This window comes from Triturus cristatus, chromosome 12 (assembly GCF_964204655.1).
Source record: "Triturus cristatus chromosome 12, aTriCri1.1, whole genome shotgun sequence".
Lineage (NCBI taxonomy): Eukaryota > Metazoa > Chordata > Amphibia > Caudata > Salamandridae > Triturus > Triturus cristatus.
This window is the reverse complement of record NC_140595.1, coordinates 668,533,272-668,677,450: the sequence shown is the minus strand read 5'-3', so window position 1 is coordinate 668,677,450 and position 144,179 is coordinate 668,533,272.

Here is a 144,179-nt window from a genome sequence, read left to right as displayed (position 1 = left end):
ATAATCAGAGAAATGAAAGCTCCAAAAACCCAGAGAGAAGTGAGAATGTTCCTGGGTATGGTGGGTTATTGTCGTCAGTGGATAATTAATTTTTCCTTAATAGCAAAGCCACTGATTAAACTGACAAAAAGTGAAATGACGGATCCATTGGATCTAGATGCAGAACAAATGGCAGCATTTGAAGAGCTCAAAAGTAAAATGTGTGAGGCTCCAGCTTTGGGTATGCCTGACTATGAGAAAGAATTTGAGCTGTACTGCAGTGAAAGAAATGGATGTGCACTTTCAGTGTTAATTCAGAAACATGGATTACTGAGAAGGCCTATTGCGTACTTCTCATCGACACTTGACCCTGTAGCTGTGGGTTTACCAGGTTGTCTGAAATCTGTGGCTGCAACATGCAGGAGTCTGGAACAGAGTGAGGGAATCATAATGGGATATCCTGTAAGGGTATTCGTACCTCACAATGTGGCAATTCTTTTGACAAGAAGCAGAACTCAGTACATGTCACATAGTCGATTGACCAAATATGAAAAAGTGATACTGGGAGCATCAAATGTGACTCTCGAGAGATGTGTGAATGTGAATCCAGCAACGCTTTTGCCAGACATTGAAAATGTGGGTGTGAAAATGGAAGATGATCATGATTGTTTGGATGTGCTTGAGTACTGTACAAAACCAAGACCAGACATAAGGGATCTACCCTTGAATGAGAGTGATCATGTGTTGTTTGTGGATGGATCATGCCTGAGAAATGATGATGGTGTGCTATGTGCAGCATATGCGGTATGCAAAGTTTCAGAGGTCATGGAAGCATCACTATTGAAAGGAGTGAAGTCTGCGCAAGTTGCTGAATTGATAGCATTGACAAAAGCTTGCGAAATTGGGAAAGATTTGAGGACGACTGTGTTGACTGATAGTCAGTATGGATTTGGAGTGGTGCATGATTTTGGCCAACTTTGGCTACAAAGAGGTTTCTTGACATCGAGTGGAACTCCAATAAAGAATGCTGAAATGATTGGTAAATTGCTTGAGGCGATACAGCTGCCTAAGGAGTTAGCAGTTGTAAAATGTGCTGCCCATGGACTAGGGGAGGATTTTATAACGGTTGGAAACAGATATGCTAACGATGTTGCACAGTATTGTGCAAAAACAAATCAGTCCATCAACAGGGACAGAGAAGGGGAAATGTCTTTACTCTCTGTGATGTTTACTAATGTCCTAGAAACCTGGGATGAAGTGAAACAGTTGCAAGATGAGGCAGGAGAGGAAGAGAAAAAGGATTGGATTAAGGCAGGATGTGCTCCAAGAGAAACAGACCATGTTTGGGTCTACAGAGATGGCAGACCAGTGATGCCCAACTCCATCTTGTCGTCAATGGCAAGGATGTATCATGGCCAGGGACATTTGGGGAGGGACGCGATGGTTAGGTCATTCAAGCAGACCTGGTACAATGCAAAGTTCAGGACAATTGCAGAAAGCATCTGTCAGAGGTGTTTAGTTTGTCAGCAATTTAACACTGGGAAAAAGACAGTGGTGAGTCTGGGAACAATAGGCAGAGAAGGAGGTCCTTTTACAAGAATGCAAATTGATTTCATTGAAATGCCCCAAGTAAACAGACTGAGGTATGTTCTAGTGGTAGTCTGTTTGTTTTCAAGGTGGGTGGAAGCTTATCCGACTAGAAGAAATGATGGATTAACAGTGGCAAAGTTACTGTTAAGGGAGTTGATTCCTAGGTACGGGTTTCCAGTAACAGTTGAGTCTGATAGAGGTGGACACTTTCAAAATGAACTCATGGGTTTGATTTGTGAAGCATTGAAAATACAGCAGAAGCTACATTGTGCATACCGACCAGAGGCTTCTGGTGTGGTTGAGCAGATTAATGGCACAATCAAGAATAGAATTGGAAAAATGTGCTTAGCCACTGGCATGAAATGGCCAGATGTTTTGCCTCTAGTTCTGATGACTATGAGATCTACTCCAGATAGAACTACTGGTTTGAGTCCGCACGAGATAATCATGGGACGTGCTATGCGCCATGCATTCGTGCCTGTCAATAAATTGGTGACAATAACTGATGACATGATTTTGGATTACTGTAAAGGCCTGGCTGACGCAGTTCATTCTGTGTTTCACCAGGTTGGAGAAGAAGCTACCACACTTGAGAAGAAGCAAGCCCATGATCTGAGTCCAGGAGACTGGGTGAGGATAAAAGTTCACAGAAGAAGAAATTGCTTGATTCCAAGGTGGGGAAGGCCAAGACAAGTTATTCTGACTACGACGACTGCAGTAAAGTGTGGTGGAGTGAAGCACTGGGTACATGCAAGTCATACTCTGAGAGTTCCAAACCCGAAAGAAGGGACTGGTAAAGAGTATTTTGAAGAGTCAGATTCCAGCGATGATGAAGATACAGAATCAGTGGGGAAAGAAGTAGGAAGAGCTTCGAATGAACCACTGCGAGTATCAGAAAAGAGATCAAATTCTGTAAAAGAGCCTGAAGTTTCAAACAGCAGTGAAGGAAAAAGAAAAGAAAAGAGAAATCACACAGAGATTACTCCTGAATCAGAAGAGGAGGAGATTGAAGAACCACTTGAGATTAAACTTGAAGAAGTAGGGTCAGAAGAAGGTAGAGAGGGACAGATTGCGGATGACCCCCGAGGAGGTGTAGGGAATATTCTTGATGAGCTAGGTGAAGGGACAAGTAGACAGCAAGAAGATTGCGTGTCGGAGACCCGAGGAGGGACAGGAGTAGGGAAGTCTCAAACAGTGGTGAAAAAATCTGTGGAAAAGAAGAGAGCTGCTGGAAAACGGAAACAAGAGGCACTTGAAACAGATGATGAAGATGAACAAACAGAGGGTCGAGTTCTGAGAAAGAGAACTTGGATTGGAGAAAGAAGTAATAAAGAAATAAAGCCGAAAAAGGTGATAAGAGGAGACCGTTGGCCTAACAACAGAGTTAAGAGGCTGAGATACAAAATAATAAGAGCAAATACACCGAAAGCTGAACAAGTGAATGAAGTTTCGAGTCAAAGTTCGAAGGCTGAAGGAGAAGAATCAAAGGAGTCAAACGAACCAGTGGAAATAAAAAGAGTAAGAAGACCCAACCAAAAGTACAGATCACCGGAATGGTCTTATGTGGCACTGTCTGAAGGAGGAAAAGAAGAAGCAGTGACTCGAGATAATCCGGAAGAGATCTTGAGAGAAGTGGTTGAGGAAGATACTGGTGAAATTCTGAAAGTACTCTTGACTGACATTGGAGAAGAGTCGAGTACTGAAGATTTTGATGTTGAAGATCTAATACAATTTGATGTTGAAGAAATTGAAGTGAAGAATGACAAGTATCCAAACTGAGTGAAAGAAGGATTCACTTGGATTAAGTGAATAAAGAGATCATTTGGATAAACTGAAAGCTGAAGAATTGCTGAAGAATTGAAATTGAAAAAGTTCAAACAGTAGTGGAGTAGTAGAGGTTAAACTAAAATGGCTAACATAGAGGATAATAGAAATAGATGTGCCTTTCTTAAGAGGTGGTGTAGGATGTGCTGCTGCTGTACTGGATTATTAATGCTTCTATGGGGTGTTTTAGTTGTATTAGTTACTTTTAAAATAGAGTTTGAAATGCATACAGAGAATGTGACAAATGTAGAGAAGAGTTCACAAAAAGTAGTTCCAATTAGAATTAGTAATACTTACATACACAAAGATAGGTCAATTAATAACTTTTCTAGTAATGTTTTTTCGAAACTGTTATATGAATATGTGAAGACAATGGAAGTAAGGGATTGCTACGTCTGTATGCAATTACCTGCATCCGTTTCAGAGGGTGTTACTTATCATCATTTACCAGCTACATATGGTATTTCCTGTAGTATTTTAAGTAGTGTTTTTTATTTGTTAGAGAAAGTAGATTATAAGATGTCTAACAGAGATAGTATTTTTGGGCACTTGCCAATGAACAAAGAGCTGAATCCAGCTAAAAAAGCTAACACTTTTGGTGAGATTTTTATTGAAGAAAAAGGATTAACATTAGATTACATTTTTAAGAATAATTTAACTTGCAGTTTGAAAGGAGAGGAGAAAGCTTTCCTGGATATGGTAGAAGAAAGGAGATTGAACATGCATGAGAAAGCAGGAAAATATAAAGTGAGTGAGACAATTTGGGACATTGAGATGGGAAAAGAGTTGAAGAATGGGGCTAGTCCAACATTAGCTCTAGATGCACCACAGAAGGGTAAACTTTGTATTACAAGAAGGAAATCCCAATATGATACATATTTTGTCGGGACTAGTGAGTGCCATGATATATACTTCATTGCAACAGGTTGGGGTTTCAGAGGTGGAGAAGATACAATTTTTCCAGGAGTATATTATGTTTGTGGGAATAAGGCTTATTATAAGTTGCCTGACCATTGGTATGGCACATGTTATGTAGGCCTAGTTTTTCCAAAGATTTTTCATATAGATAAAATAACAGATGTGGGAGATATTAACTTACTAATGCGTTTTAAGAGAGAAACTTGGTCTGAAATAGTGGGTGATATTTTTGGGGTTTTGATTCCAGCAGTGGGAATTTCTTTGAATGCTTATGGAATTCGGAAACTGTCCACAGTGGTTGATCGCTTATCGACAAATACCGCTGGAGGGTTTCTTTTGGTGAATACGGAATTAAGTGCCGTACGTGCCATGTCTATGCAAAATCGACTTGCCCTTGATATTCTATTGGCCAAGGAGGGTGGAGTCTGTGGAATGCTGAAAGTTCAACATTGTTGCACTTACATTCCAGACGAAAGCAGAGACCTAAAGGTTTATATCAAAAATATTACTGATTTGCATGAAGAATTAGTACCACTTGAAGCTGAGAGTTTATGGACTAAGATAGCTAATAAAATGATAGCTGTTAAGGATTTTATTGCAAAAATAGGTAGTACTATTATAGGTAGAATATTGTTTCCCTTGTCTTGTATAATTGTGGCTTTATTAATAATAAGATTGGTGTGTGTGTGTTGTAAAAACAGGGGAGGGAGGAAGAAATTGAATAAAGAAAAGAAAAACAAGAGGTTGAAGAGAGAACCTCAAGAAATTGAACTAGAAGAATTGAGGGAGAGTGTTTATTTGGAGACAAAAAGGGATGATGAAAGAGTGACTGGTGTTTAATGTTGTGTAAAGGGGAAAAGACATTTCCAATTTCTCCTAAAATGGGGCTAAATTTTCACTAATTTTTTTTTTATGTTTATTTGGTGATAAAATCACCAAAGGGGGGATTGCTGGAGCAGAGTTTTCAGTTTGAAAATTCTGGGGCTTTTGAAGCTCTGGCATGTCTATTCGTTGTATTAATTTATTAATAATTAATAATTAATTATTTGTCTTGTGCAAATGCGTTTATATTAATCAATCCGTTTGTCCTAACAAGAGAGGGTTACACGTGAGTGTGCTTAAATGTGCTGACTGATAATAACGCGCGTGTTAAATGTGTTAAATGCGTTAAATGTGTTTTTATGTTTAAACGTTGCTATGTGCTGTTTATTTTTGAGCACAAAACGCTTTCTGAATTTAATGCTTTTCTATGTTGCTAGTGCTAGATAAATGCATACACATAAGGGTATTAGTGGGGTTAACACTGTTTAATCATTATGCTGTAGTAACGTTGTTTTTGTCTCTTTTAATTAAGATGGTCTATTAAGGCCTATGTTGGCCTAAGAAAAGATGGCTGAATTATGAGCCTGGCTGTGATTGTAATATGAAAACTGTGACGAGGGAGACCCCTGCTGGAAATGGTTCTGAAGTTAACTGACCATGGTCCTTGTTGAAAAACTTTCCATGAGGACGGCAGCAGTTTTTGGGAAGTCTCCAAGAGAAGTGAAAGTGTCCTTGGCAGCCTTGGGAAACAAAGGAGCCTTAGAGAGAAGCTCTGAACTGTGGCTCGATGGCCGAGGAGAAGCAGGATAATTGTGTTACATGTTTTATTTTCTTGGTTCCTGTTCCGTAGTTTTCGTTATGTGTATTTTTCCTGAGCGGAGATTCACAAATGTAGCAATGTTACATCCTTTCCTTCTCGCTCTGCTCAGCAAGTCCGGCGGACATTACAGCTTTTTCTATGTTCCAAATGTATCTTTCTATTGTTTAGAAACTATAAGATGTTAGCCTAGAGAGGGGTTCTTGCCACTTGCCATTTTGCCTTTGCCGCGTACCGAATCTGCGTTGCTGAGGATTGATGCTGACGGGACTTCGTCTTGAGAGACATTTACCGAGAGACTTGTCCTGACCCGTTCTGACATTTAGCTAGAATAGGTAACTATGAGAAATGATTTACTCTGATTGATTTCCTTTGACTAATTATAGATAAAGCAATATAATTTAAAACATGGTGTTGGATATTCTTTCTTGTCAATTATTGGGTTTGCATCATTGATTATTGTTGTATATATTGTATAGATTATGCTTAGGGACAGTCACAAAAACCAGGTCTTATCGACCTCGATATAGATGCAGGGTGTTTAGGAGTGTTTCCTTCCACAGGTTTATTGCTGGTAGAGTATTTGAGCGTATGTTAGTGAAATGGGCCCTAGCGTATGATGTATGCATGTGCGTGTAACTGTGAGATTACTCTATCCGTGGTAGTGGGAATATTGTACACACCCTGATCTCTATCACATACATTTACTTTACTAGTAGAGCAATGTACAAAAACAACATTCGTATTGTAATCTACATTTTAAAATGAAACATAAATATATTAAATTTAATGTTAATTATTTTTCTGAAGTTTAAATACAAATACACTATTTAATTAAAGTAGAACATACATTTTTATTATGTATTAATAATAATGCAAATTAATGCCCAGAATTAAATACAAGTAATTGAATTATGTTGTTATTACAAATGAATGTTAAATACATGTTTATATGTTATTAAGTTATTGATATATATTAAATTAAAATATGTTAAATTATGTTTATTTGTATTTTGAACCACTTTCAATATTTTGATTTAGTTTATTATTATTCCATATCGCTACTGCCATTATTTTCTATAGGAGGGCTTTGCAAAAGCAGTGCTTGGCCAAGAATGGTGCTGGACTTACTCCATGTCTGAGGTGGAGTACATATTAACCCTGGGCGACAAATTCCGTTCCGCTCGCGGAACTGCGAAATTTCGGCATTTTCGCGTTCCGCGCGGAACTCGAAAATGTTGCAACTTTCGCGATCCACGGTGGAACGGAAATATGGAGGGCAGGATTCATTCTGGCACGATGCTCCTGTCACAAACATTAAACCTCAACAGGAAGCCCTTACAGATTATATATAAAGCAGGTGCCCGAGTTGAAGCTCAAATTCAGTAACGCATTAATCAGCACAATACATTCGTGAGCACGGTCGAGGCTAGGCAGGTTTACTTTTCTTCCCATATCTACCGTCAACAATTTGCTGTAATCCTTGATGGAGCTTTGTGCACCCATGAGTTTCTTGAGCGCAATCCCCGTGTAGTTCCTGACACCAGGAGGTTCTTTCTCCTCATTTGCTGCGCTGGCCGGTCTCTGACCCTTTATAAACAAGAGACATGTGAACTGCATGGAAGCCTCGCCCGTTTGGCCCCGGCCCACACACCAGTGGTGTGCAATGTCTTCCCGCCCTTTCCCCACTATGATGGACAGCTCACTCGAGGGACCCCGGCGCCCGTCGGTGAGGTGACAACGTTACAGCCACACATGGTCGCTGTAGACAACTCTTCTGGCCCTTTACGCAGCTGTAGTGTAGGAAAAGCACTATACATTTACCTAACGAGGTAGCACTTACTGATTAGCCAGCAGAAAGTACTCCAGTTGAGGAGAGGTATTGCACAAAACAGTGGCATCTTCTTGGGTAAATAATAAATATGCAGGGCAGTATTCATTCTGACACGATGCTCCTGTCACAAAAATTAAACCTCAACAGAAGCACTTACAGATATAAATAATGCAGGAGCCCGAGTTGAAGCTCAAAGTCAGTAACGCATTAATCTGCACAAAACATTCGTCAGCACGGTCGAGGCTAGGCAGGTGTGCTTTCTCCCCATATCTACCGTCAACAATTTGCAGTAATCGTTGATGGAGCTCTGTGCATCCATGAGTTTCTCGAGCGCAATCCCCGTGTAGTTCCTGACACCAGGAGGGTCTGTCTCCTCATCTGCTGCTCTGATCAGTCTCTGGCCCTTTTTAAACAAGAGGCATGTGAACTGCATGGAAGCCCCGCCCATTTGGCCCCGGCCCACACACCAGCGGTTTGCAAAGTCTTCCCGCCCTTTCCCCACTATGATGGACAGCTCACTCGAGGGACTCCGGCGCCCGTCGGCGCGGTGGCAACGTTACAGACACACATGGTCGCTGTAGACAACTCTTCTGGCCCTTTACGCAGCTGTAGTGTAGGAAAAGCACTATACATTTACCCAACGAGGTAGCACTTACTGATTAGCCAGCAGAAAGTACTCCAGTTGAGTAGAGGTATTGCACAAAACTGGGTCATCTTCTTGGGTAAATATGCAGGGCAGTATTCATTCTGGCATGATGCTTCTGTCACAAAAATTAAACCTCAACAGGAAGCATAAAGCAGGTGCCCGAGTTAAAGCTCAAATTCAGTAACGCATTAAAATCAGCCCAAAATCTCCGCCAGCACGCAAATTTTCGCGTGTTCGCGGAGATTTCTTGCCGTTTCGCGATATTTTGCGAAAGGCAATTTCGTAAATTCCGCCCACCCTTAGTACATATATAACTGGTTTCAGTCTTTTTTGGCTTTAGTACCTTTAGCTGTGCAGTTTGTGACTAGGATTGGGCTCACTCTTTTGTGGGTGGGTGCACGTCCCGCCATAAGCCCTCCTTACTCCACACCTCCCATTTTATTATAAGCATTCCCCATTTTCCAGGCAACATCGGTCTGTTCCTCCCACATTTACATCTGATTCATATTCTTACTTGTATGGAATCTCCATAGTCAGGGTGGAAATCTCTGCACAAAAAAATATAGGAGAGGCAGAGGTGAGCCGCATATACGTTTGTGGATAGCATTTTGTAGTGCATTAGTAGTACTACTGTAGCACTACTTAACATACCACAAAATGCAGTTTGTAAATCGGCCTCAATGTGTGATTCTGCGCCTTTAAATGTGCCTGCCCATCCAGGATGTTAGTGTCATGCAAAGGAGCTTTTTGAATGTTCAGTGAAGCATACATGGGCATCTTGTATTAATGGTATACTGTCACTGTAGTTTTAGTTGGCACAAAAGGGGCAGATCACAAATTCGTTTATAGTGAAGAGTGTACATTTTATTGTGCCGATGGCAAGTGGGAATCATGCGGTGTGCTTGTTAAAATGATTAAGCGTCATTGTACCATGCAATTGAATAGCAGTGTAATGCAAAGTGTTCTCTGGTGGGAATCTGCATGATAATATCCCATACAATCTGAGTGCAATTTGTTCTCGGCAAACACTGTTTTGAATATCTTTAGTTATGTGTTTTATTTTAAGATTTTTTTTATACTTCTGAAGTTCACAATCACCCTAAACCATGTTTAGGTGCTGGAAACTTTGAATAGTCTTGATGAGGTCCTTGTCTATGCAATGTCTCAGAAAGCACTATCTGTTAGTGAAGTTTAGCAGGATTTGTATTTCTACGAATTTCCTTTTCTGGTAAGATTTCTTCTTCTTCTAGGTCTACTGATGAGGTTGTGGGTGAGGTATATCTTTATTTGTATGTTGGAATGTAACAAAGCAGTGGTCAATTTTGTGGTATCTTCCAAAATTGGTGATACAGGATTTATTGTAGTGGGTGTGTACATGTGCGTTTATCGTGCTTTCTCAATTCCTTTCTCATATAGGAGCGGAAGGGTGATGGGGTAAGTATGTATTAAAAGGAATGAAGTACCCTCTGTCGTCCATTAAAAGGATACTGCAACCCACCTCAGAGTTCGATGACCTTATAAATGAGCTCTGCCATTGGCCTAGTTTCTCTGTACGATCTTAGAACTCCTCAGTGACATGCAATATCCTTAGGATATACGGCTTGGCAGTTTATAATACATGGAAGCATGCAATCCTTGTATAAAAGCTTGCATCTATTTTCCTTATTTCAAGCAAATGGTGACACCCCCAATCACCTGTGATTAAAAAAAGGATGTAGGTGTTCAACTGGAATAATGTATTACAGGAATGGTGTTTCCATCTCTGCTGTTTTTCAAAATAAATAGTGACAAACAGAAAGGCGCTATGCACGTCAGCATGTTTAGTTTTTCCACACATTAGGTAGTTATAGAAAAGACAGGAGCTCTCGGCATGTTTCATCACATTCTGAAGTAGTAAACATGAAGTCTAATATGTTTTTGTAACAAGTATCTAATTGCTTTTTTCATGTGTTCAGTTTGACACTAGGGTTTCTAATATGTATTCTTCATATTTACTAGCATCCTACCTCTATCATAAGAAGGAGCACCACAGCAAGGACTTTATTGGTTTACATGAAAGTGTATGGTGTGGACCATTTATTGTAAGGAATAAAGCACCACCTGCCATACATTTTATGTATATTACAAGTCACTTCAGAGCTCCATCACCTTTTATAGAAACCCAGCTTCTGCCTTGTTTCTTTATAAGATGGTGGAACTTCTCAATGAATTGCAATAGCCTTATATTGTACATCCGCCTTATATTGTACATTCTTTTTCTATTCCATTAATGGATATGCAACTGAAAACACTATCATAATATCAATCAAGTATACTTTATTCGGTTTTAGAATTAAAAGCATAAAAGTTACATAAATCCATAAAGCAGTTAAAACATACAATGACTAACAATAAAAATAAAAAAAAATCCTGTAAAAAACAGCAATATATACATCTGGTACCAAAGACTGTTCGAACGGAGAAAGCACACAAAAAGGAGTGCCTATAAATGATAGGGGTTTAATAGCTCTCTGTACAAATCCTGGATCGCTATGACGATTTAAAAAAACCTACTATAAAAGATACACATTCTGGTTTCAGCAATTGTAGATAAAAAAGGGCTGGGCGGACCTGGATAAAATTCAGCTTCTTTAAAAGAGGTGTTAAAAAATATCTGCGAGTTACTTCATAAAATTTACAAAAAACCATGAAGTGTAGCAAATCCTGAGGAGACACTCCGTCGCAGCCACAGGATGCTAACACCTGACCTCTGCAGCTCCCTTTAGGGACGGCAAGCATCAAATGAAAATAGTCTAAACAAAACCTGATCAATAAAAACCGCTCTTGAGATGAAAGTGGCCACAAAAGATAGGGCTCAATGGATGGTGATGTTTTGAGTACCATATGTTTGCGGACACTAGTTTTTCAAAGTTCTAAGTCATCTCTACCAAACTTTTTTAAGGTAGTGAACGTTTTCTTTACAAATTCTACATCCTTCAGGGTAATCGAATCAGGCTTTAAAAACAGGTCCGGCCGTCCCAGCTCTTCACAGCATCCCTTAACCCCTTCAGTGCCCGCCCCTTTCCCCGCCCAGTGCCGGCCGTTGCATTAGCGGGCGGGGTCTATGACGAGCTGGACTCGTCATGGGCACAGCGCCACCGCGGCCCATGACGAGTCCAGCTCGTCATGGGCACTGAAGGGGTTAATATAGTTTAACCACGGAATGCGTGTCATATGATCAAGGCTCATGTTCTCTCTTAAAATATGATGGTTAAGAGCTAGATCTTTATTTAAACAGCAATTAAGCCAGAACAACAATGGGCGCATAGCCAGAGTATCCCCTATACAAGGCACCCCCAGTTCCTCATGATCTACCAAATTTGATGTTCCACTGGGCACTCCTAAAATGCGTTTTAAAAAAACATTCTCCACCTCCTGCAAAGCATCAGTTGCTACATAGCCCCAAATTTCACTCCCATAACTAGCAATGGCAGCACTTTTGGCCTGGTATATCTTCAACATCGCCGCGATTGGGCACCTACCCATTTTCGCGGCAAAGTTGAAGATTGCAGCATTTGCCCTTATAACCTCCCCTTTATTCCTCTTTATCAGGGCCCCCCAGTTTAACCAGTCATCTACCAAGACACCCAGGTAAGAAAATATTGTGGTCACCGGAACATTCTCATTACCCACTTTGAAAGGGTACTTTTTCTTCGGGCAGATCCCGAGCTTCATAATATAAGATTTAGAGTTAATAATTGCAAGGTCACGATCTTCCATAAATCTTCGGAATGTATCAAGCAGGGTCTGGAGTCCCCTTGCCATCCTAGCGACGAGGACCGCGTCATCCGCGTATAGCAGAACAGGCAGACCCCGTCACCCCATGTAAGGGAAATCGACCCCTGTTTTTACCAAGGTATTCTCCAGGTCGTTGATATATAGATTGAATAAGAAGGTGGCCAGGATACATCCCTGCCTAACCCCCTCTCTATTTTAAAATTCCTGGATACACGAAGATCCCTTGCAAATCTAATATTTACCTTGGTGTCCCTATGTAGATCCTTCAGGAAGTCAACCAAGTTATCCTCCACCCCCATGGCCCTCATGGATTGCCACAATTTCCCCCGATTGACACAGTCAAAAGAGGAGGAAAGATCCATGAAGGCCATATAGATTGTACCTTGACGGGAGAATGTATACTTCCCCAGGATCATATACAGGTTAAGGCATTGGGCCAGGGTAGACTGCCCTGGGCGAAACCCGTATTGTATGTCGGAGATGATTGAATTCTCTGCCGCCCAGGAGGATAATCTTCCCTATAACACCCTACCCACAACCTTAACCACGGAATCAAGAAGGGAGATCGGGCGATAGCACAAGGTGCTATCGCGATCGCCCTTCTTGAAGACCGGCACAATGGTCGAGGTGCCCCAGGAGACCGGGCAACCGATCCTGGCCGCCGCATTAAGCACTGCCATCAGGCCCGGAGCCAATAGGAGTGGGTTTGATTTGAAAAGATCCGGGGGAATACCATCCGGGCCTGGGGCCTTGTTGCATGTCAGCCCTAAAATACCCTTCTCCTCCTCTTTCTGTTCGAGCATTACAGGATCGTTGGTGTTGGCCCTACCAAGGAGTTGGTGGCGTGCCATGGGGCAGGCCAAGATGGATTGAAAGTGAGACACCCATTCGTCCTCAGTTATATTAGTGCCTACTTCTCCGTCCCTCGCCCTTTCAAATAGAGGTCGGTTAATAATGCCCCAAAACCTTGCACTATTCCCCAAGTTGCTTGCCTCCAAAAGGTCTCTCCACCTTTCCTCCTTCAATTCACCCTTACGGGTGGCCAATGCTCGTTTGTATTCGAGACGATGGGTGCAAATCAAAGGTTGGTTTCTCGGAGTGGCTTTTATAGCATCTTTTAATTGTCTCGCTGCCTTAGAGCATAGTGGGTTGAACCACCTTGGGTCCGATGACCCCGTCCTGTTTAAAGGAACGCGAAGAAGAGACCCTACCTTGGTGAAAATGTCATCAAAAGCCTTGAGGACTTCCCCCGACACTATCATAATACATAACATATTAGTAAAACTTTGTCATACAGTTATTGGCATAAAATCTAAAATCTAAGAAAAATGGCAATGAATCGTTGGGAGCCACATGCCACAGGTGGATAGAGGGCATGCATTTAAACAATGAGAAAACACATGCAAGCCCAGTTGTAACCTGGCTGCTTCCTGTGCTACGGAGGGGGTAGAAACAATACATCGCATTCCAAGAGCCTCCCCGATTCTCAGCACATTCCTAACCCCTCACCATCCTCCCTTTCATTTGAATAGCTCCTCCATTCCCCTTTGCCACCTGAGCAGTACTGGTGGTAGATAAAAGCAAACACAAGGAGATGTGCCTCATGGGAAAAGTCCAGCCCGAACTGCCAAGCCAGGTCTTCCCTGAACAGGAAACAAGCATCCTGGGACCGTTTTTTGGGTAACACCCTTCATCAGCCAGGCTAGCTTGAATCCAGTGGCAAAGTGAGATAGGAACCCACATTTGGGCATACCTTGCCAACTTAGGGCGAACAAAACGCAGAGCTGAAACTTTTCAGACACTCTTCCCCAGTCACCGATCTGGGTTGAATCCATCATCATTGTTTAGCTCACTTCGCCACCTCTGTTCAGACCAAGCTATATGCAAATCAGTCTTGACCCTGTACCTCATGGTAACAGTCCAGCCCAAACTACCAAGCCAGGTCTTCCCTGAACAGGAAACAAGCCTCCTGGGACCAGTTTCTGGGTAACACCCTTCATCAGCCAGGTTAGCTTGAATCCAGTGGCAAAGTGAGCAAGGGACCTACGTCTGAGCATACCCTGCAAACTCAGAGTGAACAAAGCAAACACAAGGATATAATGGACTGAGCGCTGAAAGTTTTCACACACTCACTCTCAGTCACAGATCTGGGTTGAATCCATCATCATTCTTTATCTCACTTTGCCACCACAGTTCATACCCAGCTATATGCAAATCAGTTATGACCCTGTCACTGTGGGGACAGTCCAGCCCGAACTGCCAAGCCAGGTCTTCCCTGAAGAGGAAACAAGCAGAAAATCCCTAGAGCTAGACATAACCTTGCGGAAAAGGACATGCTAATTCTGCATTGCTGGTTCCAATTCCGGGGACAGTAACTCCAAATTGGATGGTGCCGGAGTGAAAATATTGACCGGAAGCAGTGATTACGACTTTCTCAAAATATTCCAACCCATGCGTAAACTCTTGTTTTGCACAGGTTGGAATTATGAGTTTGAAGGTATTAAACTCATCCTATAATTATCCGATGCATTAAATAACTCAACCTTCCTTACATTTCGGCAGGTCAAACCTGCCTAAATTTAACAGGGAAAACATACGTTATTTACCAAATCATGTGGATTTTGCTGCTTTAAACACCAAAATCCTCATGTTATTCCCCATGAACCTACATTGGGTGTTATTTATTGCACCGGATAAAACATGTGTTCTGTGATGTAGTTATTCATCATGTGCGATAATTAATGCCTTAGCTCCTACTCAGTCCCTGGGTGTGCTACGGTAAGATTTTCAACTCTCTGATTACCTACTCCATCTCTAACACTGAAATAAAAACGTCTGCATTTAACATCACTTTCCATGAAAATAAGCTCTTGTTTTGCGTTCATGTCACTTTATTTAAGAATTTTTCCTTTTTCTCTTATCAGCATTCGTGATAGATTTCTATTTCTAAAATGCATTAAATCCAGAGGAACACCTTTTATGAGTTGTATAGTGCAGGAGAACACCCTTTAAGGGAGACAAAGGGTTTTAAGCTCCACACTGCACTGAATCTTTTTTAACCCTGTTCAAATGAGATGCCACGTCTAGGACAAACTAAGCTATTTTTAATCAGAAGACAAAGTAGGCACTAGATAAGATTTTAATAAATCATAATTTAATCTTTGAAATTTAATTTGCTGCCCAGTTCTAACAGTGAAAATGTTTTACACACTCTTTTGGACCGATCCATCAGGCTCTCATTGTTCTACTCTGTGGCTACTCCAACGCGGCTCCGGACGCCACGGGGCTGAGACATTTTTACATTCGTTCCAATACATACTCGCTGGCACAGCAGAGCAACTAATATTTAAAATTAAAATTGAACCATACAAGTCTTTGCCCTCTCCTGGCAGCTGGTTGATATCACCCTACCGGCTGTGAACAGATTTAGGTCCGTATGTATGAACATATTTTCCCATAGACACAGAATGGGTAAAAACCTTTGATACATTTGGCCCTTAGACACAAATGAAGACTCTGAAATTCAGGAAGAGTTCTAAGAACAGGGTTGTGCAAAGCTGCAGGCAGTGCTTTTATTTGCAACCTTTATGAAGGTCTATGGTACTCTTTTAAACTTTACAAAGTTAGAAACTTTTCTGCCACGTCACATTTGTGTCAATTTATGTGATCTAGACGCCCGGGGAGAGCAGGACTCACCAGACCACCGTGGCAGCAGGGGAGCGGGACAGGACAGCAAGTCCCAGGCCCCCTTCCGGCTTGTTGTGACACCATATCTCGCGCCAGGAGGTGCTTGAAATTCGTGGCTGGGCTCCCGCAGCACGGGATGCCCGGGAAGAGCAGGACTCACCCGACCGCCGTGACAGCGAAGGAACGGGACAGGACAGCAAGTCCCAGGCCCCCTTGCGGCTTGTTGTCACGCCAGCATTTTGCACCAGGAGGCGCTTGAAATTCGCAGCTGGGCTCCCGCAGTGCAGGGCGCCTGGGGAGAGCAGAACTCACCAGACCACCGTGGCAGCGAGGAAGCGGGACAGGACAGCAAGTCCCAGGCCCCCTTGCGGCTTGTTTGACGCCAGCATCTTGTGCCAGGAGGCGCTTGAAATTCGCGGCTGGGCTCCCGCAGCGTGGGACACCCGGGGAGAGCAGGACTCACCAGACCACCGCGGCAGCGAAGGAGCGGGACTGGACAGCAAGTCCCAGGCCCCCTTGCCGCTCATTGTGACGCCAGCATCTCGCGCCAGGAGGTGCTTGAAATTCGCGGCTGGGCTCCCGCAGCACGGGACTCGCGCGGGCGTGCCCGGGCCACACCCAGGCAAGGCCCGGCCCAAGGGTGGGCCCGTCTGCGCACGTCCGCGGCTGGCTGGGGCTGGGCTGGGCCCCCTCCCTTGGTTTTGCCTCATTTCATTATCCCGGCTTTTCGAATGGACTGCCTTGGCGTGGCCGCATTTAACTAGAGCAGAGGCAAATTGAGGCCTGGACTTCCACAACAACTCTAAGGGAAACCCCAAGACAAACTGTAAGTGACCCAAGCTCTTTGTTTTTCCTTCAGCCGCATTTATTTTATTAGTTCTGTCTGACCTTCCTCTTGTCCCAACACGGCATACAACTGAGGAAGGGCACACCTTAGCCTAATCCAGGCATATTAAACTAACTTTAGAATTGTACTCAGCTAAATTTGTTATGATGGGGAAGCAAACTACAATCGCTCTATGCCATGCACCACCACGACTTGTACCCCCCTCTCTACCGCAGACATCTATTGACCGAATGCTTCAAAGGCAATTGGCATTGTGGCAAATGAGATTGAACTCACCAAACGTAGACTATCACTAACTCCAGACCTCTCACAGATTAGTACTACCACAGACTCTCAGATTTCACAGTATGGGAATGATCAACCCCCTGAAACAGCCAAATTGACCCTGTCTTCAGGGTCTGACATTGGCTCGACCCCCAAAGTCGTTACTAGAAGGAGGGGAGCCACCAAGGGTCCAGCTAAACCCGCCTGCCCAAGACAGCCATCCAAGTCAACAAGGGCTGGGGCCAAGCGTAAGAAGACCAAAGACGGCTCGCCAGACCCAATCGTGTCGGAGGGGAACTTTGGTCCACAGACTTGACACCACCAGCTTGGGTAGCTCCCATGCTAGAAGCATTACGCTGCCAAATTCGAGACATTATGACTGAAGAACTTGCCCACATTTCCGCCCGACTGGACCTACTTTCCATTACATGTACTTGCAATGCTTGGATAGTATCTAAGCCCTCTACATCGGCAAGTGAGTTCGCCAAAGTGATCGCAGACCCAGATGAATCTGGAATAAGTGAGACCAGAGAGAAGTCCAATACTACCAGCAGGGACCCAAACGCCACTCAGGAGGGCCAAAGCAAACAGCGTGAGAAAGGCCACAAAGCAAGGGGTAGTGTATCTGGACACAAGGGTACCTCTGGGCCATTCCATGATAAGGGAGAGACAATGAGACTGAGAGGTGGGGAAGCGATGGATTTGCCAACTATAAACCTCCCACCAGCCTCTACTCCTTATGTCATCGTTCTTACAGGAGTTCCATCTCTTAAAGAAGGACAGAGGGAAACCCATTTTGAGTTAAAAAATAAATGTTTACATCTGTTTGCCAGACACAGCCAATTTAATTGTGCCAATGCTGATTAAATACTTCTGACACATAGAGTGAGTTGGGTGGGTAATATACCCAAATATGTTAGGGGGGACTGTATTATAGTCAATTTCAGAAACCCCATTACTGTGTACAGTCAATTGCACTCAAGCAATTGTCTTCCATTTATAGGTTCTACTATTAGACTCTCCCAGCTCACCTATTTTTATGTACCAGCAGCTTTTCATGATGAAAGGGACAATCCTAGATTGAGGCATCACACATGGTGCCAGAATCGGCAAAGGACAGGGCAGGGCTCCCCATATGTCCCACTATTTTCCAACGAAGTCAGGAAAGGTCCCAGAGTTAAACACAACACATGGCACCAGACACGGACAATGACAGGACATGGCCCATCTTTAATGCAACCCTATGTCTTCAACCTGCCCCTGGCAAACAGATTTGGGGCCCTAGAGGAGGTCGATTGACTCTCTATTATGGGGCAACCTTGGACATACCATGCGAAGGATCACCCAATGGGAAAGGCCATGGACCCAAAGCAGAAGACATCTAGTCCGCAAGAAATTAACCCTACCTTGACCACTGAAAACACCTACATTGGGGAAATCACTCTCCTTGATCGCCCCTTAATTCCAATCTCACCTGTCAGTCTTAAACCTTCCCCTAACCCCAAGGTCTTACAATCTGGTATTATTACTTACCCATTAGCCCCGATCTATCCATGTGATAGCAGGGGAAACAAAGACAACGTAGTTAGGGGGACAGATACCACAATCATTTTTGATCCCCCGAACAAGCCTTCAGAAATAACTCCAGGCACTGCACCCAAACTAGCCACTACTATTCAAGCAAAGATTCTAGAGCAGGGGGATCTTGTAGGCAGTAAGAGTGCAGCAGACGAGCTTAAGATCATGTCCTGGAATGTGGCAGGCATCAAAAACAAGCTTGACTGCCCCGACTGGGGGATGTTTGTAGATAAGTGTGATATCTGCATGTTTCAGGAAACCTGGTCGGTGGGGGACTCAACCCGTAAGGGTTTTGTTTCATTCCACATACCAGCTGTAATTAAGAGACGAGGTAGACCATCGGGCAGGCTCTGCACGTGGGTAGGGAGTCATCTTGGATGCAGGACCACTCTAGTGCCACATATCTCCCCAGACATAATTTGCCTTGTACTGACATTCAATTCTGAGTAAACAATTGCCTTAGGTAACATATACTCAAGGCCGGTTAGGATTGGCCGGGAGTCAGCAACTTTAGAACAACTCGATAATTTGCTAGCTAGCCTCCTGAATAATGCCTCAGTAGTGCTGGGTGGCGATATAAACTGCCAATTTGAACCTCTGAAAGATCTAATGGGCCCATTTGCTACAGAGGAGGATGAGTTGTGGGCTATCCGTGAAACCAATATTCCCCCCATCAGGGCCTGGACACCACTGGCGCTTCAAATCTAGGCGCTCACCCTAAAGTACTCTTTGCGAGCCTGTAATGGTCATTTTGGTTCACACTCCCTGGGGAACCACACTTTTAATAGAGCTGGCTACTCCTCTATTTTAGACTACATTTTTCTAGAAACTAACCTCTGGCCTTTGGCCAGAGATTTTATTGTTTGCTCACGGAACGACAGTGACCATAACGCCTTACTACTCACACTAAATTTGCCACCTAGGGGGAACAAATCTGTAAAACCATCTGACGCTGACCACAGACTGACCCTATCAAATAATAGACGGAAAGTTAGGTGGAGCTGGGTGGAAAAATTACTTAGTAAATTGGCTCTTTTATTCACTACCATTATTCCCAATATTGAAGCCCTATCAGAGCTAGTGAAGTCTGGAGACCTTGCTGCGTCTCTGGACGAACTCAAAATAATTAATTAATCTACAATCACAAAGCTCCAGGAGACATTTTGGTCATCGTGCACCAATGGCGCCAAGGCGTTCTTGGTTTAACGAAGACTGTCGGGCGGCCAAAAAGCCATTGATAGAGGCCATAAGAATACAGAGTAACACCACAGTGAAAGCAGCTAGATATGACTATAAAACCACCATTGCAGCTGCTAAACTTTCATGGGAAACTGATCAGTGGGACAGTCTGAAATCCGCTCTGGACTCTAAAGATATGAAATCTTTCTGGAGCAGTGTGACCACTGGTAGCAACACTGGCCACGCGGCACTCGAGCCAAATATTGCGGCTGTCAGCTGGAGAGAGCACTTCCTAGCCCTCTATGCCTCTCTAGATGGTGCAGAGGGAGGCCAGACCCTAGACACCCTGATTCTGCCGGGGACTGGGATAGATGCTCCCAAGATAACTTTGACAGAGGTCCATAAAGTTCTAAACAAAATCATACCTGGTAAGGCAGCCGGACTGGATAAGATCCCAGGGGATCTTTATCGGGCAACCTAAGATCTGGGGCCCATATTTTTGGGTCATCTTTAACGCCATCTTGCAGGGAATGGTCCTTCCCACAACCTGGCTAGGTGCCAAGATCATCCCAGTGTACAAGAAGGAATCACCCTTGTCACCGGCAAATTATAGACCGATCAGCTTGATCGATGTCTTGCAGAAAATCTTTGCCAGGATCCTCTTGAACCGGTTGCAATCCTGGCTCGAAGAAAAAAAAATCTTGACCTCCCTGCAGGCTGGTTTTAGGGAGAAAATGTCAACTATAGACCAGATATTCAGGCTCCAACTTCTCTATTGGAAAACAATCCAACTAGAAGGGGGTAGCCTGTATCTGGTCTTTGTTGATCTGAAGAGTGCTTTTCATTTGGTACCCAGAGACGCACTATGGAGGGTTTTAAGTGAGTTGGGACTTCCCTCTTATCTCTTAAATATATTGAGTAGATTACATATTGGAAATTATGCCCAAATCAGATTTGGGAAAAATGGGGAATTAACGCAGCCCATCCCTGTCAATAGGGGAGTCAGGCAGGGATGTGTGCTTGCGCCCACCCTGTTCTGCATCTACATCAATGGGTTGATAGATGCTCTGAGATCATGCAAAGACACAGATGCTCCGAAAATCGCCCAAAAGCATTTTCCTGCTATGATGCTTGCAGATGTTACTCTCCTCCTCTCTAAGTCGCCGATGGGCATCCAAAGAATTCTAGATGGGTTTTGTGAGTTTTGTAGGAGCAGGGGATTAGAGATTAACATCCATAAAACAAAATTTATGATCTTCAACCCCAGCAAATCCACACGCCCAAACCCACATATGAATGGAATCCCTTTGGACCAGGTCCATGTATTTGACTAATTGGGCTTAACCCTTACTGAAAACATGACTTGAGGGGGCTCAGATTAAGAAATCCAACCTCAAATTGACACAAACTACAAGCGGCCTGGCTAAGTTTTTTAGAAAGACTTTCCATAAGCCAGTTAGCCCGGTTATGGAGATTTATAAAAGCCAGGCGAGGAGTGCCGCCTTATAGGGGGTTGAACTCTGGGGGCACTCTAATCATAGGTCCTTAGCCATCACAGAGAACAACTTCCTTAGACAATTGCTAGGGCTACCGATAAGCTCCCCCTTAGTTCCATTGTGTATGGACCTAGGGGTTAGAGCCATTTCTGAGGTAATTGCCTGCAGGCCACTACTCTTTTGGCGGCGCCTTTGGGTAACACCGGAATTGTCTGAGTACAGACTAGATCTTTCAGAAATCATGAGACTCCCCGGCTCAGGGAAGCTGCCATGGCTTCTATTTGTCAGGGAGAGCCTCTATGAAATAGGTCTAAAACAATTATGGGACAATTGTCTTTGAGTACTAGTTATTGGGGCAGACTATCCGCAAAACTTAATGCAGAACCCGCACATGGTACCCTCACTTCACTCTTCCTGAAAGTAAAAGACACTTGCAGGCTGGAGGCATGTCTTGACGAAATCCGCCCGGCACTAGGAAGGAAACTATATGTGCAGCTTTGCCATGGCTCCCTCCCTCTGCGTGTTTTCACGGGTAAATGGTCGGGTGGAAATAAAAGTGGGTGTCCGGCATGTAATTTGTGTGATGATACCGAAGTCCACGTTTTCTTTTTTTGCCCGGGATATCAAACAGTAAGACATAGATGGCTGCTTCAGCTGTGTGAAAACCTGAGCACAACACATTGCATGGAAGCATTTAGAGTCTTAAAATACAACACAGATTCTCATAATAGTCTATGCAGTTTCACGTTTTTTAAGTTCCATGTGGTGGGTCAGGAGAAACTTCCTCAAGATGCAAGATCAAAGATTTGATTGTGCCTGATTTTACTATCATTTTTTAACCTAACAATGTATTATCTTTGATGAATTGTTTTTATTCCTCTTAAATTTTTACTTGTTTGTATATATGTGTGGCTGTTCTTTTATGGCGAAATTAAAGAAATATTGGACTGGACTGGAGTAGTAGGCCTGATGTACTAGAACAGTGAATCACATCAACTCATAGCAAAATCTTTGGGGCGTATTAATAAGCTTGTGAAGCAGTGCAGCACTGCAAGTCACCTTGCGGCACTGTACCCCGTGACAGGGAAAGGGCAGGAACGTGCTGTATTGAAGTCTGTATGGCACATTATGGCCTTTTCCCTTGCACTGGTGCCCTTTTGGCAGCCTAGCGGCAACGCAGGCACCCTTGCACCATGCATGCAGGAATGTTTTTGTGCAGGAAGGGGCACTTTTCTGCACTAAAACAATCCTGGGAGGTACATTCCTATTCTGCAGCACACATCGACAGAGGAAGAAAAGAGGAGAAATAGAGATATTTTTCATCGTTACTTCTCCCTTGGGTAGTTGTAAGATTTTGGTGCATCCCCAGGTTTACAAGTTCATGAGAGTTGTGTTGGAACGCCCATTAAACACCTTCCCAGGGCAGAGTAAGACAATGCAGTGATTTGCACTGCATTTCGTTACCCCAGGTTTTAGAAGCCACTCAGATCCACACAAAGTGGCCTTGCGTGGCTTCATAAATCTGACGTAGAGGTTTGCGTCACCCATGTACCACATTGCCTGATGCAAACATGAGGCCACCCTCTCATAAATAAGCCCGCTTGTGACTTTGGCCTATGCTTTTCTTCTGAGCAACGTTATTGTGCATAGTAAAGCTCTGAAAAAGATAAAGTTCCTGAAACCTTAGAGGAGAAAAATTCATGTAATGTAAAATTTCTCTCCATATGAAAATACTCTTGGAAAACCAAAGATGAGCCGAGAAGCTTTGCAAACGTCATGAAAGGGGGACAACAGGAACTTAATTTAACGTTTGGTGGATGGAGTAATCTCTGTTGGCCTGACACAGAAATTAATGTACTAGACTACTTCACCGAAAAAAATGTTTAAAGCATTGTCAGGAACCACTGTCACAGTGGTTCCTGTCAATGCTTTTCAAGGTTTGGTGCACAGCTCTGTCAGCATCACAGAATTGTGCACCAAAGGTTTTATTTTTTTTATTCCAAAGCAAGGTTTTCTTTTTTGACATTAAAAACAATTCTCCACTCGCCATGGGGGTTATCTCCCTTGGCTCGGGAGGCATTGCACAGTTTTTTACTGTTCCTTGCCACCAGAGAAAACTGACTTTCTATACCTGTGCATCTAAATTAGGTTCGGAGACATACATGTCAGCCTCCAACGGCTATCGGAGGGGTGTAACCATGGCAGAGATGTAGTAGTGGCCACCATAGTTGCACCTATGGTCAGCCCGCATCTAAATTCTGGAGGTGGACCATCACCTTGGCGGTATTGATACTCCATTGCCGTTGCTGTGGAGTATGCTTATGGACAAGATTAAATCAGCCCCTTTGCTAAAAAAAGCATACAAAGCTCTTTAACTAAGACCTATGTGTGAAGTGTCTGGGCCATTGCCTTTGGGTCTTTTAGTCATCCTACTTACTTTGTTGCTGCCTGAATCAACCTGTAGATCATTTCAGAAAATACTTTATTTAACTCTTGGAAGCGCCATAAAACATTGTACATACATATGTGCAATTTAAAACTTTAAAAAACCAATAGGTCCTCATACACAGAATTTGCACATTTATAAACAGTAATTAATACTTACAAAGAAAACTCACAAAGCTAGCGGTATCCCTCTAGGGCAGCACCGGATTTAACAATATCCCAACGTATCTATTGGTGATATATTTCATTCACCACAAGTGTGCAATCTTGGTTAGCACCCGCCAGCACAATGCTGTTCCAGTAACTGGAGTATACGTGAAAAAACAGCACCAAATGCACCACTCAGCTTGTACAATATAATTTAAATAAGTCCATATCCTTGGTGTTTTTTCTTTTCAAAATGTTCTTTTTTATTGTTCAGTTTATCATGTAAATATTAAAACATCCAGAACAGCCAAAGCAGCCGACGCGTTTCGTCCACCTCTGGACTACTTCAGGGCAAAAAATGATGTAAAGGTCTTTGTGTTTTTTCTTTCATGCTTCTCCCTCACTACTTAAATATGTAGTGTTTACAGGAAACGATAATAAATGTCATTTGGAAAAATTCAATCCAATGAAAAAAGGTTGTCAGCTAAATAGCTCAAACGAGTCATATCAAAAAGAGGTCCTATTCAGAAAGTCATCCAGTGATGAAAGCAGCAGTATCACTCTCTAAGATACCCGATTCCGTATCTTTGTCCTAGTGAGAAACACCGATCCTGTCAGGTTGCAACAGTAATTAATACTTACTACGAGTCTTAAAAGCAGTGAAAAGATTTTTCAGTTGTTTCCAGTGAGAGTGGGTATACCATTGCCAACTCATATTTTCTGATTCCAGCAGCAAGTAAAGGTTGGTGAATAAACTCTTCCTCTGGGATGCATACAGACTACAAAATAAGATAAAGTACACAGTGCTCTGATATGATCGGCCATCACAGGGGCATAATGGAAGTGATGCAAACCATGTGCCTCAAGTAGGGAAAGCGACTAGGTAATGGATTGTTTTTAACCGCAACCTAGTCAGCAAACATTTTCGCCTGTCATTTAGATAAATTTGAAAGTAAAATGCAGGTTCTCTTTGTTGTGGGGGGGAAGGTTCTAGTTGATATTCAACCTGTATTTGGTAAGTGGTGCACAAGGAATCACCAATATATTTATACATTCATTGTATGGTTTGATTTGATTTGATTTTAAATTTATAAACTGTGACCAATGTCCATAGACATGAAGGCGCTATAGTCACAACAACCCGCACTTTCCAGCTGTGAATCACTTCAGATGTGAATTAATTACAGGAGGTAAAAAAGGACAGCCTAAGTAGTGTACAGCCAGGTCTTCAAAGCCTTTCTGAAAGGCAAGTACCCCGTGATTAAGCCAGGGGCTGGGAGAGTGAGTTCCAGAGTTTGGCAGCAGCAACTGAGAAAGCTCTCAACCTCCGTTTTGTCTTGCGAACTCTGTGTATGGTGCCCAGATTGCGATGGGCTGATCGCAGATCTCTCTCTTGAGTGGACCAGTGGACTATCTCCCTTATCCCTCCAAGTTTACTTGATAAAGAGCCTTATGGACCATGTAGATAACCTTAAAATGAATACGCTTTCTGATGGGGAGACAGTGAAGCTCGTGCAGCCCTGCAGAAGCAGTTTGACACTTAGGAGTCTGAAGAATAGACCTAGCGAGAGCATTCTGTGCTACCTGCAATTTTTCTTGAATACTGCTGATAGATAGAGAGCGTTACAATAGTCAACTCTGGAGATAACCAATGCCAGAGCAACCTTCTTGCACGCCAAGATGGGAATGAAGGGAAACATTTTCTTTTACCTTCTTATAAGCCAGAAGAATGTTGCAACTGTACGATTGTCCTGTCCATTAAAAGAAAGATTGGTATCAAGGATCACTCCAAGATTTTTCAATTTATCAGCTGGGACAGTAAAGTGTCAAGGGAATTCGGCCACCAGACATTATTCCAGATCGAGGTATGCATTACAAAAAGCGGCCCCTCAGTTTTCTCACCAATAAGTTTAAGGAAATTACTTCCCATCCATTCTGCTACTGCAGATGTACAGCGTGAGAAATCAGCTGCTGTGGCTGTAGAGTTCTTCAAAATCGACACAATAATTTTATAAAAGTATGATTTCGGATGCAGGCCATAGGAAGGAATAATGGTGGCAAGTGGAAAGGTGCACAAATTAAATAACATAGGGATCAAAGATGAGTCCTGAGGTACACCAATAGGAAGGTGAGAAGACATCAGAAAGACATTGATTTAGCATAACCCTTTGAGAGGGATCTCTAAGGTATGGAGATATCAGTGCCAAGGCTATCACTGCAATGCCCATCTCTTGAAGGCTGTTTAATTAGTAGACAAGGAGAGATGGTATCAAAGGCCACTTTTAGATCCAATAGGATCAAGGCCATGCCTTGCCCTTCCTTCACTAACCTTCTAATATAGTCTCTGGCCGAGACTAATGCAGATTCCATTCCTTGATATTTCTAGAAACCGAACTGTGATCCCTCCAGCCGACCTTGATCTTCCGTGAACTTCATCAGAAGGACATTTAAATGTCTCTCCAGAGCCTTAGCAGGCAAAGGAAGGAGTGAGATTGGGCAATGGTTTTTGCAATCTTTACTATCAGGTTGAACTTTTTTAGAAGAGGCCTGACCAGTGCCTCCTTCCATGGTTTTGGATGACAGCCAGAGGAGATAACTTCATTCATTAAATATGTAAGAGGGTGTACCACAGTGGCAATGACTGTGTGCAGTATTTTAGGCCTGCAAACCTCCAGTGGCAAACCCGGTTTAGTGTTCACAAGAACATGTTCACCCATCTCGGGAGTAAGTATTTAAAGAGGTCTTAAATACTAATAGACAATGACACTGGAAAAATGTCTACAGATAATGTAAACTGAGATGTAGTAATCTGTATGCAAAGGACCAACATGCAAGTACTTGAACCATAAAATGTAGCACAATGTGCACCTGCCATATCTGATCCTGGTTAATGCATATTCATTGGTCCTCAAGAAAAGAAAGGGGTTTTGCTGGTAATCTCAAAGTTAGGGCCATCTTGAGGGTGAGAAATATACATTATATCAATCTGTAGGAGGGAATCCACATTATGCTCTGAACTCATACTGGTCATGAGTGTAATTGTTCGTTTGTGTACTGAATAAAGAAAGCCAAAAGTTACTGATGTGTGCAATGCATCTTGAGTTGTGAAAACCTTCATTTGGTGAAACAGCAGGTACACAGCTGTGTGATGTTACCTTTTTCAGTTGTGAATCAGTGATACACAACTACCATGCTTGACCACTCCTTAATTCCCAACTTTATTTGCACAAATAGAGATTTGTAGGAACTTGCAGATAACAGTCACGTGTGCTTCCCTAAAACACCACTTACCACAAACAAAACTTTCTCCCGGGACGAATGGCCATTTTTAGTTGATTCATCTTGCATTCTGCTAGGAGTAACTATATTGCAGTAAATGGTATCCTACAAATAAAAAATACATTGAATGTCTGATTTCAGCAACTGATTTGGATGCTGCACATCTGGTTAAAAAGCAACTGCATTCAACCACGTCTTTCAAAGTCACATTAAGATGTGAGTTTACGTGCAGTGAATGGAAATTATAGTAATTAAGCAGTGCAAAAACATATAACAGTAGTATGTGGAGGATCTCAGTCACTGGGCAGAATTGCCTAACAGTTCTATATTGCTGTGGTAATTGTGTGCATAATGTACAAGTCACAGCATCAGACTCTGTCCAGAATTGTTCTTCTATTCACTATATCTGTCTCATACAACAAAGTACTGAATTGGGTGGTCAAATGACTTCTTTATATACTTGAAGAATTATGGAGATACTGTGGACTAAAAAGAGATCGAGATACATTTCTGCAAACATTCTTTTTGAAGAATCCTTCATTTCATCCAGCTGTCAACCAAAAGCTGAATAGCTCCTTAATTAAGTGTGAGTAGGCTCCCAAAGCTGGGACAAAAGGAGAGAGGGCGACCTCCTCCTGAATGGAGGGCCATTTGTCTGTGCCCAGGAACTTAATTACCTTCAGAGTATGCCTACGCTGTCACTGCCAGATGTAGCTCACACCTGGGCCTTCCTCTCAACTTTCCTTCTAGCCAGACAGATACCACTACTAGACAATGAGGAGCTGCCCCAGAACTGGGAAGGATTTGTTAATTTCCCCTGCCACATTTCTAGGGGGGTGCAGAGGAGCTCTGCACAAGGAAGGAACGGTTCTGCCATCTTGTTATTAGGTAAAGAGGGGCTATGTGAGTTTGTTTGCAGTAGAGCACATAAGAACGGCTGCAAAGGTGGGTATGGTTTCCTCTAGGAACATGTGATGACACAGACCCAATGAAGTGACAGGAGTCATTTAAAGTTTAAGTATACAGGTATATTGGCCAGTCCAGCAGCAACTGGCAGTCATAGAACTGTTCTCACCTCAAACCCTTCACATCAGATTCACATTCCATGCAAGGAGATCTAGAAAGTGGAATGTGGTAACAAGGACATCACTATAATATCTCCCTTCATAACATACAAAAAAATAAAAAAACTTGAACCTAATACAAATTCCATGACAAAGAAAAAAATTAAATAGGGGAAAAGGGATCAGTTTAACATAAGTAAAACATACCATATAGAATCGACAATTAGCTATGTCGTGAATATAACGTGAAACATTTGCACATGTTACAATAACTAATTACGGTATCTAATTGGCTTAGTGATAATATATTTACTCCTTTGTGTGAAAAAATTAGTGCCCTCAGTGAGCGTATCACGCACACAGGGTTTAAGACTCGAATCCCCAGCACCAAAGTTGTCGCCCGAGGGACTTTCATTCTGGCTTGAAACATTTCAACTTCAATTTTATCAGCAATCATCTGATCAGATTTCCTTTGACACTCAAACGTGCGGGACATAACCTTGACACAGGCAAATGCCCCCCTCATGATTTCAAGTGGAGACAATCCAGTAACAGCATTTTGACAGGCCCAGTGAGACCAAAGCATACTTTCTACAGCCTCACACAACTCCACCTTGTTTTGTACGGTCCACTGAATGCACTTCAGCAGAGTGCGGTTAATTTTTTCTATGAGTCCGTTAGCCTGGGGCTAATACGAAACTATACTTTTGTGTTTTATGACATTGGTGTCCAAGAAAACCCTCATATCTCTGGACACAAATTGCACTTAGTTGTCAGAAACGATTTCCTTGGGACAACCCTCTCTCAAATTCTTCAAAAACGTGATGACACCTGAGGTGTTGGGTTCCTCTATGAATTTAACTTCCCACTGCTTGCCCATAGGGGGGAATCTAAACTTCCATGGCAAGGTACTGAAAGGACCAATAAAATCAATAGCAAGTTTAGACCATAGACTCTCAGGAAGAAAGATAGGCTGGAGAAGAACGGCTTTAGTTTTCAAACTTTTATCACTGGTGGCACACATAACACATGCACATACACTTGCAGAAATTAAAGCATCCACCCCCGGCCACCAGTAACTGTCTCTAATCTTCCTCTTGGTTATCGTCTGACCCAAATGTTCTTCATGCCCATAGAGAATAATTTCATCTCTTAAACCAGTGGGAGGTACAAATGTGTCACCTCGAACCAACATCCCATTCTCTTCGATAGAAAGCTCATCAGCCACTTTGAAGCAAGCTTGTAACCTGACTGGCAACGCTTTTTCTTTGGGCCATCCCCATAACAAAATTCTTCATCTTTCACTGTCTCATTATTCCACTCATATTTTGTGACACACATCTATAGTTGCAATTAAACATTCCTCATCATCTTCATCCCCATTATCTGAATACTCAGCAGCATCAAGTGGTGAACGTGATAGTCTCCTCTCGTGTTTTTTCCCCCCCAGGGATGTTCTCCACATTGAAATTGCATTGCAATAGTTTTGAACTCAGCCTGGCCAACCTTGGTGTGTGATCCTTGATGACAGTGCCCCCCAGGAATGCTGACTAAAGGTTTGTGATCAGTCCTGAGAGTAAGTCTTCTTCTCTAAATGAAACATTTTAAACATTCCACCATCCAGCAGCAGCCCAATAATTCATTTTCTATGACAGAAAATACTTTTTTGCTTACTTTCGGAGACGTGGAAGCAAACCCACAGTTATTTTGGTGGTTTCTTTCTCCTGCGCAATGGTGACACCCAATCCATCATTGCTAGCATCTACAGTGATGGTACATTCTCTGGAAGGATCAATAATGTCATTTTCAAGTGCTTCAAATTCACTTTGGCACATATCGCTCCACTCACATGTTATGTTCTTCTTTAAAAGGTCCCTCAAATGAACTGTTTTTGCAGCAATGTTTTTGATAAATTTTGCCTACAATTCACAGAGCCCTAAGAAAGATGCCACATGTTCCTTATTCTTTAGTGTAGGGGCATTTGTAATCCCATCAACCAGTCCAGGCCTGGGTTCTACTCCTTTCTCAGAAATCACATGTGGCAAGTTTTCAATGCTTCTCTCTTGAAAACTCCATTTTTTTAAGATTAGGTACAATTCCACATTTTTGTACATTTCTCAACTCTTCATGCATATGTCTCTCATGACTAATGTCCTCTTTACCAGCCACCAGTATATCATCCTGGAACTTTACTACCCCTTAGATCCATTTAAATACATTCTCTAACACACATTGAGAAATGGAAGCGGCTGACGCCAAGCCAAAAGGCATCCTCCTAAACTGAAACAAAACGCCAAGAGAAACAAAAGTCTCAACGTGTCAAGATGACTCATCATGGGCAATCTGATTGTAAGCGGACGCAAAGTCAATCTTGAAAATACCTTAGTGACCACAAGAATACTGATGATGTCATCTGTGAGGGGTAGGGTATGTGAATCTACCCAAATTGCCTTGTAAAGACTCCTAAGGTCTATGCAACCTCTCAACTGACCATTTTTCTTCCTTGCTATCACTAAAGGGTACAACCAAAGATCTGATTCGATGGGTTCAATCACACCATCTTCACACATTTCTTTTAGTATTTCTGCTAGTTCATCCCGAACACTGAAAGGTATGTTCCTTAGTTTATGCTCGTCAGGGGTGACTCCACATTGGACCTTGATCTTATGCTTAAAACCTTCCATCCTTATTAACCTCTCACAGAAAACTGACTTGAATAATCCAGTCCACTTAAAGCCTTGGGATCCATTTAATCCAAAACTTGTTCAGTCAACGCTCCCTCCGTGACCAAAGAAACCTGAACTTTCCTTACAGGCCTTAGCATCATGCCGAACAAATCCTGATGATACCACCCAAGAATGTTTAAAACTTTTTTAGCAACATATACCCTAACAAATTAGTTCTGGTTATAAACTTCAAATCACATTCAAAATATCCAGACAATTCAATCTTCTTCCCATCATATTGCACTGGATTCCTATTGGGTGGGAGTAGTTTCCTGTCACCCCATACCTCCTGGTACAGCTCATCAGTCACCATCTTCATCCTGATACCAGAATCAATCAATAATACAAATACCTTTCCGTCAACAACATCTTTGTATTGATCAACGCAATTGAACTTATCACCTTGGACGACTAACACTAATACTTTTCCCATAACCTGTTCATCCTCAGAACTGCCACACAACTCACTGTCCGGTACAGCATTGACTTTACCCGTGGCTTACTAACAAACCTTGGCAAAATGACCAACTTTACCATATGTTCTACACTTAAAAACTTTCGCTGGACACAGCTAACCTTTGGGACCATGATTTGGATATCCACACTTGAAACATATATTTTTCTGATTAAAATATCCACCCTTAGTCTCTTTTTTCTTTGTAAATTTCTTATTCTGACCATTTTGTTTGTTACTCCTACTTTCATTCACAACTGTACCCCACTTTGTTCTTTCTGTGTTAATTTTTTACAAGATTGATAAGATAACTCAATGCTCGTCACAATATCGATGGTCTCAATAAGGGTGGCATTTTTCATAGTTAGCTATTTCTCCTGGACTTTTTTATCCGAACAGCGCACAACTATCTGGTCACGTATAAGTTGTGACGTAAAATCTTTAAACTCACATTCTGCATCTCGCATACGTAAAACTGCCACATAACTGTCAATAGACTTGTCATGCTGTTGGTCTCTAGTAAAAAAATTGTGTCTGTGAACAATTAAACTAGGTTGGACATCAAACTGCTTTTCAAGTTTCTTCACAGCCATATGATACTCATCAATATCCTCTTCGTCTTCTACTAATTGAAAGGGTGGGAGATGCTCATAAACAGATTGTTCCTCAAATCCCAGATTATGCTCCAACAAAACGCTTTTGCTTTCCGGACAATATCTATTTCCCCCAGTAGCTCCCAGGTATTTCGCTGGACTTGGGGAAACTCTTCCTCATGACAGTTTCACCGACTAAAATATAAATTTAATGCCAGCACATCCACTTCCGCTGATACCATTCCTAACGCTGGCCTGACAATAGAGTCCTCCGTTAGGAACACATCTTCTTCAACCTCCGCTTTAGACACTCTGATGAAGAAGGCTGGAATGGGGACTCTTCTGACATGAACACAAGTGGGTTCTTCACTGTGGCCAACTTGGCGCCAAATATTTGGTGACATGGACCCAATGAAGCGACAGGATTTGTGTCAAGTTTAAGTATACAGTTTTATTGGCCACAGTATCGGCAGTCCAGCAGCAACTGACTGTAATGGAACTGTTCTCACCTCAAACCCCTCACACCACATTCCACATTCTATGCAAGGAGATCTGGAATGTGGACGGTAGTAATAAAAACATCACCACCTAACATTTCTCCTATTGGTCAAGGAGGGTCAGGAGTGGCTCCCACCCACAGGCTAGTCCCAGACATAAATGCAGCACACCTAGCCACCTTCTTAAGAACACTGCTGGAGCTGAGGAAGAAAGGAGAAAGATCGCACCTGCTGCTGAGGCCTGGACCTGCTCCCATTTGTACCCAGTACCAAAAAGTGGACTCCAATGGTCAGTTTCCTGACCTTCTGTTAAGCTACAGGGAACAAAAGCCATAAGAAGCCCACAGCTCACCAATTTCAACTGGGTCTGCGCTAGACCCTGCTGGTGGCATCTGTTGGAGTGGGTCCTGACCCACTAGTGCAGTTCCTGAGGTCCTAGAACCCTTATCAGAAGCAAATCTGATTCAGCAGGCCTGACACTGACTGGCATCCGATAACATTGAACCCTGTCTGGCTACAGCCTGCAATCTTACCCTCCTGAAGGAATCTGACTTCCAGAAAAGAGACTATGGGGCACATGCATCAAGATATGCTTTTGCGAGTCCTTAATTGCGATTATTAAGGAATCACAATTAAGGACTCGCAAAAGCCTATGCATGTAGGAATCACTATTAAAATAGCAATTCCTTAACAGTCCTTAATTGTGACTCGCTAATTGCAATTCACAATTAAGGAATGGCTTCCCATTCATTTCTATGGGCCTACAGGCCCATAGGAATGAATTGGAAATTCCATGCACAATTTGCGAGTACCAACATTGCGCATGCAATTTCAAGGGTGTCAAATGGACTCCCTGTTACAACCCTGAAATAGCAATGTGCACCCATGTTGCGTGCACACATGCCCCAAGTGCATGTGTGTGGGTAACATGAAACTTTGAAAAATGTACTTTAGTGCATTTTTCAAAGTTTTAGCTAAATACCATCAGGTTGAAATAATCAGTATTTAGCAGTCCATAATAGCGAAATCGCTAGTTTAAATGCAATCACAAATTGCGAGTTTTGCATTTGGGATGATGCATCCCAAATGCACACATTGCGGTTGCAAAGGGGCAGATTCTGCAAATCTGCCCTATGTGAGAGCAATTTCCAATGATGCATGTGCCCCATAGGACCTGATTTAGATTTTGCCAAGCTGACGGCCTTCCGCCCGCCGTATTTAGATGTATACAAGATACACAGAAGACTGCCGCGGTGGCAGTCTTCTGTGCTGACGAACCGCCTGCTGTCGCTATGTCAACAGTGGGGTCCCGTTGAAGTTTCTTAGTACAGACAGTGTCCCCTTCCTTGTTTCCTAACTAGGAACAATCAAACCAATGGGGTTGTAAATGGAGCACCCTGGGTGACTGCCTACCAGAACCCCTCTGTTTCTCAGAAGGTGCATGGGAACTCTTCCCTCCACCTTATTCTGGGAATTGTCTGTGCCACCTAGGCCCCCCTCACTCTGCTGGGAGTACCTGAACCACCCTTCTGGGGTCACTCCCAGGTACCTTCTTATGCACCATGGTGCTGAGCCAGGGGTCTACTTCCCCTGCAAGCTTTCTGGATACAAAGAGCTTCGTGGCTATAGGGTGTTGGCACAATGCTGTAAAGCTTTTTCAGAGCATGTGCTCTCACAATGAGGGATTATACTATTCATTAACATCACTCACAGTGTTGCCCTTCATCCAACTATTTGATACCTTTCCAGAGTATTCCACAAAATCTACCCAAGACTGTTCAGACAGTTTGTGACTCTCCCTACACCTTAAGCAGTATAGCTCTGGGGTGAGACCAAATGTTTTGATAAGGGCTAATTTCATGTGGGCTTAGGCAATCTGGTCAGCTACCTCTAAGGTCAGTAGGTTATCAATTCCAACTGTGGGCATATGTTTCCATGGACGAACTCTCAAAACTCGTCTTGGACCTCTTACATGTGCAAGGTAACCACTTATCAATATCGTACCCCTTAAAGCAAAGCACCAGGTCTTTGACTAAGTGGAACCTTCTGTCTTGATTGGAAAATGTGTTGTAAGTGCAAACATTGCTTCTGGACATTGTAAGCTTCTTTATTAGTAAGTCCTGTTCTTTTAGACTCACTTCATGGGCCAACACAAGTTTATTCTTCTCCAAAGCCAGCCTTCTTTCCTCCACAGCTTGGGTTCTCTGTGCCTCAATACTTTCCCAGGCTCTCTCTACCGAAGCCCTTTTCTCTTTTTCAGCTAGTTTTAGCTGGACCAGCTGCGTTTAAACTTTCTTTCTGCCTTACTGTCCACCAGTCCCTCATGAGCCAGGTTGTGGGAGGACAAACTGCTGCCTGTCCTAGATCCGATAGCAGATATCACTCCTGTGGGTCTCCCTCTCTCCTCTGGTTCTGAGGCCAGGGGCAGGAGGTTCTCATCTCCTTCTAGTCCTGGGACTGCTCTCAAGGTATCCTCTTCTTCCATTTCACCCTCTTCCTCATCATCTTTCTGTTGCAGCATTCATCCTGCGGAACTCCTCACAGGCTTGGAGGGATAACTTGTAGTCAAATTTTGGGGAGCCCTTAACCGGCTTATGCCTCCTCTCCCTGCACACATTTTTCCGCACTACTATACTGTAGCTATCAAGGTTGTCAAGAGCCAACTTCATGTTTGCAGGCAAAAGTCACAGGTGCAAATAATGTGAGGTGGGGATTACATTTAGAAACAGTAGAGGGATGTGGCTGAACCACCAAAGATTGCAGACGCGAGTTAATTTTGCTCAACGCAGCCCCTTCATTATCCTTAAGCATCCTGCTGGATTTCAGTGGTTCATCCATCTGTTGACATGCCAGTTGCACAACACACGTGACAGGAGACGGGCTTATTGAGATTGCCCCTGAAAAGTGTGAAGATGGTGTGGTGTAAGGCTAGCAGATTTGAGGCCCAGAGCATCCCCCTGGCTCCTGTGGCACTGAAGTTGATGCTGGTGGTGGTTGGAAAGCGGAGCCATCGGGGATGATCCCCGAGCTGCGCTCGATGACATAGGGATAGGAGGGTGCCATATGCGGGCTGCTGTGGCCAACCACAGAACTAGGAAGGGGCTGGGCAGCACTGAGCTGTAAGTGCCCTGAGCTGCATTTGCCTGGGCTGAGCACGTTGGACCTGCAGTCTCCCCAGGCCTGATCTTGCTGGGATTCGGGGTTCCTTGTTGACGCAGCGGCTGTGTTCTGTGGCTGGGATCCTTTGGCAGGCTCTGAGTGCAGAGGCACTTGGGGCTACGCATATCCTACCTCTGGGAGCTACAGCACCCTGCACGTGGGACTGGGCTTCTGCATCTTCAGCTGCCAGGTGCTTCCCTCCCCAAAGGACATTATGAACAAAACCTTAACTACTTTGATACCTGGATAAGCAAAGGCAGCAAAAGGACTGAGCCTCAAACCGTTGACCCTATCGAATCGTACCAGACGCTTCTCGGTGGGCAGTCAACTGCTCATGCCACCTTTCCCCAGTGGAGTCTGAGAGGGCAGGTGGGTCGGCGCCTGGAGACCCATTAGAGACCTGGCCATCTAATGGCTAAGGATAAACCACAGATGGAGGGAAGCAGGGCACTCTGAACTAGTTTGCCTTGGCCGGGAGTGACCCTGTCCCATCTACAAAGCCCATAACTGGCACCCCACAGACTGCCTTGAAGGCCACCCCCATCAGTGGGGTGGCAACGGACACAGAAGAAACACTCATGGCCACTGCTCAAATGAAGGAGTCCATGGAGGCTGCAACGGGACAGTATGTACAGATATGATCTTACTTCAACAAGACCTGCAACAAGTAGCTGGAAGGGTCACCAAGGGCAGGATCTCAGACCTAGAGGACATGGTGAGAACACTGCAACAATTCCTTAATAAGGTGGTGTCCATGACCAAGGAATTGGCAATCTGAGTGGAGGAGGCTGAAGAGAAGCCACAAAGACATTACCTGTTCTTCAGGGGCTTCCCGGAGGGCTGTGAAGACCCCTCCCCAGAGAACCTGGTGTACCTCTTAGGGATCAGGACCCATTCCAACAGACACCTGTAGCAGAGCTCAGGTAGCTCCAGGGACCTCCAGTTGATGCTGGTTAGCTGGGCAGGCCTCTGGAAACGTGTGTGCCCCTTTAGCACGCACAGGAGGTCATCCAACTGAGCCTTGGAGTTACTCTAGGTAGGCTAGGTTCAATGCAAGTAGGTCAAATCCTTCTTCAGTCAGCAGGGCAGTGCTTCTTCCTCAGACAGCATGGCAGTCCTTTTTCTTAATCTTCCACATGTCCAGGAGTGTTCTGATGAGAGATTCTGAAGGTCCCATTTTGTTTAACTTTGTGTGGGGGAATTCCCTGGCCCACTGCCAAAACTGTTTCTGGTCCATTCTTCCCCTTCCCCTGGTCCTGTCTCCAGACAGGCTAGGGCGATTAATGCAAGGGCAGACTTCATGTCAAGTCCCTTTGTGTGTGCACTGGGTACATGTAGTACCATTTAGCAGGGACCTATAAGTAAATTGAATGTATCAATTAGGTGTAGGCAAATGTTACCATGTTTTAGGCAGAGAGCAAAAGCACCTTACCACTGGTTAGTAGGGAAAGAGTGCACAGAGTCCTAAAAACCAAATTCTAAAAACAAGATCAGTGAAGGAAAAAACTTTAAGGATGACCATGCCAAGAAGGCCAAGGCCAACAGATATAAAATGCATTTCTTAAGACAACTGTCCATAAAACCAACAGACATTTTACTGAATTCATTATCACAATTTTATTTCAAATTCATAATTATATGAATTCATGAAAACTCTTAAAAATTATCCCAAACCAGCTGTAACATCCAAAAATTGCAACTTTGACAAAAACTCAGCAGCATCATATAAGTCAATTAAAACATGGGAAATAGTGCCCTTCACATTTTGAGGGCAAATACAAAATCCTCCATTATGATTGATTTTAATTGATAAAAAAGAGATTTCCATCAGAGTGTCACAGCTGAACCTATATTTTAAAATCAAATCTCATGACGGAGAGATGGGTCTGGCAAATGGAACAAATGTGGAAAAATATCCAATCTACCCTAGTTTTCAAAGTCAACTTGATAGGATGTTTCAGTGAAAACAATTTGGTTGGAGAGTATTAGTACTCGGTCTTCTAAAATCTTTTTCGGTGGAAAGTGAATAAAACATCCAAGACTTTGCCAGAATTAATAGTATTGTTTAAGAGCATTTATGTACATCAGGAGCACCCGTGCCCGCTTACACTCACTATGTTGCACCTCAAGCCAACAAACCTGGGATACCTTATTTGGACTGCTGTTGCCAATGTGTTCTGTCAATTTTGTATGAGTGAATTGCCATGGTTTTTGATCACATGGTTTAGGTTTTTTGACATTTACTGTGGGTGAGTCTCACAACCTGAGTCTCACTCACAATAATTGCATGGCAATTGGACTGCAGGTGTTTACCATCAGTGTACACCTTTTAACCCTTTCGCTGCGGCGGGAATTCCGCCGCAGCGCTGGGGGGGGTTTGGGGGCAGCGCGGTGGCGCGGTGCTCATGACGGAACCACTCCGTCATGAGCCACGGTTGAGCTGTGCTCATGACGGAGTGGTTCCGTCATGACTCCGCCCACTGCGCTAATCGCCCGCACAGGCGGGGAATTAGCGCCGCGTGGGCGGTGCGGCCGCCAACGGCCGCAGCATGACGGAACCACTCCGTCATGAGCACACGGTGACCGTGGCTCATGACGGAGTGGTTCCGTCATGAGCAGGGGAGGGGTTAAGATAAGGCTGCTGATGTGATGCAGCTCGGGTAAGGGTCACTGGACTGGTTACAAGTGAGTACGTGTACACACTCATGTGCGTACATGTGTGGGCTTCACGTGAGAGACCACACTCATGGTTGGCCTCGTAGCTGCACCCAGGTAACCAGCCTGTGACAGTTTAAAACTGCAAATTCGACCTGTCAAAATAACCCCTTGTAGCAGGCCTAAGCCTTCTGTTGATATATTTATAAGTCACCCATAACTAGGCCTTTTTGTCCACGAAAGCAAGTGCATGACATGTAAAAGTAAGTTTTGTAGAAGTTATTATTGAACATATACTTACAGTGAAATATCCCCCAAAACAATTTCCCTGTACCAAGACTGGTTGCTTCCTTAGGGATTTATTGTGCTACATTGTTGCGTCTATTAAATGCTAAATTTCGATTGGTAGCAGCAAGAGAAGTACAGTTTCCACTCATTTTATTTGTAATTTAAAATCCTAGTTAATGCTAAAGTCAGATTTTAATTATTTTCTGGGAAATTCGACTATTAGAAAGTTAACATTCCCCTGCCTAAAGTTTCTTATGCCTTTCTGTGAGTGACTAGCTGCCTTTGCTGGTGAGATCTTTCCCACTAGGAAATGTGTATTGAGGCGAGCCAGAGGGCAAAGGAGTCTGGGTGCAGAGGGCAGTGGGTCTCTCTGACAGGATGACTGTGGAGGAGCCGTGCCCTGTAATGATTACACCTCAAAGGAACTTGCCTCCTGCACACGCAAATTAATCTGTCATCATGCCTGCTCCATTCCCTTGTTTCACTAGCCAGGCTGATACCAAACCCAGCAAAAAGGGAGGAACTGACCAGAACCAGTTTCATACTTAGATACAGGGTGTTCTTCCCCCAAAAGTTGGCCCTGGGCATAAAAGTGACATCCACAGAACCTTAAGGAGACAACACCATGGACAGCTGAAAGGACATGCCGCCTGGTGCACTGATGGACTAAGGACTCTGCCTGCAGCTGACCCACAGCACTAGATATGTTATTCTGAGGTCCAATTAGGGGAATCATGTACTTCTGTGCCTCAGCAGGAGGAGAGGAGCACCAGGAGCCAGGCAAAGTAGAAAGGTAGTGCAGGTGGTCATCAAACCTGTTGCCTGCGAAGTGTGTCCATTCTGAGGCCTCAAACTCTGTTGAAATTGTTCCGGGTGGCTAGCACTCACCACCAGGCGGAAAACAAGTCAAAGATAAGGAAAATCAGACCTATAGGGCCAGAGTTAGGCACATTTGAAATTTGGCCTATGTAACCATACCCGCATGGGCCGATAAGCATGTGAGACTCTGGCTTAACTACTTGTAAATTGGGAAGGACAAACCCACCGGGTAACAATGCACACTTTTTATTCAATTACCAAGAGAGGGGGTGTGCATCAGGGCAAGTTTTCAAGGGGCCCAAACTATAGGTCCCAATGACTGAGGCAAGGTCCCATCCAATCCCATCCCTGGAACCCCAACAGTAGAAAAGGTGCTGAAGGGATCGCAGTGGGGAAGAAAGAAATCTGGTTCCCGGGGCAGCACAGCACAGTATCAGCCGAGCAGGGAGCTGACAAGGGAGCCCAGGAGTGGCATCCACGAGCTGCCCCATTGTTCAAGATAACTCTGGGTACCCCCAATGGGACTGAGATACCCATCCTAAAAAAAAGTCCTAAAGGAAAACAGTGGCGCAGTGCGAAGTCATGCAGTAGTATAACCCACTTCTCTAATATGCATGGCTTCACAGAGGGACAGCCCTACAATGCCTTGGGGGATTGATTTGCCTGAGATTTGCTTCCTTGTGGTGCCCCAAGGGGGGGGGGCAGGGGCAGCACCTATGGTTTTAAGGATGTGTTTAGGTTACTGCAAAAGTGCAGCAGACTCATCCATGTTCACTATAAAAATGAACCACATATCTCCCAGAATACAAAAAATGCATGACCCAGGGAGACTTTTAAGTATTTTTCAAGGTATTCCTTAGATTGGAGCTTTCGCCCTACAGCTTGGCAGTGTAGGGATCTCTAGTGGTTGATCTATGGCTGTATTTTATGTAATTCAAAAGCTGTAAAGGAAAGACTCAGGCACATGCTATGCCTCTTTCCAGTGCTTTATTTAAATATATTGTTGACACGCATTTCAATGTTTTTATTGACAACAATGATTGCATTTGAACATGGTTACTGATTCCAGTGATAGGATGGTGATTTTTAGGAAGTGATTATTGGTCTAATAACGTGGTGATGCCTTGAAAAAGCTAAGAGGTGTGCCTTCAATATATGAATGTTTGGAACCCTTGACAAAACTTATAGGCCTTTTTTATTTAAACTGAAACCCCCTATATTCTGATATGCTGTCTTATAGAGGTGGCACGGTATTGTGATTTTGTGGGTGATGATCCAGTAGGGGTCAATAATGGCCACCTGTCTCCAGGCACAACTCACGTCACTGTTTGCCAGGGTCTGATTCTGGCGCAGTCAACACCACAAGATTACACCCATCTGTAAAGACTTTAACTCTCAGACCAAATAAGTGCTGTCCCAGCTTCTTGCTGATCCCCAGCACCTTGACTAACCTGCTCCCTTTGTCTCACTGTAAGTACCAGGACCTCGGGGACAGGTGCTGTTATATCATCAAGGGAACAAGGGACTCTATGAATATGTGCAGCATGCACCCAGTTTGGGAAACCCCTACACTTTCCAGCTGTTGTAGTGACCAAGATGACCTGGTAAGGTCCTCGCCACTGAGGTTCCAAGCATGTGCTTCCTCACCATAACCCAGTCACTGTGACTGAGATCATGACACTACTCCTGCTGAGGTAGGGCTGTAGCCTCTCCAACTTGATGAGACACAGAGTGCACCACATCAGTCAGTCCTTTGCAGTAATCAAGAATCATGTCATCAAAAATATATTCACAGCTGGCAGTGTCATGCCGCTGCCCGAATAGGACAAGTTACAACACATGCATTTACATTGCATGTCATTACAACGCGGTCATTACAATTACTTGCAGTAGGGGGGCGCTGGAGTTTGGAATAGTATAATTTACTCCAGTCTGTGCAAAAGTAGAGAAGGTGTTGGTTTTTAAATCCAACACCTTCTGCCCCCTACAGCAAGTCATTGTAACGACTTGCGTTGTAATGGTATGCGGTGTAACAATGCGGTTGTTGTAATAACCACGTTGTAATGGCATGCATTGTATCGATGTTTACCCTATGCCCATTATTATTTCATGGGGAGAGAATCCAGTTTTTCTATCCAGAGTGCTGCGTAGGCATCAATGCAAGAGGAAAAGCATCAGGTCATTTCAGAGATGTAGAAGCACCCACTTTAGCCAATCTGGATTTCAAAGTCACGTTGACCTGTTCCACAATTCTGGAACCCTTCTGTTGGTAACTGCAATGGAGCCTCTGTTCGACTTGCAATGCTTCGCACAAGATCTTCAGGTCCTCATTATTAAAATGAGTATCTTGCTTGACTCCAGAGAAGTCGGGAACCTGAATCTTAAAATGAATTCCCTCAAAAGCAACTTAGCCACTGTGAGACTATCACATCTTCTGTTCGGGTAAGCTCCAACCCAACGCATGAATATGTAAACAATCATTAGGATATATCTCAGCCCATTGCACACAGGCATCTCAATAAAGTCCAATTACATCCCATTAAAGGGACCTCTTGATCTCACTATGTGACTTAGTGTGACTTTTCTTCTACCTAAATTCTGTTACTGGCATACAACACATCTGTGACACAACCCTTCAGCCATCTATCTAAACCTAGGAGTGAACCATGTTTGCCTGAACAATTGCACAATGGTGTTCCCACCTACATGTGCAGGCCAATGATAATGCTTCGCCAGTGGAGGTAACAGCTATCTGGCAACATAGGTCTTCTATCTGCTGAAACCCAAATGTCACCTCCATCTTTTTTGACATAACCTGCTCTAATCCATCCTTGTTGTTCTGTTTAGGATACTTCCTCCTGTAGCCACTTATCTTCCTCCCAAGCATCAACTGTAGTAAACAACAGATTGCAATTTGTCTCATCCTGTTTTTCATTCTGATACTCCCTGTTGAAGGTACAATCATTCAGGGCACAATAACTTGCAGTCTCATTGGCATATCTGTTGCCCACAGTAACATAGTCACGGCCATTTCGATGTGCTGCACACTTCACAACCGCAATCCGTGCTGGCAGCTGTAATGCTTCTAACAGTGGATTCTTTCGCCGTTTCTGATTGGTGACCCCGAAGAAGTTATAAATCTGCATTGTGACCATAACAGTCCCAAGTCATGCACAACACCAAAGCCAACCTGACTCTCAGTGAAAATGGTCACTCTCAGCTGGTCTAAAAGCACAGCATGTCCTGGTAAGAGCAATAAGTTCAGCCACTTGCTTGTCAGGTCTCGGCTTGGTGCATAGTTCAGTAACATCAAGACAGTCATGCTCAACTTCATTCTCAGTACCATTGTTCCCATGTACTGGCAAGAGTGAGGCAGGGTTAAGTGTGTGACATCTCCTCAGGGTGACATTATCCATACCAAGTATGACTTGATCATACTTAGTGAGATGACTGTTGGTGAGATATTGGGTTCTGGTGCAAGTTATCAATATCTCCACTTAATGAGGAACAAAGAAAGTTAATTGATGACCCATAGCAATGCTCTCGCACTGCTCGATACTGATACCTGTGGATGCCACACCTCTGAGACAGCCGGGCAAAGCAGCAGCAACTAGATCAAGTGTGGCTAAAAAATAGGCAACGGGTCTGCGAGCATTCCCGTGCATCTGAGTTAGCACTGAGAGAACGCAGCCACCCCTCTCACTGCAAAACAAAGCAAAACATTTATTATACCAAGGCATTCCAGTGCTGAGGCATGGCAGATACATTCTCCCAGCTCTGGGAAAGCATTCATGCAGCTGTCATCCCATGGTACTGGATCTGAAACATCTGTGTGTCAGCCTTTGTAAAGTCTTAGCCACTAGGGAAACGCTGGGAATCTACTTGCGACAGTAGCCCCCATTCCCAAAATCATCCTTACTTGTTTCTGGGTAGTTGGCTGATTAATTTTCAGAATTGCCGATATTCTCTCTTGTGACATCTTCCTCGCTCCTTTCTCAATGTGATGTCCTAGGTACAGGACCACTTTATGACAGTATTGCAGTTTGGTCGGTGTGGGAAGCTACCTGTCTGTACAGTGTATAAAAATGATGTACACTTTGTAGACAGTACCAGGGATACAGAAGTAAAAGTAGATAAAACGAATGCTCTTTTTGTGTTACTGTGGGCGAGCAGTTAGGCTTATCAGATGGTAGTGCTAAGCATTTGTCATACTCACAGAGGCAATAAATGAGACACACGCAATTTAAAAAAAGACTATAGATTTTTATGTAATGTTTTAAGACCAAGATCACAGTGCTAAGGTAAGTACTTTCAGAGTTATGATTTTAGAGTTCGGAAAATATACCACTGTTGTGCGCAATTACGCACCATTGAAAACAATGGGGAAAAAGCTGAAAAATGCATATCAATTCAGGCAACACTTTCATGAAGTTCACCTTCTCGTTTTAGGTGAACAATGTCAGGACCATGTCCAAAGTACCAGCAGGAGAAGTTTGGGTGTCTGAAAAGTTTCAGTGCGTTGTCCATCATCTCCTTGTGTTTGCTTTTTTCCCCTAGGTCGGCAGGGTATGCCCAACCGTGGATCCCTTGCTCACCTTGCCACTGGATTCAAGCTAGCCTGGCTGATGAGGAGTGTTGCCCCAAAACAAGTCCCAGGATGCTTGTTTCTGGTCCAGTGAAGACCTGGCTTGGCAGGTCAGGCTCAACTACTCCCATCAGGAACAGGATCAAGACTGATTTGCATATGGCCGGGTCTGAACTGGGGTGGCAGAGTTAAAGAATGATGATGGATTCAACCCAGATCTGTGACTGAGGGTGAGTGTCTGAAGATTTTAGGTGCTCCGTCCATGATCTCCTTGTGTTTGCTTTGTTCACCCTAAGTGGGATGGGTATGCCCAGACATGGGTCCCTTGCTCACTTTGCCACTGGATTCAAACTAGCCTGGCTGATGAGGGGTGTTTCCCCGAAACCAGTCGCAGGATGCTTGTTTCTGGTCCAAGAAAGACCTGGCTTGGCAGTTCGGGGTGGAATTTTTCCATGAGAAACAAGGTCAAGACTGATTTGCATATGGCTGGGTGTGAACTGGAGTGGTAAAGTGAGCTAAAGAAGGATGATAAACTCAACCCAGATCTGTGACTGGGGGTTTATATCTGAAAAGTTTCAGCGCTCCGTTCATCATCTCCTTGTGTTAGCTCTGTTTGCCCTAAGTTGGCAGGTTATGCCCAAGAGTGAGTCCCTTGCTTACTTTTGTTTTTACAGATTTATATAGCGCGAACTCGACCCAAAGGTATTGGAGTGATTTACATGAGCACCAGTTATGTTACACAAGGACACATTCATTTTTTGGTCGGCACAGGGAGATTAAGTGATTTGCCCAGAATCACAGGATGTGGAGTCGACCCAGAGGCTCAAACCTTGGTTTCCCAGCTCCAAAGTCGACAGCCTAGTAAATGTATTCATGCTAGCCTGGCTAATGAGGAGTTAGCTCGAAACTAGTCCCAGGATGCTTGTTTCCAGTCCAGGGTAGACTTGTCTTGGCAATTCGGTCTGGACTGTTCCCATGAGGAACAGGGTCAAACTGATTTCCATATGGCTGGGTCTGAACTCGGGTGGCGAAGTGAGCTAAAGAACGATGATGGAATCAGCCCAGATCTGTGACTGGGAGTGAGTGTCTGAAAGTTTCAGCACTCCGTCCATAATCTCCTTGTGTTTATGAAGTTCAGAAGCATTCTGGATCGGCCGGGAGCTGAGTGCTGAGGGTTTTGAAAGCTGGTGTGCAGAGACGAAGGAGGCCACTTAAAAACACACTGCACAGGAGGACTTGCAGTTAAGTCCAGTGGGTCACTTTGGAGGGAAGAGATTGCAAAGGCTTGGGGACCATGGGAGCACAGCTATTTAGTCGATGTGGGGTAGGGTGCAGAGCAACAAGGTCAGCTGGGCGTCGTGCGTCTAGTGGTCCTTGTGGTCAGGAGCAGGCAACTTGTAGAGGCGATCTTGGGACACCTGGGACACTCAGAAAGTGGGTCTCATATGCCTCAACGACTCTCAACGGGTGCTTGCTTCTGGTGCTTCAGGAGTTTTCTTCTCTGTGTTTGCTGTTGGGGGTCTGTTACCCTGGGTATTGGCACGCCACAGCGCTGGTAGGCCGGGTGTTTCCAAAATTGGAGTGGAGACAGATCTGACCCTCTGGAGCTGTTGTATCTCTTCTTGCTTTGGTGCTGCATCGAGGTTGGCGGGGAGCAGCAAGTCTTCATACCAGACTTCATGGGATTTGTGCATGCAGTGTGCAGGGGAGTGATACCTTCACTCCAAGGGAGCTTTCCGGCAATTTCTCAAAGGCCAGAGGTGCTTCGGGGTTATTGGAGTCCTTTCAGGTTCAGGACAACGCAGCAGGCAGCGATTGTCGAGTCCTTCAAGCAGCAGGCACTGTTTGGTGCCTTTTTCTTCTGCAGTAGGGCTTCAGTTCTCTTGAAGTGGGTCTTTTTTGTCCTGGTCTTCTTTCTGTATGAAATCGGAGAGCCACCTAAATACTGAATTTACGGGTGTTGCAAAGGTAGACAGGTAGTAGCTAATGGGCTATCAACAATACGGAGCTTAGGGGGTAGAAAGGCAGGTCACCCCCCACTCATTAGCTAATTACAAAACAAGACCTGCACAGAAAATATGTAAAAAGAGCAAATTTTCATCAGTAACCCTAAAACATTCAAAAACCTCTTTGTTTCGAACTATCATAAGGCGGCCAAACTGTGTACCGTCCAAAGATCGGGTCTGGTGTCACTCTGTTTTTAGAAGAACCTTATTCGTGTCTGTGTGTGTGAAAAGTGCCACCCCCATTTTCCTCTACCTAGAATGTGTAGAAAGGAAAGGTGTCCACTAGAAAACAGCTATACTGAAAAAAGGAAAAAAAAGGGGGGAGAAGGATGGCAGTGCCTCACGGAAGTAACACCATGGAGGGTATGCAGACAGGTACTCGCCTGCTACCTCACATTCTCATCATTAGCAGCTGCGTTGAGTTGGTAAGCAGGGCTTGGAGGAATCCAAGGGTGGTGGGCTCTGAAGGAAAGGACAGATATAGCTTTTTCATATTTCCCCGCAGATGAGAGTATGTCAAAGTTAGGAGAAGGGTTTGTGGTTGTCCAGAGAAAAACTCCGGGAGTTATATAAATGACTCACGTGGGACCACATCCCCCATTGTTTCGAGGCCAGTATCATTCAATAAGGTCATGGCCCTGGTGTCATGCATGACAGATAAGTCCGGATGGTGCAAGAGGAGAAGAGCCCATGCATGGAGTGGTGACATTTTGACTCAGGTGCCAAGAGTTAGCAAAGCCATTGTGGTGCACCTTACAGTGTTGATCTCTGAGTGAAGGATACCTGTTCTCTTGTGCATCAGAATGCCTGCGAGTGGAAGAGGGAGGGTGTCATCCAATTCTACTTCTAAGTGTGGTATATATTCATGAGGGTGATACCAATACTGTACAAAGTGTGCTTGGGTGCATAGGTAATACAGATAGAAATCTGGAGCTCCAAATCCTCCTAGTGCATATGATAGTGTTAATACCACCTGTTTGATTCTAGGTTGTTTGTCTGCCAATGCTAGGGTTACTGTATGAGAATGTATTGTATTAAAGTGATGAAGAGGCAGCGTGATTAAAATAATAATGAACAGGTACGAAAACCATGAGAGGAGTATCATTTTAGAAGCGCAATTCTGTCTGCCAATGACAGTGGGAGTCTAATCAATCTAGTGACTTGTTCCTCCAGTTGCGAGACCGTTCTTCCATAATTTTCCCGGAAAACCAAGTCCAGGATAACTGACTTTGACCAGTTTTAACTTAACCACGCCTCTGTATCGTTCAAATCAGATGTATTCTCTGATTAGTGGAGGTAAATGAGTTGCGGGGCTTCGGACATATAGCACCATATCGTCCGCATAAAGCGATATGTTGGTGGCCTCAACAAGACCAGCTGCGAAAGGTCACCATGCCATTGCTGTAGTTTGCATGCTAATGGTTTGAGAGTCAGTGTGAATGGGGACAACTGAGAACCTTGTTGTGTGCCCCTCCAGATAATCAGCAGTTCATCTGTGCTACTGTTTATTCTTATCTTGGTGCTCGGTTCAATTTAGAGCAGTTTTATCTACTTAAACAAAGGTTTGGGGCATACTCATTTTCAGAAGCGCAGAGAATAAGAACAGCCATTCCATAGAATCAAAAACTTTGGCCTCCTCTTATAACACTGATGTTCCTTCATATTAGGATCTAATTGGTGGACTAGGGCGAAAATAGTGCACAGATTGTGTGTTGTGGAGCACCTGGGTATGAAACCTGATTGATCTGGTAGCACCAGCATTTGTGATAGTGGTTGTATTCTGGAGGCAAGAACCTTAGCCAGGATCTTGGCATACGTATTAATTAATGAGAGTGGCCTATAGGATCGCACTGTTCTGGCAGCCTGTCCAGTTTAAGAAGTGTAAACAGCAAGGCTTCAAGCAGTGAGGGCGGTAACAGGCCTTTCATGAATGCCTAATTATACATTTCGTACAAAGAGGTATCAGTAAGTCGCTAAACACTTTGTAAAACTCTCCAGTTAGGCCGTGTGTCGTAGGCATTTTACCATTAGGCAATAAAGGAGTTGCCTCCTGGATCTCTTCCACAGTGATGTGTTGAGATATTTATTCTCGCTGACCCAATGATAACCACGCTATGATAACCACGCTAAGGTTACATCCCCCACATAGTCTACTATTTCTGTTTCTGCCACTGATGCACAAGAGTTGTAGAGTTTTGTATAGAAGGCCTGGAATCTTTGCATAATGGTCGATGTGTAGCAACACTCCCGTCCCTAGTTGTCAGTAACTGTTGTTATATATGTGGGGACCCAAGGTATGTTTTAGCTTATTAGCGAGGCTACATTCTGGTCTGCTATCTTCTCCATATGCTCGCACCACATGGCGGCATGATAAGTAGCCTACCTCCCGGACTGCTATTTCATGTTGCAAGGAGCTCCTGAGCAGGGTTTTTCTCATATCGTCTTTGTAATTGTTTTCCGGATGTCTTTTAAAATCCCTGCCTGTTTGCTAATATAAGTCCCTCACATAGTTACTTTAAACGCCTCCCCATAGAATACCCGATCCCTCCACTGTGCCATATTTATTTTCAAAATATTCCACAATGGCATTTCTTAACTCTACCCTAAACACCTGGTCTGGTAGTGCAGGGGTTGGAAATCGCCAGCTGAAGCATGTTGGTGTGCTTGTAGGTACAGACAATACCAGTTTAACTGGAGTGTGGTCTGAGAGTGTTTTGGGCATAAGGCTCACCTCCACCATCCAGGCACTTACCGCGTGGGTGGTCATCCAATAGTCCAGTGTGGACTACGAACCATGCACCGAAGAGGTAAAGGTCCCTTACATTCTAGTGGGGTTACAAACCCTCCAAAGATCCAGTAGACCCGCCTCTGCAATGCCATCCCAGATCAGGTTGACTGTTTGTTTTCTGGACCTTTCAAACTGTCCTGATCTATCCATTGTCAGATCTAAGCAGACGTTTAGGTCTCCTTCACATATAATGGCTGATGAGTTCAGGGAGTGCAATTTGGCCCACATCTGAGTGTAAATTTCAGAATAATCTATATTGGGTCCCTATGTGTTTAATAACCTTTGCATGGTGCCACATAATTTGCTCCGCACTATAATGCTTCAACCCTGAGTATCAACCTCACAATGGGTGAGCACAAAAGTAAATTGTTTTACCAACAATAATACACCTCTAGAGTATGATGAGTAGGAGCAGGGTAATCGTGTGGATGCCCATCTGGTGCCCACATTGAGTACCGTGTGTTGTGTCAAGTGGGTCTGCTGTAATAGCACAATTTGCATATTCTGTCACTCGAGATATGCGAGAACATAGCGTGTTTTACTGGGGTTATTTAGACCCTGTGCATTCCATGTGAGTAGGGATATCCATTGTGAAGTCATGACCATGACTGTTGGGTAGTTTATTCCAGGAGCTATGGAATCCGCTCCTACATGTTTTGTATACGCACATGGTGATAACATTCGGTGCATCTGTGAAAATAGTATTTAACATGTCGAAAAATAACCCCCTACCCTCCACCAAATTCAGCATCCCTATTATGCTAAAGACATACCACATTTTGAACAGCTCCATTAACAGATAGCAAAACCATGCTAAACTACATCCATTATACACTGGTATAACAAAGATAAAGTGCAACTGGGTATTTCCTGCTGTGGGGCAACAAGAATCCCTGCGAACCTCCAGGTGAAAAAGAAGGTGGCCAGGAAGGACCATTGTCTGTCGGTAAGTGTAGTCTAAAGCAATGACGAATGTGGAGACATCATTAAATCAGTTACCAGGGGATAATCATCTGTATAATTATATCCCATGGAAGTTCAATAAGGGAGTCAATGGGCTGTTGTCAGTGTCTTGAGCCTCAAAGTGTACAGCAGTTGAGACTTCTATAGCTGGAGTCAGAGCTGGGTGCTATGGATAGTGCATGTACATGGAAGGTCAATTTCCAGAGTCTATTCGCAGCCAAACTGGGTACAACATTGCATAGACGATCTGCTGTGAATTTGGGGAAGAATGCTATGGTGTTTCTATGATAGTTTATAGTCTGTTTGTCTCTTGCCATCCACAGCACTGCATCGTGGTCTCTCTAGTTCGGTAGTTTTGCAACTGTTGGACGAGAGGGGGGGTTCTGGTTGCAGTCTGGCCATGAGTGAACTGTGTGCTTGTTCAACAACCAGCAGGAAAGAGAGATTTTCAGCTCCAAGGACCTCTTTCAACAGCGTCCCAACGTACGTCTCCATTGTTCCTGTATTTGTTGACTCTGGGATGCCTAGATAGTAGAGTGCTGCTAGCCGCATCAGGTGACACGGAGGTGCTGTGCTCGAGCGTGCTTAGAGTTTCTTGAGTGCGGACCAGTCTTCTGCACCATCCATTGCCTCTGTCTCTGCGTGACAGGTACGATGAGGAGCCTCACCCTATGATGAGGCATGACATCCCCTTGGGGGTCCCAGGGACGTGGAGACAGAGAGTAGGTGCAGACGACCGGTCCGCACTCAAGAAATTCTAAGCACGCTCGAGAGTGGCACCTCCACACCATCTGATGCAGCTAGTAGCACTCTAGTATCTAGGTTGGACCTTGAACCATACACACAGTAGGTAGCACTTTAAGGGCACCATATATGTGTGGGGTAGTTAATCATTATATGTTTTTTATCCTGACGAAGCGCCATGGATACTTAAGACCCTTTAAAAGGCGGGAAACATGTTGACCAACCACTGAGAGAGAGACCTGAGTGAGGCCTCTTGCTAATGACTATAGGGTATTCCCCTTCCCAGTTGCAGCACACTGACTACCAGGGTTCCTTTTAAAACCTCTATGGTAGCATTTACCTGTTATGGGTTTTTTATCTCTGAGAGGGCGGCCCTATTATTAAAGAACAGATCGCGACCTCTCTGATCAGTTTTAATCCACTATCCTGTATCACTACTCCACTGCACTGATCACCTCACTTGCATTCATATGGGGGACCCATAGTGCATTACAGCGCCGGTCCGATAAGGAGCACCGCCCTATGATGAAGCATCAGATCCCCTTGGGGGGGTGTGAGGGCAGCATGAGAGAGTCTTGTTGACTGTCCCCAAGATCTCGTCTAATCACCCACAAACTGTTTAGATACACAAATCTTAGGACCATGCTATAAGGGTACAGAATAACAAGTGGGAAACCCAAACTCCTAAATAAGTTTAGGTGTGCCAGCATGAGATTAACAAGAAGTTCAGTCACAGCAATACAACGGATCAATAACAAGATTTGGTGCTCAAAGAAGAGTTTCTGGACCTCTGTCCAATACAGTAAAATCTCAAATCATCTAGGATACAGTCCATACTCAGAGGATGGTTGTAAAACCTAAGGATCCTTAAAATGTAGGGAACTTGCAGAAAAAGAGGAAGATATGGAAAAGTTTAGGAAGTAAAGGATGTGGGGGAGGTATAGGAAGGTGTTAGCATTGCAGAACCTCAGTCAAGAGTCTTCTTGGGTCACGGGAATTTGAGTGTTAGCCTAAGCCACACTCAGAAAAGAATCAAAGGGAATAAGCTTAGAGGTCTAAACCCCTCAAAGTCCAAGGATAAGTGGCGGCAATCACAACAGTGTAGACTGGACTCCAGTTATTTGCACCAAAAGCACTCAGGTACAACCCTTCTGTTTTTTATCATCAGGGATTCCATTGTTGTTTTCCACTCTCATGGTATAAGCTGCAACATTATGAAATTCCCCACACTGAACATGGGAATAACATCGTCCTTGTTCTACCAAACCATATTGCAATAATGCTGAATAAGGCTCTTTGGATAACGCTCTGGCTCTCCATGTTCCTTTGTCAAGGTCTTCTTCTAATGATTTCTATCGCTAGTACAGAGTTATATCTATTCTCAAACTAACATTCTCAGGACACCCCCGCGCCGCACGGCCACCAGCTGTTGTGTGTGCAACTCGCCCCCCTGTGCCTGCCCGCCCCGCTCCCCGCTTCCCGCCGCCGTGCTAGCGGCCACGCCCCCTTTTCCTTCTGTGCCCTCCCCGCTCCCGCCTCCCAGCTGCTCCTCCCTCCCTCCCACTTGGCCATAAATGGCGCCCGCGCGGCGCAGGTGAGTGTGACCTGTACTCAGGACACCCACGCGCCGCACGGCCACCAGCTGTTGTGTGTGCAACTCGCCCCGCTGCTGCCCGCAGCCTCGCTGAGCCTGCCTCGCCGATCCGGCCCCCCCGCCGTATTTGCGTGTACTGTTGATTATATTTTGTTTCCTTTTTGTTTTTCCTGCATCTTGTTAATCTTGTTTTTGTTCCCCTTTGCTGTTCTTGCTTTTTTGTTATTGCCTGTGCTGTTGTACTGTCTCTCTGCCCCCCTGTGCCTGCCCGCCCCGCTCCCCGCTTCCTGCCGCCGTGCTAGCGGCCACACCCCCTTTTCCTTCTGTGCCCTCCCCGCTCCCGCCTCCCAGCTGCTCCTCCCTCCCTCCCAATTGGCCATAAATGGCGACCGCGCAGCTCAGGTGAGTGTGACCTGTTCTCAGGTCACCTCCGCGCCGCACGGCCACCAGCTGTTGTGTGTGCAACTCGCCCCGCTGCTGCCCGCAGCCTCGCTGAGCCTGCCTCGCCGATCCCGCCCCCCCCCGTATTTGCGTGTACTGTTGATTATATTTTGTTTCCTTTTTGTTTTTCCTGCATCTTGTTAATCTTGTTTTTGTTTCCCATTTGCTGTTCTTGCTTTTTTGTTATTGCCTGTGCTGTTGTACTGTCTCTCTGCCCCCCTGTGCCTGCCCGCCCCGCTCCCCGCTTCCCGCCGCTGTGCTAGTGGCCACGCCCCCTTTTCCTTCTGTGCCCTCCCCGCTCCCGCCTCCCAGCTGCTCCTCCCTCCCTCCCACTTCGCCATAAATGGCGACCGCGCGGACGCGCAGTGGTCACGTGCAGCGGGCGCGCCGATTGTGCGCCGAAGGCGCGCCAAAGGTAAGCCTGTCTGCGCCCGTCCATGCCTGGACTGCGCCCAGTGCCAGGACCCCTGGTCCCCACCGACACAAGACGACCCGACAGACCTACGACGCCGCCGCCCTCAACGCACTCAATGCCGGCCGGAACCCCGCCTGCTGCCGGGCCGCCCCGAAACGCTTCCACGGACCCTTCACCTGCACAACCTGCAAGTTCACCTGCCTCCGAACATGCACCGCACCCGCCAAGCCAAACCCCAGCAGCGACCTCAAGTGCATCCTGCTCAACACCCGCTCCGTCCACAGACACGCCGTCGAACTCTGGAACCTACTCGTCACAACATCACCAGACGTCGCGTTCCTCACTGAAACATGGATGAACGCCTCCTCAGCCCCCGACATCGCCATCGCCATCCCGGATGGATACAAGATCATCAGGAGGGACCGCGTCAACCAGACTGGGGGAGGCATCGCCATCGTCCACAAAAACACCATCCGCATCACGACCGACGCCGACGACACCTACACCGCCGCCGAACACCTCCACTTCCAGATTCACACCGACCCAAAGATGACCCTCAGAGGCACCCTCATCGAACCAACGCACCCCACCGCAACCCTCCGCACCTGGACCTCAGTAACCACCGAAGACACAGCCCGCACGATGAACACCATCCACTCCGGATCTCCGACTGACCCCTGCCCCCACCACGTCTTCAACGAGGCCGACTCCATCATCGCACCCCAACTCCGAGATGTCATCAACACCGCCACCTTCCCGGAGAGCTGGAAGCATGCCGAGCTCAGCGCCCTACTGAAGAAACAAACAGCGGACCCCACCGACCTCAAAAACTTCCGCCCCATCTCACTCCTCCCTTTTCCTGCCAAAGTCATCGAGAAGATCGCCAACAGACAGCTTGCCGCCTTCCTCGAGACGAATGGATCCCTCGACCCCTCGCAGTCCGGTTTCAGAGCCAACCACAGCACCGAGACCGCCCTCATCGCAGCCACCAACAACATCCGAGCCCTTGACTACAACGGGGAAACAGCGGCACTCATCCTCCTGGACCTCTCCGCCGCGTTCGACACTGTCTGCCACTGCACCCTAGTCCAACGCCTCAGCAACATCGGCATCCAAGAGAAGGCATTGAAGTGGATCATCTCGTTCCTCGCTGGAAGAACACAGAGAGTCCGCCTCCCCCCGTTTCGTTCCGAGGCCACCGAAGTCATCTGCGGCGTCCCGCAAGGATCATCACTCAGCCCCACCCTCTTCAACGTCTAAATGAGGCCTCTCGCAGCCATCGCACGCCAACACAACCTCAACATCATCTCCTACGCTGACGACACCCAGCTGATCCTCTCCCTCACCAGAGACCCCGACACCACAAGAACCAGCCTCCACGAAGGGATGAAAGACGTCGCCGAGTGGATGAAGAACAGCCGCTTGAAACTGAACTCAGACAAGACGGAAGTCCTCATCCTTGGACCATCACCCTCCGCCTGGGACGACTCCTGGTGGCCCCCAGCCCTGTGCACCGCCCCCAAGCCGACAGACCATGCACGCAACCTGGGCTTCATCCTGGACTCCTCCCTCTCGATGACCAGACAAGTCAACGCCGTCTCCTCCTCATGCTTTCACACCTTCCGCATGCTCCGCAAGATCTTCCGATGGATCCCGATCGAAACCAGGAAGACGGTCACCCAGGCCCTCGTCACCAGCCGGCTGGACTACGGAAACACCCTCTACGCCGGAACCACAGCCAAGCTACAGAAAAGACTACAACGCATCCAGAACGCCTCCGCCCGTCTCATCCTGGACATCCCTCGACGCAGCCACATCTCCGGCCACCTGAGGAACCTGCACTGGCTCCCCGTCAACAAGAGGATCACGTTCAGGCTCCTCACCCACGCACACAAGTCTCTCCACAACCTGGGCCCCAAGTACCTCAACGACCGCCTGACCTTCCACACACCCACCCGCCAGCTACGGTCCGCTAGCCTCGCCCTCGCCGGCGTACCACGCATCCAAAGAGCCACCACCGGAGGCAGATCCTTCTCCTACCTGGCGGCCAAGACATGGAACTCCCTCCCCATCCACCTTCGGCTGACCCAGGACCACCTCGCCTTCAGGAGACAACTCAAGACCTGGCTGTTCGAGCAGTAGCGGCCCCCTTCCCCCAAGCGCCTTGAGACCCTTCCGGGTGAGTAGCGCGCTATACAAGTGCTATGATTGATTGATTGATTGAACATTGTATGTGAACACACCTTCAAAGGAAAAGTCATGCAAGCAGAAATGGAAAACAGTGTTTTATGCAGAATGAAAACAGGCCTAGTAAGGCTAACTTTAGAATATTAATCACTGGATGGTGCACCTTTAATATGCATGTACACTTTCAAACACAAATTAATATAAACGTGTCAGTAGATTGGATTCATATAGCATGTGGCATACAGTAAAATCATTAATACACATTTGTAAGTATGGCTAAGAACTACATTTTAAATGAAATACATGAAACATTAGTGCATACATAACATAAATAATTATAGTTTCTAAAGTAAACACATTCTAAGTAGGTGAGGATCGTTTATTCATCAAGTCTTCAAATAATATCTCATTTAATACGGTCAAGGTACTCAGTGTATATTTATGAATTCTCTAATTCTACAGTGAATGCACTTCAATAATGATGTTAAGTGCAAAACTTCATGCTAATGTTGTTAGGTCACACAGGAAACGTGCTAAGTGCACTTTCATGTTCTGTATTTGTGACGTGTAACCGTAGCTGTTGCAAGTACTATTAAATTCCAGAGAGGCACAGCCTAAGGAAGCCAGGTTTCATGATATAAAATTACCATGGGAAATCAGACCTCTGAAACACTCAGTGAAAACTGACCTACTATTCCACCCATCTAAATTAGGTGAGCAGAGAAACAGATCAGTTTTGCCACATCGTAGACAGAGTAGTCTCCGTTTTGGCAAAATTTAAGGTCTGCCCACATATAAATCTGGCAACAGACCACTATGTTGGTGGAGAGGGAACTCAGTCACTGTTGTGACAGAGTTCCCTTCCCACCAACTTATAAATCAGGCCCTTCGTTTGTAAATGCTATTGCCAGCTGAATTAGGAATGAATTCCCTTGTGCATAAGACTATTAGTATCCAGGGGTGAAACTACACCCCTTTTGAGGAGTGTCCACAGTACCAGTGGGAATGCCTTAAGCCTTCCTGTGATATTCCCATTGGCTTGGCAATTGATGCAAGACCCGAGGACTGAGATACATTTCGGTGGTAAGTAAGAATTCTCTCATTTTTGGCGAGTATGCTAAATATGGAGAAGAATCTACAGGCTGAATTTCCTCCATCCATCTTGAAGTAGTATGGTTTGTTACTTATATTCTTTATTACATTTTAATAATTTAAATAATTTAGCTTGCAACTTTAAACTCATTATATCTCACCGGTATTCATGTTTGGCTTTATGTATCGGAGATGCCATACACACTTATTTGAAGAAAGCATCTTTATGCTATCAAGGATAAGCAATGTAATTCTTTAGAGAAACCAGTTTTCCTTTGTGCATCATATTGTTTGGGCTTGGTGAGCGCCCAGTCGCAGCTGATATTAGAACTGTGGGGTATCTCTAACCCTCAGTCTTCTAGTTCTTTTAGCACATTATTTTATAAGATATGTTATCTTGTCTAATGTTCTATTATTTCATGCCCTGTGTTATGTTGTGCTGTGTCATGTCATACTATATTAACTAAAGTCATGTTAAATGTCGTCCTGTACTTTAATGTTGAATTGTGTTGCACTTACTGTGTTATGTTGTGATGTGATGTTGTGCTGTGCTGTGTGTGGTGTTGTGCTTTGTTGTTTTCTTATACTCTGATGTTAATGGTACAATGCTGAGTTATGTTTAGAAGCTGTTATTTTATTAGTTTTCTTTAGCACAAAGGTCTCACAAAAGGTTCTTTGACGCCTGAGGTGCAAGCCATTAAAGGGGTTTAATCAGAGTGTAGACAGCCAGGGGTATGCACTGCCTCTGAGTAGACCCTCTGCTCAATGGGGGGCCGGTGTAAAGACTCAGCCCCTGACTACTGATATAGTAGCTACATGGTTTTATAATGGGCAGCAGCATTTTGCACCTTTTGCAACCTGGGCGTGCATGATGATGGAAGGCAGAATAAGCTCCCTTACACCAATCCAGACTTCAGGAAAAGGTGTATTCCTCACTGTACTCATTGTACTTGGATTGGAGGACATGTGTGAAAGAAGTTTCCTCTAAATGCACAGATGACGAAGCCACTCTAGCCAGCTGTTACAAACAAGATCAACAGTAACCGGAAATGGGTGCCAGGAGCGTCGCCCTCAAAGGCGCATCAGGTGCAGTGGAACTGGGGCTCAAAGGCCTGAGGTGGCCGCTGAATACTACAAATTATGGCTTTACTACCCAGCAGTCAGGGGTTTTACTACCGAGCAGTCCGAAGTCACATTTTTCTGGCTTACTCTAGGGCACGTGGGACGTTTGCTACGTCACTGGTGGGTCTGAGCCGAAGACCGACGACCGTCTTACGGAATTTTGAATAAAGGCAGGAAGTTGTGCTTTGAAAAAAAAAAACTGCAAAATTGTGGGCCAAAATATATTCCAGTGCTTCGAAACGTAACCAACGGTTGATGGTAAGGAAGCACTTCCTTGCAGATGGGAGGGATCATTCTGTCCAACTTTTCTATTTAGCATTTGTGCCTCGTTTCAGAAGATGAAATATGTTTATTGTACCACTACTTTATCATTAATTTTTAAATATATGCTGATTTTTTTATACAGTGAAAGGACGACTCCGATACATAATATATATATAGAACGTCTTTTCACACTATGCCACTGAGTTGCACGGTGAAAAATTCCGATGCAAACCCAGGATAAAAAGAAAACTTCCTTTTGTTTTTATTTGAATGGTTGAGCTTGCAAAGCGAACTTTTTTTCAATTAAAGCTATTATTAATTAATTTGAATAGCTCACTACCCGTGGCATGTGGAGCCAGAACGCGCACAGCAGGTCTGTTGAAAGGCTTGAAGAATGTTCTTTTAACTATGCCAGTGTACAATTCCCGCCTGAAATGAAAATGCATTTTCTTTAGATGTTGTCAAAATGAAATATTCATTAATATTGTTAAGATTCAAACCAGATAATACATGTCCTCTGTTGTTGCAATTACAGGGTTCGGTGTTTTCTCTGCCGCTGGGTGTAATGGGGTACGTCATCCTGTGGCATAAAAGCGATTGTCTAGGTCCCCTGATTAAGTACAATAAAAATAAATTTAGTTTAATTGATTTACATGTACCCTAGAAATTAACACAATGCGAGATCAGCAAGCCCCGAACAGCCACAGGAAAAAAAACATATTAATAACAAATACATATAACAAAATGTACTTTTAGTGGGAAAAATGTGCCCTACAGGTCCCTTAATGTGACCCCCTAAGACATCCAACATGATTTGACAGACTGGGTGAGACTTCCACTTCCCATTCTATGACTTGTTCTCTAATTTTCAGTTTTGCAGAGGGGACCATGCCTGCATCGCTGAGTCCAGGCTTTATCAATCTTCAATGCGTTGCAGAGAGTTACATAGGAGTAAGGGTAGAGGCATTGCGATAACGTAAATCGAGACACCAATACATTGATCAGTGCAAGAAATCTGGGGACGGCTTGAAGGGGAAATCTTGCACAGGTTTGGGCGGTAGTGTTCTACTGGTAGAGACCTTGCATTGCTATAAGAGTTGAATGCAAACCTTGCTTAGATCATCAGGAAGAAGACCAAGAAGCGCTGAGGTATTCCTTCGGGGGCGATTTGTTGCGCTATATTAAGAGAGCATAACATAACAAGGAGACAAGACCTATTTGGGTCATCAGGAGGACTAGTCCGTGAAGTCTTGCATAGATATGCGATAGGGCCTAGGCGGAGTCATTTTTCAGAGGTCCAAAGGACAATTCATCCCATAGTTCTGAAAACAGGGCTAGGAGAAGAAGCCCTAAGAGACTGGAAAGACAGAGCAGGATGGAGACGATATTCAGTAAAGTTGTAATTAAATCTGCATCTTCTGTGATAGCTTTTAGGCTTTCTGATGGGGTGTTCAAGTCCATTTTGTTTATGTGTCTTTTCCATGTCTTGGTGGACAAATGTTGGATCTGGTTAGACAGATTATTCTGGGTGTTCAGAATAGAATGGCATGGTGGCCCATGCAGCCTAGAGTAAATTAGACTGGTACTGATGACGTTTCGTTCTGCTAGGATCAAGTCCTGTTTGCACCTAGGACTATATGAGGGTATGATGGTTGCATATGTCATTTAGTTTCCTAGTAAGATGGTTCTATTTATAACATTTCATGAAATTATGAAATCACTTAAATATATGATATTGGTGCAGCGGAAAGCAATATTGGAGATGAAGTCCTCAATTTGTTCTAAGAACAATGTGATGAGTCCTGGGGACTGTATATGATATGCAAACACCAAGTAGTATTGTGGTTAGGACTGAAAAAGAGCGATCGGATTTAGAAAGAGAGAAATTGGGAAAAGAGTGATTCTGTACATTCCAAAGAGTTTTTGTAGATTATAGCTAAAACTCCACCATTGTTATTTGGTTGATCTTTATGTATACTGGAATAAACCTTTGTTATAGGAGGTCGAGAGATGGTTGTGATAAAGTGGCAAGCCGTGCTTCTTATCATTTGATCATATTCTGATGTCACATTAGAAGGCAGTTTTCTTCATTTGTTTCAGTCTAACTTGTTCCAAATTTTTCATCTCATCCTAAAAACCACATTCTCTATCTTCTAATTGAATTTCTGCGCTATTTCTTTTTAGTCCTCTAATTTCTTCCTTATTTCGTCTTCGTTTATAATATCGAAACATTGGGAGCAGGAGTTTATTGCATCAGCAGTCTTACATGCACATTAATTGCATTAGAAGCAATAATACTGATTGCAATTGTCAATCATTTAATGTATGTTTTGCAGGATAAACATGACTCTTTCGTTATCTGTACCCTAGGATAGCTTCTTAGAGCAATGTTTACTCCACTCATATCAGTTCCCCAAGCAAGCCTCTCAGCTTATGGTGGTTGAACTAATTTCAGCCAGCAATTCTTTCAAACCCAGCTGGAAGTAATGTAGCTACTTGTAGAAGTGAAGCCGAAGAGCATCAATTCATTGTTGCGGCTCCTGAGATTGCCAAGACTTTAGGAATTCAATAGCTTCTGGATGCATTATATCAACCCAATTCACTTTTACAGAGCTCACGGTACGAGTTAGAGTGTAAAGACATTTAAATGTTATTTCAGCAATTAGACCCTATTAAGCCTTTTGGGGTTCAAAAGCATTTTTAACAGAAAATCATCTTCATAGCAAAATAAAGTTTTATTTTAAGTACATATGAGAGACGTCCACACAGTAGGCTTCAGAAACATTCATTACCAATGCCAAATGTCCACACTAGCAGTACACTACCTATACTTCAATGACCTTCTGTATCAGCAGCAAAATGTCTCAGTACCAATATTATTAGTAAAACACAAAGACACCAAACTTTTGGGTAGCCATAAAGCAGCCTGTTTTCTCATTCAGGCTGAGATGTCCTCATGAGGCTGTGGAGGCCTCTGTCACATCAGGTAAGCCACAGTACCACAATTCAGAAGTGCGAAAGAAAGTGTTTGTGAGACCCGCAATTGGCAGAGTGACTGCTTGTCAGTATACTATGGTAAAAGAGACCAATCAACATCCCTTGCAGCTAAGAGCCGTGTTGTGTCTGTTTGTTAGCACTTTTTAATGCCTATTAACTCAGTTTAGAGTTTGCTGGAGTTTTTTTGGTGTAGTTCTGCTGGTTTGATGGCAGGTATAAGAAGGCACTTAGAACTACAAACTCACAAGGGGTTTGAAGCTTTGAGAAAGAAGCAAGTACTGAACACATGCAGCATTGAATTAATTATGACATTGCTTTTTGGTTTCCTTTATGCTGTTTGACGTTTTGAGGAAATTGAGAATCCTGCTTTCTATATTGACCTGCCCACTCTGGCATCTAAAGTACAGTTTAAGCTATTAATTTAGAAGAACCAGTTAAAGTTGGTTCTACTTTCGAATATTCTTGCCAGGCTGCTCTTCAGACACAGCCTTTGTGCAATGATGCCTCTCATAGCAGGATAGTGCCATCCTGGAGCACCCACCACAGAAACACAAAGAGGTGTGATGCTGCGTCATGTTCTTTCGTCACCAGCCACATTGAAAGTGCGATAAAAAAAACTGAAAATGCTGAGCCCTTCACCTTCCACAACAGAGTTACCATCTATCAGAGGTGTCTTCTTCAGAAGTCTTCTTTAGTTTGACCAGCAGCCCTTACTAGCTTTTATGGATTTTCTAAAGGAAGGTCCTTCACCTGAGTGTGTGGATCTCCACGACAGGAATGCAGGCAATACACTTCCTCTCTTTGGGTATGCTGGTCACGCCCTCCATCCTGTGTCATGTCCTACAAGGCATTTCTTAAATGGACCTCTTTGTACTTCATAACTAATACTGTGAGCCAAACCTGCAGATGACCATCAGTAGACATTCTCTTCAGCATTTGCAGAATTTCCGTTCAATGTTTGCATCGAACCATTACTTTCTGCTTCCAACCCAAGCTGATCGACTCTTCTTGCTGAAACAGTGATCTAGTGGTAACTTAACAGTGGACAGCCCTGTAACCTTATTGTAGCACCTATGTATCTTCACATGCAAACACACTTATGCATTCCCAATTTCATTTAATCTCAAAATTGTTTTGCAATATTCCTAAAATCCAGCATGAAACATTAACCTTCTCTTAAAAATGTTGATGGTCACCTCTCCTTTTTCATTGTAAATGGCTCTTTTTGTCCTTTCTATCCCCTGTGTGCTTCTTTTCTCTCTGAGAATAATTTTCTCTAAGTCAAATGTATATTTGCCTTAATCTTAATTAATGTATTTATGCACATTGCTCACATCTCATTTTAAAGAGCACAATCTCTCCTATTTTGGAAAGTGATACCCTGCACAAAGAACCTGAAGTGAATGCATGGAACGGTTTGCCTGAGTGCCTGAAGACGGATCACAATAACCAGTTACACTGACTGGACCACTAACCTTGGTTTTTGTGTTTGTGTAAAGGCCTGCTGTAAGGAGCTTCAACCCCTCATTTGGGGTAGTAAATCCTCTATTAATGCAGCCACTTTACAATATAAATGCTATTACAATGCCTCATAATAGCTGCAAATCTGCAGATTGTTCCATTAGCTCATTAGTGTCCCAAATGATTAGTACAATTTCATAAATACACATGTTCACAGAGGTATCACACATTTGCAAATTGTTGCAATGTCATTAAGGAATATGCAAACAGAATTCTCACAGAACAAAAATTATCTCTTGTTTTTTATATCAAAACCACAATGTCCTTACAATGCTTCTGCACACCATGTCTGGCAACCAGTTTACCAAAACCCATCAACTTTAAAAAGGCTATTTTTCATGTTAAATGTTTTGCATTGTATCAACATTGAAATATGCACATGTAAATGTATTAACTGTAGATTATTCGCATTTAGATTGACGACAGCTAATGTAGGCCTTTGTTTAAATGGACAACGTTTGGCTGCCATCTTGTTTCATGCCACGTGTCTTCATTTATTTCTAGGAGGAGTCAAATTCATTATTATTAAATGCAATGTGTCCCTATTTTTTTCTCATGTGCAATATTTTCCTATTTCGTGGTAGCTGCAGAATACATTAACGAGCTATTACAATGCACCTTCAGTGTACAGAATGGTCCAATGTATCTCAATTGTTGCAAATAACTGTAATTTTGAAGGTTGCTTAGAGAAGCTTTATTGTGTAGGAGCCCGAGAAACTAATGAGCTAGTCTTTTATCTTTCTACTTCAACCTGATTGGAAGGTTTTATAGGAACCATGTGTAGGTGTAGAAAAGTTAAAATTGTGTGGTTTAGGTTAGTGCAGATCAGAGCTTTTCCAGAGGGCGTAGAGACATGTGCTTGTCCAATCTGAAACAACTTGGAGGAGAGTAGGATGTTCTTTTTTTGGGAGAACTGATTTGTTTAGCCTTTTTCTTTTGAGACAACTTTATGCTATAAGGCATTTAATGATTTGAACTTCATAATTAATAAATGCATTCATGCATTGGTTGGCATTAATTTGATAATTTTGAATTTGTAAAATCTGTTAAACTTTATTAAACCTTTATGATATTCAATGTAGCCACTCTGTGTCTTTCTTCTGGATCATCAAGTGATTCATGTATTTTAATGTATTGATTGGATGACTAGCCTCAGTTGTAGATTCTGATTATTCATATAGAGATTTTGTGGGCCCCAAATTTGCACACAAAAGAAATGCTACAAAAACTTCCTTTTATGTACACTATCCTCAGCACACTTCTTCTCCTACTAGTCCATATCCTTAAACTATTAAACCCTAATTTACAACTCACTTCCAAGGTGCATCTCTGTCTAGCCTGTCTATTCAATCACTTTGTCCTATTTGTACTTACTTGCAATGTTTCCAATCTGCTGTTATACTACCATTGCAGAAAAACACTATGCTATCCCTTTCTATCCTCAAACGTACAAATGCAGTCCACTGTAAGATGCTGGAATACCTTGTGTTCTACCAACTTACTACACTCGTTAACCTTCTCAACCTCTTCCAGTTGTGCTTCAATGCTCTTCATTCAACTGAAAATCCACTCCTTACTCCTTCCCATTTTATTTTCTCTGCTGATTGTAATCATATATCTGGCATCCTTATTCTTCTTGGCTATTCTGAAGCACTTGCACTGGGATGAAGAGCTTACCTATGTTACTGTTCTCCTCATATCCATCAAACAGTAGTTTCTGGGTGCCAAAGGGCTTCATGAGTTCTCTATTGGTAAGCCACTGGCCCACAAATCTTCTATTTCCTACCCTCGCTCCTTGTCTCTATTCATGCATCTCCATCTGACTCACTGCTATTTGACATTAGATGGCCCTTAGCTCCTTCCTCAACTCTACTTATTCCATTTCCTGTTCTGTGCACTTCCCCTGGATACATTGACTTTCTCCTCTGCAGGAACTCATGATGTGCTTTTCAACACTTTGGTGTGTATGAAATTGTTTTATTACTACAGCTGCCAGAGCAGTATATTTTCAAGCACTAAGTATGGATAAATATGTCCATGTCTAACTCTTTTTACTGCAAAGCTACTAATTAATTCACTAGTAATCAGCACATTGGACTATTACCTCAGTGTCCCTTAACATATTCATTTTCCCTATAGGATAAGGCTTTTAACTTTGCTACATATTCCTTATTCAACCTCCACAGGCTCACTACCACTAATTCTTCTCGCCATGAAGCCAAGGGACTCTCAGCTACAAATACAGCACACTCTGCAAGATGCTGACAAACATTTTCGAAAGTACGCCATGGCATTTCACTGGATTATCTTCCCAACATAATGACGCGTTCCACACCCACCAGGAATTTGTTGATCAAACCCAGACCACCTTGTGCAGCCTTCTGATTCTGGCTGTTAGTTCTCTGAGTTCCTGTCAATGGAGCTCGCAGCCTCCTGAGACTCAATTGTGGCTCTCATTCAGTGAGGTAAAACTAGGCAGAAGTGTCATCTCACTGAAGCGGAATGTCTTAACAAGCAATGTTCCGAAATGTATCAAAAGTATTGCTAGTTCTTTTGTGACACCACCTTGTAATTTACCTAAATCTTTTACTTTGCCTTTCCCTCTCTTTACATGTCAAAACAGCAACTTTGAGAAATCCACCTCAATCACTCACTGTGGTTTGTGTTAGTCCTATCTGCCTATCTCATGATGGATAGCTCCTGTCATTTTACGTGATATTTATGCTGGAAAAGTCTAGTCCCTCATGCAAATAATATTGAAATACCACACAAAGCTGACACAGCACAATACAAGTGTCGGGTTGTGCTGCAAACAACTCAGTTAAAGAGCAAACTTGATTGTGGTTGTAAACTCTGCTCCAAACTTTGGAATGTAAGCTTGAGTTTAACCTTTGTGAGTGCTGGCATTCCCTGAAAATATCTGAGCACGGGCATGCTTGAGAATCTGTGGGTTTTCATATACTTTACAAGACAACCCACCCTGGAAACCTGTTCTTTCAAGAAACTTTTCTCTCACATATTTCCACTCTGCACTGGTGTAATAAAGTTGCTTTATGACTGTCAATTCACTTTTTGTACATACAAAACGTAAATGGGTCAGTTCTAAATGGTTGTAGAGGGGCTAATCAGATTGGCTTCAGTATCATTTTCTTAATGTAATTCTCAAATCCTGTCAATCATAATAAAATCCGTCCTGCAATGAATATATTGCCCATACAGGATGCAGAACGGCAAGGCACAGATATTCTCAAATACATCCATTTCCCTCTGAGCGGTTACGCTTTTTGCTTGCCTGCAATGACACATATCCATGGATTGGTATGCGGATCCCAGTAACGGTCAATCTACCCCACAATATCTTTTCTGTAATTATGAAACTTTGACTCTCATTGACTCCTGAACACATGCGATTATCCACCATGCCTCTCAGGTCCTGCATTACCCAATGCTGGGATCGTATCATGCCATTGACTCCTGAACACATGCAGTCATCCACCATCCCTCCCAGCTCATACACTCCCCTATGTTTGGATCCCATCATGCCACTGATGCCTGAACACATGCAGTCATCCACCATCCCTTCCAGCTCATACACTTCCCTATGTTTGGATCCCATCATGCCACTGACTCCTGAACACGTGTGATCATCCATCATTCCTCCCAGCTCATACACTCCCTTATGTTTGGATCCCATCATGCCACTGACTCCTGAACACGTGTGATCATCCACCATTCCTCCCGGCTCATACTCTTCCCTATGTTTGGATCCCATCATGCCACTCACTCCTGAACACGTGCGATCATCCACCATCCCTCCCGGCCCCTGCACTCCCCAGTGCTCGGATCCCTTCAAGCCACTGACTCCTGAACACATGCAGTCATCCACCATCCCTCCCGGCCCCTGCACTCCCCAGTGCTCGGATCCCATCAAGCCACTGACTCCTGAACACGTGTAATCATCCACCATCCCTCCCGGCTCCTGCACTCCCCTGTGATCGGATCCCATCAAGCCACTGACTCCTGAACATGTGTAATCATCCACCATCCCTCCTGGCTCCTGCACTCCCCTGTGCTCGGATCCCATCATGGCACTGACTCCTGACCATGTGTGATCATCCACCATCCCGCCTGGTGCCTGCACTCCCAGTGCTCGGATCCCATCAAGCCACTGACTCCTGAACATGTGCGATCATCCACCATTCCTCCCGGCTCCTGCACTCCCCAGTGCTCGGATCCCATCAAGCCACTGACTCCTGACCATGTGCGATCATCCACCATCCCTCCTGGTGCCTGCACTCCCCAGTGCTCGGATCCCATCAAGCCACTGACTCCTGACCATGTGCGATCATCCACCATCCCTCCTGGCGCCTGCACTCCCCAGTGCTCGGATCCCATCAAGCCACTGACTCCTGAACACGTGCGATCATCCACTATCCCTCCTGGCTCCTGCACTCCCCAGTGCTTGGATCCTATCATGCTAAGCCACTTTCAGGCGAGATCGATGTATTTAGATTCCTCTCCCTCCTTGTCCCTAGTATTTTGTAAGATATGTTGTCCTGTGAAGAATGTATTTGAACAATAAAGAAGACAACCGCAAGAAAAAGATACTGATTTTAATATTTCATAAAGAAAAGCAATACATGTTTTTAAAGAGCAGGACTGATGCTCCACCAAACGACTTCAGTGTTGCAAAACTACTCTCTGTTCGTCGGTGCATTATCATGCAGAGAGGGCGAAGGCGGGATGGGTGGTCCTTTTCCATAAGGACTTGCAAACTAGGAGATGTATGTTTCGAGCTCTTAGGCTCAATGTAGACAGTGTCATAGACAATGTGGAATATTCACAGCTTCTGTTTAGCTTCTCTCCAAGCAGTATGGCATCCATGAGTGACTTCCTTTGTTCCTTCATCAGTGCAGAAGGATAGCTTTTTAGGTCTGTGAGCTGCACACAATTCTGCCGCAGGAGCACTGGAACCTGCCAGTGCCATCTGTGCTGGAGTCTGCCGGTGGATTATTAGCTGCATGCACAGCGCCCATTCCAGTCCATATGCCTCAAGGCACTTCTCGGGAAAACAAATTAAGAACCCTGGATTTCTGCAGAGCAGATCACCAGGAGACCCTTCATTTGTTGGATCTTGACAGATTTGATTCTGATATTTAGTTATTGAAATCTCTACTATTACATGTTTGATAAACCTACGACCCCTCTTGTGTCACTGTGTTAGTGCAACCTGCAACTTCCTGTATGGGAAATTTTACTGAAAAATCAAAAAGCCTTCAAAGGCTGAAATGTGATAAGAAAGTGAGCTATGCAGTTTTATCATCAGAGCGTGAACAGATGAATATTGCAGTGACAGCAGTGAAACAGCGGGGCTGTGTGAGCCGTGTAACGTGACTTGTGTGTGAAGTGCAGTCTGAACACAATACTCAGGCCGCCCAGTGTGGTATAAAGTAGTGCATGTTGGCGTATGGGCTGTGTGAGCGCTGGTGTGAGCTCTAACCTGGGGCGCCAAGTGTATGTTATGTGAGGGCAGGAAAGTGGTTGAGAGTTGTGTAGTGTGAGTGCCAGCACATGTTGCAGTGGTGTTACTAGAGCATGAGCAATATGCGTCCATCCAGAACGCAGCCACACTGACACACTCCAATGTTTATCCCAGGACTTGCACAATAATCCTACTGGAGCTCACAATGCCAGCACTGTTGATGCATAATGTATGTACATGTACAGATACAGTGATCGCCAGGCCTTCAAAAGTATTTCCTTCTCTGTCTTTGCCCTTAAACTATAATTAGTCCAGCAAATCTGCCCCAGACCTTTTTAAATCATTTACTGTTGTGTTGTATCTGTTCCCAGTTATGGGGTCATATGTTTCTTTATCAATCACCATGTGCCATCACGCCCCACATTTTATCATCCCGGTTCACCTAGTGTAGAAAAATGAAATGATAGTTCTTTCATCAAGGCTGACTACAGTTCCCCTGACTAGGTCAGGACACCAGTGACGCCTTGTAGAAGTCAATCTATACTCATAAGATACAGGCATTTATACCAGAATTCGGGAGGTGAGACTGGCTACTAATTCTCTCTTTGAAGATATGTGTGGTTTATCATGACTGGTCCTCCAGTTCTCCTTACGTATAAGATATTACTATAAAGTAGTGTCTGCATACATAAAGAGTAAGATACTCCAAATTATGGTCCCTTTGTCTTTATCGGCAAGAAATGCTGTATCCCCTTATTGGCATGACCCCCTATGCTGTTCTCCTTTAGCTTACTTCCTCTATGCAGCAGCCATTATAAAGCCAAGGGCACATGTCTGACTTAGATGTCCTTATCAATCAGGGACAAAAAAGCACCATTTGTGTCCATCTTGGCTGGGTCAAGCCAATTCCAGCAAGTCATCTGTGGCTTGATGGATGTTACAAGTGAACAAAGCACTGTAGCTAAGGGTATATGGGCATGGTATATGTGTGTGTGTATATAGACACACACAGGCACACACACAGATACACAGACACACACGCACACCCTACCAATATCCTGCCCAGGCAATCTATGAGTTCAAAATTAGTACATGTGGAGAGGTAATAATGAGTTTTCAGCAATGCCCAAAAACAATGGATTCAGGATTATTTAAGACAAGCCTGGGCAGAGTTCACGTAGCAGCGCTACGCAGAACTTCACGAAGCGGCAAAAAAGCTCTGGCGCGCTACACGGAGTTCCGCAAGCAGGCGGAGTTGCTTGTCCCACCTGTTCACATGACGTTTCTGCCATATGGCAATGAGGTTTGAATTTTCGGGTGGAAATATCACACAAACTGCACCGTGGTTGCGCATGGGTGTGGCCATCTTGTTTCTTTCTCTGTTATGGTGCTTTGGCCTACTTTTGGAATCCTTCTTTAATAGTTTCAATTCTTGATTTCCAAAACCTTCTTTCTGATCTTTTTTTATTTATTATCTTTCCCTCGGTCTCCCTAAGTGTGTATTTTGAATATTTCTACTTTTTTGTGTGTTTTAGTGAGTTTTGTACTGTTTTTCTCTCTACTTCCTTCCTGATTTTTTGTACTTCCTTCCCTTTTCTTCCTGTTATTTCTTTACACTTTCTACATTTTATTTTCCACCCGCACCAGCATGGCAGAGAAGCGTGCCCCAACCAGTCGGCAACCAAGAGTCACCTTCCTTGCGGAAGGCGTCGCCCGGAAGGGGTGCAGCCCCGGGCCTTGTTTTCGGAGGTGTAGGTGTCAGCGCTTGCTTTCCTTGTGCAACACCACCCCCCTCACTCAGGTAGCAGGCAGCAGGCCTGTGTCGGGGCTCTGGGAGTGTCTGCAGAGCTGGACAAGGGTACGCCGGGCAGTGTATCACTGCTCCGGGATCTGGCGCACCCACAATCAGCTGAAGCACCAGTGCTCTGACATCCTGGACTGAGATCAGGTCCTAGTGGACCTGCTAGGGGTTGAGGCCGCGGGGCTCATGAGTACCTAATTATTAATATCAATATTACTTGAGTGTTCAATTCTATTGCTAATATTTTTTCCCAAATAGCAATTATGCTGCTCACATGCCGGTAAGTTATGTTTACAATTCTTATATTATGTGATCGTTATTCTAGACAGGTGCTCGGCGCTACCTAATCATACTTCTATGTGACTTTCTGCTCGCTTGGGATGATTATGTAAATTAGGTAATATAGACTCTAGAGAGACTTTTTTTCTTTGTCCTGTCACTAAGATAGTGGTAGTTCTGATTAGTGATTTAGCGGTGTGCACCCTCTCACTTCACTTTTGTAGCTTATACAGTGACAAGCAACCAACCAATTTGGTGTATGCATGCGTCCATCTATGCATTTAAAGACAAAATGCAGACTTAGTGAATTGGCCTATCAAAGGGGGTTGACAATAATTGTGAATGAGATCAGTACTTAAAAGCAAATATCGTTTGTTGCAGTTTATTCCAAAGTCTTTGTAATAGGGGGGCTAGGTAGCTTTAGGAAATGTAGAATAAAGATAGAAAAGTCCGCGACCGGGACACTAGTCTACTACTAGTCGATCTGATTTAGGAAAGGTCAATTTTGTTGCAGTTGCCATTTCCTGTCAAAAAATGTTTTTGGAGAGATTATTCAATATTTAATATTTAATTTTTTCCCCAAATCCTCTTTGATCTATCTGTACCTAAATTCTTATCCCTGCATTATTCTATTTACTTATTTTATATTTCTACTGTCTGTATTTGACCTCAAACTGTCTCTGTCTGTACTAGTCTGTCTATAGCTTCCTTTCTTCTGGTTTTTAGGTCTCGCATAGCATTGACGTGCTGTTTGCTTTGCGAGGCATGCAGTATACACTAAAGGGGGGAAGCTCCGCCCACTTTCCGCCCATATTTTTCATAGGCTTCAACAATAAATTCTGCATTGTGATTGGTGTTTTGCTTGTTAGTCCCGCCTCCTGATGGCTGTGTCGTCATTTTTGTCCTTCCGAGGCTATCAGCCCCTTTACTCGAACACTATTTGCTGCCCTGTGTCCCCTCCACCCAGGCTCCCCCCCACAGTTTGCTGATTTTTCGCCCCCTCTCACCCCGCCACTCCTGTTCGTGCCTTCTTAAATGCGATAGCCCCCATTTGTAATGCAATACGTCTCGCGTAAATGCGAGTCGTATTGCACTGCAAATGGTTGTTTGAAAATAGTGCGCAGTCACAAGCACTCCCACCTCGCGATGGAAGATGAGGCCACAGCTCCATCAGCGTCATCGCCGAGCCGCAAGGGATTCAAGCCTGACTAGTGGAAGGAGGCTCTGTTTGCAAGCGGTCGGCTCTGTTTTAGTAGGACACATGGGTCACAGGAGGCTCGGCAGAGGTGTTTGATTAGGGATGCTTGGTATTGTGGGGTCAAATCTGCCATTCACGAACGCACACAAAAGAGTTTACACCCTGCTGTGATGGGGAAGGCAATCGGAGGCACCAACCATAATGAGCCCAACCTCGGCAGAGTTCGGCTCCAGCTTCTAGTGACTTCTGTATCAGAAGGTGACCCCTCCCCACTTCTGCATAGATGAAGCAGTAGTTCCAGTAAGCACCGTCACCGGCTCCAGGCTCTGTGCCCTCAAGCGCAAGCAGTCTCAGCAGAGAGGCCTAGAGGTAAGATAATGTCAGGTTTTTCTCTTATTTCCAATTACTCCCTTTTTTTTTTAGCACAGAGTCTAGATAAAGGCTCTAATCTGTCCAGGGTCACGCAGCATGATCAAATGGATAAATCGATATAAAAAATTGGAACTTTTTAATCCAAACTCCACGATTTAGTCACTGGACAAAATGACGCCTGCACCTGTTTTCTGTGTCACGTGTTCAGGGGCTTAGATAGGGGGGCGCGCGGTGGGGGCGGTCCGCCCCAGGCGGCACTATTTTGGGGGCGGCACGGAGGCGGCTGCGCTGCCCCACGTGTATGACGTGCAAGCGCGAAAGCTGCAGCATGCACGTTTCCAGGCCGGCCTGAGATTTCATGCCAAAGAGCTTTAATCGTTTAGGATGATAAAATGAAGTGGGGATAGTCGAATAGATCCCTGTAAGATACCCTGATTTCTGCTCTTAACTTTGTAACTGCCTTTGTAGAGGTGAACCGCCCTGAATACCCTCCCGCCCGACGTTCTGCGGCCCTCGGGAGAGTCGTACTTCTGATTGGCCACAAGCGCCTTTACCAAACTGCCGCGCTCGCAAGCTTTAAATTGCAGCAAAAAGTAAGTAGAGCAGGGAATTCTCTGCTTTTGTTTTCTAAGTCATAATTTAAATAGGCAGCCGCCGGACGGTAACTGTTAGGATATAAAAAAATAAATCTCGTTTATTGTCAGGGCCGGCTCCTTTCAATGCACTCATGCATGCCTCCACAGCCTGGCTCTCCGTCAGTGGGTGGCGCGTGACTAACTCCAGACAATATAGGTATTTTTTTACAAGTCCTGCCGGGACCCCAGAAAGACATTGCTGCGACCCTGGTTGGGCCTTGGCAAAATAAAGTACTCCACTTGTTTCCTGTTATGTTACGGTGAGCGCTGTTTTAAAAGACACCCACCGCGCACACTGCAGTTCTGCTGCTGAGAGCATTTGCCCTTTCTGCCCCGGTCAGAGCACCGTGGTGTATGGACTGCCCCACAGACTCGAGCACAGCACTGTCTGTAAACAGCTGAGCAGAGCAGCTGTCAGCAGTGAGTTCGCCACTGCAGTTTAGAAACTACAGCCCCAGGCAGGATTTTTCCATTGGTAAGTGGCCTGTTACACTTGCAAGCACTAGAATCAGTGCAGTGATGTTTGTGTTTAGGAAGAGAGCACAATAAGGTTCAGATTGCAATAAGAAAATGAGTTGAGTTGCTGAACTAAGTACGATAAGGTGTTCCGTAGCCAAACATGATCTGGCAATTTTACACTGTCAAATGCAATTTCTCTGTGGCTTTGCAAGAAGCAGTAATGATTACAAGTGTAAACTCATGTAAGATGTGAGTATTTTGTGGGTATATAATCGTTTTACAGTAGGATCAGGTGTTTTGCAGCAGTTTCAAGTTCTTTTCATAACTTGTCTTTGCTCACATTAGTGTAATTTCTTAACGTTTATCTGTTTTATGTACTTAATTTGTTGTTTTTGCTCGAAACATTTAGTAGTTGAATGTCATTCATAGGTGTCCTGAAACCTTGAAAATTTCACACATAAGCACTCTTAAAACGTGGCAGCTATGCAGTCTGTGTTTCATGTCAGAAAGTGCACTTCCATGTCTGGTGCTTTGCAATAGTTTTAAGATCTTTGTAGAGTTTTTCGTTGCTGAAATGGCTGTAATTTCTGATATATATGTTTCACTCATCTTCATTGCTTGATTTTTGCTGGCGAGAAAGTGTCACTCATAGCTGTTGAATATCACTCATAAATAATTACATTGAAAATAGGAAAATGTCACACATTAGGAATCTGAAACCTTGGCAGCTATGAAGTCCGTGCTGGAGGTGGGACTGGAGTGCCGACTGCTGCTCCCTGTAACAGTCCGGTGAGAGACCAGCCGGGGCTGTCTGACCTGCAGGCAGACGGCAGTCCTGAGCCAAGCCCTGCCCGCGACCTCATGTTTAACTTTGGGCCAGCAGCAGGGCATCGCGGACTTTTGAACCCTTAAGTAGTATACAAACACACCCTGAGCTCTGCACCACCACCAACCTGTTTATTGGAGGCTGTTTTGCAGCAACCCATAGCAAGCCCCTGGTACGGGATCAATGTGCGAGGCTCCCAGGGAGGTCGGGGTGAGAAAGAGTGATACATCCCGAGACTCAGGGCCGGGGCGGCGCCAGGCCTTAGCGAGTCCGAACATCTGCAGCCAGGCCACGGGTGCGCTCGAGTCCAGCACAATTTTATCTCTTCTAGCCACCCTAGACCATGCTCCATTGCAGCCATCCTAAACAGTCACCTGTAAACACCATCATAGCGTCTCCTATTCTCAACCTCCCCCACCCCGGCACCCCCACACCCCTAACTAATTTCTAAATTGTTATCTTCTTGAATTCGAGCCGCGCCACTCTCCTTCAGTAATAGATTTCCTGACCGCTGTTACAGATGACCTGATCTTTCACGTGTTTTTCTTCTTCTCTCAAACCATCACCAGCCACCTTTGCCTGCCTCCACTCACCCACTCACGACGACCCCCCTTACCTTCACTGGGCCATTCACGCTCTTCCCCCCTTGTGCATGGGTGACCTGTGACATTTGTGGCACCCAAACACATCCTTTTTCCCCTTCCTATTGCGCACTGCGTCATTCATAAAGCACGTGGTGGAAACTTCAAGCCCACCACCACCCAATGTCTAAATTATTGCTAGAGCTCCTATTGCTTCCGCCCAACACTCATCTTGGTAGCCTTTAGGCAAACAACCTTTAACAAACGAGCCCCCCTCCGAGGGTAGAAGAGAGTAGTTCTCGCAGTTTTGACTGTTTAGTCACTGACCTCTGTTACTTCAGCAATACTGGAAGTTATACAGTTCTTTTACCAGGAGTGCAGGCCTTTGGAAGGCATGTGGATGAGAGAGCATGAAACTGCCTGCGCTGTGGGCAAAAAAGGTACATTGTATTTTTGTTACTCTTGAAAGTAATGGGGTATAATTTTGGGGAAAAATTGGCAAAGCAGGTTTTGTTTTTGAGTAAAATTATTCCTTCCTAAAATGGAAGGCCTTGAAGCTGTGGACTTTCTTGCAGCTCCAGCACATGGGTGGGGACTAACCTAGTTAGTCAGTATGCAAGTGACATCATGGTGTGTGCCATCACAGTCAGTGATGTCACAATGCATGACATCACACATGGCATCACAGTACCTGACAGCACAAGAAGTAACATCAGATATTATGATCTCACACATTTGTTTTTATTAGGTATATCATGAGTGCATTTAAGCACATTATGAGATTTAACAAATTAGATTTTGCTTTGGGGTTGTGCTAAAACAAAAGTGGCGCAATCCCGATGCAAAATCTGCGTCTCAACTAATTTTACAAATTTTTTAAAACCCTGCCACAAAGAAATTGGCTGCAAGGAGAAGCATGTTAGTAGATCTTTTATGATTAATTGGTTACAAAGTCTGCGTTTTCTAATAGTTTTATAGGGTTAAGACATCTGCTGCAGAGGTGCCCAGTAAATATCAGGGAATAATAATTGGTCAGATAACCCTGGAGGTTAAAATATTTCTTGGAGAGATTTCTGTTTGTGTAGTCCCAGATCTGACTCAAGGTAGTATAGAAGGTTAATGTGCCTGCAAAGCACATCATGTAATATGCGGATGGCAGAATTGTTTTTTTTTTTTTTTGATGTAGCTAGGTAAGTGAGTTACTGCTTTGAACACAGATCCTTTTGTTACTTGCAGTTCTTAAATACTAAGGGGCTCATTTGGATAGCGGGCGGATCGCTACCGCCCATATGGCAGTGGCGATCCGCCCGCTAAAAACCACCGCCCACTTCCAAATTCTCCCCGCCACATTACCATGGCGGGGGGGACCCCGGCAGATGGAAAGTCCGTCCGCCGGTTTTCCGCCCGGTCGCAAAGTCGACAGGGCGGAAAAGCAGCTAACATGGTGGCACTGTCAGGGAGACACCGCCATCCATATTAGCATGAATGTGGGGATGTGCCTTTCCGTGGGGGCAACGCCGCCACGCAGAGGTAGGCGGTTTTTGCCATTGGGGGCCTGTAGCAGAGAGAGCATAGCCTGTCGCAATGTCAGGAATGCAGGATGCGCCCACCAGTGTGGCGGGTGCATCCTAGTGTCTGAAACTGGACCCCCGCACCGATAGCGGGCGGTCCCATTCTCTAACAGGATGGCGGGCGGACAAAGTCCGCCCACCATCCTAATGACCCTCTAAGCCTTTTAATATAGCACAGTGAGCTATGTAGGATATGTGACTGCTACACCTTTTAACCCTCACTGACTCATGCAACACATCTTGTACACTGATTTACACACTTGCGTGATGTATTGTCAATCTGTATGTTATGTAAATCTCTCTGACACCCTGCATTGGGATGCAAGGTTAGTGTTGGGCACGCTGCACCTCCGCTCCGACCTTTGCTTTCACCTGCAGTGGAGTAGAGAGTGGCGTCATAACTTAAACACTGCAAATCCACCCCGCTGCTCGCTGTCCTTTTTCCCCCGCACTCCCCCTGCTACCTGCCATGGGCGGCAATCTGGGGGATAGCCCCGGGCGCCAGAAGCTCTAGCTACGCCACTGCACGTGTTAACGCATGTGTTTGAACTTTGTATAGCGCCAACATGACAGCTGCTGTGTGGCTTCCAGAGCCATACGCTGAATGAACATGGTCTTGTTCGAAGTCAAACGAATCTAAATGAGATACACTTCTTATTTTATCGAATACCTTATTAGCGTCCTATAAGGCTCAGCACTGCCCTATATACAGCTGGAAGTCATGACATAGCAAAGTTATGCTTCTTGATGTGATGTAAACTCTGTGGTGCGAAGATTTAAGATCATGGCATCAGCGTTTCCAGCAGCGGCTTGGGATGGGAGCAGTACTTACCGTCACTTAACTCCCAGGTCTTGTAAAGCCTTTTGTTGACATCTATTGTTTTAGACACCGAGGAAGCCTGTCCCATTTTAGGCGAATCCAGGAGAAGGAAGTAAAGTAGCTCGTGTTTTGCTCGAGGGCTATGCCGGTCATTGCACAGGTATGGGTGCTGGGCACCTTAATGCCTTGAGTGCACGAGCAGTGAATTAGGTGATTCTGTAGTAGCAAAAATACATGTAACTGGCGACAATGCACGATTTATATGTTTAGCTGGGGGCTCTTAACCTATATTTCACAGGAATTAGGTCATTTCCATCAGTTATTTAAATAACTTAATTTGCAAAAATGATATTATCCCAGCGAATTCCAAAATTTGTAGCAACAAGATACCTAGATATTGTTATCGAATACGACAGTATACTCAAGGCAGGGCGCAGCTACCTTTGGCGTAGCAGGTGCAATGGCACCAAGGCTTAGGTGCATGTCTGGTCTACTGCACCCCAACTATCGCTCTCGTTTACTCCCTAAATGGAGCCCAGGGGCCCATTTTGCTAACTTTCATTACGAGCCCATGCCACCCTTGCTTCAGCGTAATGTGTAGTACTGTCCATATATGTTTCCTGTTTGAAAAAACGCCTTCTAAAAATAAATAAATGTGTATCTTGATTCAGATGGCATTTCTAAACCACTCGCCCGTATGATTGATTCTGACGTGTCACCAGAAATCCTCAATGTCATTAAAGGGCCTCATTTCCAGCTTCCATTTATGTATTCTCTATACACAGACAAATGGTACTGGTGCTATAACCCCACTGTAGTAAATGTTATGTTATGCTTTCGATCAGGAATTCGAAAATTCGGTATGACTAAAGTTGCCATATTATGTCAATAACTGGAGGAGGAATAGTATTCCTACGTTCTGGCTATTTTTGTTCTATACTTTGCTTATTTTACATTTTTAGGCTCCTCAACCCAGTTCTTGATGTCTGTTTGTAAACGACGCACCTACACAAAAAGCAGTGGAGCACTGCACAGGGTCACAGGCAGGGATACATTCAATAGGTTGTGGGCTGGAGAGGAAGCAGACTTCTGAGAGGGGAGGTCGAGTGTTATTTTGCTGTGATGTAATGTTCTTTAGAGAGGTGTGTTTTCAGCTCTTTAAGTCGGTGCACGGTTGGAGCAATCTTGACGGATTCAGGAATGCTTTACCAGACCCAGAGTGCATAAAGGGCCTGTTGTCTTGTTTTTTTTCTCTTTTACACTTTTTCGTCTTCAGTTTTAAGGTGTCCTAGCTGGGGACAGGGTTTGGCATGGTGTCAGGCCTACTGGGTCCAGTGGTCTCCAGCAATTACCACAGGCATGGGAGTGCCAAGAACTACCAGTGGTGGTGAGCTTGTCAGTGGAGTAGGCCGGGCGCCAGGCGGGATGGCTTTGTAGATTATGCTAGGAGATTTGAAGATGGTGCATGCTGTAAAAGGAAGCCAGCAGAGCTTGATCACTGTGAGTGTGAGGTGGCCATATTTCTTCAGGTCCTTGATGAGGCGTGCTGCAGCTTGTAGGTTGTTTAGCGGTGTCACTGTGAGGTTTGGGAGGCCATGAAGCAGTTAAAATGATACAGGAAACAGAGTAATAGCGGGCGATATAGTAATACAGGATGCAGAGAAAACTACCATCTGGCATTCCTCAGTAACAGACCATGGGTCAATCTTCTCAATGTTGTCACTTTTTATCCCAGTTTCAGGTCTTTCATCATTAGATCAATAGATAAAAATGTAACATTGTCCACTTCTTAAGCATGAGGTATATTCATCCACATTTTCCCACTAATTGCATGGTATAAAGTCACAATGACTTGACTTTTGCGGGTGATTAGCGAATATAGTGGCCTTAGTAAGGTTCTGTCTCCTCTGACTGTCTGCTTTATTTTTGCCAGCTTGATATACATAGTAGCTGTACACCATTTTTTTGATTTCTGAAACAAACCCCCAAGTATAATTGGGGGCTAGGGATTATTTTTAAGGACAATAAAACAATTATCTCTGAAACACAAGGAGGGACAACTAAGACATTGCCATGGGAAATTAAGTGATTCAGACACCTTTAAATGAGACAGTAGGACCATGCGAAGGGTGATCATGGCATCAGTCAGTTTCTTCCAGACAGGATCGGACTGAGAACTGAAACTGGCCTTGGCAAAGAGCTTGGCCGGCCCTGTGCCATGGGGGGGAAGGGGTAGGTGGGGGGATGGGCAAGGGGGATACAGAAGCTTGGTGCAGTTTTTAGGTCGAGCAGTCGAGACCTCTTGTATATACTTTGGTATATATACTTTAGTATATACTTATATGTGTATGTTCTTTGTGGGCTCTGGAGATCAGCCCTAGGACTGGTCTGCTACCACTTAGGGACTTTTCTTTCCTGTTCAACTGCCTCTATTTAACTGTCTTGATAGAAAGCGACCAGCAGAGGTCAGTAAAATACCATAATTGCTTTCTGCTGAGGGACTTTCTTTTTTTACATTTTCTGCAGGCTAATGTGGTGCATAGCTTAATACATATAAGGTCCCAAAGGCGAGACCGATTGCATTGCAAATGTTTGTTCAGTCAGCTTTCTCTCTCCCCTTATATATTTTGTGGAGACCCCATTGTTCATGGTCACTTACTACTACTAGTACTAGTACTACTACTCTGCCGTGCAGCTAGCATGCCCAAGTAAAGTATTCTATGCTTGTTTGTTGAGATGAGAAGGCTTTCTTTTACTTTCTTATGTTATCATTGCTCAATCATTAAAATGAGAGAGTGCCATGGTCACGTTGGACACTCCAAAGTTGTGTCTTTTTATCTAGGACTAATATTAGCAGCAGTTGATGGTGAACTGATTACTGTGCACCATCGCTGGAAAGAAGTATGAGGAGTAGGAGGATGGCCCCATTGCATTTGCCAACCAAGAAGACCTTATGTCTGTCCAGTTAGCCACTCATTTCTCTTCAAAAACTCAGATTCATCAATAGCTCTAGCCACTCAGTCCAGTCCTTTACAGGTTGTCTTCTTGAGAGGCTTTTCAAAAATTGCCACTAACAAAATGCCCAACGTGATATTTTTTATAGAACATACTATCTGTCTCCGAATTACATTGATATGTGTGGTGTATGAATTTTCAGTTTTGCTACAAAACTAAACAAATATGGGGAGGCTTACATGGCATCTAAAAAATGTGCAATGTTTGTTCTAGCTGCATCGACCACCAGTGCCAGCGGGGACTGCAGTGCCAGCCGGGAAGCAGATTTGGCAGCTGCAGGGCATGAGCCAGTGGCAGTGGCGGGCTGTGGTAAGTTATATTGCTTGCTTATTGACAATTGATATACTTGCTGCAAGGTTGTACACTGTACTGCTGAGACTTGTGAACAGTTGAAGACACCCCTCTTTACCTAGCATATACAGCGGGAGTTAAGTAACTAATGGCCTCTTCTATCTTGAACTCAGCAGAGAAAGTTTCATGAAGACGCAGACCTTGATGGGTTGATGTAAAAGGGAAAGAAGGCTGGAAGGAGGAATGATGGGTGAAATGTAATATGACTGGAAGAGAAGGATGCGTGGGGGAAAGGATGCATATGCTATATGTGGCTGATAGTATGCATGGGTGGATGAAGGATGGATGAAAGGTGAAATGATGCCTGCCTGGGTGGGTGAAAGGAATCCTTTGGGTGGTTTGATGGGTCAAAGCAAGGATCTCGTGGTAGTTGAATGACAAATGTATGTTGGTGAAAGATTTGTTGAGAATGAGAGCCATGTTTGGATGGATGGGCGGATAGTATTCATATGTGAAGACTGGATGGAGAGAATGTAAAACCTAAATGGTGACTGAGTAGCAAAGCCAAGTGTGAAGAATGAGAAATACTAGGAGAAAAATGCAATGATGAATGGAAAAATCACTGGGAAGAAGAGTGAACAAGGAATTATTTTTTAAGCAAGTATTTTGATTTAAAGGGTTGAGGTGGTATTTCAGACTACTCCCTTGGTTCACAGTAGTTTTCAAGCACAACATACATTATTATGATGTACCCACCCATCATCATCAATTGCCTCCCTCAGAGTCCCTACCCATGACATTTCGCCAGTGACAGCCATGAGTAAACTATCGGCTGCATGGTTACATTGGCGGGACTGCACTGTTAGCTGTGCAATGTGCGTCTGACTCAGTTAATGTATAGGCCCCTTTACAAATGTCACGGCAAATCGAAAAATAAATAGTTGTGTTACCCTTCACTCCCAGTGCCCAATCATTCACTTCCTAGCAAATTAGTAACTCCAGTCCTTACCTAACTTCCTTGTTCTGTCCCAGTCTTCCTTAAAATTTGAAAAATTACAATCTTTGCATGGACCACTTTCCTCTAGCCGAGTGATATATTTTATTATTGCTTTCATAACATATAACGTCAGTTAAAAATGTTTCCTTTCAATAATTTCCGAATAATGTGACTCACTACTAGCAAAAGCTTAGGCACTTGATGATGATGGTGATAATGATCAGTGTAACATCTACCTATCCGGCCTATTCCCTCTAACTTACCTATAGTCGACAAAGTTAATAGATATTTTCCTTACTGCCAAGCAAATCTATTTTATTGAGAACAAGTAATGTCAAATGTGGTGATGGAGGGTGGGGCCAGGGAGTAAAGTGGGAATAAAGAGTAGGTGACTTTGCATTTTGTGGATGGGATAGTCTGTAATGAACATGCCAAGTTCCCTATTATGGGCCAAATATATGACCCTTTTTACTGCTCACAAACAGGAGATCGGCCCGTTTGCGACCACCAAAAAGGTTCCTGGCATGTACAAATGATATTTTGTGACTCTCGCTATTAGGAAGGGGCGTCCCTTCCTAATAGCGAGTCTCAATGCCATGTGCGATTGTTTTGCAACGGCATTTGCGGCTGCAAAACACTCGCAGACCACCTACTTCAAATAGGTGGTAAACCACTTGTGACAGGGAAGGGGTCCCCAGGAGACCTCTTCACCTTTGTGAGTGTGTGTGAAAATATTTTTAAGAGCAGGCAGTGCCCTTAAAAAATTAAACGGAAAAGTTTAATTTTTCTTTTTTAAATGCATACCGTTTTCCTTTAAGAAAAAGGGGCTGCATTAAAAAAAACTGCTTTCTTTAAAAAGCAGTCAGACATTGTGTTCTACTGACCCCAGCAGACCACCATCCCAGGGAGTGCTAGACATTCCCAATGAGGTCGCAGATTGCGCTTACCTCATGAATAACAATGAGGTATGCCTTTCAATCCTGTCTCAAGCCTGCCATTGCAGGACATGTGTGTGTAGTTTTCGGCCACCTCAACTTGGCATTTAAAACCACTTGCCAAGCATTAAATCCATTTTATTACACATATGTCACCCCTAAGGTAGGCCCTAAGTGACACGCAGGGCAGGGTGCTGTTTAAATTGAAGGCAGGACCTGTACTTTTAAGTTTTATATCGCCTAGCAGTGACAAACAGATAAGTTCATTTTTCACCGCTGAGAGGCCTACTACTCTCATAGGTTACCATTGAGGATTCCTGAAAACGCTTTTTAAGCTGTAATTCATGATCAGAAAGGAGTAACTACATCATGTTTCATATCTTTGAAATGGTGGTGATAAATCCTCTTTAGTGGTAAGCTTGGATGTGACATTATTATGTTAGGAATGTCACATTTATCTGCTCTTAACTTTGCTCTGTGTGCCTGCAGCCTGTCTCCAATACACGTCTGGGCAGGGTGACAACTACACTTTGTGCATTCCCACTAGACAGCCACAATCACAGGAAGGGCTGGGTGTGACAGAGGATGCATCTGCATTCTGGTAGCCTTCCTGGGCAGGAAGGGGGAGAGGTGGCTTACACTCACGTCTAAATAGGCTGTGTCCTGTCTTCACATAATGGGCTATTTACCCCCACAGATAGCCTGGCAGACAGGATTGGGTTGAACTGGATCATTGTGAACTTCAGAGAACTCCTGTGAAGTCACCCCTATATCAAAGGCACTCTTGGGTATAAGAACTAGGGCTCTGACTCTAGCAAATCAGTACACTACTGGACCTGGGAAGACCTCTGCTGAAGTAGAGACTGCTGTACTGTAAGGATTGCCACTTTGCTATGACTGACTATTCTGAGGAACTGCTTCTCTGCCTACTTTGTTGAGCTGCCCGTCTGCCTGTTGATCTCTGCCCTGCTGAGGACAAGGAATGGACCCATCTCACTTTAACCCAGAGTGACTCCAAGGGTTTGTCTCCTGTTTTCTGAAGTCTCAGGGACACAAAAGACTTCCTGCAATCCTGTTGGTGCAGCTGGACTGTGCAATCTGTGAGGTGCCCTCTCCAATCCTGGGTCTCAGAAGTGGGTTCGGCAGCGGATTTCTGCAAAAACCTATGCATTGCCTCAGCTCTCTGAGAATTCCACCGTATCACCTTTCGACACTGATGCAGAGGCTGCTGGACAACATCGGATCCACAGCCTGCGTTGCTCATTTATGACATTCTCCGCGACTCAACTGCAACGCATTGCCGTCACTTCAATGGAGCTCAATGACAACACGGGCCCCCTTTTTGCGGCTTGATGACAACACAGTAGACTCACAATGTTGACAAAAGCTCTATCCAAAGTATTTCTTCAGCAGTACCTGTGTGAGTCATGTAGCCAGCCTGCACTGCATCACAGTCTGCATGAATTTTGAATTTGCTCTGGTCACTTGTGACTTCAAGTAACCTTTTGACTGCTAGTGATTTCTATGCACAGTTTTCATATTTAATCTTTAGAACTTCATGTCTCAACGACTACTTTTTGTATTTTTGTCTTTGTAGTCTTGTTTTACTCAGATAAATATACTCTGTTTTCTTTGAACCCCTGTCGAGTCCTTCTGTGGTGTTTTTAATGAGTTACTGTAATTTACGTGTCGCACAAATACTTTACACATTGCCTCCTATGTTAAGTTTGACTGCTCTGGGCCAAGCTACCAGAGGGTGAGCACAGTTTAATTCAGGGTGTGTATCTGACTTACCCTGACTAGAGTGGAGGTCCCTACTTGGACAGGGAGCAAACTTATGCCAACTAGAGACCCCATTTCTAACAGACTGCCTAGAGGAGAATATTAATTTGCATTTCATAAGAGAATGGTGGAGAAAAAAGCTGTTATGAAAGACCTCAGCCAGAATACTGGACTCATAACAGATCATAGATAAACTAATAGTTGTGATTGTGTGGACAGGTCCCAGTGAGGAGTTAAGGTATAAGGTTAATTGGAAGAAGGTTCCAATTTCTTTTTCCAGGCAACCATTGTGTGGTAAAGAGCTGTACTAGCCCTAGTTTGTGAGTCCTAACTAGGGCACAGGAAACAGAGAAGAAAAACTGATAATTAGCCTTGTTAAACGTACTTCCAGAGCTTGACAGCTGAAAATTGAATTTTAAACACACCTCTTCCCCTGTAGGTCTTTTGCCTATGGGTTATATTTCTACAGGTTGGGAGGGCTCATCAATTTCATGAGTTCTGTAAGAAAACGCCATTTTGTGTGGTCACTTGCATTTTTTGCTAGATTTTATTGTTGGTGTATGGACCATGAACACTGGGGTGTTGCTGTCCAGTGCCCAGTGTGTGTGCTCTGACCCCTAAAATCATGTAGAATTGGCTAATCCCTGAATGGCATATTTAACTTACCTAAAAGTCTCTAGCATACAATACTCTGTATACCAGGGTCTCTAGGTTAACTGTCATTAGTCAACTGCAGCCCTTATTCTGCTAAAGTTGTCACTAAAGTGACAAGTGAAACATAACTCTAGGTCTGCTACTGCAGCCTAAATGGCAGTTTTCAAACTTTTGACAGGCCTACACCAGGGGCGGTTTCTCCTTTAGGGCAGTGGAGCGTTGCCCTGCCTGCTGCGAGCGCAGCAGCTGCAGCAAACGGGATTATAATGGTCAATAGACGGGATCATATGAAGTGTACTGTGCCTCTCGTGTCTTGGAGGCGGGGCCATTCCTGCAGCTGATTGGCAGAAGAAATGACAGCCAGCCGGACATATGCACATCAGCCACCACCCATATCAGCTATGTAATAGCCGGGCGGATTGCAGGCACAGGTTCCTAGTCTAAAAAGGTGCACTGTGTTAGCCTGCTCAGATCAATCATTGTACTGCTCTCAAGCTGAAAATGGCATGAGAGCAGCTCCCTGATTGGTTTGTTCATTGGCTCTTAACCTCTCAGTCAGGCTTGTGGTTTCTGTGAACAGTAATCCTTCCTCCTCTGAAGACACCAACACCGTCCCGTCTCATATTTTCCGGGTCTGCGCTGACGTTGGAAGTACTTTTGTACAAAATGTAATTACAGCACACAGCCCAGCTTTGACTATGTAATGGGTCTCCAGTGCAGGCTGTAGAATGCACATTGGCCCCGCTGTTCTCGTTGTACATGGACTAACCCTGGGCGTAGTTTGCAGAGGTTTGCTACGCGGAACTCTGCGAAGTGACAAAAAAGCTCTGCGGAGTTCCACAAGTGGTGGAGTGCAGTGAAAACTGCTGTCTGCGCTGGTTTTCTTGCCGCTCGGGTAGAAATTCTACCCGAACTTACCGTTTGCAAGTGCGAGCAGGGAAAAAAACTCCGCTGTACTACGAGAAGCAGAGTTTTCTGCACTCTGCAAGCTCCAGGAGCGCGGAGTGCAGAAAACTCTACAAACTCCGCAAATGGAGCGGAGTCCCCCGTCCAGGCCTAACATGGCCAGTCCCACTACCATAGAGGGTGACGTGATTTTATATTATTATGTTTGGTGTTGTTCTCACTCATTTACCCCCTAACGGGCCTGGCTGCATCACCCTCTTCTACCCAACCAGTGGTGTCCAAGCCCGGCCAATCATTGTGAGCTTCCCATCTCCTGCGCAGAGTGAGTCGAAGAATGTGGCTTTTGGGCATAAACGTACCTGTGGGAAGCCACCTAAATAATTACTTTTTATTTACGTATTGCTGAATAAACAGGCCCCATCTACTGTTTAGCAGCCAACATCTGCCACGGCAGCAGGGGTGAACAAGAAACATCACTTCCTCATATAATGCATCTGACAAAAGTAACTTTCACCCACCGCTCTTCCTAAGCCATACAGAAATTAATAAAGTTGCAGTCTTTGGTGATAACACAGTATGCAGTCATTTAACAGAGACTGTGAGTTATCACAAACAAAGGAAAACAAGACCTATCTTGTAGGTAACACCGCATGTGGCTGGAACTGGAAGTCATCACAAATAAAGCTAACAAAACAGCCTGGAATATACAAAAGCACAGCAGGGTTAGTGCTGTACCCAAAAATCACATGTGATTAAAAGAAGCAATTCCCTGTTATAGTTTTTCGATTTGCAACACTCACCACCAAAGTATTTTTTCAGTCCTAGTATAGATTTTCTATTTTTCCAAAATGAATCCCTGTCTCCCTGGCTTTCCAGCCTTTAATCTGACATTCAGAAGCAACAATGACATGTAAAGACCATGCCTGCAGACAATCTGTTTGACAGAGAGATGGCTCTCACTGGAAATATAAATATGCTCTCCCTATGTCAACACACGTATATAGTAAGGTTGTGCTTAGCCAATTAAAAACCTGGCATTTCTGTGGCCAAATATTGTCAGTTGTAGGCCTCGGCTTGCCAGGGATTCTCTTTTCTCTTGTACAGTGCATACTTTGGACTGAATCGCCTTCAGGCGTTTTTAACAGACCACCATTGAGAGCTCTGGAGTAAAGGCTGAAGGTAGTGCGAATTTCTCACAGTGCCTGTCAATGGGTAATAAAGGTGTTCAGAATACTTGGTCATCCAATCCTTGGCCTTTCTGCTGAATAAACCGAGCACTGCTCACTTATCTCAGAGGCTTATGAGAGTAGAATCAGAGCAAATCCAATTGTGAATGATCAATGAGTAAACTATATCAATGAGCTTTATGGCCCAAAAACTGGTGAAGAGCCAATGAATTGGAGGATGGTAGATCCATTTGATGTGCACGAAATTCTGGCCCACAGACAATGGGAAAAATAGAAAATGTATGCAGGGTATGAAATTATATGAGCCAATGGGACCAGATTAAATTCGCATCGCAGTAATGGCCAAGCTGTGGTCCATTTTCTCAACTCTAACATTTAACTATTGTTATCAACAATGCTGTTTCCCTTCATCTGGGACAGGGAGTGTCTTAGTACCACTCCATAAAAGGGACCAAGGAATCAACTGAATAACTAAAGTCAAATAGCTTGCTAACTTTAGTTGGTAGAATTTTTGCAAAAAGTATCTTGGAGATCTCCACACTTGCGTGGAAGAGGTGACCAAATTTGGATGGAGCAAGCTGGATTTAGGAAGATTTATGGTACCCTAGACAATGTGGCCATGCTCCAACTGATTACAGAAAACAATCCTTGTATATGAGGGCAACTTATTTGTGCAGCATTCATAGATTTTTCCATGGCCTTTGACTGGGTGAATCAGCCAACACTTTGGAGAGAATTGCACAGGCTAGGGATATCGGACAATTCACTACGTTTAATTATGGCTTTGTACTCATTTACCTGGGGTTTATCTTCCAAATTTCTGACAAACAATGGATGAAAGCAGAGACGACTTTTGGCCCCCATTCTTTTTTTCTTTATATTTATCAGAGTTACTTCAAGTGCTTAATAGTGGTAAGGTAGATTACCCAAGAAAAGGGAAGTAAGTGCCCTCTCCCTTGTTTATTAAATGCTCTTGATATTTTTATCTTTAATCTAACCTCACAGGATATTAATAACCGTTTATCCATGCTTTATCAGTTTGTGGCTTTACATTTTTTTTAAACTAATGCCTTCAGAAGCAAAAAGATTATTTTTAAGATATTTAGGTTTGGGAACCCCTCTAAGTATTAATGGTATACTGAGAATGATAGATAGGAAGTCATGAACTTCTACATTTATTTAGGAAAGATTGTCATGACTAATTTACCTGACAATGACCATGTATCTCATAATTCTTGTCCGGCGATCTCTTAGGCTAATGGACTATGCATTTTTTATAATGTTGTTGGTCGCAGTCTTTTTTTTACACCTGTTATCTCTGTGTAAAGCAGAAGTACCTCCAACCTTGCTGTACATGGGAGAAATTATTGATGGTATGGGACTTTTTAAATAAATTGGCGGATCAGGTATTAAGGAAAAATTGTACCTTAAATACATTAGGGGCAGTTCAAGCATTATGGTTAGAACATGGAATAGTCAGTGCTTAAGTGCAAGGCCTAGCAGCAGTGCTTTGTTTGGGGCATCAGATATTTTTATGTGAGGAAAATTAATTAAAGTACTTATATGTACTGACATTTTCGAAGGACAGAGTGAAAAGTTGGTGCTTTATAGGATTTTTTTTCCCTTTAGATCCATTTAATTTAAGGCAGTAAACCTTTTTCTCTTGATCAACTAACCAGTTAATTTTATTGAAAAACAAGAGTCTGGGAGATTGAGTTTCACCAGGGATTCGAAATTTTGTATTAATAGGAATATATTTGGTGTAATATTTATTTATTTATTTAAGACTGTTATATAGCGCTAGCTAGACCCGGAGGTATCAGAGCACTTTACAACAAATATCGTGAAGCAAATATTCATACAGTGTTACGATAGACAGCTTTGTCTCGTGACGAATCTTGTTCCGGCGGTCTTGGGAACAAGACTAAAAGGGTAGGGAAACAGGCGAAGGAAATTCTTCTTGTTGAGGAGTCTAGGTTCTGCGCTTAGCAGGATTCCTTTGTTGAAGGGGCTCAGTCACATTGTGCATCATCTCTCACTTCGGGTGTGCTCTGTTGAGGAAGAGGTCTTTGAGCTGTCTTTTGAAGTTTATGAAGGAGGGGTTGGTCCTGATGTGAGCTGGTATGGAGTTCCAGATTTTGGCTGCATTTCCCGAGAAGGAGTGAGACAGGGTTTTTTGTTTGCCGGGCTTTTGGTGGAATGAGAAGAAGGATATTGGTGCGCCTGAGGTTCCTCGTTTGTCCTGCCTTTTTGAGTTTGGGGGCCAGGTAGGCTGGCTTTCCGGTGTGAAGAGCTTTGTGTGTGAGACAGGCAGTTCTGAAGTTGGCACGCATTTTAATTGGTAGCCATTTTAGTTCTTTCAGGGAGGAAGAGATGTGGTCATATTTCTTTGCTCCTGTGATCATCCTGGCAGCTCTATTTAGGGTAACTAGGAGGGGAGCTAGGTGAGAATTCGGCGTGCCTGTGAGAGTCGCGTTCCCGTAGTCCAATCTGGACAGCACCAAGGATTGAGTGGCCAGTTTAAGGTTATGGGGGGGGGATGAAGGGTTTTATTTTGTTGAGTAATTTTAGGTTCAAGAATGTGCTCTTTGCTGGGTTCTTGGTATGTTTGTCCATGTTTAGGCTTGCGTCCAGGGTGATACCCAGGAATTTTACAGAGTCTGCCAGATTGAGCTTGCAATTAAGAGCATCAATGGATTTTAGCCATTCAGTGGCTAGGGGGATCTGCTCCTTGTTGGAAATGAAAAGGATTTCTTTTTTGTCTTGGTTGAGTTTAAGGTGGTTGTGGGATAGCCATTGTTGGACTTCTTGTAGAGTGTTATTTAGTTTTAGTATGTCTCTTAGTGATGATGTTTCAAGGTAGATCTGGGTATCATCGGCATAGAGGTGGAAGGGGATGTTGGCTTTTTTGAGTATGGAGGTGAGGGGTTCGATGTAGATGTTAAACAGTGATGGGGAGAAAACCAATCCTTGTGGGATTCCCCTGGTTATGGGGAGAAGGTCAGACGTGAAGTTGTTAATTTTTATTCTTTGTGAGCGGTTCTGAAGCGGCTCTGTAGGACCACCTCGTCCGTACCAATTCGTCCTCGGAGTGCATTTATGAGCAGATTGTGGTCAACCGTGTCAAAGGCTGCCGATAGGTCGAGGAGTATGAGTAGGCAGCCACGGCCTGCATTGAGTGATTTGTAGACATCATCAACTATGTTCAGGATTGCTGTCTCTGTGCTGCAGCCTTTTCCAAAGCCTGATTGGTGAGTATCCAGAAGATTGTTGCTGTCAATGTGCTGGTTAAGTTGAAGGAGAACACACCATTCCAGGATTTTTGATAGGAGAGGGAGATTGGAGACCGGCCTGAAGTTGTTGGGTTTGTTTGGGTCCGTGCCCATTTTTTTTAATAATGGTGTGACTTGACCCATCTTTAGACAGTCTGGCATGATTCCCGTACTCAGGGAGCTATTTGTGATCTGGGTCCAGAGGGGGGCTAGGGTGAGGTTGAGTTTTTTAGCCAGTTGGACGGGTATTGGATCAGCTATATATGAGGAGGGTTTGGACCTGATAATCATTTCCGTGATGTCTGCTTCAGAAATGTGGCTGAATGTCTTCCAGCTGCACGGAGGGTGCTGAGGGGAGTTATTTCCTTCAATGCTGGGAGGCAGGTTGTCATTAGTTGCCAAGAGGTGTTCATCAAGGGAGCGTTCCATGTTGGTGATTTTATCGTGAAAGAAATTAGCAAAGGTGTCACATAGTTCTTTGGAAGCCTGTATGGTTTATGTGGGAGGTTTGGCTGTTTGTTGTTTGATGAGATTGAATAGTTCTTTTGGACGATTTTGTAGCGTTGTCTAGTGCACTACGGAAGAAGGTGGATTTTTCATTTTTGATATGCTTATTGTATTTCCTGCGTTCTGATTTGAGCTGGTCCAGGTGGGTTGAGGATGGGTTGTTCGTCCAGAGTCTTTCCGCCACTCTGAGATGTCTTCTTTCAGAGTTTAGGTCTGTATTGAACCAGGTGCCCCGATGGGTTGTTCCTGACTCTTTTTTTGCTTCAGGGGGGCTATTTGGTCTAGTATGGTTGTCATTGTTGTGTTGTAGTGAGTGGTGAGCTCAGTTGCCGATAGGTCGCTCGAGTTAGGGGGTAGTAGTGTTCTTACCCTTTCTTCCAGGTCAGCAAGGGGAATCTTACTTTTATTTATGTTCCAATGAAGGGTAGCCTGTGGACGGGTAGGGCAGTGGGACGGATGGTTGATGCGAAATGGAATAATGTGATGGTCTGACCAGTCAACAGGAAGGATATGGTCGACAGTAACTGTATCTTTCTGAGCTATAATGGCATCCAGGATTGAGCCTCTATTATGTGCTTGCTCTGTGCAGTGTTGGGTAAGGTTATTATTGAGAAGAAGATCATTTAGAGCTTGGATCAGAGTGTTATTTGCATCATTCCAATGTAGGTTAAGGTCCCCTAATATTATGTTGTCGGAGTCCAGGAGAGAGCAGTGTGCTATCAGGTCAGAGAGGTGTTTTCCGAAAGAGGGAGTGTTGCCAGGCGGGTGGTAGAGGAGATGGCAATGAATCGTTTTGTCATTCTTCGTCGTAATGGTGGAGGATATATATTCGAATGTGGTGTAGGAGAGAGAGTCGATTTCGATTACAGAGATGTTGGTCTTGTGGATGATTGCAATACCCCCACCACAGTTCTTCTTGTCTTTGGTTTATGATTGAGAACCCGGGGAGCACAAGCATGTCAAGGATAGGTAAAGAGGATTCTTTCAGCCAAGTTTCTGTGATGAACGGGATGTTAATGTCATGGGTTAGGAAGGTTTCCGCCAGTTCTGTTGCGTGTTTAGTCACAGATCTGCAGTTTATAAGCATGCAGTGTGTCTTTGTTCTGTTGGCAGGATTCATAGGAGGAGGGGCCAAGGGAATGTTCATGAGGAGGGCCGACGGCCTCTCTGTTTTAGGTGTAGTCTGGTCTCGTCCATAACCCGTGATTACCTGGATCGTGTAGTTGGGGTTGTTAGCTGTGGAGGAGTCATAGGAGATAGCAAGAACAGTCGCCTCTTCCATGGACATTGTGGCACTTGTTCTTTTCGGTCTATGAGGCTGGTTAATGAGGGGATTGAGATCCAGCTGAATGTCCGTGGATTGTGAGGGCTTGGGTGTTTTTTTAGGGGGACAGTGGGAGGGGAGTGTAAGAGTTGGATAGGCTCCAGATGCGTGGTGATGTTTGCTAGTATTTTGCTTAGTCCCTGTGTTATAATCTCAAGTTGGCTATCCACCCGAGAGAGTCTTAACGACACATTCAGTGAGTCAGGAGAGTTTAGATTTGAGATGCTTTGTGCAGGATAGTCTGGGGGTGGTGTGAGCCTGAAGGTGAGGGGGTGAGTTATTGTATCATTGGCACCTGTGTTGCTCCTGTGGTTGGCCAAGGGCATGTGGAGGGAGTGCTCATGTTGCATTTGAAATAACGGTTTGTTGCATACTGTTGTAAGGTGAGAGTAGGGAGACTTTGATTGTATCGTGATTCCCCTGGCTGTCCGTAAGGCCAAATTTCTGGGAGAGGGGAGGGAGGGGAAGGTGTCTGTGAGGGGGCGGTGAGTTTTAGAAGAGACACATCTCGGAGATGCTCTGGTTGAGAGGAAGGCATCGGACAGAGTGAGATTGGCTTTGGTGGAGTGCGCCTGGAGAATGCTTTGTGAATTCGTGTGGGGGGATGGTAGGCTAGGGGTAGGGGGTTGAGTGGGTGATTATATTGTAAGTGGGTGATGGCATTCTGTATTATATGGAATAGGGAGTCAAATGAGTCTAGGATGGTGTTGTTGGCTTGAATCAGGACTATACCATTGCTGTAGATGGTGGCAGAGGTGTTGCCGCTGCGCGAAGGGTGTTTCTCATTGGAGATTGTCAGTTTGCAGCTGAGAGGTGTGCTAGTTGTTTTGGATATGTGGAGGTGCCATCTAAGCATGGTATTCCATTTCTCAGGTCGTTGGGTGTGGAAGATGAGATCCATTTTTTTTTTGTCCTTGGCAGGAGCAGTGGTATATATCAGCGATGAGAGTTTCCGGAAATTGTCTAATCAACCTATGTTTGAAGTTTCTTTTTGCTTTCAGTGAGAGATTAGGTGGGAAGATAATGGAGAAAGAGTTAGGGCCGTGGGGTTTCGAGCATTTTTCAGGGGGGGCGCTGGGAGGTAGATGTGTCGAGAGGCATCTTGCCTCAGTGGGTGTCTTGATGTTGTTTGCGCACAATTAAACCAGTTTCCACTAGGAGGTCTCCGCTAGTGGGGTCTCCCCAGGGTGGGAGGGAGGGCCAGGGGGCTGGATCCCCATCTTGCTGGCATCTGGTATTAGTGCCTCCGATCTGGCGTTGTAGCAAGTCGTGTTTCGCAGCAGGCACAACTCGTCAGGCTTGGTGAGTAGGTATCACTCTAGCCTGAATTCTGTTGGCAAGCTAGGAAACGGACTGGTGTGTGCGTGGAATTATGATAGGATTATCATGATTATCGTGGTTCCACATCATATAGCTCCTTTTGGGTGTTCCTTCTTGTTGGGCATCTTGCGTCTCTCTTGTTGCAGCTGTTTCTGACGGCCATGACTCTGATTGAATATACTGAGATCCGAGTCATAGGTGCCATTTTAGGGACAGGCAGTGCTCTCTTGAAGATCATTTTGGTGCTGAAATTGGCCTTGCGAAAAAGTGCACCTTCTTATCATCAGGCACCACATCAGCACTAAAAACATGCACGTCTATGGACAGTTGTAAAACACTTGATCACAGAAATGATTGCCCAGATCTGGTACAGGGGCACCATTTTAAAGTCAGGCGTTGCACCCATGAGAATGCCGTGTTGAAATGATCGGCTTGGCAGTAACTTGCTCTTTGTAGATATCAGGCACCACATCAGCTGTAATACAAGGAAGTCAATAGCCAGTTGTAGACGGTCATATCCATTGTTAAAAACAATAATATCTAGTTCATGGGCACCATTTTAAGGTCAGGCGATGCACCCATAAAAAACGCCATGTTGAAGAGATCGGCTTTTCAGTGACTCACTCCTTATACCTATCAGGTACTACCTCAGTATTAGATGTTTGGTTTATCCACAGTGCTACCGCGTAATTACGCAGTAGCGGTTGCGGTGCTCCCCATTTTACGAAAATCGCCGTCAATTTAGGGTCAGGCCATTTAAACTAATGGTCACCGAGGATGAGAGCCATTAAGCAGAGTTGCTGCTGATATTGTACCTGATTGGAGCCGTAATGTGGCCGTTTGTATCCGCAGTTGGTCCCAGCAGCTCCGGTTTTCCGATAGGCAGATTCTGCCCTCAACACAGATACTGGATCGTGCAGCCATAGGTCTCCGGTCACAGCTTCGAATTCCTCTTGACGGAGCCACTGTACCCACAGGGCACTCACTCCACATGGCCAGGGGGTGGGGGGAGTCCAGTCTCAGAGACCACCGTTGGTAATGTATCTCCGTTCACAGCTTCAGATTCCTCTCACCGGTGCCACTGCACTCACCGGGCACTCTACACGGCCGCGGGGGAGTCCTGCCTCAATGACCACCTGGACAGGTCAGTGGACTTCGGGCCACCCCGTATCCTGCTCCGGTGACCGAGTGAAGTCACAGTTACACAGGTAACAACACCTTCGGTTCCGGTCTGGGTGGTGGGATGCTGGTGGGGGATGGAACGGGCAATCAGGGATATTTATCAACAAAAATGAGATCCCAGCCCTCCAGAGCTCACAAGGCAGCTCCCTCTCGATTGGCCATTTTCTTTTTTTTAGAAATAACCTCTTCAGGTATGATGAGGCCTCCTCAAAAATATTTATTGTGGGATATCAATCATGGAGCTCAACGCTTCATAATGTTAGTAGGACTGAATGTTCTACCCTTGAATTGCATAAAAGGTGTGGTAAAAGCCAAAGGTAACATAGAGAATGTGTAATCGTTGTCATAATGTCAATCAGGACACGGGCCATCTGCTGTTTGTTTGTACAGCATTGCACCAACTGTGTCATATTTATTTGATACCTTTATTTTTTAAATATAATATACATTCAGTATTGGAAGCTCACTCACTGATAACTGCACCAGTAAACAAAATGTTTTTGTATGGAATGTACACATTTTTAAATGTGCCTTAAATTTATATAAGACTGTCCCAAAACACCTAGGTAGGAAATTGGGCTACAGATTGAGGGGGCTGGAATCCTGCTTAAGCAGCAACCACAATTCTTGTCAGGGTGAAACACAAGCAAACCACAAATTAACCTATGTTCAACACGGTAGCAGCTTGGCACAAAAGCAGTCAGGTATTTATGCAGCACGCAAACAGCATTAGAGTGAAAACAAAAGACACAAGAAAAATCCTACGCCAGTTTTCAAATATATAGTAAACCTATAATAAATAATTTGAGACCAAATTGACAAAAATCCAATTAGTTGATCCAGAGATAAGCCATTTAAAAGAAATTGTGAAAATCAAGAGCTAAGAAGCAAAAAGCGCCAACTGTGGTTATCTGGTTGTGGTAGACCAGGTCCAAGTCACAGGTTCAGGATGACTGTGACGGTACACAGTTTCTGGAGTGAGAAAATGAATCCCTAGAGATTGGAAACAGCCATAGCAGCATATAGAAGGATCTCAGGACAACCAAAAGCACATCAGCACATCCATCTCTGTGGTGGTGTGCAGTAGTAATTTTGTTTGGCCAATTATCTTAAAACAAGACACGCAAATCCCATTGCCATCCTCTGACAACACTCACTCATAACAAGCAGACACCTGCCAAACTCTTCCATTATGAACCCCAGCAGGGTAAGGAAGTACAAGTTTATAGATCTTGAGCTGGAGGTCCTGGCCAAGGAAGTGGTGAGACAGCATGGCTGTATAATGTGCCATATCATGCTGAAGACCCCACGAAAACAAGAGCATGTCTGTGGAAGGATAGACAAAATCGATGAGATATTAACCTAGCCACATGATGTTGGATGTGTCCAAAGCAGTTTCAAAACTTGAAAATGCTACCTATATAAGTGAGTCATCTGGTACAAGCCCAAATACATGGCAGCTGGTGGTGATTCTCTGCCTCAGCTCTACCTCAAGATGTAAGAAGAACAAATGATGACCATACTTAACCCCTCTCGAGTAGAATAGATGACTGAATGTCTCATGGTCAAAGGAATTCTATATACGAGACAAGAGAGTTGTAATGGAAGCACATGTGGTTGTTAAAAAGTTGACTTGGCTGTGAATCACCATCATTGTGAAGATTGACTAATGTAATTTGTTATACATATTCACATTGATCCAGGAATGTGTTGCCATAGGGCCTAACAGCTCTCTAATGATACAACAGACATGAATCGAGACTGCAACATTAATAATGCTTTAAAATCTTGATGATGAAGGTTTGATTTGTATTCTACTCACAAAGCAACCAAGTGCGTTGAGAATGATTTGTTACCACAGTATGGCTAATGTTGCTCATTCGCCGGATTATGCCATTGTGGTTTGATCTAGGACACAGCAGTTCAGTATGCACAGGTCCGCATCACACAGCAATTACATCTTAAAGTGTGCTTCATTTTACAGTTGCAGTAGACTTGTTATTGTCTACTGAAGACCACGCAGTATTCATGACTGCAGTCAATTGACCCGAGCATGTCAGAAAATCCCACAGTGGCACAGAAGTTTGCTTTGCTGGCGCATCCATGAGGAACTACTCACTCTCAGCAAAGCATCACTTAGTTGAGTATTTTTTTGAAGGAAGCCTAAAAAATGCCATGTACCAATCCTACTGTCATTTGTGTGGTGCAAAGAATTCTAGCACTGCTAATATTTTCAGGACGAGGGTGGCAGGGTACCCCTAAGACGGGCTCTAGAGCACTGGTTCTTAAATGTTTTACTTCTGTAGCACACCACTAAATTATTACAGGAATCCAGTAACCCCTTCTGAAGCATTATTGAAATTCATTGCATCATTATTGACATCCAGGGACCCCCACGGAGTCACTATCGCAATGATTTGAACTTCAAAACAATACAAACAATATAGAAACAAGCATTCATCAAACAAATACACAAATTAGGAAATATTTAGTTTAATACACAAACAAATATAAAAAGCATGTCTAAATGTTCATTTTAATGGAGAGGTTAGTGCATTTCTAAGACGAACTGAGGCCATCCATTATCCATGCTATATACTGTTTGATGCATTTGCACTGCTTCCACAATTCAATTTGAACACACTAGCTTAATTTTTTGCCTAGTTCCAAATTCTTCCATATTTACGGAACATTTTAACATTTTCAATTTGACTTCATTTATATAAACGTTATTAATCTGCTGATATTATATCATTTTCTAAGCAGTCATGGAACCCCTGAGTTGGTGTCACATATCTCCAGGGGTCCTTGAACCACAGGTGAAGAACCACTGCTCTCAGCTATCTGTAATCATAAAAAAGTGTTTTGCATGGTGCCCATATTTGAGCTTGCATGTCATCTGGATGTCAAGCTGACTCAGGTTTAGGGAATCAAGCCTTACTCTCTAAATCCTGGCTCTCATCCGGCATTGAGGTAATAGATTGGTGGCTTTTATTTACATACTCATGCTGAATGGTTTATTGTGCTGGAACATGGACCTGGAAAAGCATAATGTAGTTGCCTAGCAGTGATGTGTCCTTGGTGGTGTACTATGGAGTGGAAATGTGTGCTGCTGCAACCAATCTGTGAGTGCTTAACCTGTCAATGGCTGTTTTATAGGTCTGGCACAATGTGTTGGTGTGTGCAGTGCTTAATTTATAAGAATGTGTGGCAGTCCCCAAAACTCTGCTCAGAGCCATGCAGCCAGCTCTATTAAATGTTGGCGTGCCTAACATCAAGGCTCTGTAGTTTGAATCCACCTCATGTCTCTTTAGTCCACTACCAGACACTCCCTGCCCCATGTTTTCACTCTTGCAGGTTCCTGCTTTCTCACTTAATGATTTTTTGTCCGTATTTCTCTTCCTCCATCTTTTTGGCTTGTTTTTCCTTCTCTTGCTCTCAGTCAATGTCTAATGCAAAAAAGTAACTGCCAGTCTCCAAAAATGAGTACCGGTTGCCCCCACTGGTAGCAACCGGCTCAAAGTAAGCATTGTGTGTGTGATTTATTTTTTGTTAGATCAAGCATTGCACACGCCGTTCTTTTGTGCATTATTGTGACATTTTAGCTGCAATCACCCACTCACCTGGGACACAATTGTCTTTGATGTCAAATTGTGGTGTTTATTGTTGTTAGACCTGGCATCTTTGGCGTGGTTTCCCCTGACTTTTTGCCTCTACCCCCTGTATTTTTGACGCTATGCAGGATTTCGTTTTTGCTGGTTTAGATGCTTTGGGCACTTTGCCACTGCTGATCAGTGTCAAAGTGCAAGTGCTCCCTAGGTAAATTGTTATTGTAATTGGTTATCCATGATTGACATATTTGTTTCACCTGTCAGCCCCAAGTAAAGTGCACTGAGTGTGCCAGGGCTGGTGATTCAAATGCTACTAGTGGGCCTGCATCACTGATTGTGCCACCCACATGAGTAGCCCTAAAATGGTGTCACAGGCCTGCCACTGCAGTGCCTGGGTGCAGTTGCTAACTGCCATGCTGACCTGACCAGTGTCCACACTGGCCAGGCCTAACCCTTCCCTTTCTGTACACATTGGACACCCCTTAGTAGGCCCTAGGTACCCCCCTGGACAGGGTGCAGTGTATGTGAAAGGTAGAGCATGTATTGGTGTAGGTGACATGCTCTGGTAGTGAATTGCAGCCATTTTCGTTTTTCACTATTGAAAGGCTATCTTGCCCATAGGCTAAAATGGGGAATGCTGAGTATAATGTTTACCTGCATATCTTCCCATAGGAGCAAGATAGAAAGCTAACGTCTGGTATCCCTGAATTCAGAATTTAATAACACATCTTTTAGGAAGGATGGTTTTTAAATCCTGTGTGTGAAAACAGCACTTTTAGAAGGTGGCTGTTTTCCTTTTCTGCCCTTTCTGTGTGCCTTAGCCTGTTTGTGAATTGATTGTCTGGTTTGTGAGTGACAGGGACAGGGGTGGCTCCCAGAGGCTGGATGAGTCAGACCAGGGCTGAATAGGGAAATTCCCCTGTAGTTGGGTGGGAGGAGTAGCACCTGGGCCTGAATAGGGCTGTGCCTGTCTTCCACAATGCTGGCTCCACCCACTGCTGGGCGGCTGACGACCCTGCCCCTCTCTCTCAAAGGAAAGAAGAACCCAAGTAAACAGAGTGCTCCAGGACTGGCCAGAACTGGTTCTGACTAGGCCAAGGCCCCTCTGCCTTCAGAGGACAAAGGATTTTGGGGTATAATTATTGGGACCCAGACTACAGAAAATGAGATCATCCTGGAATCAAGAAGGAACCTCTGCCAAGGAGAAAGCTGGAAGACTGAAGAGGAAGGACTGTCCTGCTGTGTGTTTGCGGGCTGACCTGCAGTTGCTTTGCTGCCAAGGAGAGGGGAAGGACTTTGCTGTTGCTGTGTCCCCTTGCTTGAAGAGATCTCCAAGGGCCTGAGAAGAGCTGGCCTCCTGTTAAGAAGTCCCAGGAACAAAAGGACTTCACCCCCAGCTTCCCCCTGAACTCTGTTGAGTGAGTTCTGCCCTTCCTAGAGTGCTTGATCCAATTGTGGGGCCTCTGGAAGTTGTGCCTGCTGTTGGGAAGCTGACCAAGAAGAAAGAAGCAAAGGATCTACACTTTTTCACGCACAGCTTGTTAGCGGGCAAAATTTTATCGCTACGAACATCGTCGCAGAGCCTGCCGCCGCTGGGTGAGATCGTCACAGAGCCAGCCAAGATCATCGCACCGCTCGTTAGCGTGCAGAATTTTATCGCTGCGAACATCGTCGCAGAGCCAGCCAAAATCATCGCACCGCTCGTTAGCGTGCAGAATTTTATCGCTGCGAAAATCGTCGCAGAGCCAACCCAGATCATCGCTGGTGAAATTGTCGCCCCGCTCGTTAGCGGGCCGCATTTTGTCGCATCGTGCCTTAGCGAGTAAATTTCTACCGGAAAAGCTACGCCTTGGTATCCATACAAGTATCGCCTCACTCCCCATACAGACCGGATTCCTCGCCCACGCCCGCTGCGTGCAGCAGGGTTGTCGCCTCGCCACCCCAGGGTCTCAGGACTGACGCTGTTGCTTGTTTTTCGACGCCTGAGCGCCGCTAAGAACTTTTATCGCATCACCAGGTACTGTTGGCTAAAATTGACGCTAAGGTGAATGATTTTGTCGCTAAACTAAGAACTCTTTTTGAAACCATATTCTTGAACTGTGTATGTTGGATTTTTGTCGTTTTGGTCTTGTGTAGTTTATATAAAAGTACTTTATTTATCTACACTGGTGTGGAGTCCATTTGTGGTGTTTTCACTGTGTTACTGTGAGTGTTGGCACAAATACTTTACACATTGCCTTTGATAAGCCTGTCTGCTCATGCCAAGCTACCAAGGGGGTGAGCAGGGGTTATCTAAAGAGTGTATCCCCCTTACCCTGACTAGAAGTAAGGGTCCCTATTTGGAGAGTAGTACCTACCTCTGCCAACTAGAGACCCCCAGATCTAACAATTGTGCTGCTGTCCAATGCAACACCCACCGGATGTTGTAGATAATAGCACAAAGTGAATGCTGAATGCACAAAATACTAAAGATGTGAGCATACCTTTCCATCACCACCTGACTGGCGTTCTTCAACTGCAGTAGATTTTGCAGACAGATTGTTTGTCACACAGTACATTAGAAATGGCTCTATACTTCAGCAGAAAAATATATTTTCTTCTCAAATCTTTTAGACCTAGCTGTGATTGCTCTAAGTATTTCAACCTTACCTCCCAAATCAACACCAAACAGCAAAAATGCACTCAGCCCCACACCCCTGAACTTCACCTCACCCAGTTCACACTCATGTGGGACACAGAGTACTTTTTTCATGTACAAAACCCTGTAAAGCCTGATAATAAACACCCAGGTTCTCATAAGGCACATCAACCATTGCTCCTGGAAGGAACATTTTTTCCGCTGGTCCACTGGGGAATCAGTGATGCCCTTCCAGGCAACTTCAAATACAGCAAGGTGATGGATGGAATGCTTGAATTAATATCAGCCAGTATCAATCGCTCGGGCCGCATCCCAAACCATCATTTTTCACCCACCATGACACCTCGGTCTGGACCCAGCCATATAGAAATCAACCCTGAACCTGCTCCTCATGAGAACAGTCCAGCCCAACCTGCCAGGCCAGATCCTCCCTGAACCAGTGCACAAGCAAACCAGGGGCGGTTTCGCCCTTGCTATGGGCTCTTCAGGCAGGTATAGCAACTTCAGCCTGTGCTCCGAAGGTGCACATCACTTTGCGCTCCTCTCCTCATGTCACTCTGTGATCCCCTTAGGTACCCGAACTTGTGCCGTCTGCTACACATCATCAAGTCAGCGGGACTTTGCACTGTGTCCACTGATACAATTATATCATAATGTTGGTCTGTGAGGACGGGTGTAACTATATCTGTTAAATTTACTGAAAATGTACGTCTTTTGGTATATTGGTCTTCATACATGCTCTTTTTGTGATGATATTTTTGTGTTTCTGGATTTATTAATAAAATGTCAAACCAATTGGCTTTGCCAATATGTTTTTTCTTTAACATCGTGCTAAATACTTACTTTCAGCCTCTCAAGGCTGCACGCGTGTGCTGGAATGAGCTCCTGTGAGATTGAAGCAGAATTGATTTTCTTCCTTCTTTTTTTTTTCTTGGAAGCCTATATTTTATCTCCAGTCACCCACACACATACGAGACAGCTTCTTTGTCAAGCCACTGTGTTTATTGTGCCGCCCTCCAATGGTACACCATCAAATGTTGTAGATAATGGCGAAAAGTGAATGCAGGATTTACAACATACAAAGGGTCTGCTGGGAATCGTCCATCACTGATTGATTGACGTTCTTCGGCTATTAGATTTTCCATGCGAGCTCTTTTTCAAGCACACTGCATTAAGCTTCATACTGTTAAAAAAACATTACAAATGTCTTTTCCTAAAAAGGTGGCTATTGCAATTGGTTCTAGTAAGTCTCCCTAGAAATCCACCACTCTATCCAAATGTTTCCTACAATCTGCAAAAGTATAAATAAATTCACATTTTGTATTATCAGTGTGTCTTATTTTGTCAATTAATCTCCAAATACAGGGCTTCAAATAAGAGAGCCGGTGCCACTGCGCCGGCTGCACCAATGAAAGCTACGCCCCTGCTCTCTCCACTACAAGCTACGGCCTGTGACAGTGCATACCCATTGCCCGGCGTAACGAAACTTGAAGGGGTTCCCGTGCAAGGTAGACGGAGGGGCCTCTCTCCGCTCTTAATCAAGAGCTCCAAGGTCAGGGTAGTGAGCTGAGGGGGCCTTTGGAGCGTGCCCCTTCACTCTCCGCACAGCTCTCGGCGCTACAGCATTCCGTTGGTTTGTGGCTCGGGCCGTCGTATTAAATGACGGCCGGTCACAGTCTCCTTTCAGGCCTTGCTCTGTAATTACATTCGGATAATTAATGTGAAATCCAACTCTATCACCTTTTAACAGCGACGAAAATAGTTGAATTTAAAACGATTCTGTTTTATCATAACGGGAAAGGAGTAGGCAGGTGGTACATATCAGGCAGGTTTTATGCTGAGGGAATCCGAGGGAAAGTGTGCTCTTTGGCATATGATAGGCATTCAACATTAGGCGCTCATCTCTGCCTCAGTAATTATATACGGAGACAGAATCATTCAGCACACAAGCACACGCGCACGTTCACGCACGCCCACTCACAATCTCTCTCTCTTACGCTGTGGAGTTGAAAATTCGCCAAAATGTTCAGCTCATATTATTGGTAATGGGTGTGAAGGTGTTCCGGGTAAGTGTATAAATAGCATGCACCAGAATCAAAGGTGGCACACACTCAACTAGAGATGGGTAGAAAATATGATGACAATGCAGAAGAGCAGACTTTCCACCCGTAATGGCGGAGGAGCGTCACCCCACTGGTTAGAGTCAGTCACAGAAAAATAAAATGACAAAATGATAATGTAATTTTTTTTTTCTGTGATGGGCTCTGGCTGATAGTGAGTGCATGCAGGGCGGGGCTGGGCCATGACAGGCAGGAGTGGTGGGCACTTAGAAGTGGGCATGTAAGTTTGGACGGCCGTCTTAGGCCAGCCAAACTGACATGCGCACTTCTATTTCTCCAGCCCAGCTGTGTTCACAGCGGGTTGGAGAAATGGCGCAGACTCCCAAGCAGTGTGTGAGTGGCAGACCGTGCCGCTCAGACCAATCCTGGTGCTGATCTCATAGCATGAGAGAAGTGTCTGGATTGGGTGGGAAGCCTGTGCCTTCCCAGAGACTGCTGGGAGTGAAGCACTGAGGGAGCTGTCGGCATCTGGAAGCGAGAGGGTGTTTTTTTTAATAGTATTTTTGCCATCAATTCCTCGTCCTGTCCTCCTCCCTCCCTGTTCCCCCTCCCACCCCCACTTTTGTTGTGTAGCAGCCACCACTGCACCAAATCGTTTCCCCAGAAAACAGCACACCATGCAGAACAGCATATTTTGCCAATGCATAGAAAGACAAATGACACGATTGCATGTACAAGCTGAGAATGTGACTGGATGGACAATAGACCAAGTCTTAGAGGAACATTCATTTTCCATTTCTCACTGAGGGGGGCTATTCACGCAACGCAGTGCAGAAACTAAATTTACTGTGCTGTTTTGCTTGAGAGAAAGCGAGCCGAACAGTCCCACTTCTGCTAAGATATGTCGCTGTTTTTCTCTCTCGCTGTGCTGGTGCACTCTAGGCTGTCTTAAGCCAATGAACACACCTTGCACTCTCATGAGAGGGTGTGTGCCTGATGTCAAGTATAAGGTACATTGCGCCTTCCTCGAGGAGGCATGTTATGTTATGTTATTGGCACTATAACACGCACAGCTACTCCAAGGAGTGTCCCGGCGCGTGCCTATGAGGTAGAATAACGGCTCTGGAGTGCTTATCTGAAGAGAAATGTTTTCAGCATTTTCCTGAAAGTGCTCGGGCATGGACAGCTCGAAGCTCCACTGGCGGTTGAGTCCAAGCCAAGGCGCCCAGATGGGTCAGAGCGCTACCACCGGGCCTCTGTTTGAGGGCCCTAGGAACAATCGCGAGTAGCTTGTTAGAGGAGCGAAGCTGCCTGGCAGGGGAGTAGAAACCAAATCTGGATTGAAGATAGGCAGGGCCAAAGCCATATACCGCCGCATGAACCGTCACAAGGGCCTTGAACTTCACCCGCACGCCCACTGGCAGCCAGTGCAGATTTCTTGGTGCAAATCCCTATCTGCAAATATTAGTGGATATGGCTTTGCATAAAAACTCATGGGTGATTGCATGGGAAAGCCCATCTACCACCCTTGGAACGCACTGTTCATGTGAAGTAGCAATAGTTTGAATTACTTTGGAGCTATTTTCCAGCACAAAACATGTTTTTGGAAAAGAAAACCTAAAATCAACACTTTGCTCAGGTTTTCATCACAAAGTGTTCATAACGTTTGCCCCTTGTAGGCACTGATTTGTGATGAGCAAATGGGTCATTGCTTTGTGACTTGTTATAGAAGACAGCAAAGGAAATGGTGCAGCATTGCATGTAAAAACCTTAGTATTCCAAATATTCCTGCTTCAGAAATCATCAATCACCCTGAAGATGTGACTTGCTAAAAGAGGGTTAGACAAATGTCCAAGGGAGGTGCATGTGAGAAAGATGTGCAGCCATTTTAAAAGGTTTTTGTTTGGCCCCTATTACAACTTTTTGTGGGTTGGTCAGGTTGGCTTTGTTTTGATAGTGGGTGAGAAGACAAACACAAGCTACCAGCCCCCACACCCTCTGTTGCCATAGGTATGAATGCAGCAGCTTTGAGTGATGGTGTGCATGGCCATGTAACGGCTGTCCACTCCTCACCTTGTGCCTGTCTGTATGGTATCGTTAGAACAAAGGGCAAACCCAATAGTCACTGGGACCTGGGTAACAAACAGTATAAATGCAAATGGTCCCAGAACATACGTAAAATTGAAAAAAGGTAAACAAAATAACTGTTGCAACGAATAAGGCAGAACCAAAGTGTTATTTAATCACACTTGGAACAAGCACATAAATGCATTTGAAAAAATCACACTATTTATAAAGGTGCAGGGTGCCACGGGGAAGGGGAAGGAGTGACGAGTTAGGTAGGGTAGTAGGATAAGTGACATATAAGTGTTCATAACAATAATACAAATCAATTGCTGGGCACGTTGCTGTCGTGCCGATTAGTCAGGATTAGAGTCATTCATTGACAAAATTGAATGTTTAACCGAACAACCATATACAAGTGATAGTCCACAGTGCTCAACGCACTATTGAATGTATTGGCATGGTGGGATGTCGACGTTTCGACCCCTCTTCCAAGGTAGGTTGATTAAATCCTTACAGGTGGGGTCTTCCTCAGGACAAAGAGGATGGTTGAAAGGGGAAGGTGGGCACCTATAAAAAGATGGGTAGGAGTTAAAGAGTAGTAGAGCCAAGCGGGGATTTAAAATGCGAGGCTGGATATGGAAAATAAATGCCATAATTACCAGTTAAAGGAACGAACATCTAATCAGTGTCAGCTTAACAGCAGGGCAAAAAGGCTCCAAAGACGGGTGGGAGTGAAAAGCACCTAAAAAGAATTAAAGGTGACAATGGAGTCAAGAAAATGTATTAAATTTGAATAGGTGGACAAAGGGTATGACTCCGTGTGAAAATGGACTTACGTGTATTGCTTGAAACAAAAGGGAGGAATTGATTACTCCATCGAAGCACACCGTCGCGTAGATCGGTATGTTGAGTGAAAATGAATCACTGGAAAAACAGCCTCTACAAACCAAATGGAGAGAGTGCTCATTTTAAATGTGAAACCGGATAGGTGAGAAATACAATGCCAACAGGACCTGGCCGCCCAACCTATCATCCGTATACTACGATATACAAAGGAGGGGGCGAGAATCCACAGACTAGGAAATAGACGTAGGAGAAACAGAATGAATCCAAGGAGCGAAATATCGCTTACACAATATGCATGAAAAAAGCACAATCATACGTTGAAATGTGGACGGACTCGTCGTGTGAACCATAAAAAACCCATAAGGGGGACTGGCCAATAAATTAATAAAAAACACAAAGAAAGAATTCAATATGAGAAAAGAACGCTTAACGCAATATGCAAAGGACAGGCAAAATCGTCAGTATACACGGGGACGCACTATTTATGGGAAGCATGGAAAAACATGGGTATACTTATCGGTCGGTTATGCCAAATACAGCGGGATGCCATACAGGCAGTGACTATACTTTGAGGCTGCGTTCGAGTCTCCAACTGCTTGGATATACCAGCTTACTGAGACCTCGGAGCGGCTCCCTGATATGGAGAACGCTTATGACCGCGTGGGGGGGAACTGGCCAATAAATTACATAAATAAAACAAACCACTTTGAAAGAATTCAGTACAAGAAAGGATCGCTTAACGCAATATGCAAAGGACGGGTAAAGTCGTCTGCATACACGAGGACGCGCTGATTGTGGGAAGTATAAAAGCCTAGGATTAACTGATCGGTCGTTTAAGTCTTATAAAGCAGAATGCCATACAGTCAGTGACTCTACCTTGAAGCGGCGTTCGAGACTCCAACTGCTTGGATCTGCAACTGCTGACATCGTTTAACAGACACATGAAGGTGCGACCATTAGTTTTGGCCGCACCTTCATGTGTCTGTTAAACGATGTCAATCCAAATGTACACCCATGTTTGCTGACCAACCAGGCACCTCCATACCACTGACGCTTCGTTCCATGATTTTTCACGGCGTTGCGTGTCCATAATCAAATCCCATTCAGCTGATTATGACTCCACTGCCGGTTATGCCTTCCACTTACCTAAATATTATAACACCCGGACCTATTCAGATACACTTTTCCACATTGTTTATTTATTAATTTTTATTCACGATTTCTCCAAGCCCAATTAGGAACTACGAGAATGGTCTTTCTTCCACTCTCCGGGTATTGGCAGCATTTAGCGGCTGCACCCGGTCCAGCGTCACGCGGCCGTGAGCGTTCTCCATATCAGGGAGCCGCTCCGAGGTCTCAGTAAGCAGCCAGATCCGAGCAGTTGGAGTCTCGAACGCCGCTTCAAGGTAGAGTCACTGACTGTATGGCATTCTGCTTTATAAGACTTAAACGACCGATCAGTTAATCCTAGGCTTTTATACTTCCCACAATCAGCGCGTCCTCGTGTATGCAGACGACTTTACCCGTCCTTTGCATATTGCGTTAAGCGATCCTTTCTTGTACTGAATTCTTTCAAAGTGGTTTGTTTTATTTATGTAATTTATTGGCCAGTTCCCCCCCACGCGGTCATAAGCGTTCTCCATATCAGGGAGCCGCTCCGAGGTCTCAGTAAGCTGGTATATCCAAGCAGTTGGAGACTCGAACGCAGCCTCAAAGTATAGTCACTGCCTGTATGGCATCCCGCTGTATTTGGCATAACCGACCGATAAGTATACCCATGTTTTTCCATGCTTCCCATAAATAGTGCGTCCCCGTGTATACTGACGATTTTGCCTGTCCTTTGCATATTGCGTTAAGCGTTCTTTTCTCATATTGAATTCTTTCTTTGTGTTTTTTATTAATTTATTGGCCAGTCCCCCTTATGGGTTTTTTATGGTTCACACGACGAGTCCGTCCACATTTCAACGTATGATTGTGCTTTTTTCATGCATATTGTGTAAGCGATATTTCGCTCCTTGGATTCATTCTGTTTCTCCTACGTCTATTTCCTAGTCTGTGGATTCTCGCCCCCTCCTTTGTATATCGTAGTATACGGATGATAGGTTGGGCGGCCAGGTCCTGTTGGCATTGTATTTCTCACCTATCCGGTTTCACATTTAAAATGAGCACTCTCTCCATTTGGTTTGTAGAGGCTGTTTTTCCAGTGATTCATTTTCACTCAACATACCGATCTACGCGACGGTGTGCTTCGATGGAGTAATCAATTCCTCCCTTTTGTTTCAAGCAATACACGTAAGTCCATTTTCACACGGAGTCATACCCTTTGTCCACCTATTCAAATTTAATACATTTTCTTGACTCCATTGTCACCTTTAATTCTTTTTAGGTGCTTTTCACTCCCACCCGTCTTTGGAGCCTTTTTGCCCTGCTGTTAAGCTGACACTGATTAGATGTTCGTTCCTTTAACTGGTAATTATGGCATTTATTTTCCATATCCAGCCTCGCATTTTAAATCCCCGCTTGGCTCTACTACTCTTTAACTCCTACCCATCTTTTTATAGGTGCCCACCTTCCCCTTTCAACCATCCTCTTTGTCCTGAGGAAGACCCCACCTGTAAGGATTTAATCAACCTACCTTGGAAGAGGGGTCGAAACGTCGACATCCCACCATGCCAATACATTCAATAGTGCGTTGAGCACTGTGGACTATCACTTGTATATGGTTGTTCGGTTAAACATTCAATTTTGTCAATGAATGACTCTAATCCTGACTAATCGGCACGACAGCAACGTGCCCAGCAATTGATTTGTATTATTGTTATGAACACTTATATGTCACTTATCCTACTACCCTACCTAACTCGTCACTCCTTCCCCTTCCCCGTGGCACCCTGCACCTTTATAAATAGTGTGATTTTTTCAAATGCATTTATGTGCTTGTTCCAAGTGTGATTAAATAACACTTTGGTTCTGCCTTATTCGTTGCAACAGTTATTTTGTTTACCTTTTTTCAATTTTACGTATGTTCTGGGACCATTTGCATTTATACTGTCTGTATGGTATGGCTGGTGATAGGCTCATAACCTCACCTTTCCTATCCTTTCCTGGGACTCAGTCACAAGATTGAAGAACCGGGCTTCTTAAGCCTGGCGGCGCAGGGTACGCCTGAATTCTTCTGAGTTTGCCTTCCAAATTACAGAGACACGGAACACTCTGTCTGGCATAGGAACTTCAATTTATTAGCTGCAGCTAGGTACAGTTGTCCTAGAAGTACATCAGTGGTAGGTTCTCAGGAGACTGCCACTTTAATTTGTGGCTCACAGTCTTTTGTAGCGTTTGAATCCCCTAAAGCAACAACCCCCACAAGGTGCAATAAAAATACAATTCATCCACAAGAAAACATTCTTTGTACAAGATAAGGATAATGGGTAATAGAAATTCCTTCCCTAAGGTCGTGTTCTCTACCCGACCCTATAGGTCAGGTGGCATAGCCATTCCTAGGTTGCATTAATTTACGACAGGACGTGTTTGCGTGTTGAAGATGGTGATTCGTAAAACAACTGGAGAGGCCGAGAACGGTCACCAAGGGTCAATAGATGGTTATCTGGGGGATTAGTTGCTTCGAGCCGGGTCTCAGAATGGACTTAGCTCGGGAACACAGGAAAGGTCGTGTAATATGTGCAACAGTATAGAACGTGAAAGAAACGCTATGAAGGTTGAAGGGGCCTGAGTGAGGGCAACAGCGTAGTGGTGTTATAAGCAAAGATGGGGCCGTATTTTGAATTTCCTCAAGATAGCCCACAGTTGTAAGTGTTCAGCTTTGGCAATACATTTCATTTACATTGGTTCAATTCACAAATTTAAAAGTGCACATGTGTATATACTCAGATGTATATTTACTACTACACCTTGGTGAAACACTCCATGGTTTTGCTATTTACTATTTTGGGGCGGGGTTTTACTCCTAGGTGTAGACCTACATGTCTCCACCTGCTCAAACGAGGCAGTTGAGACTCCTACGATTGTCATTATGACTGTACGGTTACTACAAATAACTTTACATCCATTTTTTGCAATTCACCTAGTTGAGGGTAAATTCTGCCACTAATGCAGAGACCTTTTGTAAAGTGGGAATCCGGACACTTATGGAAGAAGTTTAAGATTCTTTATTTAAGAAGAAACACCACCTGAGAAGTAGCAACTGTCCAGCATCAGGTAAGGCAAGCAACTGACAAATCCCCCCAATATTCTATATCGAATAAACCTACGTAGAACAGTGCAGCTCGAGCCTGCCCACATAGTACAAGGCAGCTTGAGCTGAATAACCCACAACACTCCGCCTTTGCCATGGAAATGGAGACAGCTGGTTTCGGTCTGAAGTGGTCTGTGGTCCAAAACAATTACCAATGATGGAGATTTGTGATGGGTATGCCCAGACACCAATCATGTGCCCACTGTGTCACAGGAATCAAGCAATTCCTGATGGATGAGTCCTAAGCAGGCTAAAACTGGCCAATGGGCTGCTCGTACTTCCTTTGATAGGTGAATTGTCTAGGCCTTCAGGCTGGACTGTTCAGATAGGAATCACACTCAGGCTGTTTTCCTTCCAGTTGGCTCTGTCTAGAGTGGCATTGTTGGCAAAAAAATATCGGAATGAAGACTTAAGTAATTGCTAGTGCCTTGAACGATGTGCAAATAGTATACCCATCATCTTTGTGTTTTCCCGCTCAGGCGTGAGCCCTATGCTGTCTGCCACAGGACCCAAGCTGTCCTTTAATAAGGATATATCAATAGTCTGAAACCAGCCTGTAGTTGCTTTTGGTTCCATTCAGAGCTGACATGGTTTGGCAGTTCAGGCTGGACTATTTTTATCGGTGCAGAACTACGGCTTATTAATACAGCTCTTTCCTTCTAGAGTGGCACCGTGGGTGAAAATGGCATGGTCCTGTACTCTGCTACAGGAACCAAGCTATAAATTACTGACGAGGAAAAGTAGGGTAAAACTGGTCTAGGTTTGCTTGTGTTTCCATTCAGAGGGAATTGGATAGGCACTTTAGGCTGAACTGTTCCTATTGGAGCAGTTCTAAAAGGCTGATTGGCACACAGTATATCTCTGCCTGGTGTGCCATAGTGGCAGGTTTGGGTCCTTGGTTTTCCCAGATTTGGTGTAGCCAGGTGTAGTGTGGAGACTGCTTTGTGTGGTCATTTTTTACTTTCTTTCTCTCATATTTATCTCAGCTGTGACATAAGTGAGCCAATAAGGTAAAATGACACTTGTTTCCATTGCACTCACAAAAAAATTATTGGTGCTCAACTGATTGTTCCCAATTAAACCATGGCTTAAAATAAAATCACGAAATGTACGAATTAAAAAAACATTGAAAATACATAACATCTGCCTTCTTTGTCTGCAAGCAAACAGGTAAAGACATTTTTACCTTTTCATGCATTTTTATTTAAATGTACCTTTTTCTTTTCTTCTGCCTTCTGCCTTCTATTAGGTAAACCTTCTCTTCCCCTTTTTCCTTAGGTTTTCTCGCAAACATTTATTTTGGGATGAAAAGCTCTCATCCTCTGTGCATTTAATAAAAGGCATTTTAGAGTCTTTCCTATATTCCTGTTTGTCACCGTTTGCACCCTTTCTGCTTACCCTCCCTCCGCTCTCCATCATGTGTGATTTTCGTGCAGCCCCAGCCTTTACGCACGCTGTGCGATGTCTGTTTCTTTCTCACTCTTGCACAAGCCACTCCTGCCCTCTTCAAATGCACGAGCCATATTTTAATGAGAAAACATGTTGAAATGTCTGTCATGGATTTCTGTCCTAATCGTGACTTTTTTGAAATTTCACAGTCTTATCATTTTTATATTATTTTAACTTTGACATTTTCAGTTTTGCACATTAGTAGTACACAGCATTTTTATTTCAAACTCAGGGCATGTGCAATAGGATGCCACTGGTTATTAAATGTGTCTAAGCATATGGTCTAAGGTGCTTCATGGTGTTCAGGTTGTCACTGATGCTTGGCAACAGGTATAAAATAAAAAAAAGATATCCCTTCATAAATGCTTTTGTGCTAAAATGGGTGCAAACCTTATGCTAGAAAGTGGATGAAACATTTCGGGATGGGTAGCACTGCCTGGTTAGATCAAAACACAGTTTTGATCCATAAGCAGCTAAGGCTTTTCCACCACCAGTTGGAGCCCTTTTTGGGTCGAGCATTCAAGACCTCTTGTATATACTTTAGTATATATTTATATGTGTATGTACTTTGTGGGCTCTGGAGATCAGCCCTAGGACTTGTCTGCTTCTGCTTAGGGACTTTTTTTCTGTTCAACTGCCTCTATTTAACTGTCTTAATAGAAAACGACCAGTAGAGGTCAGTAAAATACACGAATTGCTTTCTGCTTGTTTTACTGCCTCTATTTAACTGTCTTGATAGAAAACGACCAGTAGAGGTCAGTAAAATACCAGAATTGCTTTCTGCTGAGGGACTTACTTTTTTAAAAATGTTCTGGCAACTGCCTATATTTAATTTTCTTGATAGAAAACGACCAGATTTCAGTAAAATACCAGAATCACTTTAGCATTCTCTAGATTCCTGTCCATAGAAAATGTCTTCCACGAGCACCCGTAGACAATAATATTTTTTTCAAATCATGTCTTTTTAGCGATATGACCACGAAGGCTCTGATTTTATATTAAAAACAGAGCTCTGGACTATACCATTTCCCGCTGAAAAGCAATATTTCTCTCCATGTGTTCCCATACCTGGCGTGTCACATAGTTTGGTGCTTACTTTCCCTCCATGTTAAAGAACAGTAGATGTTTCAGCACCCAGGCTAATGTGCTGCATAGCTAAATACATATACGGTCCCAATGGCGAGACCGATTGCATTGCAAATGCTGTTGATATTTGGGACACATAGCGCTTAGGTCTTCATAAAATCGTGCTTCATGTTGTCCCACGTCTTGCGGATTTTAAAAGTCCCCAATGTTTTTTGTGCTAAGATCACCAACTAGCCAGCTTTCAGGAACAAGCAGAGTTGTAAAAGAAAAACATTTTTTTTACCATAGTTATTGCATTTTTCTAACTGGGTGTCCATTTTTTCTATTTTATGCAGTGTCAACCTACTTGCCGTTTGAGGTGGAAACAAATGTGAAATGCATGGGTAAACCCAGAAGCCATATTTTTTTTTAAATTAAGTTACATTTTAAACAGGGAAAGGGGTCCTTTGTGTAGCTTGCTTATGGGTTTACAAAAGAAACTAATCATTGAAATAAAATTACGAAGACAATAAGTTGGGAAAATAGCAATTGGTGAGAATGTTTTCATTTATAATTTGTTGCTCTGATGGCAAATTAACAAAGGTAACATACCATTACGTCTGTCAGACGCTTTTGGCAGCAGGGATATATATAGTGTTTGTTGGTTTTGTTTTTCATAAGCATGTTATACCAAGAGCCAACAACTGAACTGCCACTTGAATTGATCTGTCATGATGTATCAACCATACAGCAATTCATATGCTATCCCTCGACCAAGAAGAGGAGGATACCAGGTGGGGGATTCCGACTCTGGAAATCCCACCGATTAGAAGGTGGTCAGAAGTGGCGCTTCAGTTATATTCCCTGAGCCTTGAATTCAATCTAAGGGCTGCTAACGGGAGGACACCCTCGGATAGGTTGGGCGCCCACACGTACAATAGGCCAGGACATACCTCTAGGTTAGATTATTTTTTAGTAGACGTATGTCTGTGGCCCCATGTAAAGGACATGCAGGTGGTCCCCTCGTCCGAAAGTGACCACAACCTGCTTTCTTTAAGTATGGCCCAGTGGTGGCGACATTCAAGCAAGGATACTATAAATCGGGTAGCAGCACCACCGGAGGTCTCGGATGTCTCCCCTTGTGGTAGGCGAATTAAATGGGCCAAATTGGTTTTATCAGAGGGGAAGCTAGAAGAAATACAATTTCACCTAAACCACACGGTACTAAACCTTGGAACATCCACGGAAGGTGTGGGTAGAGTGAGTGGGCTTTTTGTCTCCCTGACAGAAGCCTTAACTAATGTCTTTACTTTACACTATAATAAATTGGGTAACAAACACTCTAAAAAACCCGTCGATGGCTGGTATACCCAATCATGTAGGGTTTATAAGGTTAAGCTAGTTGAGGCGATTAAAGCTAAGTCCCGTCCTGTGATACAGCAAGCAAGGAAGGCCTACAACAAGTCCCTTAAACTAGCTAGGAGGGAGTGGGAAGACAAATATTGGGATGACCTGCTCCAGGCCAGTAAAATTAGGGACTCAAGGGCATTTTGGCATCTTATAAGTGCAAGGAAAAACCCCGATGCACTTGTGAGACCCTGTAACATCCCGCCCCAAAGCTGGGTAAAGCATTTCGGGTCCCTATACCTCCCTCCAGATGGGGATTGTAATGTGGGGTTGGACCTCACTCGAATAACCGAACCTCATGCCTATGATCTTTTTACTCCGCTAGAGATTGAGGGGGTTATAGGGTGGGTAGCCCCACGTAAGGCTGCGGGCCCCGATGGCCTCCCGGGGGACCTTATGAGGGCATATCCAGCGGATTGGGCACGGGTCATATCAGCACTACTTAATGATATCATGATGGGAGGGGCAGTACCAGAATCCTGGAAAGGGGCGGTGGTGGTCCCGATATATAAAAAAGGGTGCAGGGAAACACCGGGGAACTACCGACCCATAAGCCTGATCGACTCCACCCAAAAGATAGCTGGTAAAGCTATCCTTGAAAGGATTTTCCATTGGGTGGAGGAGAACAAAATTCTCTCAGACTTTCAGGCAGGTTTTCGGGTTGGAATGGGGACAATAGAGCAGGTGTTTAGGTTGGTATTATTGGGGTGGAAGGTGGTGGAACTGGGCAAGGGCAGTCTCTATTTGGCCTTTATAGACCTGAAGACTGCCTTTGACCTAGTCCCCCGGGAAGACCTTTGGAGGGTACTCTATGAACTGGGTTTACCCCCTTACATCTTGTCACTTCTCATCAGCCTTCACGCCCATACCTTTGCTCAGGTCCGTTGGGGTAAAAACGGTGAACTTACTGAGAAGATTCCAGACTCTAGGGGCGTAAGACAGGGCTGTGTTTTGGCACCCACCCTATTTTCACTTTATGTGAATGGGGTGGTAAAACATCTTCAACAAGAGCCAGCCGACGCCCCCTGTCTCGGAGGAGTCTGTATCCCCACCCTGCTTTTTGCGGACGACACGCTCCTGATTTCGAAGACCCCTCAAGGCCTCCAGAAATTATTAACGCGATTTCAGGAGTTCTGTGGTGCAAGAGGATTAACAATAAATGTGGATAAAACAAAATATCTAGTCCTAAATCCTCCTAAGAAACTGGGCCGCCCACCGACACTAAACTCGATCCCCCTAGAGAAAGTAGCCGAATTCGATTACCTCGGTATTCGGATTACGGATAGGATGTCTTGGGCTAGCCATATTGATAAAATGGTCCTCAGCCACAAGAGAGTGGGAGGTGCTCTAATGAGGGAGTTCAGGGCCTCTCCAAGGAGATCACTCACCCCAGTAGTTGATATCTACAAGGCTAAAGTAGTGTCAGCAGCCTTGTATGGGGCAGAATTGTGGGGCCACTGTTGTTTGAACGCCCTAGAGTCAGCGGAGAGCAAGCTATTGAAATCCCTTATCTCCGTGCCCCTGAGTACTCCATCCGTACCTGTCCGGTTGGATATGGGCTGTAAAAATATTAAAGACCAGGCCCAGCTTCGCCCCCTTTTGTTATGGACACGAATCTGTAGGGGTGAAGAACTAAAATCTTACGCTGATGCCCTGGGGGAAATAATGAGCTTGGGGGGTTGGGCTAAGATAAAGTGGCTAAGAGATACTAAAAAGCTCTTGGAGAATATCGGTCTAGGAGGCTGTTGGTCATCACGTTCAGCCCCTCCAAAAGAAGTTGTCAAGGCGCTTTATTGGAACTGGTGTGCGGAGCGTTTAATTTCAAACTCTAATCACTGCAAGTCGACTGTCGCCTTTTTGCAAATCAAAGACACTGTGGCTTTTGAACCCTACCTGGACTTGATAACTCTCCCTTTTGATCGAACCCTTTACTTCAAATTTAGAGTCGGATGCCTCCCCCTAGGCGCAGTGGTATCAAGTTGGTCACCTTTGGCCCGTATTTCTCCCAACTGTGCGTGTTGCCGAAGCAAGGCCGAGACCATTGTACATGTCTTGTTTGTTTGCCCGGATTATGCAAGGCCTAGGAGTGTTTGGTTGAAACCCCTTTGTCGCAATATGGGCACACGCAGCTATCTTGAAGCCCTTCGTATCCTAACTACGGACACTTCCCCCCCTTTAGTGTGTGGAATTGCAAAATTTTTAAAGTGGTCTTGGCTCATTCGTTGTAAGAGATTGTCAGTAGCTGTTTAATTTTCTTTTTAGTTAATTTATCAACGGGCAATTTATGTCCTTTTTATCTTTTTACGAATTTCCTACTGGCTTCTTGTAGCTTGTGTTTTTATGTATCTATTGTAATAATTGTATTTTTTATGTGCTTACAAGATATCTTGCATATCGAATAAAAGCTTATGACTGACTGACTGTCATATGCTAAATTCTAATGAATGAATAATAGATAGGAAAGAAATCTGTGTATTTCAGAAATGTGCACATGATACTGAGTTCAGGAACAGTGGTATTCGCACTCCTCTGAATTTGGGGTTAGCCATATGATCATATGATTCAGAGGGCAATTTGCAAAATATGATCTCTCTTGTACACTGGCTCACATATGGAAGCCAATAAGGGATAGGAATTCAATTGGAATTAGCAAATGTTATATTATTTGGTGTTCCCATACTTTTTATGACAAAATTCCCTCTACTAGTGAGATTCATTATTGCTGTTCTAATCATATTGTGTGTCATTATTACTAATGTACTAAGCAGCAGGATGAGAATGTTGAAATAAACACTTTCAAACATATATAGTGTCTTTTGTTAGCGCAGTACTTGTGCTATTCTAAAGAACACAATTGTGTTTGAATTACCACTGTATCCCCAAACCAGTTATGGGAATCTTAGAAACCCAGAAAGCTTAAACACCACACTGGCAAGTGTGTCAAGTTGGGTTGTGAGGGGCTATATTAGGGGTGGGGGAAAATGCTGCTCTGTCAGCAGAGTTTGTGGAGTTTTGCCCACTCCACACTGCACAAGCTACACGGAGTCCAGCAAAATTTTCATGCGCGTGGCTTGCCAACATGCGAGCACAATTGAAAATTTCCGTCCCCAAGGGCGATTTTTGGGTGCTAGAATGTCACCCGGTGAGTGACCATTCGCGCTGAGAAAGTTGCTGCTTCAGTAGAAAATCTACACGAGTGGCAGAAAGAAGCAGCGCCCTATGGCGCGCCACATGGTGATTTTACACCTTGAAACAAGCTCCCTGTGTTAAAAATCAGTGCAAGAAGTGCAACGTGCTGAATTCCATCTACCCGCTGAACTCCACGAAATCTTGCTGAGTTTTTATGTAACTCTGCGGAATTCCACTGACTGAAACTCTGCAATTTCCGCCCACTCATAGGCCGCAACACACTGGACTTTCATGCTCAAGTGTTGATGCATTCAACGAAGTTCAGACACTCATGAGCTGCAATGTCAAACCTATGCAACAAATCCCATGCTTAACCCTCTGGCAGCTTAGCACAAAAGCAGACAGGCTTAACCTAAAGGTAATGTGTAAAGTATTTATGCAGCACTCAAACAGTAATAAAGTGAAATTACACCACAAGAAAAAACCCAAACCAATTTAGAAAAGTAAAGAAATAATTTAAATGCCATAAAAATAACAAAAATCTAATACGTAGAACCGGAAATATGTTTTTTAAAAGTTTTTAGTTTGAATGACACCTAAAAGCACAAAGTGCCAATTGTGGTTACCTTGTTATGCTGGTCAAGGTCAAAGTAAAAAGTAAAGGCCAACCATGACATGCTGAGACGTGGTGCTTTGTCAAACAATCAAACAAAAGCCTCTGCTCCAGCACTCAGTTTTTGACACTATAGGCATCACCTTTTGCCCTTCATTTATTACACAAAGTGTTTTCCTAACCAGCTATTCTCCATTTCATTGGGGATGCTATTAATTGTAGAACTAACACAGTGGTGCCTGGCCGCGAAGGGGACACCTAACGTAAGGTACCAAAACAGTAGCACTGGATATTTACTCAAGTGGTATGGGTTTCTTATCCCTGGTTTATTCCTATAAATGCAGGGATACAGGTCTGTCCTTCTAACCTGGTTTTAGCCAATGTAATTCCTCTATCCCTAATGTGTACACCAATGCAGAGTTCAAATTATTGGTTATATTAGTCCATGCTCATTAGCTGCAGACCAGGCACAGAACTCATGCCTGGCCTTTATTGGAGAGTGCATTTTGGGAGTGTTGCATTTCTCATTGCATCTTCTCTTCCGAAGGTCCTACCCCATAGATCCTTTATGCTTTCACTTTTGATGGCATCAATATGTGAACTCACTGTGAAACAAAAGGGTGGAACATCACCCAGTCCACTTTCTGCCAAAAATCATAGCTAATCCTAATAATACAGTGCTGTAGTGAACTCTGTATCCCACCCTAATGAGAAAGGAGAACAGTCAGAAATCATGTTGTGTGTTTTCAATCAATAACGCATGTACACAGGGACTTCACCTACATTTGAAACTAGATACTTTTCTTTTTAAAGGTCAGATGTTCTCACAGAACATTACAGGAAAACGTTGTGTGGAATAATCATGTTTCTCAGAACCCATGTTCCCATAGCTCACTATGCCATAAGACAGCAAGCATTTGCCATGCAATAGGTCTTGCATTACTAAAGGTTTGAGCTATTGGCGATGCAAATGATAATGCAACGCCAATAGCACAAACCTCCAGTAATGAGTGACATATTGCATTGCAAATACTTTTTGGGGGGGAGTTTTATATAGCACAAACTTGACCCAAAGATATCTGAGCTCTTTACATGAGCACCAGTTGCGTTACAGACAGACATATTTATTTCGTTTGTTAGGCACGGAGAGATTAAGTGATTTACTCAGAATCACAGGATGTTGAGCGTTCCTGCCGAACCTCGGACCCAATTCCCCAGCTTCGAGGTTGGTCGCCCTAGCCGTTAGGCCACATTCTTGTTAAACATGGCAGCTGATTGTCTCTGCTGTTTGCGCCTGCCTCAAGCAAGTGCAAACAATATATTTATCAGTACCAGTTAAAAAGTAGAAAATACAACACAATAAAAATCCTACTCCAATTTATAAAGACAGAGAAATTTGTAATGAGCATATAAGACCAACATAAAACAAATCAGGCCCATAGTGATTTTCTTGGAGAAAATCCTTGTCAATGAAGCCGTACGTGGGTCAGGATGCCAGATGGATTCAAAGGAGGGCCCGTTGACATCAGCCGTCCAGAGTGCAGGACCACAGAGGCTTGCGGCATTGATTGTGGGAAAATTCCAAGCAGGGAAAGTCTGAAGCCTTTCCTCTGGGAGGTCTTGTTAACAGTTGGCTACTCCTCGACATCAGTCTTGGTGGACTTAGAAACTTTTCTGGAAGACAAACTTCTTTCAGAGGGGCAAACCAGCAATTTCAATCCAAACAGCAATGAGACTTTGGCAGCAGCGGCTCGATGGCAGTCCACTGGTAGCCTTTGGGTTTTTTGGGGAAAAAGTTTGGAAAAGGTTACTTAGTATCTAGATTTGCAGATCTTAATGGGGAGAGAGTCAAATCTTCAACCGCCAAGGGGTCAAGACCTTTGGGTACTACTTGGCAGTTAGTACTCAATCTCCCAGAAGCCTTCAGCACAGTCCAGGACAAATCCAGTTGGAAGTGGTCATCTAGGATCAGAAGAGTCCTGGGCTTCTGCCATCTTTTGTGACCTTGAAAATTAACTGGAGGCTAGCCAACTAGACCTTGGAGACAACTCTTTAGTCCTCGGCACAAGTAGGAGAAGGTCAAACCCTTCGGATTTCTCTCCACAGTTTACAGTAGGCGCTTTCTTCTTTCTGAAGTCCAGGGTTCAGCAGGTGCAGACATGTTTTTGTCTTCCAAAGGTACAGAGGTGTTTTGAAGAAGGTACCCAGCAGGGGTGCCACCTTTATGCCTGTCACTAGCCCATGGGTGGGGGGTGACTCCCTAACCAATAGGGAAATGTTCACAGGGGCAACACTACCCACTTTGAAATTATTTTTGGGGGGTTTCGCCTTCAATAATCCCACAGTGACCTTTTCTGTCAAAGCCCAAAGTGGCAGAACCTTGCTTTCCTTGGTCAGAGCTCTGCCTCGCCCCTGTGGTGTGTCTAGGGAAATGAGGAACTTCCCTTCCAAAACCAGTTCTGGGACAGATTTTCCCCCACTGGAACGTTTGCCCCTCTGCCATTGGGCATGGCGTGAGTTACATCTGCCTATTACATTGCTGCACCTTTGAAGATTGGGCAGTTGGTAGGCACAACCCCCAGGCCTTCCCACCATGAGGAATTCACATCTCCTGCCAGCCAAGGGACTTTTATTCCCTTTCCTGAGAGCAATTATTACTTCTCAGACAGCTGTCAGGTGACAGTTTCAGCATTATCTCTGAAAGGGAAAATTGAGGCAGGGAAGTACCAACCTTCTAAAAGTGGCATTTTTAAAACAGTAATTTAAAATCTAAATTTACCTTCATATTGGATTTTACATTCCTATACTTTGAATCCTGGAATCATGGTTCTAGCTTTTCCCAAACTGAAGTTATGCATTATTATGTGCTATTTTGTAAGCTAGTGCTTTTCTATTGAAGAGCCAGCCTTCCTACAGTAAAACAAATTTGGGAGATTTTTGACTGCCACAACATGTAAAAATTAAGTACACATGTTCTACTTTTTAAATACCATGCAACCTGTATTAGTCCTGGGTTCAGGACAAATTTGCAGTTTTAAAACTGAACACTCAGGCTGCAGGGGCATCCCTGAAGATATGTTTTACTATCACTTTAGTGGTGACACAATACTGGCTACAGTCCACTAGTGAAACTCAACTTACAAGCTTTGGGTACACCGGGTACCATATACTAGGGAACATAGGTAAGTTAAATATGTCAGTCAGGGTTAAGCCAATTTTACATGTTTATAGGGGACCAAGTACCTACACTGGGCACTGAACTACAGACTCCCAGTGTTAAAAAAAATAACCCCATCATCGCAGCAACAGCGATCCCACTCACCGCCTGCCCATTTGGTGTGCTAGCCTGGACCCATGGTGCAGAAGAAGACTGGCAAGCCCTCGGCTGCTGAGTGCCGAAGGAGGCGACGGCTCTGCTACAGCAGCTACACCAGAGAGATCCGTCCCCAGCCCTCACCACGGATTGATGCTGGCTGTGTGATTCCTAGACAGGCTGAGGGGAAGTGATAGCTGCATGCGCTGCTGAAGAGATGTACCCTATGGCTCCATCGAGAGGCTCCACTTAGGTGACCGCCTGCTGAACTCCCCTGTGAGTCACCAGTTCATAGCATCTTTGCTCTGGAGCAGTTGAGCTCCAGTAAGTTATTTCCTCCCCATGCCAGATTCACGCCAGTGGCATGGCCTCCTTACATGACACTTTGGACTTCAAGCATTGGAATAGTTGGTTCCCCCAGTTTGTTTTTTCCCCTGACCCCATGATGCTCGTAGCCTTTCCTGACTTGCTACTCCCTTCATGCTACTCAGAGGGACCCGCTAGATCAAGGGTGCCAAACATGTGATGCCACAAGAATAGGGAAGCTGTCATCCTACCTCCCACACCGCAGCCATGGGTAAAATGCTGAGCCTTAATGTCTGGGCCTCAATGCTCCTGTGAAACACCTAGCATTACAAACAATGCTGAAAGACTCTCAATGTGATGTGTGCCTTTTGCAAGAGACCCACCTTCTCCAGTGGGACTGAGGTTGCATAAAATCCAAATGGTTCAATAGACAGTATTTCTCCTCCGGGGTTGGAAAGAAGCAGGCGTGGCGATCCTCTTGTTGACCCATTCTCGTGGGCAGGTGCTTCAAGTGCATTCAGAGTTAGCTGGCTGACATCTCACCCTACAACTTTCCCTTCACACTTGTGACCTCACTGTGGCCTGCCACTATACCCCAATGAACATCTGGAAGGCCTCATCCACCAAGCAGTTGGGAGAGTGCTTACGTCCCTGGATGCTGATGCTTTAATTGGGGGAGATTTCAGATTAGTCACTGATGCCCTCCTGCACCACTCGATCCAATAGGCAGGCCCAACAAGGTCATACACGCTGCAAGGTCTCCAGTGGTTAACAGAAGTGGGTTTGATAGATGTCTGGAGCTCACTGGAACCCATCCACAAATGACTATACTTTCTTTTTTGCTGCGCACCAAAAGTACGCCAGGATTGATAACTTTCTGGTCACCAACTCCCTCATACCAACTGTTTTGCACACCAACATCAGAGTGGTGGCCCTATTAGACCACACCCCGATTTAGATGACTCTCTACCTGCCCATCACCTGTCTATGATCACACTCATAGAGTCTCAATCTCAAGTTATTAGATTACAAGCCCACAGTCAAAGAAATTACGGACACGATACAGACCTACATCGCTACCAATGACAACCCCCATACCTGAGTGGCACTATTAGGGGACACACTTAAGGCAGTGGTCAGGGGGGCTTTTATAGCAGAGGCCATAAATCTTAATAAGGATAGGTGGGACAAGCGCTCTACCCTAGAAGCTCAGGAGTGGGCCATAGAGAGCACCCATAGACAAACAGGTTTACACAAGGCATGGAGACAACTCACGTTGGCCAGAAAGCAACTTAAAGTGTTATATATTAATGTGGCAGAACAAACCTTATTCCATACCAGGCATAAATATTATGCAGGGGGCAACAAGGCTGGGCGAGACTGACGGCATGCACATGCCCAACGCCATTGGATCGCAGTGATTCAAGGCCCATTTGACACCAAGGTTTGCCATGATGAGGGTATTGTGGCGACTCCGAGCACGTCTGTGCTGAATCGTATGTGGTAGAACTGCTCAGTTTCTATGAGGCCTCTGAATACATTGCACAGATTACCTTAGCCAACCTGTCTGAGAGGGACTCGCACCTCCTAGACAGGGATATCACAGTAGACGAGGTTCTGGGAGCCATAGGGAAACTCCAATTATATAAAGCGCCCAGTCAGAATGGGTTTACAGCTGCATTTGATAAATTTGCTGCACAGCTAGCACCAGTGTTGACTAGACTGTATTTCTCTATTAGCACACAGGGAACCCTTACTGACACAATGAAAATGGCCATCATCACAGTTATTCCTAAGCCTGGGAAGTACCCCACTTTCTGTGCTTGCTATTATCCCATCTCCCTTCTTAATGTTGATACCAAAATGTTCACTAGCATAGTTGCAGCTCTATTAGAGCTGTATGTGCCTGGGTTGATAGACCTGTACCATGTCAGGTTTATCCAGGTAGAGAAACTGCAGTGACAACACCAAGCGCCTCCTCCACCTTATCGATAAATCTGCCCGGTTCCGTGTTTTGGTCTCCTTGATCTCGATTGATGCTAAGAAAGTGCAGCCCCTGTGCACTGGCCCTTTCTCCAGCACGTTTCGGAGGGGGTGGGCCTAGGTCCACACTTTCGACAATGGAATGGTCCAGTTACATTGGCCCCACTGCTTCCGTACGCATCAATGGGCTGCTGTCCCCCTTCTTCCACATCTCCCGTGGGACGTGTCAGGTATGTCCACTATCACCAATGTTATTTGTTCGCCCTCTACATGGAACACTTCACCTGGAGGATTTGACGGCATACCCTATTGAATGCATTACCATGGGAGAACAGGCTTTTAAAATAGCCCTCTATGCGGATGACATCCTGCTGGCTGTCACTCAGCCCCACTGACCTCTGCCCCTGCTGTTGACATAACCTGAGCTGTTTGGCAGAGTACCTGAGTTAAAGATTAGTGCGTAGAAATCTCAGGCCCTAAACCGCACCGCCCCGCAGCGGAAGAGGTCCCAACTCGAGACCCTCTTTCCCTGGGTGACACAAGGTGTTCAATACCTAGGCATTTAACAGTTTTCCTCCTTAGACCGCGGAGCGCAATTATGCAGTTTTGTTGACCAGCGCCCGATCTATTGTCCAGTCTTGGCATGGTGGCCCCATATCATGGCTTGGGAGGATTGCTGCCATCAAAATGTCCCTCCTACCTAAGATTCTTTATCTCATGCAGACGCTTACCCATCAACAATCTCCTCACTTTCTACAAAAGCTGTAATAGCTTATGCACATATTTATCTAGAACAGTAAGTGCCCAGGCATGCCTAGGAAGTGGTCCCACTTGCTGGTGGTGGTGGGGGCATTGAGAGTGGCTCACTTAGTGCAGTGCAGCTGATGGACCTCGTGCAATGGCAGTGGCCCTGTACAGAAAAACATTGGTGCTTTATCGACAAGGCGATTGCGGGCATACATATCTGGAAAATTCCCTGGCTCCTTAAGAAATATCTCCCACCAGTGGTATACATTTCTCGGGTGGCGAGGGCAACAGTTGGGACATGGGACCAACTCAGCTTAGCTACGCAACTTTCCATGCCTATCTCACCGCTCCCACCAATCATATGCAACCCAGATTTTCCTGCGGCGAGACATGGCGTGTCCTTCCCCCCCTGGCAGGAGGCACATTGTAAACGGATTGGAGACCTGTTTGTTATCAATTGCTTGCTGGACTTCCCCCAGCACAAGGCTGACTATGGTCTACCTGACACAGAATGTTGGCGCTATACTGCTCTCAAGAACTGGGTAATAGATCCTCTAGTATCCCCACCCGCAGGCAGATCCCTCACTCCCTTCGAGAAGTGGCTTCTTTCTGGCCATGACGATGAACTTATCCTCTTTGATATTTTTTATCTTCCTTAACGTGCTTCCTAATGCCACTACTTCCCATGCCCGCTCACACTGGGAACCGGAATGTGAACAGCAGTTCTTCGACAAAGAATGGTCAGATATACAGATATACTGCGACCGGCCCCCACCTCCGCCTACAGTGCCTCGGGGAAAGAAACTCTCCTTAAGATTTCGCACCACTGATACTATACACCAGCACACACTGCTAAGTGGAAATGGAATCGAGATGACTGTTGTCTTTGCCATTGTAACCACACAGGCAAATTGATCTGCCACTTATGGCATTGTCCCAAACTAGACCGTTATTGGGCTGATGTCCTAGTGGACATTGATAAAATGTTTCACACTGAGCTACCACGCTTCCCCAGCTACATTCTACTGGGTCTCCCCAATGTGTGGACCCATCCCTTGCGGACTGCTAGGGGGAGGGCCATCATTCTGGCACTATGTGCAGCCTCACTGGTTCTCTTGTCGAGGCGGGGCACGAAAGCAGCACCAATGCACATGGACTGGCTATCCAAGTTACCGGGCCTCCTGGGCATGGAGAAATTGACGACATTCGTCAAGCATAAGCTCCCCCAATTAAAGAAAGCCTGGGTCCCCTGCCTTCGGTTCCTGGCACAGAGCTTTGGAGAGTTAACCTGACATACGTACCTGTGGGTGGTCTGCCTCACAGCAGAGATCCCCAGCCAGACATAGCCATCCCCCTGTGACGACCCCTTGATTGAACTGTATTGGGAGAAACTAACGCCAGCGAGCATCACCCTTTCCCATCCCTACTTTTACCTGCCTTCTTCCCCCTAGGATACCTGAGGACATTTGAATACCCTCCCTCCCCTTTTCCTTTCCCAACCCCTTGCCTGATGGTTCTTTATTTCCGGGTCTTTTCCGTCGCTAGCCAGTGGTTGTAGGCTAGTCGATATGTTGTGTGGCTTTGCTTACTCTTTAGATGAAAATCAATAAAATCGATGTGATCCTAAAAAATACATATCTTAGCAGCAGCAGTGCAAAAATTGCAGCTAAATAAACAAAAAGTAAACTTTCCTTACATCAGGTACTCCAGAAAGTGTAATCCCTTAAATGAAACATCAAGCCAGCCTCTGTCTGGATTCTCACTGTCAGAACATTTCTCCTGTGGTGACAGCAGCAAAGACTCAGGCTTTAGATGAGGAATGCTGCCAAAGCCACTGATTGAATGAACATTAGCTGGGATATTACGCTTACATACCTTCTATAAAGTTCGCAATGACAACGTTGAGTGGAAATAGCCGCTTCAAAATCTAAACAGCAAATAAATGGTGACTATATTTAATTTCAAAACATAATGCTTTATGTTAGAAACCTGTCACGCCTTGTATCTTGTTATTCTCGTCTTTTAATGCATTTGCATGTTTATATTCTGGTTGTGATAATGTACATTCATGCCAGATTCAAATTAAGCTCTGTATGTGTATTTCGACACAAATACTAATCAATAGTTGTCGAGGTCCTCCAAAGAAATAGGCCTGTCTGTCACTGACCGTGAATTTAGAATGCGGGTGACACGCCTAATAGAGAATTGGCAAAGTATTATATTTTCTTTGTTTGATTTTTTTTTCAGTATTGCAAAGGAGGTGGCCTACTGTTGAAACGACCTCGAGTGACTGTGCTTGTCATGCATTGATTTTTGCACAGCCGGATAGGAAAAGAAAACTGGATAAAAAGCTTTGACACCCGAGTTTCATGTAAACTCGTTCGCCATACGTGATTTGCTATCCGATGCTACATCAGTCTGAACACATATGGTGCAAGGAAACGAGCCCATCTTTTTCATTGTGGTTGAGGTGCATCAGAGGAAAGGGCTGAGACGAGTGGGGGCCTCAGACACGGGCATATGAGACATACCAAATGGTGGTTCTGGATAGTTCAAGGAAAGTCAAAGGCAGGCAACTGTGAAAGGCGATAGAACACACAACAAAAAGACCCAGCAGGATTCCTCCGAGGATTTAAAGGAACACTGACATGATTCACTGCCAGTGAGAGCCTAGATGTTTTAATTAGGAGTGCACGAGAACATGCACAAAGTTCCTGATTCCATACCTAGTGAAGCTGTATAGTTTTCATGTTTTTGTTAAAATACACTTAAAGAGGTGTCTATTTTCTCCACAACCCTTTTTTAAAACACAATCCTCATACAATTGGGCTTGCGCTTCAAAATTGACAGTGTGCTATTTTTTCCACCGGTCCTTCTTTGTGAATTAACTATCCTGCCAACATTTTTAAAACTGCAGACTATTTACAGGCAAAGTAGGATCTAGACTAAAACCTACTTTATATAGATTTATTTTTGCAAATGTTATCAAGTTTGGAAAATAATTAATAGAATTTGAGAAAGTGCCCTTAAGCAGGCCTTGCAATGGATGGGACCCTGTTTAAGCACTCTTAGGAAATGGGATGAAGCTGAGAGTCTTTACAGTTTTTACATCCCCATACAGGTGCACTTGTCCAGCAGTGGAAATCTTCTTAACTACCAACTTGCCAACCTGACAGTGCCAAGTGGCCAATAATTATTGTGCAGTCTGCCCCTCAGCCTCATACCCCAAGGAAAATCTGCCCTGAAACCAGGGCTAACCTTTGGAAGCAATAATGCCAGCAGTAAAGGAAACAGAAGGTATTTAAACTCACATTAAACATGGAGTAGTGGTGATAACAACTACAGAGCTTGTGGCATCTTTGGGGAATTTCATCTGGTTTAAGACTCAGCCCACTTTTGTCTAGCACTTACCACTTACTTTTGTCTAGCACTACCACAGTGCTTAGTTTGCAAAATATTAAGTGCATGTGTTAAAAAATTTTAAGGACACCACAGGTGTCCCTGGCTCTACCAACTCCCTCCACTGGCTCCACCCACTTCCTCTATTGGCTCCACCAAAATCCACAGAGAACAAGAGGTGAGTGTTTGTGATATTATATATAATATTCATACGGTCTATGATTTTTAGGCGAGCTGCACAAATACTTCATGGACGAAAGTTGCAGTTGAGCTCTGGTGCTGCTCATATTTAATTTCCTGCTTAATGAGGTCCTCTAAGTTGTTTATAGCCAAGGACTGTCCAGTTTTCTTTAGTATTACTACTTATGGACATAAACAAAACATTCCAGTCTCCTATAAACAACCCAAGCTTCAAATATAGGGAACCATGAGAAACAGTGGTGATGAAGGTTCAAGGCAAAGGGAGAAACAGGAAACCAACCCCCTCCCTTCCAGCCTCCTGAGAAACTCCAAAGTGAAACAGCTACAAATTACTTCAAACAGAAACAACCCAAATGAATTCCTTTGCAGAACAATGAAGTGAACAGATGATAGCTGCTTGTGTAAGGGGCTCAACGTGTGTGTCCATGTGAAAAATGTGCATGCGAGAGTGATAGTGGTATTTTTATATTGGACCAAAACGCAAATAATATAGCGTGCATCGTTTACATTAGTTTCATGCTTGAACGAGCAATTGTTCAACGTGAAACTATCCCTTGCTTTGGAAAAAGTCATTCTCGTTTTAACTTCATCAGTCTCCATGGGACCTGGAGGTTCCCCAAGCAGCTTTCCTGAAGAGCGTCAGAGTATTCATTTTGGCGGGGAAGCAGTGCAGATGGAAACTGCCACGTGAACCGTGAAACAGTCTGGGCCTTTGAGATGAATGAAAGATTTGAAATATCTGTGAGTGTTCATGCACACGCCATGTCTGAGTCAGCTGCGTGATTTACATCTAAGGTTACTACAAGAGCAGAGATGCTACAGCCAGAGTTTCCACACTGGACCAATTTGTGCTAGAAACACTTCTGCTCATACGTGTGCGCCTCTGGGTCCTACCTAAAACTTGTACTGTAGCTGCAGACAACAAGTGTTGGCTATACCAATGGGGTTCACCTTTCAGTGCCGTAACCTGGCATTTTTCATTTGTAGATTCCGCAGAACGAAAAACCTGCCCGCTTGAATATGCGAAACTGCACTCGCGCTGGCAATTTATTCTGGGAACCCATAAATTGGGGGGAGTGGGGTTTAAGGTGTGGCAGAGAAAAGGGGGTGGTGGAGTCACGAGGGGCTGAGCTTGAAAAGCAGAGTCGACAGTTAACTTATGCATGTCTTTGCTGCAAAGAAATTGGCGATGAGGACACAACCCAGTGCTTAATTTCTAAAATATTAAGTCCAGGTGCTCACATTTTTGTATGAGGCCAAACCCACTCCCCCGCCTCCACCCACATCCACATCCCCGACGGGCTCCACCCTCTTACTCTATCAGTCGCAGACAATTAATATTACTCGGGTAGCCCAGAAACTGGGATTGTACTGCAGGTCATTTAAACGTGGGCAACAAATGAGAGGTGCACTTTTCCAGGCATGTACCTCAACCATTAAACAACATACTTCGCTTCACACTGTAGTACTAGCATGTATTAAAATTAAATCATTGGGGCGTGGCTAGGACGCCGACGAAAATGGCCGCCTGATTCCAGAGCTCCGCTGCGCCGGGATGAATTTTCACGGAGTGCGGTGATGTTGGTCCTTCATTTTGGACTCCTTCGGCAATTTCTGCAACCGGAACATGTCGTCCTTCTATTGAGGTCTGCATGAACTTTTTTCTGTCTGGAATGCACCAGTTATGCTGTGTTTTGTGTTCTCCACATCGCGTCCGCCATTTTGTGTGCTTCGCGTCGCTCGTATGAGCCCAGCGCGCACACACGGACTTTGTGGGCTGCTGCTCATTCACGCTCCTATTTCTTTTCCTCATTTATTTTTAACGATTTTCTGAAATGGACCAGGAGAGTTTATGACCTCAGGATGTTCCACAGAGTCTAATTTTTACAGCAGCTGCTCTTTCGTTTCACCATTTATGTACCTCACCTGAGGTGGAATACTATGTACTCTTTGTTTCATTTCTCCTGCTAAGTCTTACATGGAGTCAATTCGTTCTTGGGCAGTGAGGTTTCTTTACCTGGCTTGTTGATACTGCTTTTGTATCAGGTATTAAGGGATATCTTCTTAAGTGCCATGCGTGGTATTTGAGTTACCCCTCTTGATGATTTTTGCCCGGCACTGAGGCGCTAGAGTTTTTGTGGCGACTGAGGCGGACCCAAGTACAACATACCTAACAGCTTTCTTGGTCTTGGCTTACGTCCATTAATACTTCGAATTTTTATTCAAGACACCCTGTATTTTTTAAAAATTTTATGATACCTAATAACTACTTTGACTGTCTTTTGTGACGCTTTGCCGGGGGCAAGCCTTTACGGCTGATGCAGATGTTCGTCTCTTCTCTGTGCTTCCCCCCTGAACTGTCTAGTAGTTCTTCGATTTGATTGTGGTGTGTACCTGTCAAGGCCAGGAAGAACTTTTATTCCACCTAGTCGCCACATTGCTTTTGCGTTCTCTGACCCCCTCAGTCCCTATGGGCAAGTTGCGCAACCCGAAGTTCGTTTTTGTGCCCTCGAAGAGCTCTTCTACAACGCCGTCTTCCTCTTCCTCAACTGCTGACTCTTCGTCTGCTCCAGATCAAATGGTGACAGCAGCTCCCAATCGTGCCTCTTCATCGCAGTCCACTTCAAATAAGTCTTCTCCTCCCGCTACATCTTCTAAACGCCTGAAACAGGACTCTCCTCCTCTGGATAAAGCGCACTCTCCTATCTCTATGGAGCTACTCCTGGAGGAGATTTGAGCTTTTCGTCCGTTTGTTGAGGAGACCAATAATAAAATGCAACTTTTTGAACTGAAATGGTCGACTATGGAAAACAGAGTGTCTTCAGTGGAGCAGCAGGTTTCAGAGATCCAAGGTAATTCTCAACGTATCTCTTCACTAGAGAAATCCGTTCTTGCCCTCCAGCAACATACTGAGGAGTTAGAAAATAGAAATAGGAGGAATAACCTGCGCGTTTATGGTCTGCATGAGTCTTTGGAAGGTGATGACCCTGTCTCGTTCTTCTCCTCCTTCCTCCTGAAACTTTTGGATATGCCTGCTACTACCTCTCTTAGTATCCAAAGGGCTCACAGACTTGGTCCTTGTTCCTCCACTTCAACCAAACCTCGAGGAGTCATCATTCTTTTTCTGAAATTCACAGATCTACTTCTAGTCCTCTCTGCAGCTAGATCCAAGCGCCAAGTCTTCTGGTTGGGCCAGAGGGTTTTTCTTAGTCAGGATGTTTCTAATGTTACCGCGGCAAGAAGGAAAGAGTTTTTGAGCCTTCGTGCCCCTCTACGCTCTCTTGGTGCCAGATACGGCTTATTCCATCTCTGCACCTTCAAGGTCACTCATCAGAATCAGACTTGGACTTTTCAAGATCCTGCGGAACTTAAAAACTTTATTCACATTCAGTCCAATGCCGGCATGGATACTTCTACTTCTGCTTCTGGTTGAATGTTTAACTCTCCTTTTTCTTGCAGATTTTTTCTGACACTGTTTTTGCGCTGCCCTTGTGTCTTATTTTGTTGGTTCGTCTTTTGATTAATTCTTAAGTGTATTTATTATGTTGTTTTTCATTGACTGTAGCTATTTCTGCTGGTTCTCTTTCTTTTAAACTCCCTTTTCTATCCCTTTTTTATTTTCGCTTTTAATTGTTTAATTGTTTGATGGTTTGCATTTTCAGTCTTATGCATTTTTCTATGTGTCTCTCTCATTTTCAGCGCTTCTTATATTTATTTCCTTTATTCAGATCGATTGGTGTGTTCCCCTCTTCCCTTTCATGGTTTGCACTTTTCGTCTTCCGTCCTGGTGCAGTTTGGTCTGGTCTCTTGGTTCCGGGTGGTCGTTCTTGTTGTTGCGTTCTCCAATGTCCCGAGATCCTTTTCATGTCCCCTTCAGGTATGTTATTTTCAGTCGTCCTTTTTGGATATGTACTGTCTCTTCTTGTATTTTTCTCTTTTTATCCTCCCCCTTTTTTCCTTTGTCAGCCTTCTTATTTTTCTTCTATTCTCTTCCACTTTTTGCAACTTTCCTTCTTTTTATCTGTTGCTGTAGGTATTGTTTCTGTTAATGTTATCCAGTGTTTAAATTCAGAGTAATTTCCTGGAATGTAAAAGGTTTAATCAATCCTATTAAACGTCAGAGGATTCTTTCCCACCTTGCTTCCTATAACCCTGATATAGTTCTCTTACAAGAGACTCATCTCTCTGAGGCTGAGTCTCTCAAGTTAAAGCGTAGTTGGGTGAGTACGGTTTTATTTTCTCCTTCTACTAATAGGAAGAATGGTGTTGTTACAGGAAACAGATTCTGATGGTAGGTGGATATTAGCCAAGTTATTAATTAATTCTATTCCTCTGACTGTGTTTAATGTTTATGGTCCTACACAACCCGATTTACTTTTCTGGCCTTCTATTACGAGCAAATGTATTCAGCATAAACATGACCTCTTTATTCTCGGTGGTGACTGTAACCAGATTGTGGACCCCTTTCTTGATCGTAAGTCAACGGTTCGGTTTATACCTCATAAACCTCACAAACAATTTCTAGATACTATTTCTCAAGCACATCTTACTGACTCTTGGAGACTCTCACACCCTGACACCCTGGACTTTTCCTTTTTCTCACCTCCTCATTCATCTTTCTCTCGCCTTGATTATATTTTTCTTTCTCTATCCTTATCGCAAAGCCTTCTATCTTCCTCTATCGAACCCATACTCATCTCGGACCATGCTCCTATTGTAACGGATCTTCACCTCCTTCCTCCGCATCCCAAGCCCTCTCGTTGGCGTTTTAACAATTCTCTTCTTACTGACCCTCTTTTCTCCTCTTCTTTTCGCTCTTTTGCTACTGATTTCTTCCTGTTAAACGATGTTTCTAACATCTCCCCTCATCTTCTCTGGGACTCCTTTAAGGCCACGGCGCGCGGGTTTATTATTGACTTTGTTTCCAAAAAGAAGAAACATTTTCTTCTGAAGCAGAAAGCTACACTTGCCCATATTAAATTTTTAGAGCATAAGTTCTATTCCTCCCCTACTAATTCTGTCTCTCCGGACCTTATTCGTGCCAAGTTTGAATTCAATAAATCTACTACTGACAATGCTTCGTCGATACTTCTTCGTAACAGTGCTCGTTACTATGGTGGTCGCAAAAGGGCAGGGAATCTTCTAGCTAATTACCTCAAGTCACGCAAGGAACATTCCTTTATTGATTCTATTTATTCTTCTGACAATACTTTATTGCATAAAGCTCAGGATATTCTTGACCAGTTTCAGTTATTTTATCGTACTCTTTATACACCCGAATCTTCTCCCTCTCCCTCTCTTGTCCAAGCTTATTTTGACAAACTTCCTAAACTCTGAATTCTCATCTTAGTTTCCCAGACCTGGAAGTTGATCTCTCTTTACATGAGCTCTCTACAGCTTTGAATATTCTTACCAAAGGTAAAACTCCTGGTCCTGATGGTTTTTCAGTTGAATTCTATTTGCATTTTTCTGACCTTTTACTTCCCAAACTACTTTCTCTCTTTCAATCGTTTTCCTTGTTGGGTAAGGCAGAGGGTACCTTCCAAGAAGCCACCATTTGTCTTATCCCTAAGGATGGTCGCGATCCCAAATTTTGTAAGAACTATCGCCCGATCTCTTTAGTAAATGTGGATTATAAGCTGTTTGCTAAAGTACTGGCCTTACGCTTAGATCCCCTAATGCCCTACCTTATTGGTAGGGAACAGTGTGGTTTTGTTAAAGGTCGGCTTACCTCTGATAACTCTCGTCTCTTTCTTAATGTCTTAAATAAAGTTCCTTCTCTTTCTATTCCCTTAGCGGCTATTTCTGTTGACGCGGGGAAAGCCTTTGATAGAATTGACTGGTCTTTTCTCTTTGCTTCATTGCGTTGGCATGGTTTTGGTCCTCATTTCATTTCCCTTGTTTCTTTGTTGTACTCCTCTCCTAAAGCATCAGTAGTGGTCAACGGACAGGTTTCCTCGTATTTCTCTCTTCAGCGGGGTGTTTGTCAAGGTTGCCCCTTGTCTCCTTTACTTTTTGTTCTGGCTCTTGAACCCTTTTTATCCTCTATCCGTAACAATGATTCCATCTTAGGTTTTCCTTATGGCGATAATCAGTTGAAACTTTCTGCGTATGCGGATGATATTCTTCTGTTCATTTCTGCTCCAGAAACTTCTATTCCCCCTCTTCTGTCTGAGTTCGATTCCTTTTCGCAGGTCTCTGGTTATAAAATTAATTCGGATAAAACTGAAATTCTTCCTCTTACAAAATTTTGCACTCCTGATGTCTTTTCTTCTACTGTATTTGCTTGGAATAGTTCCAAAATCAAATATTTAGGAATATGGTTTTCTAATTCTATTTCCTCTTCTATCTCCCTAAACATGTCTACGGTTTTGTCTCGTATTCAACAGTTATTCTCCTCCTGGAATCCCCTTTTTCTCTCTTGGTGGGGTCGAATGGACTCAGTCAAGATGATGATAGCTCCCATTTTAATATACATTTTCTCCATGTTACCCGTTCATATCCCCACAATTTATTTTAAACGTATTGACTCTTGTTTATCGAGATTTCTTTGGAATAAAAAGAGATCTAGGATCTCTTTGGCGCAGCTTCGTAAGTCCAAGTCCAATGGTGGTGTCAATTTCCCAGATTTTGGTCTCTGTCATAAATCTTTTTCTTTTCGTCAGGCGTCCAGATGGCTTCCGTCCACTTCCTCCCCCCTTGCTCCTCTTTGGCTCTACATCGAACAAACGCTGTTGTTACCCTTTTCTTTTGAAGAGTTCATACGCTTCTCTGCCAAGTCTCCGCTCATGTCATTTCCTCTATTTAAACATACTCTTCTCTGTTAAAGCCTCTTTTTAATCCTACTCCTATTACTCGTGAGTCTTTTCTGGGTTCTACTATCTGGTATAATTCATTAATCCTTATAAATAATAGACCCATCTTCTGGAAATCTTGGCGGTCTAAGGGTATCATATCGGTGCACTAATTTTTTGACGGGGCATCTCCTTGTTCCTTTCCCCAATTTCAGATGTCCTTTCATTGTCCTCGTTCCTTTCTGCAAAAGTTTGTTACTCTGATGACACTTATTCTTGATCTTTTTTACTCTCTTCCTTCTTCCTCTTCTTCTGCTTCCCAAGCTCCTCTTCTCAAAATTCTTTCCAGTTCCCCCAAATCTTCTCTCATGTATAAATTCTTTTCTGCTCCTAATCCTGATCGCCTTAAATCTAAATTGGAGCTCTCTTGGGAGGCTGACTTGGGTTGTGCTTGGCCCGTTGCCCTGTGGGATAAACTTTGGTCCAGATCTTTGAAAATTTCCCGTTCGGCCTCTCTCACTCAATCTTTATTCTACTTATATCACAGACTATATCTCTCCCCACTTTCTCTTTCCCGTTTTTCTTCCTCCACTGACTCTAACTGTTGGACTTGTTCTATTCCTAACGCTAACCTCTTTCATCTTTTATTTTTATGCCCTTCTGTTTCTCAATTATTGTTTGGCTCTATATCTCTCGTATTTTCAAACTCTCTTCTCAATATTCTATACCAGCCCTTTTTCTTGGTAGTTTATCTTATTCTTTGGATCTTCCTCCACACTCTCATGGTCTTTTTGACCTTATGCTTGCTTTAGCTTTTCAACACATCTCCTCTAACTGGAAATCCCTCTCAAAGCTCTCTATACGTTGTTGGTGGAATTCTCTATGTCATTTTCACAGGCTTGATACCACTTTTGCTTCCTCCTATAATCCTACTCACAATAGGGATCTCTTTTGGTTACCTCTTACTGCATACTTAGATCGGATGGTGCAGAAGAATGTCTCAAATATCTCTGCGGAAAATTTTGATCCACCTTGAGGAATTACGTCTTTTTCCCCTATATTATTGTTAAGGATGTATTTATTGATATTGTTCTTCTTCTAAGTTACATTTTCAATTATTGTTTTACCTACGGCACTACTCTTTAAAGCACAATTTTATATTTTCATGATACACTGTCAACATTTTTTCTCCCTTTTATTTTATTGCTTCATTTGCCTCCTTCCCTTCCCTTTCCTGTTTTTCCTTAAAAATGTATAAATTGCTTTTGCTAGTTTCTACATGATATTAGCTTGTTTGTTATTACTTGCTTCTAGTTGCTAATTTCTTACATCTCCGCTGATATCTTTGTATTATAATTTTTCTTGTAGTAAAGCTTTTCAAACACAAAAAAAAAATGAAATCATTACTTACTTTGCCTTTTGGTTTTAATTAGAGACTTGCTGCTGCGTGAGTCAGTGCGACACACGCTGCTTGCTTCCTGAGTTGACTCGAATGACTAGCACGGCTGCAGCTGCGCAGTACGCTTGAGCAGGTGAAAAGTGGGGACATTGGTCTGATCTGCATTGGTCCAACTCCTCAAGAGGAAAGATGTTTCAACACCAAGGAGGAATGGGCGGCGCCACATGCACCCATTCCCTATCAGAGGAGCTGCTAATCTCCCGTGGGCAGGGTGGCACCAAAGAGGCGGATTCCAGTTTTGTGTTAATCCCTGGAAATACATTTTAAAATCCTGGTGACCCGAGCCTCTCCCCTCGCTCTAGCAAGCTACCTTAGTCAACCCCAAGCCTATCTTTGGCTTACCTATGCCAAGGCTAGTCAGGCAGTTAACACTTTCCTTTTTTGATTAGAAGTTGACAATACTTGCATCTTCTGCGCTAAATGGCCATATGTTGCTATTTGGCAAGCAACACCTGCGGCATACCTAAGATTTATAAGAGATGAATAATATCCCTAAGCTTTCCTAACTCGAATGGGACATAGCTATGTGCCCATTCCAAAACTGCCCAAAAATTATTGTCATATATTAATTGTTATGTTATTCGCCTTCATCTAGCCCACACACCTGTTGATGCAAATTTATTTAACACATCAGCAAAATTGTTTCAGATAAATGCTAACTAATTGGTTACAAAGCCGAAACCTTTTGTGACAAAATAAATCAGTGTGGAAAAACAAATCTAAACACTGCCATGAAAATCGAATTGTAATAATGCCCAAATAATTTGCAATGGACAACAATCAAGACATGAAAAAAAAAATCAATTATCAGCAAAACACAGATTTGTAGCAAGAGTATATCATTTACTGGCAAAAAAGTCACTTTGCTCCCTGACTCGGTTTTGTGACAAATATATTTTGGCTTGTATCCAAAACTAAAAGCCTTTTGACATAAAATGAACATGCAACCTGTAAATCAGAATATGGAAAAGATTACAGCCAAATTACTACGGCAAATTGACAATTTGTGGAGGCCTGGGCCCTATTTTCAAATAATTTCCCCTCTACTAATAATCGGACAACATAGATTTATACTTTTGTGAGGTACCAAAACCTTCGCCATGAACTCCCTACTGCCTACTAGATCATGGCTGAATTAGGCTTGCGTAGCCAAGGTAATGACATACTCATACTGACTAACTCTCTGCGCAGTGATTCTGCGGACCACAGTCGGCCACAGACCAGCTCTGGAGCAATGCTGCATGTGTGTGAAGGCTGCAGATGGACCAAAACTGCACACTGAATGTGGGTACTAATATCAATATTATTTGGGGAAAACTTATAGTTTATAAAATAAAAAAATACTTAGCATATGAAGGATGCGGAAATAACACTAAAAGCTCACATTGGCATTCTGGCGAAAGAATGTTTTTTTACATGTACCCAGTGCAGCGTACGCTCTCCGTGTTTGCCACTGTGACGTGCAGAGGAGATAGGTCCACAATCAACTCTTGCCTGGGCTACTTTACAAATTAAGCACTGGCAAACACACATTATTATTACTTGAGTAGCCCGGCAATCGGGATTGTACGGCAGGTCATTTACATGAAGACTAGAGCGTGCAACAAATGAAAGGTGCCCTTTTCCGGGCACGCTGCTTCATACTACAGTACTAGCGCATGTTACAATGAAATCAGTACTTTGCCTTTTGGTTCTAATAAGAGGCCTGCTGCTTGTTAGAGCCACCGGCCCTGGCAAAGTGATCGGCCGCGTACTCCTCCCCCCCTCCCCCCCGGGGCTTGGGGGTGCCGCCGAGCTCTTTGCCAGGGCCAGTTTTTGGCCGATTTTGTTACTGGGCCGATTTTGCAGCTATGCTGCAAAAAACGGCCCTGTAAAAAAAACGGCCCCCACGGGCCCAAAAACGGCCCCCACCCATGCGGCGCACCGGGGGATTGCCCGGTGCCCGCTACGGCCAGTCCGGGCCTGCATCGGACACACGCTGCTTACTTCTTGAGATGACTCAACTGATTAGCCTGCTGCAGCTGCGCAGTACGCTCTGGCGTCGAAAAGTGAAGACATTTATTTGTGTGATCAGCGTTCGTCCGACTCCGAGAGGAAAGACAATGCAATGGTAAGGAGGCATGGAAGGGACCTCACCCAGGCAGTTTAAAGTGGGAGGCCGCGATTTCAAATTTAAATATTTTAGGCACAAATCCATATTGCGTGTAACCCAGCCCTATGAAATAATGGCGACTAGAGTACTATCTACTGCTCTCTCACCTATAACCTGCAGCTTATGGTGCCAGCGAGATGGGTGAGTGCTGGCAGTTTATATACACCGTGACCAAGGCGAGGTCTGACAGGGACTGCACTGTATTTTGGTGGCCCCCGGTCCAGGCCATGAGTATCAGCATGCAAACGACAAGTCAAATGAAGTATTTATGGCCTGCTCTGCTGGATTTTCAGTTCAGTGCGTGTGAGACCGCGAGCTGTTATCAGTAAGCAGCTACGCACTTTTTTTTATAATTACTCTGATGACGTTGCATTGTTTGTTGTCGAGACTTGAACTTGGCAGGGCCCAGCATGCCTCGCCCCTAGCTCGCCAGCCTGCTCAGATCAACCGTATTAACCAATGCGAATTACATGCTCCTTGAAAGGCAGGCATGCACTACTGACATCACTAATGTGAAGCAGTCATCATGTCTGGACTTGGGTGGGCCATCCTCTGGAGACATACCAGGCAGACAGGCATCCAAAGGAGAAGGACACAAGACAGGTAGGTACATTTATTTTAATTATTTTTGGGCCCATCACACAGGGGAGAAAAATTGAATAGCTCTGACCCTATTAAATAAGCGCCGGTTCTAAGAACCGGAAAGCACCGGCACAATACCAGCACCAACCTAACCAAGGTAATAAATAAATACACAAATAAGTAAAAATGCTTGCCTCAAATCACATACATAAAATAACATATATGTTTCTACCTAGCACGTTGTCTTCCTGTGGTATATCATACATATTGGCTCACATAACCATTTTCTGCAAAGTCTGAAAAGTCAATGGGCAACATGCATCAAGCTTTTTCCGGTCGCAAACGAGCCAATTTACAGAATCGGCCCGTTTGTGACCAGAAAAATCCCTTTTATGATGCATGAACCCACTTCCATTTGCAAATTAGATAATCGCAATTGGCGAATGCATTCCTATTCATTCCTAGGAATGAATGGAGTGACATTACCTAATAGCGATTCACAATTTGCAAATCGCTATTAGGTAATGTTTAGGAATCTCAATTTATTTGTGATTCCTCCATGCATAAGAAATTGTGATGCCTAAATAGCCATTCCTCAAAAACCACTACATAGGAATCGCAATTCCTTATGTTGATGCATGTGGCCCAATGTCTTTCAGAGAGGTTTATATTGATATCATAAAAACCTTAAATGTTCCATTGATATTGGAGCAGGGTCAAGAATGATATGTATATGGGTGGAACCAAACTGAGGTGGCAAGGTGTGCAAAATAACTAATTGGGCTGGGTTCAGTCCCGAGTAATTGCCACTGGCTGAGATCAACTACAGCATTTCACGTATCATTTGTTTGTATACTTCTTGTCCTTATCTGTGTCAAATATATTGATAATGCTTTTCCCCATGTTGAACCTAGCCATCATTTTAGGTAGCATGATTATGCTGCTGTCTTCAATGTTACCATGATCCTGAAGTCCTTAATTAAATTCAAAGTAAACAAGAATTATCAGGCTCTAAAACTTCATGGGTATCATACAGCCCTTGCTGGGTTTCAACTCAAGTAAGTTGTTAATCTTCTTCTACTTAATGGTTAACAAGGCCTCCTACACATTTCAAGGATAATTAAACCACATACATTTGCATCAGTTACCCACAAGGTAGTACCTTAGTAGTCCACCATATATCTAATTATTACCCTGACTTTGGTAGCACTGTTTGCTTCTGAAAAACAGATGTTTAATTCCCATTGCACACTAAGGAAAAGATGGCAACATGACCTGATCAGCTTGTTAATTCAATCTCCCATGGTCAACTGACTGTCAAACACCATTCCCATTGTTTTGCCTTCCATGTAGACGCTGATGTCTCAGTCGCCTAAAAGTTAACTGGAATATGTGCTTTCCTTTTTTTTAAATGTGAGCCAGTTTCCGAGCATCATCTCTGAACTTTTGTATTAGCTCTGTGAGGACAGAAACAGCATGATCACATTTTTTGATTCTAGAAGATTTTTTGTTAAAAAATCACTGGTAGTCACTCTTACCAATTATAAGCTTTATTCCCTTCATTACTCTGCGGATCAAGGAGATGGTATCAATAGCAAAATTATTCACCAGGGAATGCCCTGCGGAAACACCAGATCTATAATAGTTAACAGTAATAAGACATGCCTGATTTAGAAAACTCTGTGAGTTAATTTGCTACTTTTACGGTAGGATCCTCCACGGGATCCCAATTCCTATCCAAGTGCCAACTACACCACTTCCTCTATACCCCTGTGTATCTTCTCCTGGAACCTGGTGTCCATGAGTAATCCAATAGGTTCTTAGCCTCTGCCGATAGGCCAGAGTATTTACCAGATCTCCTGAAAACCTCCAAACAGGAAGGCTCAAGTTTTCTTCTAGCACTAAAGGATGCTTCTCTCCTTCCTGCCCGTCTAAAGGTCCTGAACTCCTTGGTATCGAACAGGGGACTTCCACAGCTAGTTCCATTACTCCAGGGAACCACGCTTGCTAGTTACAAAACGGAGCTAGCAGAACGATGCTGCATCGTTTCCTCCAGACATTTAATAAAACCCCCTTCATCAGTGCAAATGGATGGAACGCATGGCAATTCTCTCAGTCCAAAGTCTGTAGCAGAGCGTCCACTGGCAATGCCCTGCGATCTGGCCTCTAGCTATAATACTGATCTACCTAAAATGTCAATATGCTGGCAAACAGATCTATCTGAAAAGGATCCCACAAATTCTGAATCTTTCTCAAATACACTAGACTCAGCTTCCATTCGCTGGTGTCCCTCAAAAATCTCAAGTTCTAGTCTGCCCTCTTGTTCCGATGGCCTGGGATAAACTCTACTTTCTAATGAATTTTCTGATTTCAACAAAAATACCAACTTTCCCTGGCTAGATCTGCAAGTTGCTATGCTCATGGTCCCTCTAGTTGATTGATATAGGACACTGCTGTGAAGTTGTCCAACCGGATCAATACCATGCTGTTAGTTTAGACCTGAAACTCATCAAAATATTCGGCCCTGCCAACTTCTCAAAACAATTTTGTGTAGGGATAGTTCCTCACTGGACCATTTCCCTCCAGTTTCTATCTCTCCTAATCTTGCAGCACAACCAAGGTTGCTTAAATCCAACTCTATAGTGAATTTCAGCGCATTCCTAAAAATTACCTTGCCAATTAAGCTGTCTAGGTTGCTTAACCACCATTAAAGGTCTTCTCGAGCCTCCTGAGACAGGAGAATTGTATCTGCATACCATAGAACTTTCCTCAAACCTGTGAATATCAGTCTCTGAAAAGTCCTGTAATGGAGCGGTCCTCGGGAAACAGCCTGAATGGAGGATGACAAAAGTCCTACCACTCTTATTAGGGAGACAAAGCTGTCTCCTATTGGTATCCACCTGAAACCCCCAAAATTCCAAATTCTGTGTAGGAGTCATGATTGACTTCTAAACATTGATAATGAACCTTAAGGCTTGTAAGAGAGATCTGTTGACTACATCACATGCTTCAGCAATTCCCCCTGACAAATCAGTAAGCATACTCCCCTCTTTCTCAAGAAAGCAACTACTGGGTGCAGAACCTTGGTAAAACACTAAAGGGCCGATAACAGACCAAAGGGAAGACAGGAAAACGGACACAAAATACCTCTCCAACTGAACCATAAATACTTCTGTGAATCTAGAGCCATAGGAATTCTGAAGTAGTATTCTTTGAGATCCTAATTCAGAAGCCAGTCCAGTTCTTGTAAAACGTCTCAGAGATGTTGGATCCCTTACATCTTGTAGTGCATGTAAACCAAAAACCTGTTCAGTCCCTTCAAGTTTATTATGGGTCACCAGGCCTTGTCCTTCTTCTTCACTAGGAAGACAGTACTTACAAAATCTTTTTCTGAGTCCATGACCTTGCAAATTGCTCCTCTACCAATTTAATTTGTTCCTGATCTAAGACCAACTACCTTGGCTGGCACTTTTGGTAAGGAGTCTGGGAAAACTCTATTTTGAAACTCCTCATAATTTGTAACACCCAAGAATCCTTTGTTATGGCAGACCATCTTTGGGCAAAACAGGTAACCTTTCCCCTACCTTTGAGTGGGAAGAACCAATTAAAGCTTACCTTGATCTCCAGCTTCCTGACATCTGCCCCTGCTGCCTCATGAGTGAGGGGTTCATTCTCTTTGTCGGAAGAAGAAACTACTGTTTGCACATAAGTTCCTTCCGTATCCCCACTGGTCTTGATGGAAATATTAGGCCCTCCTGTCAGCCCCTCAAAAAATTTCCATTATTGAACATTTGTTTCATGTTAGTTTGGGAATTACTGAAGGCACTAAATCTTGAGACATATTTTGCCAGGGTTTTAATAAAACAAAAAAAGGCAATTCAGGTTCCCAGGCATTTATCTGTTGGCAAAATCGCCCAACTTTGGTTTGATCCTTATCATGATCGCTCTCCTTCTCTAGGCAAATACACCGGCATTGGCATTGCCAAGCAGGCATAAAGCCCACTGACTCCAGCCTCAGAGAAGTTCCACATCTACGGGCATGTCCTTAAAGGATCCTGGCTAATGAACCCAGCTTGTGCAATAATCTGTCTTGGCACTGCTTAAGGCAGCGTTCAAGGCCTTTCCCAGGATCTTTCCTGGACTTAAAAAGAAAATTCGAGAGTTCCAGGTCCTAATTAGGTGTTATTCCTGATTTGTTTCCGGGAACAGTCTGGGACATTCATCTCTCTTCAGATTCTCCTTATCGAGAGACTTGCAGATCCAGAATTTAATAGAGAAGGTCACGTAGTTCATAGGCCACCAGGCCGAGCCCCTTGGGTGCGTTTTGTGGGTATGGTTGAACATTTCCACACCCAAAGGGTCTTTGATTGTCCTTGAACTTGAATGCTGGTCTAAATCCTCATAAAGGAAATCAGTTTCCAACATCTCCGAAGGATCGAAGACATACTCGCCCACCTCGTCATCTACCTCATTACCATATGAGTAATCAGTATCAATACTGAGGTTTCTTGTGCCATGAAGGCCACTCATTCTATTCATGCCATGGGAGAGACCTGTATCAATTGCGCCAACATAGTCGCTTCTGCAATTGTGCCACTATGGACACCACAGACTTTTTGTAGTCCTCAGGCTACCAAAAGAGTGTTGATGGTCTTTTGTAGCGCTCAGAGTACCCCATGAAGTGTTCCTCAACCATGAGGTGTTTAGTCTTCGTAGTTGCCTTACGTCCCTTCCTAATTAATAAAGGAGCCCCTTCCTCTGAAAAAGAGAAAAAATCTTCCTCAGAGGGTGAATCATTTTTTTGTTTTTGCGAAAACAGCTTCCACTGCCTCTTTCTGGGAAGATTTGAATTGGAAATCTAAAAAAAAAAAGTATCTTCACTGAGGGCAGGGTTAGGGCTACCCTGGGTACCGGCCTCAGACATTGTCACAAGTTACTTTACATAATAAGTGAGCGAAAGGGCTATAATTTTGGTATTGGCCTTGATCTTCCATTTTTCTTTTTTTGTGTGTGGCTAATATTCTAAGTACTAAAAGCTGATACAAACACTTCCTACTGGTTCGCATCTAAAAAAAAGGGTACCATTGGCAGGAGCTTGTGTTGCTATGCCTCAAATCCATGCGGCCTTCCTGAAATGTAGGAGAGCGTCTCCAGGCCTGAGAACCTTAGCCTGTGTGTCTTTTAAAAGACGCACAGATTTGAAGAAAATATCCAGAAGGTGCGGGGAGTGCCCAGGGCCTGCGAGCAACTGGCAAAGGAACACGCTCAGCCCAAAATTGAGCTACCTGGCCACTCAAAGTCCCAGGCCGCAATATCCTGGAAAAATTAAACAGACAAGGAAAACCAAGGAAAGCCAACAATAAATTGGTGTGAGAAAAAAAACCACACTGACTTACCTGAGTATGTAAGGATGTATTCAAACTGCAAAAGTTATAAATAGATTAAGTAAACATAGTAAGCTAAAAGAATGAAATAACACTATAGTGCTTAACCTGTCAAGAAGTAGCAAATGAAAGAGGACTATACTTAATGATTTGAAGTTATATACTGTCTTGAATCTTCTAAAAAATAAATGTTTTGTTTATGATGTACTTTATGTTCTTTAAAATGCTGCATGTTGGGCCAGCAAAAACAGGTTATTCCATAAGAGTAGCCTCTAGTCCTGTAATGAAATCATCTGCATAGCTATGAAACTAGATTCTTCATGTACTTAGCAAATCATGAAAAAGGCCTCATTCCCATGTTTAAACATACTTGTGATAGAGGAATCATTCGGGACACCACAAACTGTTTCCTTTATTAGAGTAGAAACAAAATACGATTATCATGAATAGTGTTGAAATCAGCCAAAAGGTCCAAAAACACCACAAGTGTGGCTCACTCCCGATCGGTGATCTCAAGCAGCCTCTTCTGCATGTCTAGCTGATCCATTTCCATACGTTGGGCAAGTCAAAAGCCTGACTGAAAACCACCCAGCAAGTCATATGTCTACAAATGTTATGTTAGTTAGATTTTAGAGCGCAGCGGTTACCCTGGGGTGTCCTGGCGCTATGTACTGCCTAACCGTAATGGAGAGAGGATCATTGAGTAAACAACCAGGTCTTCAGTCCCTTCCTAAAAAAAAGGAAATCCGTAGCATTCCTCAGATGAAATGGCAGATCATTCCAAGCCTTAGATGTACATGAAATAAAGCTCATACCTCCCCAAATGGTCTTTTTAAATGTGGGGGTTTGGACCTTTTTTGCTCCAGTGGACCGAAGGGTCCTATCAGGAACATACCACTTGAACTTGTTTTTCAAGTGGTCAGGGCCTGTACCGTTAAGAGCCTTAAAAGCTGTGCATAAGGCCTTAAAAAGTACCCTTTGCTTCACCGGAAGCCAGTGTAGCCTGGTTAGTTCTTTTTTCATCGAGGCAAATTTGGGAGTGCCTGACAGCAGCCTGGCTGCTGTATTTTGAGCTATCTGAAGCCTGTTAATAAGTTGTTTTTGGGCGTTCAGATAGATACCATTGCAGTAGTCCAGTCTTGACATTACAAGTACCGTAACCACTGTCCTGAAATTTCCTTCTGAAAGGTAAGGTTTAATTTTCCTTAAGATTCGTAATATCA